Here is a 115,791-nt window from a genome sequence, read left to right on the forward strand (position 1 = left end):
AACGAAAGGGGTTAATTTCAGTTAGCATGATATTATTAATGTTTTTGCCACATAAGCGGTCACGTCATCGGAAAAACTAATGGGGTTAACATTTCCTGAGTTGAGATTAATTCCGACCAATAGATTAAAGTTTAGATTATTAAAATTCAATTTCCGCATTACTTTTGCGTTTAAAAAGTATGAATAACATAATAAGTGATAAAACTCACAACTGTAGGTAAACGTTTATAAACTTTTAAAACATAATTTTAGTTAATGATTTTCTTTTTTATGTATTGAAACATGCATGTTTGTATGCTAACAACTACAAAATTTTAAAATATAAACTATTGATAAAAAGATTAAACTTCGGATTTGTCCTTGCTTCTAATCTTGCAATAATTTGTCCTACGATATAAATGTGATGACTTTTAATCGATTAAACTACTGATAAAAAAACTTTGGATTTGTACCACTAGGTTCAAAGATGTCGGGAATTAGAGCAGTCTTGTAAAAGTGTTTAGCATACACCTGACGGCTCCTAACTTATGACAAAGTTTATTCTCATTAAGTAAATCAAATATTCAAATTAAAGAAAAATGGTTTTGTTGACATCAAAATTACTTGCAATTCGAACATTCTTAAAATCAAGTGTCTTTAAAAATAAACACTTGAAATCATGCATCTTAAGCCTTATTGATATACTTTGGACATTAAACATGATACCTTATTACCCTTACTACCCAAAATCAAATACAATGGTTTATTCCAATGTGTATCTTCTATAACACGCGATATCTTATTCATTAATTTTGGCTAAATAAAAGCAGTTCCTTATCATTATGAAATCTTTCCATGTCTCGTGCATCAAAAGTCACCCATGCTTCAATACCATCTCCGTTAGGAGCATCCATCAAGTAACAACCTGCTCGGTTCGCATGTCTATACGTCATACTTGCAACTGCCGGATTTCCCCATCCAAAATCGACTTTGTTAAAAGGAAACCCGCATAAGCTAGGAACGAGAAAGGATCTTTTAACAACACTTTCAACATCTTCATCCACTATATTTTTCAGAATCAAATGTTCTCGTTGATTAACGAGTTGCACGTTTTCTAGTCGTTCAAGTTCGATCTTTTGCTCTTTTATCTTGGAAACCAACACACCTAATGAAGTTTCACTTTCGTGTCGTGTCGTGACCACCATACTTGCGACGTAGTTTCCTACCGTAGTTTGGGGAAGTTTTTGGGACAAATTTGTTACGTATGTTAGCGATACAATTTAAAAAATACGGCTTAAATAAAGACGTCGAATTTCTAGTGGTTGCTGCCACTGTGGTTTTGTAACGTAGAGAAGTCAATGCTTCGACGCGTGTAACATTGTTTATAGATAGTGTTGATCCACCTTCAGCGACAACCTTATTTTTGAGATCGTTTAATTTTGAGTTAGGGAACACGAACTTTTGTGTGACAGCATTGGACGCCTCGGTAACAAATCCGAAACTTCAAGTGGAACAAACTTGGTAATATTTGGGGATTGAACAAAATGAGGGTTAAGAGGCATTACCTCTTTGTGATTAATGGAACCATAACGTGCCACCGAAGCCCAATGACTAACGAACGAGCCAAGAGTACAACCGTCACCAATCATGTGTGACAAACTAATCGCCACCCCGATTCCACCACACTCATAGTGATTGACTTGAACCCCTAAAAGACTCTCAACATAAGTAGAGTTTTCCCAAAACATGCCATCAACAAAAAGTTGGCCAACAATGTCATTATCTTCACTTATATGTTGTAACATATTCATTTGGCTATCGTGTTTGGCTTCGACAAACACAACTCCCTCGTCGTTACAATCAACATAAGGCGACGTTGGCATGTGTAACTTGCCGGCAAGCGGATGGTATCGTGTTAGGCTATGTGGCAATGATGTCTTCATCACTTGGACTTTGTCATTAGGGGTTAAGGTGCAAGTTTCATTGTTTGGGTGGTGGCAGAGAATTAGTGGCATATACTCGTGCATGCTGCGTCGATCAAGCTCGGAAAGATTATAAGTCTGGAGATGAGATGGGGTTGGAGAAGAAGGTTTGATTAATTCACTAGAAATATTGTTGTGAGTTGTGTTCATCACCATATTGTTTTCAATATTGAAGTTGCAATGCATATGTAGATACTTTTTATATATGTCACCCTCTAGTCTCACCTTTTGGTATATATATTAACAAATATCTATAGCAGTACATGCACTCTTGTCAACTAATTAATGTGGAGAATTTTGAGATTCCTTCCACATATTGATTAAAGTAAATGCTTTGCTGCCCTTTAATCAGGTTTAATCAAGGAGAGCTTCAGCTCGGTTCGTTTATCATTTGTTAATTAATTTTTATACATTTATAATTATATAGAGTGATAAAAGATAGAATACAATAATCATTATCATACAAAAACGTACACGACTTCCACAACCCCGGATCTAAAGAAAACCCTAAATCACAAATATGCTTCCGCGATCTCCACCTCCATCCCCACCGATCCACCACTCCACCAAGCCATCTCCACTGCCACAGGTCCACCAATCGTCAGCATTAAAGACTCCTCCGTCACCATCACCTACCTCGACAATGCGTTCTTTCTTTTGGTTCTCAGGTTTGTGTTTAAGCAATTGTTTTAGCAATTGATCAATTAAACTTCGATCATCAATTCATCCAAACAAACACATCAGGATCTTCAGTTGAATCAATTTCTGACCTGAGCGTAACTGGTTTGTCCTTGAGCATATTAGGATTTGGAATTCAATTGAGCTTTTGTTGTGTTTTGGCTTTAAGCATTTTTGTTTTTGGCTTTGAGCGTTATGTTTTTGGCTTGAGCGTAATTCACGTACGTTTTTGTACGTTAGGGATTGTTGTATGATAATTTAACCCTATATATATTCAATAATAAATTTATATAAAAAATAATATATATTATTTGGTTACTTTTTTATACATTATATATATATATATATATATATATTATATAAATAATTTCCCCGTCTAAGCTCGCAAGCCAGCTCGAGCTCGATAAATGAAGCTCAGGCTTGAGTTCGTGTATTAAGCGAGCTTATTTTTAGGCTCGAGCTCGGGCTTGTTTAAGCATAGCTCAATCAAGAATTTGTTCACGAGCCAATCTCAAATAACTCACGAGCGGCTCGGCCCGTTTGCGCCCCTACCTTTGATCTAAGAATAGAATGTCCATCCTTACTTTTGTTAAAATAAATACGTGGAGTTGGGAATGAGATGCTTAAGCATTAAGCAAAGGTGTAAAAAGATTGAAACTTTGTACTTTGTGAATCTAATAGAATAAGAACAAATGCTAGTTACCATCACAAGGACTCAAATCAACCTTTAGAGATTTAATAAAATTCTGTCACATATGTTATTTTCTTAAGTCAATAACCCACTAATTTCAACATAATCTCATTTACTATTATACAAATGAAAAATAGTTATGGCTAAATCATAAGGTTTGAAGAAATCATATTGATTCTTTAAAAGTGGGTGTAAATCATGTTGATTAATGAAAAGATATACTTATCCGTGTAGGTTTTTATAGAGTAAACTGTAGTTTTCGTCCATGTGGTTTGTTCGAATATGCGATTTTAGCTCCATAGTTTCAAATCTTCGATTTTCGTCCATGTGGTTTCATTTCACTTGCAATTAAACCCGACCCACTAACCCCGTTAAGTCTAATTATTAAACCCATCAGCGTGCTGCTCACGTGAGGGGCAATTTTGTCCTTTTTCCCTCAAGTACACCTCAGCCCCTCACGTGATGAGACTTGCGAATTAGGGTTGGGGTTTATTGGGGGAGAAAAAGGATAAAACCGTGCCTCACGTGAGGGGCACGCTGATGGATTTAACGACTAGACTTAACGGGGTTAGTGAGGTCGGGTTTAATTGCAAGTGAAATGAAAACACAGGGACGAAAATCGCAGATTTAAAACTATTTGACTAAAACTGCATATTCGAACAAGCCGTAGGGACGAAAACCATAATTTTTCTCGTTTTTATAATTTGTAAAGGGGGTGAATGTCTCGGTGAATCTTGTAAAGATCACTGCCACATTGATATATCTGATTTCATTTTTTAAATTTAACAGAAAACTAGAACGGATATACAGTAGAAACTCTATAAAATAATACACTTGGGACCACCAAAATTTATTAATTAATCGATAAATTAATAATTATTAATTTATATATTAATTAATATTTTATTAACTTATAGTAGAATACTTAATTTACAAACACCTTTCAAGCTTCCACTTAATTATTGTATACAATGCATGTATATCAAATGAACGGCCCAATTTGAAAGAAACCTTCAATCTCCCACCTTATTATGCTTCTTGTGTTCAATGGAGAAATTATTGAAAGCGTTATTGGAATTAATAAAGATGATATCGATGAAGAAGACGATGAAAGTTCTACAATGGAGCCCCCTTCGCGAAACGAAGTTATTAAAGCGGCAATCACATTGAACAATTTCTTGTTGAGCTATGAGAAAACAACACCAGAAGTTCTTAACATGCTAAGGAAAATTAGAGACGAGATTCAAGGGAAAATTGATTTCAACAAAAAACAAAAGACAATTGAGTCATTTTTCAAGAAACCTTCATAAATCATTCATGTAATATGCTATATATAAGGAATTATTAATTTATATATTATATGGGGTCTAAAGAAATTATCAAAAATGTATTATCTTATAATTTTAGCGAATTATTAATTTAGTACCCTATCCCCGAGTCGGGACCGGCAAAAAATATTATCTTAAAGAGTTTATTAAATAATCGAGTATTAATTTATTGAGTTTCTACTGTAAAAGTTTTGTTATTAATGAGTGTGCACTAAAATTAGACTAAAGGCATTCCTTTTGTACTTGAAGAGCCTTCAAAACTGTTAAGTTGAGACGAGCAACTCCTCGAGAAAGAGCGTGTCAGTTGGCATTTACGAATGTCGAAAGTTATTTAGATATACCAAATTAGCAACAATAAAACCATTAGTAAAAACTCCATCAACAATAACTATTGAGTTATTGTTGAATATTAATTGTCATTCTGATGACCTTATGACCAGGTTGCCACTAACGTGTCAATTACCACTCACGACCAAGTTGTTGTGTTAGGACTTATATTTTAGACCGACGCATCGAATTATTATTATTATGAGTGAAAAATAATTAATATTTTTGGTCTCAACCAAGGGTGGATGGCTTGAAGACCAATACATGCTAGACTAGTATAAATAGATGTATTTGTTAATTTTTCTAGCATGAGTGTATTGTGTATAGTGTGAGATCTAGGGTTTTATCTCTTAGAGAGAGCCGCCACCTCCAGGATTGGCTGATCTTTACTGTATGTATGTGTGTATGTATGAGTGCTTTGTAATGACAATCTTTTGGTTAATGAAATCATACTGCCACTTCTTTATCTTTGTGAATCGATTGCATATGTTTGTTCATCTAGCTTATTGTTTATTGTAATCGATTCAGGCTCTCTCCCAAACACCACTCATCCGTCCATAACACCCTTTCAAGAGCGAATACGGTTCGATCCTAGTTCAGATCCGAGCTCCGCCGTTAATAACGACCATTATTCACGCTTCCGCACCGGGGCTCGGTTCTCACATGTTGCTAATCAATTGCTTCCAATCGGTTACCACTAATGACACTTGCCGCTAATGAGCCAAGTTGACGCCGGTCACAGTATTTTCTAATGACCATTGGCAAGTACTAATACAGTTCTAGCCGACGATAAATCATCTGCAAGTGACAACTTGCCAATCTATTTACTCTTCTTACAACTCAAACATAGCCTATTTATAAAACGAGTTAACCTAACCAACTCAAAATCGAATTGCTTTCTTGTAAGACTCATATCATATTTCAATAATATCAAAAATTAACACAATTCGGTTTAGTAAACACTATAAATTTTTCTACATGGAACTTCATATCATGTTTCAAGTGGCCTCAGTAATTATAGCAGACACTAATCTTGCATTTTTCAAGTTTGTGCCAAGAAATCGGTTTTTAATATAAATATCAACTGAGACAGATTAAAACAAAACCATGTGTTGCCGGAGTGGTTGAGTTCCTTGCATTCGGTGCTAATGTTCGAATTTGCATGGTTTTACATCAAAATCTTTCTAAACTCCGACTTAACTTTTTGTGGTTATGCATCCATACGCAAAAAGAAGTCGTCACCGCAACAACCCAAACCAATAACATAACGTATCAAACCGATAGATTCCCACCAAAACGCGCGGGCTGATAGCAACTAGTTTATATAGTAATAATCCAAATAAATAATATATATTGAAATCATTGCTACATTGGTTATCATGATCTCACCCCCACCTTCTAAGTCTCAAAAAGACCAAAACACTTGATATCTTCACTAGACATAATTATATAACACATTTAACCCCTACCTCCTCTCAAGCAAAAGGTAAAAGGGGGGCAATTTAGTAATTTACATCAATGCATATTAATATCTTTTTTATAAAATTTCCTGAATTTTATAGTTTCTGATTGTATTATAACAAACAAATAGAGAAAAACTAATTTGTTATTACTCCTTTGTTGCCCAAAAATCAATACCAAAAATTAAAATTTTGTTAACCTACAAGATATGCTCAAAGCTGCATTTTATCAATCCATTCACTTAATGCAGACTGATCAGTTTGTCCAATATGTGAGTTAGAATTCACACCGTCGCCGTCGCCGTCGCCGCCGCCGCCACTGCCGCCAGGTTCACCGCTATGAGCCGCCACCGCCTCCGATGACGTTTCTTTAACGAGCGATTGGACCCACGACAAATCAGGCCCGTCCCCATTATTCCCGCCACTTTCAAACGAAGTTGATCTTCGAAGCTTACTGAACTCGTCCGGATTAACACCAACCCCCCAATCGGGTAGCTCGTGACCCAGACCCCACTTTGACCACGGGTCAACCAAAGAACCCATAACACCACTAGACCTTGACCCGAGTTCCCGTGAGCTCAAACTCCTAAACTGCTCCCGCGCCAACATAGAGACACGAGAGCCCATTGGCGACATCGGGTCAAGCCGGTCAACATTTCTCGGGGACATCCTCCCGGGAGACTGGACTGAAAAGTGCGTATTTTTCGGTGAAAAACCCGTATTAATCGGTGATAACATACTCTGTTGTTGCTGAAACGGGTTAAAAACCGAAGAATTATGTCTTGGTGAGAAAATGGGTTGATCTGAAAACCTAGGAGACAAGCTCTCGGCTGCAAATATATCATCGAGTTTTGTCGGGGTTAAAATCATCCTTTGTTGCCTGTTTAACTCGTTTAACAGCTGAAAGTTTAAATCTTGATCGATATCGCGAGCGTAAAGAGACGATCTTAACCGGCTCGATTGAATATTACTTCCCGGTAAATGCAATGATGGGACATTCGGTTGACCCCAGTTACCATTCGCACTTAGCGACATTGGAGGTGTAAAAGATGAAACTGGGCCCGGGGCCATCAAGAAATCCAGTGCATTCGGCCCTGCTGGTGACCGAGGTGACAGGCCCATGGAACCTGTTGACACAAACAACGGGCGAAGCTCGTCTCGTGTGTGAGCAAAAAAACAGACCCGTCGGTTACAACCGGGCCCGTCTTTACAGAGACGGGTCCGGTATTGAGCCGGGTGCAACCAACATTCAAAAACCCCATGAGCGTATTCACACATATCGCCTCCTCGGCATGTCCCTTTTCTAAACTCGGGGCACGGAAAACAACTGTAATGAAACTTTCGTGGGTCCCGCCTACGCGCGTTTTCACCCGGGTGAACAAATGGGCATTCGGTCCAATCATGCGAGTAGGCCCGTGAACATGGTCGGATCTTAAACGAGTACATTCTAAACTCATCAGTCGAGTATATACCATCCTTGATATCGGGTAATGACGGGTCAATCGGATATTCTCGTCTCGGGTCGTTAAAGCCCAAATCCAATTCCGAGCCTGACAAGGTCGAATCAGTAATTTCACCTTCGCCACCACCAAGAAGCTCTTCAAGGGTCTTTTCGGGAAACTTTGGTGAAGTGTCAACAGAGTGTTCCCATTTCGGGTTGTCACAGCCCGAATCCAATACCGAGCTAGACAAGGGCAAACCGGTAATTTCATCTTCGCCGCCACCAAGAAGCTCTTCAAGGGTCTTTTGGGGAAAATTTGGTGAAAGATCAACTGGGCATTCCTCTTTCGGTTCAGTTTCCTGTTCCGGGCCCGACAAGGGCACAACTGTAATTTCACCTCCAACACTGGCAAGAAGCTCCTCAAGCATCTTTTTCATACCGGGAAATTTTGGTGAAATGGTAATCACATTGACGGGCCGAAGCCCATTAACATCTATCAAATTTGGGTCAGCACCCGCGCCCAACAACAGTTTAACGGCTTCAACAGCATTTAAAGATCCACCAGAAGCAGCACAATGAAGAGCAGTGGTGGTATCAACGCCACATAGGCGATTCACATCGGTTTTTGATTGCAAAAGGATTAACTTCATAACATCAATGCTTCCGTACATGGCTGCCACCATTAACGGGGTTCGGTGTTCAAGAACCATCTGTTTTGACCCCTTTTGACGACTGTACCACAGTCCAGCTTCATCAATACAAGACGGGTTGGATTCGATCGCGGTTTTGAACCCTTCGATGTCGTTATTTGCAGCAAGTTCAAGTAAAGTAGCAGAAGTATCTTTGGTCTCAATACTCATGTTGGCTTGTTAGTGAGAGGATAATAACGATAATAGTCAACGGTGAAGTATTTACCTAGCCCATGATTTGATCTGCTAGACATTATAACCAGAAAACAAGATTAAAGATTGAAACTTTTATGATAAACCAACAAAGAAACAAGAACTATAATACTTAAACGGGCTGTGTACAGGCTAACCAGTTTAAAAACGTAATTACACAGTTCGTGTTTTCGGGTTCATATGTTTAACCCCTTTAGTTAAACGAGTCGACCCGTCAGCCTGTTAAATTAAACAGGTCATCCCACTAACATGTTTAACTGATCTTTTTACAACCCAAATAACACATTTACAACTTGAATCTTACATATGTTCAGATGAATGTGTTAAACGGGCCGTGTTCAGGTTCAAGTGGGTGAAGTTTAGGGTTAAAATATAGGTCTCGTTCGGGTTTAACAATTCAACCCGCCAACCTAACACGCTTACTGGTGTTGAGATGTGAGTTTAAGCTTATTATTGTGCCTTTAAGGTAATAACAATAATTATTCATTGGTTTTTATTATAACTCACCAACCCTATGCATATTGTTACATCTAACACATTAAAAATGTCATATACAAAAGTGAAGTAGCTGAGTGATAACTAATATAACAAGAATAATTAAAGATGCAGACAAGATGAAAGACTAAAAGTCTAAAACTATTATACAAAAATGGATGAAAATAAGTTGGGGCCATTGTTAGATTTAATGGTATTGAAAATAGTGTTGATTGATCACCAAACCATCCATCAAATTTTTCCATAAAAACAAGAGAGTAATGTAAATTAACTCAAAAACAATCTTTGAAAACCTAATAAGAATCCATGATTCTTGGTTATTAATCATCAAGAATGCATGGGAAACAAGTCAACAACTAGGGATGGGCATCTTTTTACCGAACACCGATACGGTACTTTGTTTTTTCATGTTTTCAGTGTCAGTACCATTCACTTGAGTATTTTCAATGGTACCAGTACCGATCGGTATAGTATTCGCTATATGGTTTAACTCGTTTTCGGTATCGGTAATGCTACCTTTACAGTCTCATCCCTGAAAACAACAATGAAAATTCAAGAAAGTTGACCAAAGTCAAATCAAATCCAAAAGCTTGCATCTTTATTCAGAAATTGATACCAATAAACCCTTTTAAAGAAACCCAAAATCCCATTACAAGATTAACATCAAAATTTTGAAAACAAAAAAAAAACAAAAACCACCAAAAATCAAGTTGTACCACACGCTTAACAACTTGTACTCCACCATTTTTTCAAAAATTAACCACCATGCTTCACCAATATCATTTCTTGTCAATCAAGACACAATAATCACACTCCCCAACCAATCAAAACAACAAAAACTTCATCAAAATCATACAAAACCGGTGTTCATACATCAAGAACCGGCCGGTCAACGCCGGTCAAACACACAGTGTGCGTGTTTTTCGGGTGTACGGACACACATGGGTGTACACAAGATTCAAAAGGGTATCCGAAAAACCGATGATTGGAGTAAAAATCGCATAAAAAGTTCGCCGGAAAATTACAGGCTTACCGGAATTGTGCTAAACGACGTCGTCGGAGAGTTCAGGGGCTTTTTGGTAATTTTCAGATGTAGAAACTAGAAACTGAAGAAAGTGAGAGTAATATGAGAAGAGCTTGTTCGCCAGTTTCGATGCACTCACTCCCTGTCTTCCTCAACTGAAATAATATTATTCTTACAATTGAGTGTAATAATAATAAGTTTCATGGTGGGTGTGAGTATTTGTAACAAATGGTGATATGGGGACTTTAAAAAATTACATTACATTCTCGGAAGTTTTGAAGTTTTCGTGGGATGAGCAAAAACTGAACCGTAAGGTCCGTAATCAAAACTATTAATTGAACAAAATTTTAACGGTTATGGTTAAGTTAATCTGATAAATCGAACATTCGGTTATGGTTAAGATTAATGTTTCTTCGTCAACTGAGTTTAAGTGAAGTTGAACAGAACCCTGTATGTTTATGTTTTTCAATATTTTTATCTCTATTTGACTGTTTCTATCTTTTATACCTTCGTTTATGGCTTATGTCATTTAAATTTATTTTAGCTTTAATTCTTTGTAATTGAGCTTGAAACATCATAACCAGACGATTTGAAACTAGTTTAATGAAAAACAAATACATTAGACAATTCATGGAACTTAACCGAAACCGACTCATAACAGATGGTAAACCAACCCATGGTTACAGTTATTGTTATATCAATCTTTCGTAACCGAGCTCTTCCAACCAAAGCTTGGTTATGGTTAAGCCATATAAATCGAACCGACTTTGTATGCCTCTAGTGGTAACGAAAGATGTAAACATGTTAAAAAGAGATTTACCATTCGTCATGACGGTTGTTTAGAATTTTATAAAGGCGTTTGGGATAATTTTTTATTACATATGTATTTGGTTTTTGTTATGTGTATCATTAAGAAACTCCTTTTTATGTTTTTACTGCAAACTTTTTACCTGATTGCGTTCACATCTCAATCACGGATATTATAAAAACAAACATTTTGCTATTTATTTAGGTTATGTTTCATATTCAGCATGAAAAATAAACCAAACTTTGTATGTTGATGATTAGATTTTTTGAAGAAACTTCATTCACTTAGTTACTAAGCAGTTAATGCGAAAAAATATCGGATATCGGTCGAGGACCGATATTTGAGATATTGGTTATCGCGGTGGGATATCGTTAAATCTTAATATCATGCATCCTAACAATTCAGTATACTCTCTTACGATTAACAATTTTTCCCTTTGCAACTTGGAAAACACTAACAATTGTAGCAAGTAGGAACTGATTAAGACTCAAAACACTAACATTAAACACTAAAAGTTGAAAATTAAGACTTAAAGCACCGATATAATAAATACTGGTGATACATCGGTGAAACCACGGTCAATATCGTCAATATTATCGGTACCGATATTCTGACTGGTATTTTGACTAGTATTTCACGTGAGGACCGATAACCGTGATACCATCGAGATACCACCGCTATTGACGGTATAGCTTAGTTATTAAGACATGTCAATTCAGAGGCGGAGACATGGCCAAGTGAGGGTACCGTCCAATCCATATTCATTCATATTCTTAGTGTAGTTAATAGACCGATCTTCGTGTTTAAGCTCAAGTGCCCACCCTCCTTTCGCCGGATTTTATGTTAACCGGAATATAATACGGGGAAGCTCTCTTGAACTTTGAACTCTAAGTCGTCTCTCATTAAGTATTTAAAGTGTGAAGAGAGAAGAGAAACTAACATCAACAACATGGATTTTAATTGCAGATAACTTGTAAGGGTAGAAGGAGGAGGATGAAGGAGACGAGCGACGAGTGGGTAAAAAAATAATTAAGGGTTAAATGTTAATAGCTCATATTTAATTCTTTTTTTTTCCTTTTTACCACTCCCGACTCCCGAGACATATAGTTTTGTCACTGTGTCACGTGACCTCTAATTTATTTAAAAAAAAAATAAATTCTATTTGTATACCTATGATTTGTTGCTTTCATCAATTTGTATACAAATTCAAAACATTTAACATTTTAAATACATATTAATTTCAATTGTATCAATTTGTATACAAGTTTCAAACGGAGTTAACCAATGGCGTTAAAACCTCCCCCACATGAGGGATATTTTCGTTTATTCAAAGAATAAATAAATCCAAATTTCATATCAAACCAATTCAAAATTTTAAGCCAATTACAAAAATATATTGTTTAGTTTTTTTATTATTATTCCTAAACAACAATATTTAAACCTTATGATCTGATTTTGATTTTTAATGATATTAGGGAAAGAGAATGCATTATATGGAAATAATAATGTCTTTATGCTACTGTTAGTGAAAGTTAATTGTGATTGTAGGTATCCAATGGTATATTGTTAGTGAAAGTTCAATGTGTAAGCCTGCTCCATTTTTTCAGTTTAGTCTACTAGGTAGTGTATAAAAAAACTGACATTATGCATGAAAATCTGACAATATATTTATGCAATATATGATCTGCTGCAATATATATCTTAATTGCTGCAATATATTTGTCACATTTATGTTGAAGTAAAAAATCTGAACTTAACATTTTGATAGATGCTTGAATGGGTAATTAGATCACTAATTCAATAGTTTGACCAAAAGGTCAACTGTTGATCATGAACATGTGAACCTTAATTATACCACATTTATGTGGTTTCAAATTGTGTTTAGATTATATCAGAATCGCCTTCTCTTTATATAAATAAATTATGTTCTATTTAAATCTTGTAAACACAGTTTGACTATTGCCAAACTATTATAGAAATTCATCTACTGCTATCTTCTTTGCGTTGGCCTAATTACAACATTATATGTAGGCATGTAAACGAACCAATCGAAAACGAGCACGTTCGTAGGTGTGTATTTAACTTTTAGTGAAAACAAACACTTAATCGAACAAAATTTTGAGTTCACGTACGCTCGTTTTAAAATTGAACATGTTCTTGTTCATTTAAAAAAAATGAACATATTCATGTTCGTTTCTGCTCTTTTAAAAATGAACGGTTTAAAGCATAAACGGCTTTATTGGAATAGACAAAAATATCCCTCATGTGGGGGGGTTTTAACGGTTTGGTTAACTCCGTTTGGAACTTGTATACAAACGGATATAATTGGAATTAATATGTATTCAAAGTGTTAAAGGTTTCGAATTTATATACAAATTGATGGAAGCAACAAACCACGAGTATACAAACATAATTTTTTTCTTAAAAAATATCTTTAAGTTTAAAAACCGTATACATATTAAAATTTTATATTGTTTGTTATATTGCATAACTTGCATTTAACTATTTTATTGTTTATCTATATATATAAATTTATACATGTATATATTTTCATTTTTTAAAACTTTATTTAATAAAAGGCATTTATCGTAAGTAAAAATATTATTTAAAAGTATTAAAGAATAACTAAAACCAAAATGTTATTGCAAATTTGTAAGTATTAACAATACAAGACGCAATTTATTTAACCTATTGTATATATTGATTTATGTTTGGTTTTCATTTACGAACCCTTAACAATTTCTTTAAGAAGAAAAACAAAATCATCTCGGTATAAAAACCATATAAAATTTCTTAATGATAATCAGAAAAGGGCCCCAAAAAGATTATTCCGCATTGGTCTCCGTAATTACCGGTAGACTCGTTCATTTTGACCTGACCCATCCTTTTACCTGATTCGTTTTGTGCCCCCGTCGTTAAAATTTCTGGATCCGTCACGGCATGCCATAATAAAAGGGTTGGTTTGCCTTTTGTTCTAAAGGTGAAGGTGTAACATTTTATATACTTCAAATGTGTAGGGGTTGCATTTGTACTTCATTCATATATAATGCCTCCTTTTATTTTGTTGAAAGAAACGCCTACCCATTAAAGCGGGATTATGCATTTCATGTCTTTTTCTTTCTTTATTAAATTTATTATTATTATTGTTATTATTCGTGTACCTAATTAAATTTTAAAATCAACATATAAGATAACTGTATTATCTGAATTTAGTAAATGATAATAGGGTTGAGTTATTCTATAAAAATTAACAAAAATGAGAAGTATGAGAAGTCATAGTTAATTGACACATGTCAAGTGGGGACCGAAGGTAAAGGGGCATAAAAATAATACTACATATTTTCTATCTCCACATGCAAGTCACATGTCAATTTTTTCATCATTTTAAAACGTCCATAACTTTTTCATGCAACATTATTTTTTTTTTAAATTTCACCATAATAACAAGCGTTTTTTTATCTTTAATATGGGTATCATTTTGTTATATAAAAATTTTAAAAAATACGTCATTGTGTCATTGTGTCTTTTCATCGTTGTATCTTTCTGTTTGTTTTTGTGTTTTTTTCGTCATTATGTCTTTCAAATCATCATTATATTTTTTTTAATTGCTAATAATATGGTTGTGTAATAATAATACGTAAATATAATGATAAAATAACAATAAATTATCTAATACATAAATATAATGATAAAAAAACAACAAATTATCTAATACATGAAACACAATGACGAATACATATTACACAATTACATGAAACGTAATACACAATGATGAATACATATAACACAATGACCAGAAACGTAAAGCTCAATGGTGAATACATAAACACAATGACCTGAAACGTAAAACACAATGGAAACTACATATTACATAGCGACTTGAACGTAATATACAATGACTAAAACACAATGATAAGTAGTAAGAGAAATGATGAGCACAAAGACACAATGACAAACAAAAAGACACAATGACGTAATCTTTGTTTTTAATTGCTATCTTTAATATGAGTATTAATTGATAACATAATGACCAAAATATATAACACAATGCATAGAAAAACTAAATTAAAAATCATAATGAACAATCAATAACACAATATAAAAAAACCCACTAATTTTTTTTTATTTTTATAAACAATATGATACTCATATTAAAGATAAAAAAACGCTTGTTATTATGGTGAAATTTTTTTTTTAATAATGTTGCATGGAAAAGTTATGGACGTTTTAAAATGGTGAGGGAATTGACATGTGTCTTGTATGTGGAGATAGAAAGTCAACAAAAGCGTGCTATTAACTTTATGCCCTTTTTATCAATTTATTTTCTTAAATTAATCTCCACCATTTAAATCTATGATCAATGGATTAGATTACTTCTCATCCTTCTCATTTTTGTTGTTCTTTGTGTTTTAACTTTACCCATGATAATATATTGTATGTTTAATTTAAAAAGAAATGTAATGCTTTGTTCTAACAAAAATGTAACATTAAGCTTGTTTTTAACAAAAGAACATAATATATTGACAAACCTATAAGTTTTACATGTGTTGATACTATACTGCTTATTAGAGTTTGTTTGTTTTATTCTTCTAAATGGAAAGGTGTATTACCCTTAAACTACGTCATTTTCATGTAAACTATCTCTATATCTATTAAGGACTGAACTTGAAATTTATCATCAAAAGACATAAGTTTCTATCATTAAGTAAGATGTACAATAGCAAAATATAACTTTTTATTGTTTTTTTTTTGTAAGGACGTAATCATATATTAGCATAGGTGCAAAATATAATATTTTTTTATATTTAAATTATTGTCATACAAAAAAATCTCAATTTTATGATATAAGAAAAGAAATAACAAATATTTAAGAAATTTGGTTAAAATAGATTTAAAGAAGAAAAAAAGAGCCATTCTTTATGATACATTTTTTGATATTTGTACCATTTGTACTTAGTGTTAGTTACACTCAGACTGCTCGCTATGGACGTCGAAGGAGGGGGGACACCGTCGGGGGGAGCGGAGGGGGCCGCAGAGGGGAGGGCTCCTTCTGGACGGTCGGTGCGGAAGAGGGTGTGGGTGGGCCCCCTCTTTCTCCATCTCTCACATATATTATATATATATATAGTGGGGCGTCCAAGGGGCTTTAAACCATAGCAAGACGGGCTTCGAAGCCCCGTGGCCATGATGTGGCACGGTGGAGGGGCTTCGATACCCCCACCATAGCGGATAGCCTCACCGTCACTATTTGAATCGCAATTATTGACAAAGCAAGTTCAACTATTTAAGTGGCGGCCCAACCATTTTAGAGACCTAAAACAAAGAAAAAATCGGGGCCCTTACCAAGAGTTAGAGAGATGAAATGACATATTTTATAAATTTTTTATTTTTATAATTTATATTGTCTTATTTCATATATGAAATTACAAAATTTTAAGTTTCTGTTTTGAGAAAGGAGTTTGGTACAAATCATAGAGCAACCGTATTTCTTTTTACTTTTTCAACAACAATGGAAAATTTTATACATGCTAAGGGAAGAAAATAGAAACAGGAAAAAAATAAATAAAACTAAAAAGAAGGGGAAAACAAATAATAAGAAAGGCAGTCCTATACACTCGAACCTGGGTAAGAATGTTAGTTAATATACATAGGAAACAAAATAGAAAAAAAAATAAAACGACTAAAATAAAAGAAACAAATGAAAAGTAGTCTTAGAGACTCGAACCTGGGTAGGAATGCTGGTCAAAAGTTTAAAGTAGATGACTATTAATTAAACCATTAAGCCATCATATATTGTTGAATTAAGTTTCAATTACATGGTTTTAAGATGTTTTTATGCATATATATAAATATTTAATTTCTTAAACGGGGGTCTTATTTTTTCGGAGGCCTCAAGCCCGAGCTTCACCTGAGATATATAGGGCCGCCAATCTCTTGTATAATAGAGATGTATACTTTAGATTATGATTGTGATACTCTGTTTCCACTTGTAAGTTTTCCAAAAGCAGCAGCACACAAGAAAAATATAGACTTTATGTCAATTGTTGAACTTTGCGAAGGTTGTTGATTCAACTTATTAAAAGCATAGAAAACTTTATCTGACTTCGCATCCAAGTTTTGCAAATTATTTCAAATAAAAAACATTTTTCAGTCAAAATGTTACTGCGGAATTTTTATTTATTTTTTACCTTTACTTTGTTTATATAACAAAAATAATACTAGTTATTATTATTATTACTACTATTATTATTGTTATTATCAACAACTGAATAATAATTCCATATGTTTAACAAACGTAACAAATCTAAAATCACAGTGTTTAAACTCGAACTTGGTACTGTCAACCGGAAACGTTTAACGAGATTTGCTCTATTTATAAATCCGCGTTGCATGATCAAATTTTTTTTTGTCAACGAGCGTTAGCTCAACAGACATTTGGACGGGAAGCAAACATTTTGGCTGGAGTTCGTTGATTTCAAGTTCGAATCCGATTCCAACTGATTTATCGTAGTGGGCCTTCCAACGACGGACTTTCTGTAGAATTAAAGATAGTGAGCTTGAGCTACTCAACGTTGTATGCAATCGTTGGTGTATGAGTCGTTATACGTTGGTTGTTAAAAAAAATTCATGATAAACTTTTTAAGCTTGGTTACTTATTATTATTAAGTGCATAATACATGCATATTTAATATAGATTACATATTATCTAGTTATTTCATATAAAATCCGGGACGTTGCGCCGGACAGGTCGGTAAAACTCAGACGGTGGTAAACCCAAGCGTTGAGCCGACAAGTCAATACGAATTCGGTCGGTTTCTGTGACGTGTGTTATTGTACCGGAATTAAAACAAAACATAAAACTAAAATAATATATAAAAATTAAGGTGGGCCCATATAGTGGCGTCTGTTGGTAAAACTCGAGCGTTGGTAAAGCATGACCGTTGTCGATCTCGGGCGTTGAGGCCGTGTGTGTAACATCCCGAAATTTCAAGATAATATTAATTATATTACTTAATAATAGAGGGAAAGTTTACTCGGGTTATCAGGAAATAAATAAAAGAATAGGAGTTGGTATGGGTCGGGCTAGTGTCGGGTAATGGACGTTGGTTATGGATTTGGATTAATAGAGATAGGTTAAATAAGAATGGGCCTTAGGTCCATGGGATTTCAGGGGTATAAATATCCCATAAACCCCAAAATATCTTTCATATTTCACCAAACTCCCTAACACACACATACCCACTAACTTCGCCGGAACCGGCTGAGCCAAGGGAAGAATCGGGCAGGTCCGAGAGAGAGCGATTAGTTGTGTTAACAAGTTAAACGAGATCCAAACAAGCTCAAAAAGGTATGATTCTTGATCTTTGAGGTTTAAAGATCCAAGCTTTTTAGTATATAAGCGACCAAAAATGGTCGGGAAGCGTAGTGGGTGATATTGAACCATAGCAAGGGTGTTAAAATCTGGGCAACTTCGCCTTCATCTGGGCAACTTCGCCTTCATCTGGGCAACTTCGCCTTCAACGCGATGAACTTCGCCTGCAAGCTAAGTTCGCCTGATGAACTTCGCCTGCAAGCTAAGTTCGTCTGATGGCAACTTCGCTGTAAAGTTAAGTTCGCCTAAGGTTCAACTTCGCCTGAAGCCAAGTTCGCCTGATGACAACTTCGCCTGAAGCCAAGTTCGCCTGATGGCAACTTCGCTGTAAAGCTAAGTTCGCCTAAGGTTAACTTCACCTTGAGCTAAGTTCGCCCGAGGGTTAACTTCGCCTAAAGCCAAGTTTGATTAGAAAATAAATTATAAAGCGATAAGTTAAAGTAAGCTAATACTAGGCCACCAGATTAGATCAGACGAGTATTGATACGTGTAACTTGTACAGTCAGCCGAGCTCAGTTAGAGAAGGGATTTACAGCTATCAGAAAAAGAAGCAGAATTCAGGTGAGTTTCTAGCCCCATTTATGTGTTACGTTTTCGGGGCTGTGTGCATACTCAATATGTTTGTTAATACACTTATCCTAAGAGATAAGTGTATGCCTTATATGGATAATGTGAAATATATGAATGATTGCTTGACGGTACGTGAACGATCTTCGGATATTGCACGTATCGTCAAGGGAAGTGACTAGCTCCTTACATGGATATTAAATAATAAAGTATAGTGTTCCTTTTATGAAAGGTATAGTGTTCCTTTTATGGAAGGTATAGTGTTCCTCCTATGGAAATTATATATGGTAGGGTAATGGTAATGGTTCTTTTAATAAATATTACGTGACGATCCTCCTATGGATATTTATACAAGGTTAAGGTAGTAATATGTGTCTTCGGATACGGGAAGTAATATATGGGAATAAATTGTATGATACCTGATTAACTAGAACTCACTCAGCGTAGCTGACTTTTAGTATGCACGCAGGTGAGCCGATTACAGAGCTAGCAAGAGGATGACGCATGGCATGGATTGAACGGCTGGCATCTGAAGAAAGAAGTAAAGATGTTTTGAATATAAAGTTTTGTGTTATGGTATCAAAGAAAAGATTTAATGTTTTGTAACAAATGATTGATGTTTTATATTCCGCGAAAAGTTTTAATAAACTCTGATTTGAAGGACTGTGTTTATGAGTAAATCCGACGCTAAAGTAGGGCTACCGGGTTCGGGGCCTTACAGTGTGTCTACGGGAATTCGGCCGGTCTTCGTTATGTTTGTTATAATATCAGAACTATACTTGTTTGATAGGCATATTTGTTATAATATCGGAACTATACTCCGTTATGTTTGTTATAACATCGGAACTATACTCACTTTTAAGTTATGCATGTTTGAACTTTGAAGTTTTAGCCTTTTTTTCGATCATGTTTCCCGCTATCCAACTTTATTAAAAGTATTAACAACTTCGATCCCAATCATATTTAGCACAAGTCAGGTTGTTTACAAGTTTGAGATGTTTCCATCTTGTTATGTTTTAGTATGGACGTATGTGAGCGTTTTAGACGGTGCAGATGCATGTAATAAAAAATATCAAATTTAATGGTTATTTTTTCAAACCAACTGATATAGTATGAACTGTCCACGATAATAATAAATATGTAAAGATTTATTTCATTAAAGTCTTTTTATAAACAAAATCCGCTGTCCAATAATTAAATTACTCTTTAAAAAGACGATTTTAGAATGAATAAAGGATATATGTGAGAATCGCGAAGATTTAAGCAGAAAAACGAGTGCGATGGTTGTTTCTTCAAGAATAATGTTCGGATCTAGGTCTAAAATTGTTCAAACTCTAAACATCTATTTATTCGAGCCGTATGCACATAATCATATCATATTCCATATAAAAATAGAATCTTACAGAAATATAGCAAACTGTTTTATGATTTACATACTAATTATAAATTTAAAAGATATGATAATAATAAATATTTAAAAGATACGGTAAATAACAAATATATTCGGTTAATCTTCATCTATGCAATACTTTTAGTATTTATCAACACTAAAAGAGGAGGCAAATTTGTTATAAAAATAAATAAATAACTATTTAAAATAATAGTCATACAAAATGCTAAACAAAGATCCAGTTTAAATAAATATAAAAATAAAACCCAACCAACATAAACCCAAAAGTATTTATACCCAAATCATCATATCCTTCATAAAACTTTAGTATTTTGTTAATTGACATCTCAACATCTTCACATCTGCTAACTTTTCTGCTCCTTTCTCTAAACATCTAATCATTCATAAAAAGATTCATTATTATTATTATTATTATTATTAGTAGAACATATAACATATACAAAATTATAAAAATAATGAAAACAAGAAACCTAGTTGTTTATTCGGTTCGGGATGTTCTCCGACGACATTATCACCACCGGAACATCCTTCAACATGGATGATTCCTGTTCAGAATTGTAAAATAAATTTGTTTTAAAAAAACTATTTTTTTATAAATTTAAAAAAAATTATTTACAATAATAAAATATTACTTTGATTTTCTGAAGAAGTTCATATTCTGTCATTCCTGACATGCAGTAATCTGTAATTATCATATTTACTTTTGCACCCTGTCACAATTCAAAATTTACAGTTTTTACCCTTCTGGTTTCCAATACAAATTACAAAACAAGCATGTAGGAGAGATGTTAAAAAAGTTAGCTGCTCGCTCAAAGTTTGCTTTGAAAAAGTTTGTATTTAAATGAGCTGAGTTTGAACCAAGATTGGCTAAGGCTTGGCTCGTTGCATCAAAAATTTTAAGACAAAAATAATAGGCATATTGTTATAAATTCTCTTAAATATAAATTTTGTATTAGATGTATATTAAGAATTACATTTATGTTATTAATATATCAATATTTGTATAAAAAATAAAAAATAGTAACGAACTGGCATGAGCTTATAACAAGTTAAGCTCGGACTTGATTTTTTAGCTCGATAAAACAAGCAAGTAGAGCTCGAGCCACAAGCTTGTCCAAGGCTGAAGGCTCGCCTAGTTGGCTTTAAAAAATTATAAAAGGAAAAAAAAACAACAAAAGTAATAAACAGTTCCTATAAAGTCTCTTGTTTATAAATTTTGCATGTTAAAATTTATATTTTTCTCTTTGATATAAAGAAAATAATAAAAAGAAAAAAAACCGCAAGTAAAGCGTGGGCTTCATCTCAATAAATTAAATGAGCCGAACCCGATCCAGCTTATTTAAGTTTGAGCTCGCTTTGGCTCATAACTTTGTGCTTACCTTACCATTAAACTGCTCTACTGTTGATTTTCCATCACTCCTAAATACTCCAAAGCTATCATTGCATTTTCTGCTAATGTCACTACACCCAAAAATCAACAACACCATCAACATGCAAATTAAGACAATATAATCACACTAAAAAAAAAAGAAAAAAAGAAAACGCGCATGCACATCATATTACCTCTACACGACAACGTCTTGAGCAACCTCTCAACGACCTTACGATCGATATTATCATCGACCGCAAGCACATGAGGCACATCTTCTTCAGAATACTCCATTGACATAATAAAAGTCTAAACAAAACAAATCGATACTTAGTACAAATTTTAAACCAATGATTTATAACGTGAGCAATAAAATATGAGCACAACAGAATATGTGTATATATACAGGATCAAATACAAAGTCACAAATATTTCGTGATGTCTTCATTTGGTTTACAGGCCGGCCCACACAATCCAATTCATATTATTTTTTTTATTATTATTCTCTCTCTATGATTTATTTATAACATATATTCATGCATATCAACTCTAGAGCAAAAGATTTTGTTGAAATCCTTTGTAATCTGTTTAATTCCCAATGAGATTTTAGCTTATCTCAAACTGTAAGAATTTATATTTTGGGATCTCTCTTAATTATGTTTTAAATTCTAGAATATATATATTTTGTAAGAATGGATATACTCATATACTCAACCTAACGTATAGTTATCCAGCTGTATCAAGGTGTCATACGGGTGTAAACGAGATAAGCTGTTTGAGATCAGTTTGTAAAAAAAATAAAAATAAATAAACTTGAATCAAGTAGAGTTTAAATGAGATCGAGCTTAAAAATAAACTCGTTTAGTCAACGAGCCTGGACGTTACTTATGATGCAAGTTTATATAATTTTTATTCTAATATATATTTATTTAATTATTAATGTTATGTATATAATAAAGCACATAATATAATAAACTTTATATATTATCTCTAACTCGGACAATTACCTCGTAGCAATATATTAACCATTTAATTTATTCTTTAATTTTAATCTTCTTTTGTCTCTAAACTACTTATTTGATTCACCCATTCTACTTCTTAGTTATTCATATCTAACCTCGTTTATTTTTTAAATCAAGTTTATATCATTCACAACCAATAGTGATTTTTTTTTAAAAAATAAAATAAAAAACATATATACATTCATTCAATACTCTTCACATTTACTCTCTCGTTCATTGATTAAGGTTATACCGTGAAGACTCAAGGCCTCAAGTATTGATCTCTATTGTATGAATGAATTGCTTTAAAGTTTAAACATTCGAAAGAACCAAAACACCACATTATTACAACACATACAATGTCGGTCAATTGTTTTTATGTACAACATATATATATAATATTCCAATTTAGTCTTTAAATCTTTGCATTAGAAACTTGCACCGAACGCTTTAAGAACGAATCGAGGGCTTGACAAATTACTTTTTCTGCCTAATTATGAATTGCTGTTTTGTCCCTATCATCTAATTGTAAAATTACCATAGATGCTCATCACTTATGTTTAATAATATAATATAGATTATGTTTATTATAAATATATATTTTTGTTTATTATTCCCACGTTGGTGGGATAGTAAGGTGGTTAAGATGTGAAATAGAAGGTCATGAGTTCGAACCCTATAAAATGTAAAAATTTAGTCGTTAAAAAAAAACTTGTTTAGTTTCTCATTTCTCAAGTCTAGCCAAGTAGCTAACCAAACATATAAACAACGGGTGAGACTTGTTTTTCAAATAAGCTTTGATATGACTTTTTTATGCTCAACTTTAACAAATTATTCTCAGACTATCATGCCTTTACTATTTTATATATATCTGTTTATAGAAAGAAAGAAATAAAATGTTTTTAGAAAATATGAATAAAAAGTAGAAGTAGTCATGTTGCGGACGTTTGTGGTCATGATGGTGGTTCTCGAATTATCTTTTGTACTTAGTCTCATATAGTTCAACCATTTTACTTTATGTCACTCCATTGAATGTTGTGAGGGAGGGCCATGATAAGTAACAACTTTTTCCACACGTTTTTAAATAATATGTGTGGCTAGTGGGATCTAACGGTGCAAGTTCGATGGAAATTCGGTCGATGTTGATTTAGGTTATTACGACATCGGCATCTGCTATAACGATTGAAAAAATTAATCCAGAAAATAAAGTCTTGATATGTGTAAAAGGATACCGGCATGCGTTTTACACTGGTTGAAACCCATATAAATGAATACCAGTATTGGTTTTGATAATAACAGTGCTGATGTTACGTTGGAACCAATTCGGTTTGTCATGGCGCAAACACTTGTATAACTTATGATACCTGAAATACTTTGTGTTGAATATAATTTCATTTTCAATAAAATTTGTAAATTGTTGAAAAAAAAAGTTAAAACAACTGCGAAAACAATATGAGCGAACACTAGAATCGGTATCGAAAACCACGCTAGCAATGTTGATCGGTAGGAATCAGTTCACCAAAGTTCGTTTTGCATTAACATGACCATTAACGACAATCCTTTTAAACCTGATGCAAGCATGCAAGATGCAAAACACATCATCAAATGTATATGTGTACAAATAAAGCTATGTGCCAAACTAATTCACGTTCAATCAGACACAATCAACATCGGACTGAAACCAGTTTACAAGGAAAAAACAAAGTTTCGGGCCTAAAAATGGTTTAATTGGTTTGGTTAAGGTTTAACCGATTTCAACATAACGGGTTCGCAAATCAATCCCAATTTTCATATGTTCACTTGGTTTCCAACTAGAGGTGCACATCTAAACCGTTTAGCCGATCACTCTCCAACCAGTTTCTACCCGGAAAAAACCAGTGGTTAGTAACCGGTTTTCATTTTGGCCCCATAACCAGTTACAAAACCGACTTTAGGTTTTAAATTATTTAAAACTGTTTTTTCCCCGTTAGTTACCAGATAACCGATTCAGTTATACCCAAAACCGATTAAGGTTTTTGTGCTTAAAAACCAGTTAGTAACCAACCCGGTTAACCAGTTTATCATGCATGTCTATTTCCAAATTCCAACTATAAAACTTTAATGGGCTTTTAAATTTTAACACAAAACCAACGTATAACAAAACAAGCCCATTTTCAATTGGGCCTAACCTTCATACCCTAAACCACTTCAATAAAACCCGGGTATAAATACACTTAGGGTTTCGTTTCCACTGCCGTCTACTGCACACCACACCTGCAAGTGCTACACACAGCCGCCGTCATCGTTGCCGGAATATTCCCGTTAGTTACTTTTCCGTCCGTTTATTTCAGCTCGTTATATCTATAATCATTAATTCATTATCCTATACATGTTTATTAATATTAATAAGATCTGCTAGCATTTCAGTTATATGTTATGTATACTTGCTCAAGTTAGGTTATTGAGTTATATAACATGCTTATTTATGATTCATTTGATTCTCTATAAGTTATGCTTATTAGGTCATATACCGTGTAATTTAGAGTCTCATACTAAGCAGTTATTCAGTTAATGCGGGAAAATATTGGATATCGGTCGAGGACCGGATCGATATTTGAGATACTGGTTATTGCGGTGAGATATCGGTAATTTTAATATCATGCGGAGTTTATATGTATAGCACTTTTAACACTAACAATTCAGTATACTCTCGTACTATTAATAAGTTATCCTTTTTCAACTTGCGAAACACTAATAATTGTAGCAAGTAGGAACTGATTAAGATTCAATAAACCGACATTAAACACTAAAAGTTGAAAATTAAGACTTAAAACACTGATACCAGGAATATCGGTGATATATCAGTCAATATCGCCGATAGTATTGGTACCGATATTCTGACTGACATTTCACATGAAGACCGATAACCGAAATGCCACCGAGATACCACTGAGATTGACTGCATAGGTCTCATATGAGACTCAACTTGATCATTGTTTATGAAAATATGAATATTAATTTATGCGGTGTATTACTGATTTTCTGAGTCATGTAGCTTGATCAGATATCACTATCTTAGCATGATTTTGAACAAGTGTGCAGATGCTATAATTTCGTAGAACTTAACGCTAGTCTGATGCATTGTAAATAACAAGTTTATGTGACTTACTAATATGAAGTCAGCTGAAATAACTCGATAAGTAATATGGAATCTAGTTCATACTCTGTATGTCATAGTAGAACATGATATGGCTATATGACTAGATATCACCGTTGTGACATAGTTTTGAACGAGCATGCAATGGTTGTTACTGAAATGATTTTATTTAGGGATTGCGAATCATTTCAGCTATGCAGTCGATATTGCCAGTGATATATCGGTTATCGGTCCCTTGGTGAAATATCAGTTAGAATATCGGTACCGATAATATCAGCGATATTGACCGATATATCACCGATATTCCCGATATCAGTGTTTTAAGTTTTGAATTATCAACTTTTAGTATTTAATGTTAGTTTTTTAAGTCTTAAATCAATTCTTACTTGCTATGATTGTTAGTGTTTTGCAATTTGCAAAAGGTTAATCTATTAATGGTAGGAGACTATACTGAATTATTAGTATTAACTTGCTATATGTATGAATTTTACATGATATTAAAATTACCGTCTCACTGCGATAACCGATATATCATATATCGATCCTTGACCGATATCCGGTATTTTTCCGCATTAACTGCTTAGCATTTAAGTAAGGATCATTTGTTTTATTCAAAGCCAAGATTAGTTTGTATATATTGTGCAATTCGAGTTTTCATTTGCTAATTTGTACTGGTTTTTTGACGCCTCCCGGTGTATTGCTAGTTTGCTACCCAATAACGTGTAAAATGAATTTTGAAATGGTTTCACAACTGCTTTAATGTTTATTTTAATTGTAGTTTTGTATGATATACATTGTTATGTTGCTAGTAGATAGTCATTTACTTTAGTGTTTTAATGCTCTGTTGATTAAAAATTGTGTTTAACAGAAACTAGAGGATGGCTTATGCAGCAATGAAACCAACAAAGCCGGGGCTAGAAGAGCCTCAAGAACAGATTCACAAGATTAGGATTACTCTTTCATCTAAGAATGTTAAGAACCTTGAGAAAGGTAGCTGCCTTTTCTTTTTCATCATATCCAATTTTCTTGGTTTTCAAAAAGCACACAGAGGTGTTTTTGTTATATTTCTCTTAAGTTTCTGGCATTGCATGCCTAAAATATAGCTACAAATAAGCTTTATGTATAGTTTAGCATATATAACGCAATATAAAACTAGCGCACCTTAGGTCCTCAAGCCCGATTCAAGTGCACCTCATGTATATCCTGGTAGATGTGTAAATCGGCTGAGCCGAGTTTGAGCTTTTGAAATTTTAAATCTTGTGCATGGTTCGTGAGTACTTCAGCCGACCGGCTCAGCTCTTTCATATTTATTAGTAATATACTTACATTTATATTTATAATTTTTACATATATCATAACACGATAACATATATAATTTAGTTATTTTTATTATAATTTTGTACTTAATAACAGCTTTTTAGAAAAATTTATATTTAGTATGTTAAATAAAAAGTTTATTAATAACAAGCTTGTTTAGGTTTGCGAGCCAACTCATGCTTGTTAGGTGAAGTTTGGGCTCATGCATGTTAAGTGTAGTTAGGCTTACGCCTGTTTTTTTAACAAATTTTTGTAGGGTCGAGCTATTTTTAGCGAGCTGATCTTCAGTGGTTCAGCCTTTTAACTCTCCCACACACAATACTTATAATTACAAAAGTTGGTTCCATTTGTAATATTTCAGTTTCGTCTTTAGGGTACCAAACTTTTATTATAACGTGGTTAATCTCTTTATGTGTTAGTTATTTTAACTATTTCGACTGAAATGACTAAAACCCAAACAAAATTTATAGTTTGTTTTGATTATATTTATCACAGTGTGTGCTGATTTGGTTCGTGGTGCAAAGGACAAGAAGTTGAGAGTCAAGGGACCCGTTAGAATGCCAACTAAGGTTCTTCATATTACCACTAGAAAGTCACCTTGTGGTGAAGGTATTAATAATAATAATAATATTATTATTATTATTATTATTATTATTATTTATATTTAAGTAATGATATGATTAATAACCGTGCATGGCTATTATTGATGATTAATAATTGAAGTTACTATATGATATGATGTTAAATTTTTAATAGGTACAAACACATGGGACCGATTCGAGCTTCGTGTCCACAAGCGTGTGATTGATCTTTTCAGCTCTCCGGATGTTGTGAAGCAAATTACTTCTATTACCATTGAACCTGGTGTCGAAGTTGAGGTCACCATTGCTGATTCATAGATGTTTTGATGGGGGTAAGAATGTCGTTTTGTTTTGTATGAGTTTCGTTTCGTGTAGGGTTTTGAATACTTTTGAAATATTTGTATGGAAGAAAATCAGAGTTGTGTTTCTTTTTTATTTAGTGTTTTGTATTTTCATCAACTTAATGCATTTCTATACGATGCTCTTCACTTTTACACTCTATGTGTACATAGCTTTTACTTCATTTGTTGTCGTTGGTCATATGAATACGTAAGAAACCAATTGAATTGCTAACCCTTCAAGAAACTTGTTATCGCATGTTAGCATGTTTCGTACAAGTGTTATCCATGCGTTCTTTCTTTTTTTTTCGGCAGTAGGTGTATCGATGGTAAATTATCATTTGATCGTTCACGCGTATGGTATTAAAATTTAAAAGCCTGATCATTAACATAAAGCCGAAAGGGTAATATCCGTATATGTATAAGCTATTGTTCTTATTTGGATTAGGTTACACTGTGTGGTTTTTGTGCCATGATGTTTACCGCTTTTTCTACTTGTTCAGCGTTCGAGGCTTAAACGATCCAAGCTTGTTAACTTCTTGTTTTAACTTACGAGAGTTTGTGCTCGAGCTCATCTTGTTTTGGGATTTGTTTTTATAGTGAAACCTGGCTTGTAAATAGCTTTTCAATAGCATGCATGTAGGTGCACAAATCGGGTTTTTCAAATACCCGGGTTCGGGTATGACCGGGTATTGGAAAATCGGGTATTGGCAATATCCGGGTCGGATTTGGTCCGTGTATTTTCTCTAAAAACCATACCCTATGCATCGGGTTCGGGTCGGGTATGGAACCGGGTATTCTAAAACCAGGTATTTGAATACCCTATTTTTGGGTATTGAAAAACCTCTATTTTTGGGTTTTTGGGGTCTTTTTCCTGGTTTTTTTCGGGTATAGATTTGATTTTTTTTAGGGGTTACAATTTTTAGGGGTGTTTTCGGGTAATTTCAGGTATAGATCGGGTATTTGAAAAACCCGGTTTCGGGTATTGGAAAAACCCGGTTTCAGGTATTACCGGGTATAAATCGGGCCCGGTTTTGGGTATGGGCTTTGGTACTAAAATGCATACCCTATCCGTACCCTACGGGTAGGGTCGGGTACGGGGGTACGGGTAGGGTCGGGTACGGGTTCGGGTATTAAAAACCCGAGTATAAAAAAATCAATTCCGGGTATTTTTTTTCGGTTCCGGTTCGGGTTTTTTATGCACCTCTAGATATAGGTGCTTAAATTACCAACATGAGAGTAATGTCTAAATGTCTACAATATATTGTTTTTGGTTTTGTAGCTGACTTGATCTTTATTGCTTTATACATGACTTTTAAATGATTTGTCCACTTAAAAGAAAAGTCTAATAAAACAAATTTATTATTACTTTTGTGTACATGTTTACACAATTTTGTATTAGTTGGTCAAGTGATTGTGACATTTGTTGATTTGTGAAACTTTCTATCACAAAATGGACATTGTCCTAGCTTTCAATAATAAAAAACCATTGAAAAAGTACACGAGACACGTTAAATGGTTTGAAGATACGAGCCACTTGCATCGCCAGAAAGACCCTATGAAACTTCATTGTTACCTAGGATTGGCTTTGGACCTTTAGTTAGGGCTGTAATTGAGCCGAGTCAGGGTGTGCTCGAGCTCGAACTTAATTGAGCTGGTTCAAGCTCGACTCGTTTTCTTTAGCGAGCTGAAAAATTAAGCTCTAGCTCGGCTTGTTTAAAGCTCGAGTCGAGCAAGAGCTCGTTGAGCTGGCTCCTTTAAAATTTTTTAACTTTTTTATTTTTTATTTATCATTTGTTTTATTTTACAAATTTTGTTATATAAAAGACAAAATTATAACTTTAACATACATATTATATAAAATTTATAAATTAGAGAATTTATACTTTATATGTTTTATTTTTTTATAAGGTTTTATGGATTGAGTGGCATAATACAGTAGAAACTCTATAAAATAATATACTTGGGACCACCAAAATTTATTAATTAAAAGAGTTATTAATTAATCGATAAATTAATAATTATTAATTTATATATTAATTAATATTTTATTAATTTATAGTATAATACTTAGTTTACAAACACCTTTCAAGCTTTCACTTAATTATTGTATACAATGCATGTATATCAAATGAACAGCCCAATTTGAAAGAAACCTTCAATCTCCCACCTTATTATGCTTCTTGTGTTCAATGTATCACTTTATGGATATTAAAAATATTTTCTATATAAATACAAGATCAAAATAGGTTAACACAAACAAAGCGTTATTGAAATTAATAAAGATGATATCGATGAAGAAGATGATGAAAGTTCTACAATGGAGCCCCCTTCGCGAAACGAAGCTATTAAAGCAGCAATCGCATTGAACAATTTCTTGTTGAGCTATGAGAAAACAACACCAGAAGTTCTTACCATGCTAAGGAAAATTAGAGACGAGATTCAAGGGAAAATTGATTTCAACAAAAAACAAAAGACAATGGAGTCATTTTTCAAAAAACCTTCATAAATCATTCATGTAATATGTTATATATAAGGAATTATTAATTTATATTTTATATGGGGTCTAAAGAAATTATCAAAAATGTATTATCTTATAATTTTAGCGAATTATTAATTTAGAACCCTATCCCCGAGTCAGGACCGGCAAAAAATATTATCTTAGAGAGTTTATTAAATAATCGAGTATTAATTTATCGAGTTTCTACTATATATGTATAATTTTTGTTTCTTGGTATGCTATTATTATATATAGATATTAAAATTTAGGGTTCAGTATAAATGAGCCAACGAGCCGAGCTAACGAGTCGAACCAAGACCGAGCCACGAGCCGAGCTGACCCTAGCTCGAGCTCGGCTCGTTTAGAAATCGTGCCGAGCTCATTTAAAATCGAGCTTTTTCAAGCCGAACATTTTCGAGCTATTTTCAAGCGAGCCGCGAGCCATGGACTTTTTGAACAACCCTGCTTCAAGCGAATTAAGTTACAAACAAGTAAAAAACGTATCAATTTTAAAAATAAGGCAATTAAGTTTCACTTAAAACAACAAAACATCCGAGTAGATTTCATTACTGGTTAGTGGTGTGCAATGCATATTCATTTGATGCTAATTTGAGGGCTTCAGTGAACAATAGGGTCAAGAGGCAACGCCTAGGGGGGGGGGGGGTTCTCGTTGCCGGGTCAACAAGTAGCGTCTAAAAAACGATTCGTTTAAGGTACCATATACATCCGACAAAGCCAATATGGGCAGTTCAAAAAATGATGCACTGTTTCATGAAGTATAATAGTTCCTAAACAAGATTTAGTTTTTAATTTCTTATTTTTTTGTTTGATTTTCAGGAGGACCACATGCATCTAATTAAAGATGTGATGTGTATTTTAAAATAACAAAATTACAACATGTCAGATTCCCACATCTACATGCACCAGATTAATGGTTGTACTATCTGTTTATATGGTTGTACATCTGACTTTTAGTCAAAATTGACGTTCCAGAACATTTCTTTGACCACTGTGTTAAGTCAACCTTTAGAATAAGTCCAGTAGACCAAGTGCTTTAGTCTGGGTCAAATATATAATTTAAAACAAATATCAATAGTTTCAACCAATGTTTCATAACCGGTTTGAACATCGAACCGAACAGGCAACTGGTTCACCAGTTCAATCAGTCAAAGTGTCGAACAAATTTGGTCAAAAAAACCAACGGTTAGGGTTAAAAAATTTTTTTAATAATAATTTTTTTCATAGTAAACCAGTTCAACCGGTCCGGTTTTCTGGTTTCCGGTCGGACCCGTTCAACCGGTTCGTGCCGACCAGTTCTTTGATAGACGAGCGAACTACATAGAACCAGACCGGCCAGTGGACCGGATCCCCTTTGGGCCAGTCCAACCGGCCGGCCGGTCCGTTCCTGCCTCAACAACATTGGTTTCAACAAAATTGGAATCATAAGACTTTGTGATTGATGCTCGTAAATTAATATGATGTAATCATGAAACTAAGAAATTTTGTAAGTTAAGAATCATCTTTTTTATTTATTTTTTTTCTTAACTAAACCAACGACAATTTAGGTTGTTAAGAGCTTCAGATACAAGAAAACACCAACATTTGATATATCTAATAATATAAAATTTGTTCGGTCAGATGGTCAACTGTCTCCAAACCCCTCTAGTTTCGTCCATGATGGTGAACTAATATTGATTCAACATCGAAATGTTGGTTAGTGTGTTTTGATGGCTGATAATAAATGGGACACTAGAGGGTACTTATATTTGACACGATTTGGTCATCTTCTCTGTTATTTTGAAAAAGTAAGCCATCGAGTCTCGAGTTGAACCTACAATTTTCTCCCTTGATAAAAAATAATTATAAAGAAACGTAAAAGTGATGAACCATCCCACTATTTTGTTTTAGGGTTTGCTCTTTAGTAGGAATAATCTTGAAAAAGTAAAGAGCACAATTGTGAAGAACATGCCATACTTTAGGAGAATTTGTATTTTCTAAGATACTCAAGAATAAATACTTTTTTTTAGCATATTAGAATCTCCACTTTAGATTAATAGCATTATGTACCGTTAGTCATTTATTAATAGACAAATTGAAAATAAATAATTTCAAATTTTGTGTATTAACCGATAATAATCTGAGCTTTAAAACTCACTACCAGCGGTCCCAAATTTCAATTATTTTTGTCTTAATGGACCTTCGTTAAAAAATGCTTAACGCTATTAAGTATTTTCCCGAGTTTCAAACCGATGTTTTAGGGCTTTTGATCAAAAGAACGGTATGATTCGACTGATGAAAAGTTAGCTCGAAACGGTGATTCAAATGACTTGATTTTTGTTAATTAGAAATTTAAACACCCGAATTGAAACATTATATCGTAGCTTTGATCACCGTTTCAAGATAAGTTTTATTACATCGGTCGACTTGTATCGTTCTTTCGATCAAAGCCCTAAAACATCGGTTTGAAACTCGGGAAAAAAACGTAACGACGTTAAGTGTTTTTTAACAGAGGTCCATTGAGACAAAAATAGCTGAAAGTTGGGACCGCTGATAGTGATTTTTAAAATTGGGACTATTATCGGCCAATACACAGAAATTGAGATTATTTATTTCCAATTTGCCTTATTAATATAATAGAAAGTTACTTTTACTTGTGTAACTTCTGTACCAGCACAGTTCATATGGTCAAACTATAAGAAAACAACGTTAGATAATAGATACTCTATTGATATAAATATTGGTCAGTAAGATGGTCAAGGTCCCACCCCCTCTAGTTTCACCCATGATGATTAACCAATAGTGATTTAGTGAACAATGAAACGTGTTTATATGACATATTTTGGTCCTATTTCCAGTTACCTGGAAAAAGGTAAGCCGTCGAGTCTGAAATCGAACCTATTAATTTGTCAATTATGAGTTGGTCCCTAAACAGAAAAAAAGAATAAAATGTAAATGTGATGGACCATTTCATTGTTTTTACTTTATAGTTTGTTCTTAATAAAGAAGGAATAAACAAGGAAGAACATGCCATATCTCATGAGGATTTTGAATCACAAACATTTTTTTAGTAGCTTTAGATTCATGAATAAAGTTTTATGCCAATAAGATTATGTGTCATTGTCATTTTATAACTTAAGAATAAGTTTTATGGCATGTTTGGTTCTCTTTAATCAATTCCATAATTAAGTTGTATATCATGTGCATTATTTTTTTGGGACAACAAATTTCATTAAAACAACTAGCAAGAAGTTAGAAACCGAATAAAAAAACAAGACTTACATAATAAATTGCATCAATCTTTTCACAACCAAATTTTGATAAATGAACGTTTTTTTATCCAAAGAAAACCCAACGATTTAAAATTGGCGAATTGGATTTTAATAATCCCAAGTTAATGCAGTTTGCCGATAATAATCCCAACTTAAAAAATAGTTGCCATCGGTCCCAACTTTTACACAATTTGTTTTCACTAGACCTCAGTTAAAAAAACTTAATGACATTAAGTTTTTTTTCCAGATTTCAAATTGATGTTTTAGGGCTTTCGATGGAAACGAGAATACGAATCGATTGATGCAAAACTTATCTCGAAACGGTGCTCCAAACAACTTGATTTTTGTTAATTAAAAGTTTACACACCGGAAATGAAGCACCCTTATAGTCGTTTGGACCACCGTTTTGAGATAAATTTTACATAAATCGACTCGTATCCTCATTCTGAACGAAAGTCCTAAAACATCAATTTAAAATTTAGAAAAAACTTAACGCCGTTAAGTTTTTTTTAATGGGGTCCAATGAAAACAAACAGTGTGCAAGTTGGGACTGGTGACAACTATTTTCTAAGTTAAGATTATTATCGCTCAACTGCAGTTGGGATTATTAAAATCCAATTTTCCTTTAAAATTAGAAAAGTTTTATCCAAAGATTCCTGAATAAAGTTTTTTTTATGTGTACTTAAATATTGGAAAATATCAAATTACTGAAGTAAAGAGTCCTGATTTTGGACTTTGTCGGGTGCCAAAAACTTAAAATATTGATAGCACGTTTACGTGACAATACATTCTATAATTTATTTAATATAAATTTCAACTTGTGACACCATAAATGAAGTAATATTAAAAAATGACACCCAAGTTTGATGATTCACCTATAAACCCCTTACCCATCCTTCCTTATTCGTTATCGAAAATTAATAAGAAAATTCGTCTATGATGCTATTCGAACGTGTTGTTAGATTTTGGGTTTAGTCATTCGTTAACGTTGTTGTAACGTTATATATAGCTAAGCATGTGTATAGTTATCTTAGAAACAATCATATAATAGCACTATATCACAATATTGAGTTCAAAAGGTTGAGAAAGATGTTAATAACAACAACAATAATAATAATAATAATTTCAAATATATCAAATCATGTCGTTGAAAAAAATATTTAATAATAATGACACGATATATAATACAATGCGGGTTCATCTACTGTCGTCTGAAAGCACCAACAACGTCCTCAATGCTAATTTCATTATAGTTTTGAGATATGATACATGATGCATACCATCTTAACTCAACTATGCCAAACGATACTTGGAATGTAGGTTTCAATGGGTTAATGATTAAAGCACGTGCTTGAAAAGGCCTTATTCATGACACATATTTTCTTTTATGCTTTGACACATATGAAAATTATTATCAACGTATGTTACAGTTGGTTAGGGTAAGTATAAAATAAAAACCCCTTGAAAACCCATATCTTGGCCACAATTGATACACTTTCAAATATATCTTTCATATAGCCTTAAGGGTATTCTCGTCTTTTATTTATTAACATCATAACCAAAGTCATCACTTCCATCTACAACATTTAACAACGACCGTCATCCACCACCGACTACAATCTGCAACAATCTTCGTCGCCGGCAACCCATGTTTTCTCTCTCTAAAATTTCAGATCCAAGTTTCATCTTTTTATTTAATTCCAGATCTCGTTTTTGTTGTGGTATCACAATATTGTAACCTTTATTTTATATTGTAACATTTGTATAACATTTTTATATTGTTACATAGATATCACAATACTGTAACCTTTATTTTATTATATTGTAACATTTGTATAACATTTTTTGTGATATTGTAACCTTTATATTGTTACAAATCTTACGTAATTTTTTTATTGTAACCTTTCTTTTATAAACGTACAATTATATAAGTAATTTATATAAGTAACATTTTTATATGACTGAATATATCTTTAACTTTAAATATGGTTACTTATTTTTATATAACTGAATATATCTTTAACTTTAAAAAGTATATCTTTAAATAGGTTTACAATTTTTTAAATATGTAACATATTTTTAAATTTATGGAGGCATTAATAATTTAAGAAATTACTAATACATCCATGATTTGTCGATTTTTTGTAATTTAAAAAACAATAAGTTTGCATAATTTTAAACTCTATTTTTTTTAAATAATAAAAAAATATTTAATACTTCCTTGATTGATGAATTTAGTTTGAAAAAAATTTCTTAAATAAGTTTACATTAATTTCAATGTACATATTTTTAATTTTGTTACCAATTATTTTTAAGCAAACTATTTCAAACAAATATGTGAAAATTAATATGAAAGAGTAGTTGATTTGATGGATGCATGTCTGGTGGTTTTCAAGAAAAAGAAGAAAGAGAATGAACTTTTTACATGACCAATTTACCCTTTAATTGTACTATTACTCTTAAAATAATACATTCACAACTCTTAAAAGCAATCTATTTAATCTATATACCATTGATGAAACTTGATCAATGGACATCTTAGAGTTTTCATGGTTTCTTTAAGTCAATAGAGTTTTCAATATAATCATCCCCTAGTTGGTTAATCTTTATATATATATATATATATATATATATATCTTATAACCAAATCTAATAATTATCAAACATATATGTTAACATACACAAGTACTAACTCTTTGTAATTTCAAACATCCAATCTGTATATAGTTCTCACATATCTTCCTCTTTGTGAGCCTAATTGGCATGCGATTTTCAAACAATGTTTTACACAACCATATGCGATGTCCCAAACATAATCCAAGCCATTAAATGCAAAGTTTGGTAATCACCGTCAAGTGTGACATTTCTCATCAAAATTTGGATCAAACGTACACATATGGGTCTGCGTGTTATATGATTGAATAACCTTATCTTCTTCTAATCACTTGTCAAACTTGGCATACATATGTACTCATGTATTCGTGTAACAGCTGTAACGACTAGGTACGTAAGTATGGTATTAATGACCGACTAAGTACGTAAGTATTGTATTAATGACACCACGGTCGATATAAATGTTAAAGGTAGAAAGGCAATAATGAAATTAATCATATTTCAAAGACCATTTATGTTAAAAACCCCACATATCAAAAGACAAGTGTAATTTACTCAAAGTTACAAACGAAAAAAGAAAAAAAAAGATATCATCTTTTGATCACTATATGTCTCAACTAACGAATTGGCTGATAATGATCCCACCTCTTATCATATTTATTCCTTACGGTCTGCAACTAACATAAATCTAATGCTGCTTTTGGCTAGAAAGCCCACATTTTTTTTTTGGAAAACTTAAAAATTTCGTCACAAACATTTTTGTAACTTTAGATCAGATCTTTAAGAACCTTTTTTCTTGTAAAACCACTAATTATCGAGCTTGCCAGAACCCTAGAACCATTGTCGGAATTGGTTGGTGGTGAGTCAATTGGTGGTGTTTAGGTTGAGTTTTCCAACATAAAATATGACTTTTCCGGCAACAAGCAAGTACACGAGTTATGATTCGGTTAGTTGCAAACCATTAGAAACAAATACGTTAAAATACGAGACCGCCAGTAGCCAACTCGTTAGTTGGACCGACAGCGACCAGAAGATGATAGTAGAGATTAAGAGTAAAGTGCCAAAATCGTCCCTCAGATTTGGTCACTTTTGCGACTTTCGTTCAAAAACTTTATTTTTACAACTGAACCCTTGAGATTTGTTTCTAGTCAGAAAAATAGTTTGAAAGAATGTTAGGGGGGGGGGTTCAATCAAACCTCAATAGTCCAGTTGTAAAAAATAATTTTTTTAGACGAAAGTCGCAAAAGTGATAAACACGAGAGACTGATTTTAACAGTTTATTAATAAAAACCAATATAAAAAAATAAAAAATAATAAAAAACTAGCATGGGTGAGAATACTCCACGACACAGCATTCAGCCATTGACACAATGTCTTTAATACCTTCAAAAATTCCTACTTTCATCAACCCATTTCACTTCTTCACTCTCTAATCATCTAAAGTTTCAATTTTTATGAGTTTTTATTCAAATTCTTGAATCTTGATTCAAGAAAACCTTTTTGACCTACTTCAATCCTGCACTTAATTCCTTCAAATCACCCATACCCATTTCATGAATCCCTTAAATAATCATAAAAACGGGTACTTGTTGTGAAACCTTTGTTAATGTTGTGTTTTTTTGAAGTTGTTAAAGTTAATACCTTCAAAAATTCCTACTTTCATCATCTTTCATCAACCCTTTTAAGTTCTTTACTCTCTAATCATCTAAAGTTTCAATTTTTATGAGTTTTTATTCAAAATCTTGAATCTTGAATCTTGATTGAAGAAACCCTTTTGACCCATTTCAAGAAACCTTTAAATAATCATAAAAATTCCTAATTTCATCGTTTTTCATCAACCCCTTTTAGTTTTCACTCTCTAATCATCTAAAATTTCAACTTTTATAAATTTTTATTCAAAATCTTGAATCTTGATTCAAGAAAACCCTTTTGACCCATTTCAAGAATCTGTTGATTAATCATAAAAATGGGTAATTGTTGTGCTACACCTTCCACAAATGATTCAGATTTTGACAACAAAAGGGGTAAAAACAAGAACAAAGAGAACCCATTTGCTTTAGACAATGGGGGTTCAATCCCATCAAGGGATGGGTATAAACCCTATGTTTTAGAGAACCCAACTGGGAATCAAATTGAGTTAACATATGTTCTTGGTAAGGAGTTAGGCAGGGGTGAATTCGGAATAACTTATTTGTGTACTAATAAATCAAGTGGTGAAGTGTTGGCTTGTAAATCAATATCTAAACAGAAGTTAAGAACTCGGGTTGATGTTGAGGATGTTAGGAGAGAAGTTGAGATTATGAAACATTTGCCACCTCATCCTAATATTGTTAGTTTGAAGGATACTTATGAGGATGATAGTGCTGTTCATTTGGTTATGGAGTTGTGTGAGGGTGGAGAGTTGTTTGATCGGATTGTGGCACGCGGGCATTATACGGAACGTGCGGCTGCGGGTGTCACACGCACCATTGTTGAGGTTATTCAGGTGAAATCTTTGTTAATGTTGTGTTTTTTGAGGTTGTTAAAGGTAGTTTGATGGCGGTTACTACTTACTAAGATTCTTGTTATATGATTGGTGAGTTAACACTTAATAAATATGTGAGGTTGGTAAATAATTTGATGGTGGTTACTGAAGATTCTTGTTAGCACTTACTACATTTTGGTAGGTAATTCAGCTGAAAACGTTAGCTGCTTTTTGGAAATTGCGATAAATACGTGTTTTAGTTGAGGTTGTTAAGTAATTGATGGTTGTTACTAAGATTCATGTTATATGTTTCATGAATTAACACAAGGCCGGCTCTTGAGGTGTGCGAGCCACACCCTCGGCCGAGGCATGTTTTTTTTAGGGCCAAAATTTTATATACATATTTTTATATATACATATATTTAAAAAAAATAATCCTTATATAACATTATTGGATTTTAATAATCTTAAAATTATCGGGCCCGATTTTTTTTATTCATAATCTATTTGGTAAAGTTTAGGTTATTGGGCCTAAACCAAAATCCATTTGGTAAAAAAATGCTAGGAGAGCTTCACGAATCATCGGTTAGTCGTTAACGCTAATGTCGTTTAAAATCTGTTTGATTTTATTACTATATTTTTGCTATATTTAATGTTATAACGTTAATGCCATTTAAAAAAATCATCTTATATATTTCGTTACTCGTTAGGATATATAAATTCTCGGAGACGGTTCTTATTAACTCTTACTAGTTACTACATTCTGGTTAGGTAATTTAGGTGAAAAAATTACTGCCTTTTGCAAAATGTGATAAATATGTGTTTTAGTTGAGGATGTGACTAAGATTATTGCTATATGTTTCAGGAATTAACTCTTACTACGTTTTGTTAGGTAATTCATATAAAAAAATTTCTTCATTGGTTTTCAAGATCGAAATTTCTGAACCATAAATAGAAGATCTTGTTGAATCTTTGGCTGTCATTCTTTATAAGTTTTTATCTTGAAATATGATAATTTTACTTACTTTTTCACAAGACCAAAAATTTATGGTACCCCTCCCCCCCCCCAACCAAAAAATGGGGGTGTTGTGTTCTTGATCGTGTTAACAGCCATTTATTTGTTAATAATAAAAAGATCTTATTGTTTCTTTATCAGTTTCTTGTATTTTTTGAATCTAGATAATATATGGTTTGATTCCATCTCAGTGTTTTTCATTGATTTATTTTTTCAAAATCTTATTATAGATGTGCCACAAACACGGTGTCATGCACCGTGATCTTAAACCAGAGAACTTTTTGTTCGAAAACAAGAAAGAAACTGCAGCGTTAAAGGCTATTGATTTTGGGCTATCCGTTTTCTTCAAACCAGGTAAAGATGAATCATTAGTAATGAATGTGATCTTTCTTTTTTATTCATGATACATTGAATTAAACAAAGGTTTTTATTTTTATTTTTATTTATTTATTTATTTATTTTTAATGTAGGTGAAAGATTCAATGAGATTGTAGGTAGCCCATACTATATGGCCCCCGAGGTCCTAAAAAGAAATTATGGTCCAGAAGTTGATGTTTGGAGTGCTGGAGTTATTCTATACATATTGCTTTGTGGTGTCCCACCATTTTTGGCAGGTCGGTTTTTGATATTTTACATCATATTTGATTGCAAATGGGCGGGTCGGGTAACGGGTCGAGATGGGTTCCCATCAAAACAAGTATCTTTGAGTGTGAATAAAAAAGGTTCATGCACGTTGACCTCTTTTTGCCCCCTTTCTTGTTTATTTTTAATAAAGCGATGAAGGGTTTATAACTTACAAGCATTTTAAATGCACTCCAGGGCACTTTCATCACGCTCGATTTTTTAAACGTTTTTTTAAGCCTGCTAATTTGACACGTTATGGATAAACATGACCCAAGTTGACCCTTATCTAGGTAAATGGATTTTGGTAACAAGTCGAGACAAAAACATTCTATTCATTATCAGAAGATATATTCTCACACTTTTCGTCCCTTATTTTCTTCAACAAGGGTAAAATGGTCATTTTTAGAAAAAACTAACAGAAAAAGTTAATATCGATCAGCAGAACGGACGAAAAGAGTGACAACTTATGAACTTCAGGGACGTTTTTGTAGTTATTGAAGTTAAAGGACACAATCTGCAAGTAACTCCAAACACAAAGGGCGAAATATGTAAATTACCCTATTATTTGTTCAGACTCTTTCATTAAATTTGCTATTCAAAAAGGGGTTGCAGCGCAGCTTGTTGTCCGCTTACTTTCTGCTTTATTGTTATTTTTTTTAGCTAAGCAATTATGTTTTCCGTAAAAAAAGGATAAAAAAAAAATTAAAGTTTAAAGTAATTATATCTTTAAAAGTATGATCTGTTTTTCATTGCAGAAACCGAACAGGGAGTTGCCCAAGCAATTATTCGGTCTGTTGTAGATTTCAAACGGGATCCTTGGCCTGTAGTGTCTGAAAGTGCAAAGGATCTTGTTCAGAAGATGCTTAATCCTGACCCGAAGTTACGCCTTACTGCTCAAGAAGTTCTTGGTAATGTCAAGTTACTTTCTTTTTGATACAACTGGTAACGGGCCAAAATGGGCCCGATTTGGGTAACGGGTCAAAATTCTTTCTTTTTGGGTAACAAATCAAAACGGGTTCACTTGTTCAAGTCCAAACGGGGGTGGGTTAACTCGAAGCATATTTTCACACACACACACACAATTGTTGGTGTGTCAACTATGATTACTAAAGTATAATTGTTTCACTAATGATAATATGATTTTCAAATGAATTGATGTAGATGGTTTTATGCATTAAAAACACACTTAAGGAGACTTTCTACACGTTTCCTTTTTAACTTATTTTTTTTAACCCGATAAGAAAAAAAAACTTAATTCTTAAGTAGACGAGTAAAAATGGCACCTCTACTATTTGGTGATCTTATGTTACTATTTCTTGATATGTTTTAGAAATATTTCATAATTTTTTTTAGTTTGTATTTCTTATTACAGATCATCCATGGATACAAAACGCCAAGGCTCCAAATGTTTCTTTAGGGGAAACCGTTAAAGCAAGACTCAAGCAATTCTCTGTAATGAACAAACTCAAGAAAAGAGCTTTAAGGGTACTTTGGGAAATTCATTATCTTGCGTTCTTTAAAAATTATTTTTTGGTGTCACCGTGTTGGGGTTACACTAAAATCTTTAAAATAACAAAAATTGTAGGTGATTGCTGAGCATTTATCCGCTGAGGAAGTGGCAGGAATAAAACAAGGATTTGATTTAATGGATACTAGCAAACAAGGGAAGATAAATATTGTTGAGTTGAAAGCCGGTTTGCAGAAGCTTGGTCAACAAATACCCGACGCGGATCTTCAAATACTTATGGATGCTGTAAGTATCGTGTCAGGTTGAGATGAATAGTTTTTAGTATAAGTCGGATCAAAGGGTAAAGCAGTAAACTTGTTTACAGAAACTATATTATTGTTTAGACTAAAGTTCGGTTTTTGTCCCCGAGGTTTGGCCATTTTAACTACATCGGTACCAAGTAATTTTTTTTTTTTTGGTCTTAACGTGATCTCAGGTTTCGAATTTTTAGCCATTTTAGTTACAAATTTGAGTCGGTAGAGGGATTCAATACGCCTTTCGACTATTCCACAAACTTGGCAGATATAATCAATGCCATCTTTTAAGACGTGGGAAATGATCACACTTATGTCGGTATTTACTTCACTATTAATTGAATGAAGGATGAATTTCCTTATATAGATAAATAGAATAAGAAGTTTGAGATGATGATAAATATTGATTCCCCTTCTTGATGACTCTACTCCAATACTTATTTCGTGCCATAGACCAGTTTCCTCGTAAAGTTTTAGGTCAGATTGTGAATCATATTCGTCCACATAGAAGATGATGGTGGTGAAGAGGATGAAAGTAATTTACAATTTGACATTATTCTTTACGAGGAAGTGGAACTACGGAATGAAATATGTGTTAGATTAGAGTCAAGGGTAAATTAGTCATGTATTATAATTTATCATCATATCAAGCTTTGATTTTTGTTTATCTCTGTCAAGAAATGCATCCCTTATCCAATCAAAGGTTAGGTGAAGATGGACAAGATTGTGATCTTTCTTATATCTTGAAAGATGATATTGGTTTTGTCTGCTCCTTAGATGTAAAATGACTGAAATGCCCTTCTACATAACCAAAAAATCTAACACGATTATTGGAAAGGGCGAAAACGGTAAAAAAAAAAGAAACTTATGGCCCTAATACGACAACAAAAAAATGGACTTGGTATTGAAGTAGTTAAAATGGTCAATCCCCATGAACGAAAACCAAACTTATTAGCAAAAATAATAATTTGGGTTTTTGAATATAAAGTAATTTAGGTGGTCATTTATGGGTCTAGTAAAAAATGGTAACATGTGTAAATTTTCAAATCAAACTTTATAAAATTTTGAGCATTGTATGATTACAGTATTACACTATATTATTGAAACATTTTTTTTATTATTAAAAAAAATAATAATAATATTATAATAAAAGGATCCAATTACAATAAAGAGGCAGGTAAGCAGGCAACAAGTTGCGCCGCCACCCCCTTTTGAATTTTTAGCTTGAAACAATTATAGGGTAAAGCGTTCAAGAAATGTTTAGGAGAGCGTGTATGAATAGAAATGCACGTTGGTCGGTTTTGGCCCGTTTTCTTTTGAGTAGTTTTTAATGTGTGTCGGGTCTAAAAGGTAAATTTTTAGCTTTTTTTAATAAAAAAAAATAATTGGTAAATAGTTGAGCATTATATTTGATCACCGAAACTATGCTATTTTTGACCTATTTTGTTTTTAGCTAAATACTTTTATACCCGTTAAATAATTAATATTTTTACAGGGAGACGTTGATAAAGACGGGTACCTTAACTATGGAGAATATGTTGCGATTTCAGTTCATTTGAGAAAAATGGACAATGATGACCATCTTAAAGATGCTTTTGCATTTTTTGATCGAAACAAAAGCGGATATATTGAGATTGATGAACTAAGAGAAGCTTTATCGGACGAACTTGAACCCAACAATGAAGACATTATTGCTGTAATTATTCGTGATGTCGACACCGATAAGGTATGCTTGTTAATTTGTTTATTTTTCATGTAGCCGTCACTTTCGTTAATTTTTTTTAGTGTTTAGAGAAAGTGATTTTGATGATTATGGTTAAATTTGCATGATTAAATTTCTAAACTTCCGAAATTTAAGGATAAGATATTTTACAAAGAGTTTAAGACTTGATCATTTAAAAAGAAATGACATTTTCGTGATTTTTTAAAAAGTTGAAAAATATTTAATCATGCGAAAGTCTGTAAGATTTTCTTAGCAATTGCCAATGCACGGCCCATATCAATACCCCGATAACGAATAAGCTAAGCTGAGCCGAGCCAGGTTGGGCTCGGGTTGTTATCTTAAAAGTTGAAAGCTGAAATGTTGAGGTTGAACCGGCTCGTGTCTCATCGAGCCAACTTGTTTATTTGAAAAAATTGATTTTATATTTCTTACACATACTGACATATAAAAAATGAAAAAAAGAGAATTATTTTTAAAACCTACAAATAATGCATAATTAATAAACTACATTAATTAATGATTATTTAAAACTTGGGTTATGCTGTACCGTTACTATATATATATACTAAAATTTGGGCTTTAAGACAAGCCGACAAGCGAGCCAACGTGCCAGCTAAATGCGCTTAATAAGTGACGTAATGACTTGAGCTTAACTTGAGTCGGGCTCGTCCCGTTTATGAACCGAACCACCTTGGTTCGATTAAGCTAGTTTACAAACGAGCTGATTTCGAGTGAGCCTCGAGCTTTTTGAGCTTGGGTTCGAACCCCCGAGACCCCGTTTAATTTACTAATTCCACTAACTACCCAAAATAAACTCAAAATTCTTATTAATTTTTGTAGGATGGAAGAATAAGTTTTGAGGAATTCACAGCAATGATGAAGGCGGGAACCGATTGGAGGAAAGCATCTCGACAATACTCACGAGAGCGTTACAATAATCTTAGCTTGAAGTTATTCAAAGACGGATCGGTGAACTTAACAGAATAGTTAGGAAGAATAATAACAAATTTATAACTAAAACTATTATTGTTCTTATGGCATTCTTCTGTTGTAATATTTTGTTGGGGTTTATTCATTTCATTTTTAAGAGTGTCCCATATGTGGATTATGTGTTTTATAAATGAGTTTGTTGTTTATGGATGTAAATATATATATAAGTCCCAGTTGGTTTAAAGTTTAAACATTTTTTATTTTTACCTTTTTTAATATACATGAACAAATAATTGTTCAGTAAGCTTAACGAGCGCGCATGAACAAAGGCCTCGTTTGTTTGTTTGATTATGCTTGTGAACGTTTGGTAATGTGTTTCTGTTAACCTTTGCTCATTTATGTTTGTTACGCCCATCCGGTTAAGTTCTTTTAAATATATATGTTCCTTTATTAATTATTAGAATTTACCTATTACTGTATTTATCTATGTATTCATTTACTTTTTACCATGTTAAACTTTTTTTTTTGGATATTATGTGTCGCACTTCCGGATTTTTCGGTGATTTTCCGTTGATGTAGTGACTATTCTCCAATTAATATATGTTTGTTTGTAGTCGCTTATGTTTATTGGTGTCTGACTATCTGTTAGTGTCCGGTTATGTTCGTTGGTGTCCGTTAGTGTCTGTTTGCACCCATTTACCAAGTTATTGAATGGACATGGACGAACACTAACAAACTTAATTCCTTAACGAACGAAACATTGTCAGACAAAAATTTAACGAACAAGCACGAACAAGGGCTCGTTCGACTCGTATACAGCCCTGCAACCAACTGTTTATTTATTTATTTATTTATTAAGTCAATGACACATATTGAAAACCATTACATTTTGTAATATGATTAAAAAGACTAAACTATTTTTAATTTTTTATTATCTCATCTAATGTCACTATTGGGCCCCACGTGTAATTATTGAGAAGTAAATTTCGTGTTTATTTTGTATTTTATAATTATAATAAATTTTTTCTGGTTTCCAAAATTGGTTGATTACAAAACTTCAAAGTTAGGCCACCTTCCTGTATTTGCAAGCTACAAAACAAATATCAAATTTATGTCCTTTTTAGCTGATTAAGTTTATATCATAATGTTTTCTCTTAGTGATCAAGATGATTGATGACATGTAATGGATGGCAAACGAACCAAATTTAATAGGCAAATCTGAAACTTAAAACATTTGGATTGAGTATAGCACTGGGTTTGAGATTAATTTAAAATTTAAAAATAATTCTTGGATATAGAACATATTTGAGATTAGGGTTCAATTACCCAAAATATGCATACACGTATTACCGTATACCGTCTTGAAACACATGGATTTTCTTTTTATTTTGTTTTTTTCTTTGTGTGTAATAGAATGATTCACTAATTTGCTAATTTTTAGTTTTTCTATTTGTAATTTTTTTGGTTAATAAAGTTTATAAAAATAAAAATAATAAGAAATGTATTTGGAAATCCCAATGAATAGTTTTTAATAAACTAATAGGTATACTCGATATCTGAATAAGTAATTGGCTGATATACTCACAAGCATTGGGCCATGCGCGATGTATGCTTTTATAAACTAAGTATGTGGTTAAGTGTTGTCATCTCTAAACTTGTAGATCCTTCTTAAAATTCATAAAACTCAATACCATATACACAAATCCCAAACTTGTAAACACTAAACCCGAAACCCTAAATATATAAACATAAATCTGTAATTTGAAATTAAAACTAACTTTATGCATAAACCCGTTTTAGTTTATACAGTAGAAACTTCACGACCCTAAAGACATCATAACTTTTTCGAGAACCAAAGCACGAAAACAAATCATGTATCTTCACAGTTGTTCGCTCAAGTATGAGCATCCGATTTCCTTCTGCTCCAACCGCGAGGGTAATGTCTACTTACAAACCCAAAGGGCACGATCAGAACGATTAATATAAGTTTCATTAATTTAATTGAAAAATATATAAAATATTAATGAAAATCATTGGGAGTGTTTAATTGGATCAAATTTGGACTAAAATGTTGGATCCAAAATGGATGAAGACAGGAACATCACGGCTCAATAATTGAAGAATCAATCTACATTTTATTATTTTTTTTGTCCATGTAATCATCTCATATCATACATAATTAATTAACTATTGTTTTAAATAAATTAGTAATTGATTAGTCAGATTATGTGACAAGTTAGCTTTATTATTTTAACACTAATATGGTAGAAAGTTAAGAGGTCAAATTGTATCTTCCACGTAATGTGTGTCGTTTTATATTGTTGAAGTCATCAAGTTTCGAATTCAAAGTAAGATCCGAATCGAAAAAGATAAACCTAGTCTGTTTTTAAAGAGTTACGCTGCTTTAAACAATGTAGATTAGTGTGTTATGAGTAGTGATAATCTTCACACTAATTATGTCTCTTGTTATTTTACTAACATTGTTTTTAATATTTGAGTAAACTACGATTTTTGTCTCTGTGATTTGTCTGAATCTGCGGTTTTAGTCCAACAGTTTTAAATATGTGATTTTCGTCCATGTGGTTTCATTTCACTTGCAATTAAACCCGACCTCACTAGCCCCGTTAAGTCTAGTCGTTAAAACCATCAGCGTATCCCTCACGTGAGAGGCAGTTTTATCCTTTTTCTCCCCAAATAAACCCCAACCCTAATTCGCAAGCCCCTTCGCGTGAGGGGCTGAGGTGTATTTGAGAAAAAAAAAAAGACAAAATTGCCCCTCATGTGATGGGCATGCTGATGGGTTTAACAATCAGACTTAAAGGGGTTAATGGGATCGGATTTAATTGCAAGTGAAATGAAACCACATGGACGAAAATGACAGATTAAAACTATTGGACTAAAACCGCAAATTTGGATAAATCACAGAGGGACGAAAACTGCAGTTTACTCTTAATCTTTTCTATTAAACTCATAATTAAGTTGTTAGATACAAAACAATTTGTAAGTGGTGAACTCTGAAACCATATAAAACATTTATTTATATAATAATAGTTCGGTATACAAATGCACATGAATTAGTTTTTTAAGTTTGAAAATAATAAAACAATTTAGTGGTTATGTAGTACACATAACTACGTATCATAATGCCAGAAAGGCACATAATACATAAATGTGTCCTTTATTACAAGAGCACACGATTATGTACTTTTATGTAGATAACATTACCCTACCCACCGAGATATTCAGTGAAATATCGTAGGTTTATACTGAAAACTAAAGACAAACTTTATCCTAATCTACGTCTAATTTACAGCGACTAGAGTAAGTTTACAACGACCCACCATTACCTTATGGTATTTTAAAATCGATGAATTTGGTTATGCACAACTTTTGCAAACAATATCTCTCTCGTTGGTATAATTTAAGTGACTAAAACAAATCTTAAAAAGCAATTCAAAATTAAAACGTTTTTTTTTCCCTTGGCTTATAGGAATAATCATTTTCAATTATTTGGCTGCCAATTTTGAAAACAAAGAGGAAATGATGAAAGAGGTTAAGAAATTGTCGACTCAAAATGGTGGGTGCCAAATACTGTTAATATGATATACTATTATAAATGTTATCTTAAATAGCTCGTGTTTGATGTGATGTGATGTTATGCTATGTGTTTCTCTCATAGACATGTTAAAAACGCCGTTATGTAGGCATTTGCCCACATTGAAAAAAAAATTACCCTCGGTGTACCCACAATGAAAAAGTAGCAGTGTGGGTGAGAGAGGAAGCAAAGAAGAAAACGGAAACAACGGGAGTGAAAAGAAAGATAGGAGTATGGGAACCAATTGCGAAGCTTTGACAAAAATGGGGCGGGGGGGGATTTTAATATGAAAACGGATAAATTTACATTACGTATTAATAAGTTTGGACAAAAATGAGTAAATTTACACTATTAAGCAAATAAGTGTTTTTGAGTATTGAATAAGTGTAAAATTAAAAATAGAAAATGAGATGTGAGTTTATTTTTTAAAAAGTAAGAGATAAATTTTAAAAAATATGAATTTTGGAAGGCTGTAAAACATATATATTTTGTGGGAAGAGGATACAAATTGGAAAGCAAAAGTGAAAATGCGATTGATACTAAACCAAATATGAACCCTAGAATCTCAAATTCGAATTAATGATTGGCATTACCTGTCCTTCAGTGGCCATGAGAGAAAAAGGTTGGGGTACAGAGAAGGAAGGCAGATGAACGGTGATGAGGTTCAACTGTTGGAGACGACGTGGGGAGAAATCGGAGGAAACCAAAACCCTTCACAACCGCTGCTTCTAGTGGACTTTAAATGCTCAGGATTTACCCTCAGACGGTGTACACTATTACCGGGAACAATATATTATATAATGTTTTAAAAACCGTTTTACTCGTATTGGATTGGGCTAAAAAATGGTACAACCGGTTGAAACGGATTATACCGGGAGGTTCGACTGGTTGAATAGTTTATCTTATAATTTCCTATAATTGCAACTTCAACTAAAAAAAAACCTAAAAGTAAATGATTTTATAACAAAAAATAATCCCAAAGTTAATCCATATTAAAAAAAAAATAATTCAAAAGCACTCAATTTTAAAAAAATAGTCCTAAAGTTTACATGTTTGATGTTAATTGTCGGGTTAAAGTAATTTTAATAAAATATGGGCAGCAAATATCAAAAAATTCTCAGACTTAAAACTGGTCTATTTTAGAAAAAACCGCCGATACGATGTTCTAGCAAACAAGTCAAAATCATCAGGTTGAAAATACCGGCATGCTGTGCGAAATCCCAGGTTCAACCGGCCGGTTTAAACCGGTTTTTAACAGACTGGGCATAAGGAAAAACATGTAACGCTTTAATGATATATAAAATTGCATAAAATACAACCAAGATAATCAGGAGATAATGTTTCAATATATAAAACTTAAAATACTAACTATCGGTGGCAAAATTTGGATAAAAACGTCAGGGTGGCCAGACTTAATATGTATAAAACTTTTCATAAACCGGAGTGACCAGGTTTAAAATTTTAAGACAAAAGTGGATAAATTTACACTATCTATAACAATTTTAGGACGAAAACACATAAATTTATAGTATACTACAAGCAAAAATACGAGGGTGCCCGGTCACTAGAGCCACCTCAAGTCACAATACAAGTATATACTTCCACTTATAAAAACAAAAGAATCAAATAAAAATAAAAAAATTATTCTATTTTCTTATCCATTCCATTCCATCCCATTATTTATTCTATTCTATTTGTATTTCTTTACCTCCTACCATATGTAAATTTTCATTTTTACGAAAGAAATGGTAAAAACGTCATGCAATATTATTATCCAACTCATACCTTTCAAAAAAATATCTTCCAACTTGTGACGGTACACGTGGCATGATCATGTTGGTCTCTTAATCATTTCACAATTATATAAACCTCCACCGCTTTCTTTCCTTCACCTTCCATAGCAATAATAATCCGTCGCAAATTCTGATTATTCTCGTCGCTATTCCTCCAAAATCCTGCATTGAAGCTTGCACTTCAATAATCTAAGTGCAACTCTTCCGAATTGATCGATAACAAATCGAAAACAGAGGTTTTGGTCGTAATCTGCGAGCTTAATTCGATAAACAACAACTAAATTAACGTTTTTCGGGTCGAAATTCGAAAAGAAAGGTGAGTTTTACTGATTCAGATTAATATGTATGTGTTTCAATGTTTGTTTGTTTATTATTTATTTTTTTAACGACCGACAGACAGAGAATTGCTTAGGTATTTTATACGATGCGACAGTTATAGATTATTTACATAAATTTTTAGTTATTTTATATATTTTGAGAAAAACGTTAAAGAGTCGAAACTTAGCTTGAGCTCATGTGCAGTACCTTAAACGAGGCAAAGATTGGCTCGAGCTCAGATGTGTAGTGTGAAATTAATACATAGACATCTTAAGGAGTTAAAGCTAAAAAAAATACACTAGACTCAGTGAAACGATCTTCGCATTCAAGGCTCGAGCTCGATAACTAAATGAGTTTTATTTGAGCCTCTCTGCTCGATAAGGCTGAGCTCGTTTCAATCTTTTTATCGATCTAATATTAATGTCATTCATATATCGTGCATTTGAAGTTTTAAAAACTCCACGTCGAATGATTGCCTCCATTCACTAGGAGTCGAGCGATTCATATATATGTGTGATTTTGTTTGCGCGCTGATTATAAAATTACTCGTTGGTCGTTAAAAAAAGTGATTTTTGAGTTTACATTTGTTTGGATTATTATTTTATGGATGGGATTTTGCCTAGAGTTTTCGCTTTATAAATTTGTTTCTTTTTATCAAAAGTAATAAAGGAAAAGAAAAATGGAAAGCAACTTTTTGTGATTTTGTAAAACTGTTTTTTGGTTTAAGCTTTTTTTTAAGGCCAACAAACATAAGATGGTATTCTGTATGGGGTGATTTAATGGCAAAGGCCACCGCCAGCGGGTCCAACCCAGTCGTACGGAGCCCTTAAGCGCCTTCAAGTTATCTCCAGTTTCGAAGAAAACCCATCGCCCGAAGGCCCATTGGTGGTAAAACTCGGATGCCCTTAGAATCAAACTGAAAATCATAAATATCTCAAACTTCTTTTATTGAATCACCCATATCCCTCCAAAATATTTTTTGGTTTAAGCTAAACTTTGAATATCAAATATATAATTGATTATAAAACATTCAACTTTTTATAAAACATTCATAATAATTTCTGGTTTCAATTCACCAAACGATAATCAAGTTTTTAAAATTCAAAGTTTTTTTCCCAAGCAATACTCTTTTGAATTTTTTTTTATAAAATGTTAATTTTTTTTATAAGTATTATTCTTTTTTTTTTAAATATAGGTGACATAAATGAAACATGTATGAATCGTAATTACGGCTAATTATTATTATTATTATTATTATTATTATTATTATTATTATTATTATATCTTTTTTTTTCAAATTTTAACTTGAAGTACAAATGCTTTAAGCAAGCCATTTGATCATGATGAAGTCAATGTAAAATTAAAGTTTTTATATTTTCTTTTCTTTTTTACTTTGCTAACCAGTTTTTTTGGGCATATGGCTCACTCATAATTATTTCTTTTTTTCTTCTTTTCTGTTTGTTTTTGTTCTTTTATAACTTTTAGGATACAATGTTTTCTAAAATTCTGAATATACCGTTTCAATGTCCTTATTCGTATCTTCGTTTGGGTGTAAACTGCATTCAAAACGGAGCGGTACGTAATAATGTACGAGCCATCAAAGCACAAACATACAAGTCGTCAAAGCTGCCTCAAGGTTTTAAGTTTTTATAGTTTTTTCCCTCTTCCAACTTTAAGAATATGATGTTCTATAAAATCCAAATTTTCCGTTACCACTTACCACGTGCTTATTTTTATCAATGTTTCGCCTTATTTTTCTGCAAAATCGAGTTATGAATAGTAGCTATAGCTAATCAAAGAACAAACGTCCAAGTCAATTTAACTCAAGGTGTCATTTTTTTTTAACTTTAAGCCGGTGCTGCGTGCTTATTTTTATCTGTGTTTCAAGCTAAATTTTATTCAAAACCGTGCTACATGCATATATTATTTATCATGTGCATGCAAAAATAGCATATGCTTATGTTTTTTTTCCTAACTTTTGTAGACTTAAGAATGACTATTACTCCAAAGATCTCCATTGATGATGGCAGCCTTGTGGTTCATGGGAAAACCATCCTTAAAGGCATGCCGGATAACATCGTGTTAACTCCTGGGACAGGCTCGGGACTCATAACCGGCGCATTCATCGGTGCAACATCATCAATAAGCAAAAGTCTTCATGTCTTCCCTGTTGGAATCCTAGAGTAAGTTCATGACTTGTTTTGTAATAGAAAATTTGTGTTCGTTTAATTAAACGAACGTACATGAACAAATGTTTCGTTCCTCATTTATGTTTGTGAACGTCTGTTTATGCTCATTTATTTATGTTCATTTATCTCTGTTTATTTATGTTCGTTTACTTATTAATAGCAAATAATTAAACATTATCTGGAAGAGTCATCTACTTAATGGCTTTATATTTGTTCATTGGTGTTCATTTAAGTGTGTTCATATATGTTCGTTCATGTTTGTTTGTGTTTATTTGCATTTGTTCATATATGCTTGTTTATCTTTATTTAGTTAGTTCATTTATGTTTGTGAACCGTTCATTTAGATTTTAAACAAACGAACATAAACGGGCACGAACTTGTTCATTTTTAAATAAACGAACAAACAAAAAAATATGTGTTCGATTAAGTGTTCGCGCTCGTTTGGTTCGTTTGCATGCCTAGTTTTGGTCGACTTGTTTACAGTTCATTTGCAAATATGAGTAATATCTGATGATTTAGAAACTAATTAAACTACAAAAAATGCACTTAAATATATTATATATATATATATAATTGTTGTCTTTTTTTATTTTTTATTTTTCAATTATATCTCACACTCAGTTAAAAAACTTGAGTTTATGACAGGTCGTGTTCAGGTTGTCTCGGTTGATATACATATATACAACTTATATTAGTCAACCCAAACCCTATATATATATATATAATTGTTATCTTTTCTATTTTTTATATATTTTTTTCAATTATATCTCATACTCAGTTAAAAAACTTGAGTTTATGACAGGTCGTGTTCAGGTTGTCCCGGCTAATATACATATATACAACTTATATTAGTCAACCCAAAAGCTGATTATTTTCGTGTTGCGTCAAATATTTGTTTCTTAACGCATTTGATTGCATGTTGAAGAAGTATGTACCCGCCTCAGCACCGAGCAAGGCGGGTCAACCCACAAGATAAAGACATTATGAAGGCACAAAGCCAAAACCTATGCGCATGGCGCATACAAAGCATGCTCAGGCATCATATGCTCACATATCACATATGCGCGCGGCGCATCAACGCGCGGCGCATATCACATACTCTTGCATATCACATATGCGCGCGGCGCACCAGCGCGCGCATGAAATATCTGCGCGTGAGAATAAAAAGAAGACTTCGCGCATCCTCAGGATGGGCGCACATCACACGACCACATAATCAACCTCGTCCTTATCCAAATCAGGATTAGGGCAACCTTGATTGTGCACGTCAGACAATCTTCCAGAAGGCATCTTTTTAAGGAGTAAGAATATGCTGATGTTGACAACTGCCAAATGAAAGGTTGACAACTCAGCATGACACATGTGCTACCACGTGATTACAACCAACGAGAAAGCGCCAGGTGTCCCAGAGGGCACGTGGCGCAGTGCGATTGGAGGAGGCCAACGAGGTTGAGCCCAACCAGTGAAAACCCTAGCACTATAAATACAGCATCAACTCCACTTTGATGACACATTCATACTCAATCATTGACAGTTACAAGCAGTAATAACACATTCAATCATATTGAATTATATTCACTCACAGTCAGTTACAGAAAAACAGACAGTCACACAATCAAGGGTATTCAGCTATTAGCAATACTCTTGAGATTCACTGACTCACACATTTATTATCTTCTCCACAAAGATACTGATTCTCACGCCGGAGGGTTACCCCAAAGAGGACCCCTCTGTCCCTTTCTGAGGGGTAAGTAACGGCGCTGTTCATTTTGTAGGTGGAAGAACACAGATCCAGAGGAACCATCGGTAAAACGGTATAATCACACCTGAGGAAAGTAGATCTGCTACCAGTGAGTAGATCCACGTTTCTTCACATGTAACAGAGATCTTCGGTTTCTGTGTTTGTTTCGGTTCAAGCTATGGTGGATGACTCAGAGAATGGGATCATGTGGGAAAGACATTCCTCTAGAGACTCAGTTCATGCTTGTGGAGGTCAAAGACAACAACGATAATAGTCCGGTGATCTATACCGTGTTTCTTCCACTTTTAGAAGGCCAGTTCAGGGCTGTTCTTCAAGGAAATGACAAGAATGAGTTAGAGATTTGTCTTGAAAGTGGTTAGTGCATAGCTTGATACAATGGCTTTTTATCAAAATAAAAAATAAAAAATTTACAAATGTGATAAACAGGGTGACAGGCATTTTAAGCGTGTTAATCGGGTTGGAAGGTTTTGAAAAAAAAAAAGATTAAACATGTTAGCGGGCCAACCAGTTTAACTAAATGGGTTAAACAAGTTAACCAGAACACAACTCGTTTAATTAAACAGGTTAGTGAGTTGACCCGCCTAACTAAGCGGGCTAAACAGGTCAATATGAACACAACCCGTTTAAGAAAACAGGTTAGTGGGTTGAGCAATTTAACTAAGCGGGTTAAACACGTCAACATGAACACGACCCGTTTAATAAAACAATTTGCGGATTTAAAAAATAGGTTGAGCAAACCAGTTTAACTAAATGGTTAAACAAGTCAACCTGAACATGACCAGTTTAATGAAACAGGTTAGTGGGTTGACCGGTTTAACTAAGCGCGTTAAACAATGGGCTAAACAGGTTAGCGTGTCGACCAATTTAACCATGCTGGTTAAACAGGTCAACCTGAAAACGGCCCGTTTAATCAAACATGTTAGGTTTTACAAAAATATGTCAACCTGAATAAGAAACAGGTCAAACCGAACATGACCTGTTTATTAAACGGACATACGTGTAGTGTCAGAAATTGTCACCCTTAATTTGAATAAGTTAGCTTTGAATCTCATTTATAGATAAAGCCATAAAGGTAGTTTAGGGCTTAGAGCTGACTAATGACATGGTTCTTATAACAAACACAGGGGATCATGCAGTTGAAACCAACCAAGGGCTGAATCTTGTGTACATGCATGCTGGAACTAATCCCTTTGAGGTCATCACACAGGCTGTAAAGTAAGTGCACTTGCCTATTTGGTTATAAAACATTATTATGGTATTATTTCTTGACATATAACTTAAACTAGTTTTAAGACCCGCGCGTTGCGACGGGACCGTTAGACCAAAAACATTGAGCCAAGCACACTCGTTAACTCACAAAAATTAGACCGAAACACAACACAGAGAAAATAATTACTAAGTCGAAACGGTAAATATCGTAAAGCGTAGAAAATAATAAATAAGTCAAAACGATAAAGTAGCATAACACAGGAATTTGAAACTTTGAAAAAAAAAAATTTAAAACGTAATAGTAATTGATATTTACAGTTTCCCAGTAAATTAAAACAGAAATCGAAAAAAAAAATCATAAATTTTAAAAATAATAATAAAGTATTTTGGTAAGCGACAGTGCGACAGTCATTATATTAACGTTATGTGTCCCTCACAAAATAGATCGAACCCTCTTCTTATATGTTTGACTCTTTCTATTGTTTGGTGAATGGTGACCGGTGACCCTATCCTTTTTTTTACTTTGTATGATACGTGTCAATAACATGATGCATACATAAGTTGTATATGATGCAAAAGAAATTGTAAATTTCATGAATAGTGATTTTAGTGAGTGATGGAGATTTTGGTTTTTAATATATATATAATATGCATGTGTAACAGGGCTGTTGAAGACCATATGCAAACATTTCATCACCAAGACAAGAAAAAGGTAACGAATAATAATAATAGTAATCATAATACTAATACTAATAACTCATTCTCTATATGTTATGTTTGTTAAAATAATAGTTACCGGGGTTACTCGACTGGTTTGGTTGGTGCACGTGGGATGCTTTCTACACCGATGTCACTGCAGAGGGCGTCGAAGAAGGCCTCAAGAGGTATTAATATCATTTATGTAAAATAAATAAAATCCAAGCATGCACAATGAACATTTTTCGTTTTCGGTCATCTTTGCAGTTTATCATCAAGCGGGACCCCACCGCGCTTCCTCATTATAGATGATGGTTGGCAAGAAATTGGTAATGAGAATAAGGATCCCAATGTTGTGGTGCAAGAAGGAGCACAGTAAGTAATGTTTCCAAACTATTTTGTTTTTTAACTACCGGAAAACTAGTGGGCCCCATCATTATCCTGCTAACCAAATGAACATGTTATTATGTTGTTATTATAACTTTACATAAAATAAATGTACCCAAACACTATCTGTTATTACTTTGATTAATTCATATGATATAATCACCTTCGAATCGCAATTGTGTAGGTTTGCAAACCGACTAACGGGGATCAAAGAGAACCAAAAATTCCAAAAGAAAAAAGACGATCATGCCCCTGGCTTGAAACATGTTGTGGATGAAGCTAAAGAACAACATAATGTCAAGTATGTTCACTACACTATATTGTATATAGAGTAAGCTACGGTTTTCATTACTGTGGTTTGTCCAAATCTGCGGTTTTAGCCAAATAGTTTCAAATTTGCGGTTTTCGTCCCTGTGGTTTCATTTCACTTGCAATTAAACCCGGCTACACTAACCCTGTTAAGTCTTGTCGTTAAGCCCATCAGCGCGCTCCTCACGTGAGGGGCAGTTTTGACCTTTTTCTCCAAATAATCCTCAGCCCTAATTCGCAAGCCCCCTCACGTGAGGGGTTGGGGTCTATTTGGGAAAAAAAAAGGACAAAACTGTCCCTCACGTGAGGAGCACGCTGATGGGTTTAACGACCATACTTAATGGGTTTAGTGGGGTCGGGTTTAATTGCAAGTGAAATAAAACCACATGGTCGAAAATCGCAAATTTTAAACTATTGGACTAAAACCGCAGATTTGACGAAAACCTCAGTTTACTCTTGTGTACATGATATTTTTAGTTTTGGACTTTGGTTGAGTATATATGAAACTAATCCTATAACTAACTCGGGTTACCACAGGTACGTATACATCTGGCACGCGCTAGCCGGCTACTGGGGCGGTGTAAACCCAAACATACCCGGTATGGAACTATACGACCCGGCTCTAGCCTACCCGGTCCAATCACCGGGCGTTAAAGGAAACCAACCCGACATAGTCATCGACAGCCTCTCGGTCCACGGTCTGGGCCTAGTCCACCCAAGAAAAGTTTTCAACTTCTACAACGAGCTCCACACATACCTCGCCTCATGTGGAGTTGACGGAGTCAAAGTTGACGTTCAAAACATTATAGAAACGCTTGGCGCGGGCCACGGTGGTCGGGTTTCGTTGACCCGAAGCTACATTCAAGCTCTAGAGGCTTCTATTGCCAAGAACTTTAAGGACAATGGGTGCATTGCTTGCATGTGTCATAATACTGATGGGCTTTATAGTGCTAAACAAACTGCAATCATAAGGGCTTCTGATGATTTTTATCCTCATGATCCTGCTTCTCATACTATACATGTATCATCTGTGGCTTATAATACATTGTTTCTTGGAGAGTTTATGCAGCCAGATTGGGACATGTTTCATGTAAGTATAAGTCAAAATGGGCGGGTCGGATAATAAGTCAAAATGGGTCATTTTTGGTACGGGCTGGATTGGGTTGATGCATACGCATTTCCTACATTTTTATATGAGCCGAGCCCAAGATCTAACTAGGCTCAAACTCGAGCTTGGCTTGTTTTGAGCTCTTTTTCTAAAGCTCGAGTCCAACTTGTGAGTCGTTTCTTTTAGCTCAAGCTTGGCTCGTAAATATTAGGAAAATGGGTGGGTCGGATAATAAGTCAAAATGGGTCATTTTTGGTACGGGCCGGATTGGATTGACGCATACGCGTTTCCTACATTTTTATATGAACCGAGCCCAAGATCTGACTAGGCTAAAACTCGAGCTTGGCTTGTTTTGAGCTCTTTTTCCAAAGCTTGAGATCAACTTGTGAGTCGTCTTTTTAAGCTCAAGCTTGGCTCGTAAGTTGTAAATAGTATTTATATTTGTTTTAGTTATTTTAATTATAATTTTATACCTAATAATAATAATAGATATACATCTAACACATAAAAAAAATTATAAAAGTATTAGGCTCGTGATTCGTGAGCCACCACGAGCTCGATAAGTGAAGCTTGGTTTTGGGCTTGTATATAAAAGAAGCTTATTTTATGGCTCGAGCTCGTTTAAATTCGGCTTGGCTTGACTCGTTTACAGCCATGATAAAACATAACCTGAATTGACCCGTTCATAAGTAAATGGATATGAATAATTTAAGTTGAGTTGAATTTAAGCTAACTTTGCTTGTTTTCTATAAATGATACTTTTCAGAGTCTTCATCCGGCTGCTGATTATCACGCTGCAGCGCGATCCATCGGTGGATGCGCGATCTATGTTAGGTATTTAAATCATGTTTCATTACTATATATCATAAGAAGACTTATTTAAACACAAAATAACCATAAACTAATTGTAACTATTTTTATCAGTGACAAGCCTGGCCACCACAACTTTGACCTGTTAAAGAAGTTAGTTCTCCCGGACGGGTCGGTGCTTCGGGCCCAGTTGCCCGGTAGGCCCACACTTGATTGCCTCTTTGTTGACCCAGCTAGAGATGGAGTCAGGTATCATTCATTTCATCAAATAAGAAAATTGAGTTTTACTTGGACCTTGACTTTTGACTTTGACTTTGACTTTTATAATAATGTAGCTTGCTTAAGATTTGGAATGTGAACAAGTGCACTGGTGTGGTGGGTGTGTTTAACTGCCAAGGGGCGGGTTGGTGTAAAGTGGAAAAGAAAACCCGAATCCATGACGCGTCTCCCGGTATTCTTACGTGTGCGGTTCAATCTGCTGACGTGGACGCACTAAGTCAAGTGGCGGGCCCGGATTGGAACGGTGAAACAGTTGTGTATTGTCAAAGATCAGGTACCACATTATTTCAACTTTCTATAAACTTTGACCAAACCTAGACCAAATAAGTAAACGGGTCAAACGTGTCACATATGTTGCAGGGGAGATAATTCGGTTACCGAAAGGCGTCTCATTACCCGTAACACTCAAGGTTCTAGAATATGAATTATTCCACTTTTGCCCTCTAAAGGTAAGTCTCTTTTAAACCTGATAAAAGTTTGAGCCCGTTTGACCTTTTTGGTCCGTTTGACTTTTAACAGGAAATAACCGAAAACTTATCGGTTGCATCTATCGGATTGCTCGATATGTTCAATAGCAGTGGTGCAGTGGAGCATTTTGAAGTCAATTTAGCTTCAAATGAAGTCAACGTTGACCAGTCAACTCCAAGTCAAACCCGACCCGTTACTGCTATTGTGTCACTAAAAGTCCGAGGATGTGGACGATGTGGAGTTTATTCATCTCAACAGCCTCTTAAGTGCGCAATTGACGATGTTGATACCGAGTTTAGTTACGACAGTACGAATGGATTAGTGACGGTTATGGTTCCAGTGGCTAAAGAGGATATGTATAAGTGGTCTATTGAGATCATTGTGTAAATCAGTGAGTTGACTTAGTCAACAAAGTTATATATGTAGACTATGCATGTTTTAAGTAAGAATAATGTATGATGATTGATGAGTGTCATTTGGCTGCTATGTGTTTTAAAACAAATTAACATGAGTACATATGCAAATAACCAATCATTTTGTAAAAAGACGAAAATACCCCTAGTGAGTCACGCAAACGACACAAACAAATGTCCTATGATTTATGACCTTCACCAAAAGCACGTTGCGTCTATCACCCAGGTCACGCGCACGTGTTTACTATTTTTCCACGATATTAGAAGGCAATACCGCTATTAAGTGAAAATTATTTAATATAAAAAAGACTGTTACCCCCGACCAGAGTACAAAAAAAAAATTCCTTGTCAGGTAAGTTTTGACCCACACAACTTTTTCTGACTCGCCCCCGGCTACGTGTCCTTTGGACCCATCGCCCGCCCGCCCACCACTAGTGGAATCAAGCGTAAGAAGATATCACAAGCGATTGTATTGTATGTTTGTAACTTACAATCCAATCTACAAGCATGCATTCGATAATAATTAGCAAATGTAATAATATCGTCAAGTTGTCGGGTTTGTGTCGGAGAAATTAGTGAAACCCGATAATGATCCGTATATTTATTTATGTTAAAAACATTAACCCAGGCATGTCAACAAGTTTCAGATGCCCCGGATGAGTACTGAAAAATGGGCGCTAATATATAATTTTTCCCCCCAAAGATTGACGATAATTGTAATAAAAATAAATAAAACAAAGTTATTGTAGTAATAATAGTTATATAAGAAACAAATTTAAACGAATCGAGCGACTCTTCTATATTTCTTCAAAGCATTTTTCTCAATTTTAAAAACTATTTTTTGGGTATTTTGTTATTTACTCAAACCTAGAGGTGTACAAAAAAACCGGTTTGGGACCAGTTTTAGGCAAACCGAACCGAACCGGTTTGGGTTTAAAACCGGTTTCACCAAAACCGGTTCTCAAACCGACCCAAACTGCCAGTTTCAGGACCGGTTTCCCTTAAGATCGACCAAACCGGTTTATAAACCGAACCGGTTTGAGGAAAACCGGTTTAAAACCGGCTAAAACCAGTTTAAAACCGGTTAAACCAGTTTATAAACCGAACCAACGTGACCAGGTCGACCTATCTTGTGTCTAAACCGGTTTATAAACCGAACCGGTTTGAGTCAAACCGGTTTTGACCAGGCGCTGACCAAACCAGTTCGGTTTGGATTTAAAACCGGTTTTGTACACCTCTATTCAAACCCATTAAGGTTGTTATTTGGAGAATTGGACTCTCACTTTCTAACGAGCCCAGCCCATAGAAAACTGGGGGTTGCTTATGAAACTTGTGTATAGATATGGGACCAACTTGCTACAAAAGAAAACTTGTTGGCGCAAAATACGGCACATTTCAATTAAAAATAAAAAAACTAGAGAGAGGAATTCCCTAAATGACCCCTTAATTTCATCTTCACGCAGAAACCTGTTTAAAGCTTCTTAAAAGTTAAGGCTCAGAGACGAATGAGAAACAGACACGTGACATTCAAAACTCATCGTGAAGATGAGTTTGGATGCCTACCTATCAGTTTTCTTATCGGCCTTTTGAATGGGAAGATAGAATTAAGACTAGCGATGAGTTCGGAATAGTACCAGTACCGATCCTGAAAATCCTGATCCCGAAATTTGAAAATATTTTGTACCGGACCGAAATGTTCGGCTCGGTACCGGTACGGTACCAATAATTCGTAAAGATTCGGAAAATACCGATACAAAAAACTCAAAACTTGATACCGACACCAATACTAAAAACTAAAAACGCTTCTCTCTAATTGAGACCGGCCATTTTAAAATTTTTTTTGAAAAAATAAGTTCATTTTTGGAATCTCTCACTTTATATAATTTTTTCATTTTGTATATTATCCCAAACTTGTTGTCATAATAATAATCAAGGGTTTTATATTTATCTAGTAGTAAGTGCAAGTATATTATCTTCCGGCCACCGTTCATTTCTATTTCTCCGGTTGACGGCAAGGTATATCCATTTCAACTCTACGATTATATCGTTTATCTATAATCTGTTTACCGATTACGATTTCAGTACGCAATTGATTGATTCTGTTACGTAGTTTAACCTAATAATATAACAGTGACGTCATATTAGTAATTGATTTCATATTCGTTCGTCTACTACTCTATTAGTGTTAATAATCAGTTTGAACAGTAATTGATTGTAGTTTGTGTTTGTTTAAACCCTAAGGTTAGGCTACGGTTCGATTTGTATTGTGTTTATGAGTTTTTGTTGGTTTAGGTATGTTTAGTGTGGATTGAGGCTGTGTTTTATGAGAATTCTGGTCAAAATTAGGGTTTTGACTTTTTAGAAGGCTGATTTGTAGAGGTTGTGAGACAACTCAGCAAAGGTTGTGTTTTATGAGCTACTCAGGTTGGTTCGAATCAAGTTTTTTTAGCTACTTTTATTTGAGCTTTTAGCGAGTGAGTCACGAGCCGCGAGCTTTGTAGAAGTGACCAAAATGGTGGAGATTATGAATAGTTTGCTTGATGAGAAAGGTTGATATGTGAAATGTATTTGAGTGTTTCTGATAATATTAAGTGTGAGATGTGGTGCTTTTGGTTGTACACGAAGCGTATTTTGGTTGTACGTGAAGCTCATAGCGGTCAATAACGACAACCTACCTATACGCTACGTAGCGATAGCGATGAAATAGCGGGCGCTATCCGATGTTTAGCGATAAGTTATTAGAATTTTTTTTAAATAGGGGCTTTATTCACAAAATTGAGTTTTTACTTTGGAATTGGTTGAGTTTGGTGCTGTTTAATTGATTTTAATGCCAAAAATTTGGTATTTGACATTTCAAAAAAAACACTAATTGCCGCTATTTCACGCTATTGAGGTGCTAAACATCAGATAGCGGGAAAATACAGCCTCGCTATGAAGCGCGCTATAGCGAGTGCTATTCTCGCTATTAACAACTATGGTGAAGCTCTTTCGTTAGATTGGGCTTTAGACTCTTGAGTAGGATATTGCCATTTTGTTAGGTGTTCTGTTTGTATATTTAGTTTGTGTTCTATATTAATTAAATTAGGGATATTGGACTTTAATAATCTTAAGTTTGACGCTTTCGCTGGCAATAATCTCAATTTAAGAAACTCTTTGTGACAGTCCCATTTTGCAGACTATTTTCCTCCATCGATCCTTTTCTAACTGGCGTTTAACCCTGTTAGTTTGGACAATGATGTGGAATTTTTAAAAAAGTATGTTTATATAGTCCCACACCATTGTCCAAGTCACCGGAAACTAACAGAGTTAAACTCCAGTTAGAAAAGGATCAGTGGAGGAAAAGTGTTTGCAAGTTAGGACTGTCACAGGAAAATTCTTAATCTGGGATTATTGTCGGCCAAAGGGTCAAACTTAAGTTTATTAAAATCCAATATTCTATTAAATTATATATGTTTTCTTGGTAGAATTGTTAACTGATCAATGATCATACATGTATTTGAAGAAGCTTGGTGTTCGCACATCAGTTTACTTTTATGTTTGTAATAATATTGATTTTATCTATTATAATGGACCCTTCTCAATTCACAATGATTTGCAGCATTTTCTTTTGTTTTATTTTCATTGCAAAAATCACCTTTTCAGATCAACATACTAATGTTATTTTCTGCACACATATCAAAGTTTAATAACATCTTTTTGTTATACACATGGCAGATGAATGTTGAAAAGCTAACGAAGATGGCTGGTGCTGTTCGCACCGGTGGAAAGGGTAGCGTTAGAAGGTTTGCTTATGCTTGTTTTTTATAGATGTGTTTATACATTGTGTTAAAGTTTGGAATATGCGTATATCGTCGTTATGTAATATATATGGCATTTGTTTACATGTTTAGAAAGAAGAAGGCGGTGCATAAAACAGCCACAACTGATGACAAGAGGCTGCAAAGCACTTTAAAAAGAATTGGGGTCAATTCAATACCATCAATTGAGGAAGTCAACATTTTTAAGGATGATAGTGTTATTCATTTCTTGAACCCTAAAGGTATCGATTCTTACAGTCTTTGAAGGTGTTAAAGGCGCTCAGTTTTATTTATGTATTTATTTTTTTTAATATATTATCAACTGGTTTTGTTTCAGTTCAAGCCGCTGTTGCTGCCAACACTTGGGTCATTAGTGGAACTCCTCAAACAAAAAGTACGTTCGAGTCTGGCTATTTTTATTCAGTTCAAGTCAATATCTAATCTGACTCTTCTTTTGGTGGTTCAGAATTGGAAGATTTTTTCCCTGGCATTTGGAATCAGTTGGGTATGTATTAAACTTATTTATTGTTTTATTAGTTTTAAATAAAACACTGTCTGAGGTGCCAGACACATGAAGGGCTTTGAGGCAGTGTTTCATGCACATCTGTTGGGGTGCTTTATCGGTTCTTTCTATTCGGTCGATACCGAACTGAAGAAGTGTGTTATTGAATTGAATTAGAATTCAGTTTGGTCTCAAAAAAGCGAATAAACCGATTTCAACCGAATTGATTTTTTAGTACTATAAATCACTTGTAATCTATATAGACAATTTAATTTGGTATAGTTTCTTTATTAACTGACTAGTTTAATTGATTATTATATAAAAGTAAGTTAATACATTGTATATTTTTTATACAAAGTATTGTACAAATATTAATTAATTTAGATTTCAGATACAAAGTACTGAATATATTATGTGACATTTTTTTAAAGTAAATATTTGGTCATAACCAAAATTTGACTTTGCATAACCGAAAGCCGAATTGGTTATTCGCTTTTGGTTTCAAACCAAACTGATGCAAATTCAATTTGGTTTTTTCGGCTTCAAACCGAATATTTTTTCAGCTTCAAACCAAACTTATGTATTCTGTTTTAAATATGAATGTTTTGATTTATGATTTTATGGTTTATTGGTGCCGGATAGGTCAGGATGAGTTGAAGAAGTTAGCAGATCGGTACCAGAAGCAGGTACCAGGTGCGGGTGAAGCAGCTGCTGCTGCAATGGCAACAATCAAAGAAGACGACGATGAAGTCCCTGAACTTGTCCCTGGTGAAACTTTTGAGGAGGCTGCTGCTGAAGCCGAGGAAGGACAGAAATCCTAGGACTTTTCACATGACTAGGTTATTTATGTTTTCTTAACTTAGAATCTATAGATTCACCATGCGATTATCAGGTTGCTGTTGAAATCTTCGTTTTGCCGGGTCTGAAAATTTGATATTTTTGCACCGACAGTAGAAAAGGTGCCGTTTGGGGTAAATCTTCAATACTTAAAAATTGTGATTTTTTTTTCTTTTTTTGATGTGTTGGAATGGTGATCTAATGGCTCTGGTTGCTTGATCAAGTCTCGGATTAAACCCACCAAATATCGAGAGCCCTATGGTTTAATAAGTATTCACCCTCCGGTCCCTCCCTTTATAAACCCATCGTCCTTAATGAGGTTTGCCCCATCCCGAACAACTCTTGAATGGCTCTAATACCATTTGAAACATCAAGTCATTAGGTCCTTGTACTACCAATATTGTTTGTTTTGCCTTGATGGAAGCCCATTCAAGAACTCACAAATTTGTTTTTTGTTGCTGAGGTGGAGATTTCGTAGGATGTCACACATCTTGGTATTGCTCTCACATGTGCATCTATGGAGTTTTCATATGCTCCATAGCCAATTAAGCTCAAAACGCATTGATGATATTTGAGGCTGGATATTTCTTATAAACTATAAATCTTTCCTTGCCACAACCTAGGCCCGGCCTAAGGAGAGGGTGAGGAGGGCAACAGACCCATACCCACTCTCTCGAGAGGCCTACAATTGTTAAAAAATAAAATTTATATTTTATATATAATTTTGTTTTAAAACAAAAGTCTATAAAATGACTCTTTAGTTGAATGGAAAGTGTACTATTGAAACAAAGATCATGGGTTTGATTTTCACAGTTAGTGTTTTATTTTTTATAGATAAAACCTTCATTTTATGTGTCATTTTAGTAACATTTTATTATTATTTGTTTGTTTTGGCTAAGACAACCTTATTTGTAAAATTGTAAAATTATCTATTACATAATTGAGAACGTGATTTTAGGGATCCGTTTTTTTACTCGTCCCGGCCTGGAGACGGCCCAAAATTTTTAATGGGTTCTCGGAGACGGCCATGCCATAACCGATGTTGAGTTTATCTAGGCACATGTAGTATTTACAACATATACAGTTTGAGAACTAGTCTTAGCTTACAATGAATGCTATTAACAATATTTGACTAAGACTTTAGACGAAGACTTAACTATGACTTTGACTTTGACTAGTCAAGATATGACTATGAGTAACTAAACTATACAAATAATACAAGAATATACAACTAATATACTTGAACCATGTATACAAGTATTCAAAGAACTCTTAGAATCCACTAAGATTTATGTATAAATATGATAACGCCAACAACTCTAGGTTAAATATATAAAGGGTTTACATTAATAGCAGTCTTTTGGTAAATATGGATCGATAAGAACGAAACGAAAGACATTAAAACATGTTCATGTGATTGTTTCCATGGTCGATATTCTCAGAGTAAAGTTGTTGCCAGAAACATTGAAGCTCATCAACCGTTCCTGGTGAACCGATATCGTAATAACCATCTTGAAAGTCAACTTCTTGACTAGTAGAAGTATCAACATCTGAAGTCAAGCAAGATTCAAATGTTGTGATAACATGATTGGAAAACTGTTGTATCGTCTCAACATTATTGTCATTGTGCGTGGATGTTTTGGAAGTAATGTTGTAATGATTATTCATGCGTTTTTTGAGATGAGCATGCCAATGGTTTTTTATTTGGTTATCTGTCCTTCCAGGAAGTCTTGATGCAATTTCCGACCACCTATAAGGAAAAACAATGTTTATAGTTAGAAACGGTCCCACTCTATATGCACCTAGGTTAACTGACCCATACTTTTTAGTTTTATATGCTTGTAACGCGAAAAAAAAAGGAATCTCAAACCGGTTAGAAAAAGATGGAATAGACGACCAAGTATGCACACGTACCTATTGCCGAGAGCCGAATGAGAATGTATTATAATATCTTCTTCTTCCTTGGAAAAGCTCCCTTTCTTTAAGTTAGGTTTCAAATAATTCAGCCATCGAAGCCTACAGCTCTTCCCACTTCTCAACAAACCTACAAGCAAAACCGCAAAAGTAAAACAATCACAACATAAGATATGATTGATCCCGAATAACCTCGAAGTTCTCAAAATAGGGTTTTCCTATATTTACCGACAAATTTTGGCATCTGGGACCAGTTCCAGATGCCGTACTTGTTGATATAAGTAATCAACATTTGATCTTCTTCATGACTCCATGCGCCTTTCTTTAAACTTGTGTTCATTTCACCTTTTGTAGTCATTTTATGTCATATTCATATGATTATTTGTATATGTTAAATAAATAGGGACGGATGTAACTAATTATGGTACGATGGTGATCAATGTGGACACTATTATTAGTCAAGAAAATTGTGTCTCCAAAAATTGTACCATGGTGAATGTGAACACAAGGTTATATTGTTATCTTTTGTTTTATATGTAATAGATATTTTTCAGTATCTAAGTTGTTTTTGGCGTGCTATAAACACCATTAAAGGAAATTTATATTTTTTGTATTTACAATGCAGAAAAGGACATGTGAGATCATCCTAGTGATGTCATATTGCTTTGGTAAACATTATAGTGTTAAATTCTTTAATTTTTTTAAATTATAATTCTAATTATAAACTCTATTAACCATCTATACATGCAACTCTTGGACAGAGGGAGGCATTTACTGGTTACCAACGTGATTTGAACCTCCATCTCAATTATTTATTTGTCATTTTAATTTAGAACGGGTTACACGGATGGTTTTTGTGGTTAACCTGTATTACGGATTTGATACATTCTTTCTAAGAGCATGTTTGGGATTGTATTTGTTAAATTGAAAGATAAATGTAAGTTTTTTATCACATCGAAACAGAAGGCAAGCGGGCAACAAGCTGCGCCGCTACCCCTTTTTGAATTACAAAACCCAATCTTTTAAAAGAGAGAACTGCGGTTTTCGTCCCCGTGGTTTGTTTAAATTGGCTATTTCAGTCCAAAAGTTTTAAATATGCTACTTTTGGTCACTAAGGATTCATTTACGTTGCAATTTTCGTCCATAAGGTTTCGTTTTCATTACAATTTTTGTTCTTGTGGTTTGTTAAAATATGCTATTTCTGTCATAAATATGTTAACAAAAAGGATGAAAATTGCAATGAAAATGAAACTTTATGGATGAATATAGCAAATTTTAAACTTTTGGACTGAAATGACAAATTTGAACAAACTACAGGGACAAAAACCGCGGTTTACTCCTTTTAAAAACTACATTTGCTGATCTTGGAGTAATAACATTACTATGCATGTCCCGTTGAACACGGTAACTAACTCCACAGCTTCAGGTGCGAGTAAACCAAAAGTGTTAAAAGCAAAAGGAATAAATACATGTTGGTTGTCAAGACACGTCTTCTCATGTTTAGTCACCTTACCTGAAGTAGGTTATTGGCTTATTGGTGTTTTCAAAAGGCCAGTAAGTTAAAAAGTGTTTGACAATCACAAAAATCTTTTTTATTTTAGTTTTTTAAAAGGGTTAAAAAACAGTTTTCTAAAAGCTCCAAAAATCCTAAATTTTCAAAATGGATTTTTGAAAAAGCCAATAAGCATTTTTCAAACTCAATCCCAAACATGCTCTAAATATTACACAATTTAGATCGTTTCATCTTACGTTTATGCTCATCCCGTCGTCATTGAACTAGAACAAAATCATGACTTAGCTCTCATATTTACAAAGTGATAATACTAAAAAACAACCGGTTGTAACAAAATCGTTCCAGACAACCTTGTCATCCTCCCACAAACTGACTTGAATTTATCAAAATACCGTTGTGGATGAGCAAAACGGGTTCTTGTACCAATTTGATAACATCGGTACCAGGTTTTGAATTTTTGGTAGTACGGTACCAGTACCGAAATTTCCTGAATTTTGCCTTCAATACCGTAACTGAACCGAACATATCCGTACCTGTACCGGTACCAAAATTTTGAAAAATCGATATCGGTGATGGTGCCCGCTCATCCATAGTGGTGGCCTGTGGGTGCTCTTAAAGAGTGGGCCCAAATATATTCGGTTAAATCAAAGCCCATCATGTTAGAGTAACTCCAAGTAAGCCCAATTTTAGTAAGCCTAAGTTGAAAGCTAAGCCCCAAACATATTATTATACACACATATGATTCACGATTAACTTATAGAGAGCTATTCGAGCTCGGCTACGCTTGAGCTCGGCTTTTTTAACTTATAGAGAGCTCGAGTTTAAGCTGAGCTTGTTTCGAGCTCTACTTCTAAAGCTTGACCCGATTTCATTCATACTCTATATCTATACACTATATGCTTATATATTGCTTAAAAATATTATTTAAAACATAACATAATATATATTATTTTATGTCACGGACTGCTAGCTATACTTTTTTTTTCATTGCTTTAGCCATATTCTTGCATTGGCATTTCTTTCAATCTTGATGTATAAACTAACTTGTAGAGACTATATAGGTACTTCATTTTGATCAACTTTATACGCTACCGATTTGCTATTTTGTGTCTTGTTGAAAGGTCTTTGGAGTTGGGGGTCTCATAGGAGCAACCTCTCTATTCCTGTAATAAAAGTAAGGTTTGTCCTCGTCCTACCTTCTCCAGACCTTGCAAATAGCAATGTTATTAGAAAGATTTTATTGGGCGCGTTTGTAATGTATATTATTTTTGTTATTTTCATCGTAATTTTATATATCATAATTATTATTAAATATGTATATATTAAATAAAAGTTATAGAGTTAATGTCCATTTTTGTCCTTGTGGGCACATTCGTCGAATTCAACCCTAGAGTTGTTGTTGATTTGAAGAATTCAAGAACAAAACCACGATTTGAAGAACACACATGCGATTTAGTGTATCGATTTCTTGAGCAAACATGGAAATGCAGGATATACGACCTGTTGATTTCAACCCAGATGTTTGCTATCATATGTTAATCTCTAAACCCTAACTACTACGCATTAATCAAATAAATGATTTTGGGCTTGGATTATGCTCTTAGGTGTTGCAGACAAAAAAAAAACTAAATTAAATTAAACATAAAATTGACAAAATTTCAAACTTTGAACTAAAGTAGCAAAAGTAGCAAACCATATTGACGAAAATAACCATTAACTAAAAATAAACAGGAGAAAGACAAAAATACCCCTTAAACTAATGACATAGTTGGATGCCGTTAGACCGGGGGGGGGGGGTAATTGGCTAATGTTTAAAACTATAAGGACTAAATTGACAAAATTTTAAGCTTTGGACTGAAGTGACGAAAGTAGCAAACTACAGGGACGAAAATGGCCATTAACTCAAAGTTATATAAACAATAGGCTAGTTTGGGCTCGCGAGCAAGCTTAAGCCCGATAAATGAAGCTTAGCTCATTTATTAAACAAGCTTGTTTTCAGTCTTGAGATTGGATTCAAGCTCGTTTAAGCTATGCTTATTTCCAGCTTTTAGCGAGCCAATCTCAAATAGCTCACAAGCTACTTGGCTCATTACACCTCTACTTAAACGTGAGAGTGTACATGGGGCTTCAAGGTGGTGGATCTTTTGTGGGTTTGGTATGGACATGACTTTCGTTGTTCAAATCCGCCCTCGAGTTTTCTAGTTATTTACCTGGGGGACGAATCTGAACTAGAGAAGTCACGCCCTTGCACTGCTACGGTGCTACCTGAGTCATTGTCTAATTTTTATTTTTTTTTAAAGACCAGTATATTAAAAACCAAAAAAGGAACCTTTTAGCCAATAGCCAGAACCTTGAACAAATAAGGAAAAGAAACAAAAGACTAAAATACATAAACAACATTTATAAAGGAAAATTAACAAAGTTAAACCGACATCTTTCTCATTCGAACATCATGGTCTTGACATATTACCAATGCTATTGAGACCGACCGGTTCGGCTAGTCGGACCTGTCCGACCGGGATTCGGTCCATTGACCGGCCCGGTTCTATGCAGTTCGCTCGATTCCCAGAGAACCGACCGGTCTGAACCAGCCAGACCGGTCCATTGACTAACCATTTTAGTCAACATATATTCATTGTTTTTGTATATCTTCTAATTTCTAGCTTTCTATGTTAGTCACTGACCATTTTAGTACCATTATGAATCATAAACTTAGTGATTAAAACATTGAAAACATATACCAAGAAGAATAATTGCAAAATCATCCGATGGGTGTAGATAGAACTTTAGCTAACTTCAAAGGGTACAAAATATGAAACACTAAGAACGAAACGAAAGACATTAAAGCATGTTCATGCGATTGTTTCCAGGGTCAATATTCTCATAGTAAAGTTGTTGCCAGAAACATTGAAGCTCATCAACCGTTCCAGGAGAACCGATATCATAATAATCATCTTGAAAGTCAACTTCTTGACTAGTGGAAGTATGAACATTTGAAGTCAAGCAAGACCCAAATGTTGTGATAACATGATTGGCAGACTGTTGTATCATCCGGGCACTATAGTCATTGCGCGCATTTGTTTTGGAAGTCATGTTGTAATAATTAGTTGCGCGTTTCTTGAGATGATAATGCCAATAGTTTTTAATGTCGTTATCTGTCCTTCCCGGAAGTCTTGATGCAATTTTAGACCACCTAATAAACAGTTAAGAAAAAGGAAAATTATGATCACAATGCTTTGTTAAACTTTAAGCGAGTGAATCACGAATAGTACCACGAGATTTGTAGAACTCTCTATGGCTCTTTTATTAAGAAAATGACTAATGAGCAAAACTTAATAAAACTAATGCATTGAACCGAGGGTATATATAAACCCACGGTTCCTAACCCTAACCTATTTCAAACATAATCTGAAACCAATTATAATTAGGATTAAATATAAGACTAACTTATCGGATAAGACTAACTTCTCTTACAATAATAAATTAATTATTATATTAACTATTCTCCAATATACTAGGAGCCTTCAATCTGATTTGATGTTGGACACATTTAACATGTTTTTAGTCACAAACCGATGATGGAATAGATCATCATGTATGTACACAGTACACGTACCTATTACCGAGAACCGAATGAGAATATAGTATGATTTCATCTTCTTCCTTGGAAAAGCTCCCTTTCTTTATGCCAGGTTTCAGATAATTCATCCATCGAAGCCTACAACTATTCCCACTTCTCGACAAAGCTATATGCAAAAGTAAAAGAAATGATCAATATATATTGAATAAATCCTAAGGTATAAAACTAGGGTTTTCGTATATTAATTTACCAGCAAATTTTGGCATCTGAGACCAGTTCCAGATACCGTATTTGCTGATATAAGAAATCAACATTTGATCTTCTTCTTTACTCCATGAGCCTTTCTTTAAACAACGCGTGTTCATTTTACTATTTGTAGTCATTTTGTATCAGACAAGTGGCAAATGTCCTAATGAAGGAGTGATTGATATATATTGATATATATGAGTTTTTATTTTATCCTAACCCTATATATATATATAAAATATACGCACGTGCTTTACGTTTTGTTGCTGTATATTACATCAGATGATGAATGTGAGCACACTTATGAATCAACAATATTGTCTCCGAACATTGTACCATGGTGAATGTGAACACAAGGTTATATTATTATCTTTTGTTTTATATGTCATAAATATTTTTAGTATCTAGTTCTTTTTGTCGTGCTGTAAGTAGACTATATAACAAAATTTATATTGTACATTTGCAATGCTGAAAAAGGATATATGAGATCATCCTCCTGATGTCATATTGTTTTGGTAAACACTATATAACATATGGACTTCCTTGCTTTTTTATAAATATTTATAATTGTAATCTACTCTTAGGCAGTGTTGAAAAATCTCTAGTCGCTAATCGGGCGATAGGGTGGGGACTAGGGATTAATCAAGATCAATCAGGATTAATTAAATCGGAATTTAATGTATAATTTTCAGTTTTATATATACACACACATATTTTTATATGTAATTTTCAGTTTTACACATACACAAATACATTTTGCCTGGAAATTAGCTAGAATATCACTAAAACCCAATGATTTTTCCTGGAATCTCGCCGGAATCTGCTGATTTTGGTCGGCATCTCGTCGGAAACTGCCGATTTTGACCAGAACCTCATCAGAAAAAACTAATTAATCATGATTTTGGCCGGATTTGGCCATTGACTGATTAATTGGCCGATTAGCCCAAAATTAATCAGTGAGGTGGGGACTAGCGATTAATCGGCGTCTAGTCGTGATTTTTGCAACACTGCTCTTAGGGCATGCTTGGAACTGAGTTTGAAAACAGGTTATTGACTTATTGGGTTTTTCAAAAAACCATTTGAAAAGTCAGGATTTATGACTTTTTAAGAATAGTTTTTAGTTTTTACACCCTTTCAAAAAGCTAAAATAGTAATGACTTTTTTGTTAGCTAAATACCTTTTTAGCTTATTGGCTTTTTGAAAAAGTCAACAAGTTATTTTCAAAACACCACCTACAAATGCAAGTTACCGTCACAAGAGCGCTTTACCTCATGGGTCATCTTAATTTAAAACGAATATACGAATTGTCGTTGTGGTTTACCTATATATATATATTACGGATTCGATTTAGCCCAGTCGTTTCATCTTACATTTCTGCTCATCTAGCCATCATTGAACTGGAACAAAATCATGACACTCCTAAAATATGTCAGCTTCCAAAATGTTAGTTTCCCTTTCAAAGTAATGAGGTGAATTTGGTTTCCTGCCATAATCAAATTAATACTCAACACCAACTTTCCATAATTCCATTCAATTAAAGTTTCAATTTTAATATTCAACTTAAACTGATACCAGAATAGTTAAAAACAAAACAAAAGATTAGGACATAAGCTTGATCTTTACTTTCATTAATTTTGAAGAGTAAATTATGGTTTTCGTCCCTATGGTTTGTCTAAATCTGCGGTTTTAGTCCAATAGTTTCAAATTTATGATTTTTGGCCATGTGGTTTCATTTCACTTGCAATTATACCCAACCCCACTAACCCCATTAAGTCTGGCCGTTACACCCATCAGTGTGCCATCACATGAGGGGCCAGGGTGCATTTTGGAGAAAAAAGGACAAAACTGCCCCTAACATGAGGGGGCATTATATGTAATATAGCACTAATGCGCACATCGAATACACATTAGTGCGTATATGTAATACTACACTTATGCGCATATGAACTACATCGACTTTATTATTTTTTATATATATTTTTGCATATAATACAACACTATTGCATAGATACAATACACACCATTGAATCTATGCAATTAAAAACTACTGAACATATAAAATACACACTATTGCATGTATATAATACAACAACATTGCATATTATGACATATGTGCATTACATTTTGACTTTTTTTTAGGTGAAGAATAACAAAATATAAGAAAAATGAAAGAATTTTTTTTTTAATATTTTTTTCTTTCTAATTAAAAATAATGTTTTATGAGTTTTTAAGTTTTCTCTTTAAGAATGAGTTTTTTCTTGATCATTCTCCTATAATCATTTACATGATATTAGATCAAATTATTAATATACCTTATTATATGTCACACCCCCGCGGACGGTGGACACGCGAGGGCGCGATGACGTCATGGATCGTAGTCACTGTTACATCGAAACAAACTCTAATGGTTTGTTTTAATAAAAGTTTTAATATACATCGCAAACCTTGTCCCAAAAGATTACATTGAACTTGTTTCAAAATATTTTACAAACCACAAGTCTTAGATAACGATGAGTTTCACAAATGTAGAGTTTTTAAAATATGGCCTACATCCTATAGGCTATAAGATGAAAACTTCCAAAATGCATCCTAGTGCGTGTGACTCCATATATGTTTCTAATGCTTCAATTACCTGAGAATGCATGCATAAAAACGTCAACAAAATTGTTGGTGAGTTTTGACACGAGGTCGAAGACTCGCACAAAAATAAACCAATTACAACTAACTAAATAGCGGTAAGTGAGTGTCGAACACGAGGAGTTTGTGGAACATGTGTTAATAGAGTAGCTTAACAATTAGCTATTATAAATGTAAATGACAAAAATAATTCTCAAGTTGGTTTTGATTTGATTTTATAAACTAAATAAACGAAATGAAGGTTGTAAACAATTGATTAAACGAGCATTCCTCTTGGAGTTCGGTTATTACGCAACTCTTTTGTTTAAGTTCAATGGATAAATCATGATATCTTGATTTCGTGTAAGTGTAATTGTTTGTGATTAATCAAGAACTAAGTACTCGGATTCCTAGAACGCGAGGTTGTTACTTGGTAATCAATCAATATAATATTAACCCTAATTTCTTCTACTAAATCTCGATTGTCAACAACACCAAGAACGTATAGAACGAAACTAGGTTAAACGATATGACAAATTACAAACAATCAAACAAACAACGTGATTATATTAATCTAAACGATCCGATAATCAATCCAAGTGCAAGAACAATAAACACAAAGAGTATTACAATAACCTTACAACCAAGAGAAATACTAGAAGTTTTAGCCACACATAATTGAAATCATACCAAGTTTAATGCGAAGTAATCCAAGATTATGATGTTAATCTTCAATTAGAAACACCCAAAATATTGTTCCAATGCACCAAAATCACCCACACCAATTGTCTCGTTCGGAATCTCCAAGAATGGAATCCAAAAGTCCTTTAAAACCCATTTTTCGAGTTGTAACCGACATTAAAATGCTGAGGCTACAGTAAGCTACGGTGGCTACCGTAAGCTACGGTAGCCCTGAAGTTCTTACGGTGGAAAGTGTCTGTTTACGGTGGCTTTTTATGGCAAACCCCTAGCGTAGCTTACGGTGGCTACCGTAAGCTACGGTAGACCCAGTTCAAAATTCCATTTTTCTTTATCAATTCTTGGTTGTTGACTTCCCGCATTGACTCTCTTGTTCCTTTTCATCTGAACACACTTGAGCAACCTTTTCTCCTCATTTGTACCTGTGTTGACACAACATAGTGTAGTAATTCAAATCCTTGAATTTATACATAAACGCACACGTTTTAACTCGAATTACAACACTTAAGGGTGGCTCTACAATCCACCCGTCAAGTTTCATAGGTTTATACGACATCTATAAATATATGTTCCTTGAACAACGAGTCGACCGACATTACCTTATGTAGACAGTTCCTCAGACAGTTACCATGAGCTCTATGATCAAGACTTAACAGTTGTCACACCCTCAAAATCCACTAACGGAGTTTTACCGTCAGAGGGTGTGAACTGGCAGGATCGGAATCATTAGTTATAATCAAACCATAAAAACGTTTAAATGCAAATAAGTGCGGAAGCGTAAACCATATAAATAAAGATGATTCAAACAATGCATGTTCCTAGACCGCGCGCCCGCCTCGGCTACCTGAGAATAACATACTAAAAGGGTCAACACGAGGTTGGTGAGTTCACAAGTTATATAAAAATAAATCGTTTAGCGTTTGCGTTCAGCGTTTTACGTTAAGTGTCTTGCGTAACCACGTTACGGCGTTTAAGCGTTTTGCGTAACCTCGTTACGGCGTTTCAGTGTTGCGTAACCCCGTTACGACGTTTAAGTGTTGCGTAACCCCGTTACGACGTTTAAGTGTTGCGTAACCCCGTTACGACGTTTAAGTGTTGCGTAACCACGTTACGGCGTTTAAGTGTTGCGTAACCACGTTACGGCGTTTAAGTGTTGCGTAACCACGTTACGGCGTTTAAGTGTTTTGCATTACCAGATAGTGTTACGTCAAATTATATATCGATAGGTAGCTAATCTATACAACAAGTATCGCTAAGTGGTTCGAGACCGAAGCTGACTGTTTATCAAGTGCCCGTCACCAGGTCAACCCAGACCATGGTAAGTGTTAGCCAAAATTACACCCACTCAACCTCCAGTTGAGCTTAGCGTCGGGTGGGGTTTGTCAAACCCAGTAGTACTACTCAACAGTGACTCGCTATTCCAAATATTAACCGGTTCGATGTGTGGGACTTCAAATGTTACGTTTGCCGCTTAGCCTTTACAAGTGATATATAATTTATAACAAAATCTTAAATATGCGTTTATCTCAGAAAATGCGTTTATCGGAGTATGTTATCTCCCCCAAGTGAAAAACGTTTGAAAACAGTTCAAAGAGCGGGGTAAGTGAAACTCACCGTTTGCGAAGAATATCCCAAATTAGATCACCAAGTGATGCGCGTCGTAGAAACTCTCTAGCGTTCTAAATAACAAAGAGGTTTTCTAAGTATTGGTACGTTTAACGAGTCTCTAGACTCGGCACATAATACCTATGCACGTAACAGATTTCGTGTTTCGTTTGTGAATCGTGTGTGACTTAAACAAGTACAATTGTGATACGATACATGAGTGAGCAATTACTTTCGTGTCACGTACTAATAACATACTTTACTAGCAATTATCCCCGTAAGGGCATTTTGGTCAACAAACAAAATTAACTAACCATTATTCCCCATAAGGGCAATTTGGTCAATTCATGGCAATCAATTAGCAACTATTCCCCGCAAGGGTATTTTGGTCAAAACATAACAAATATACCAAAAACTATCATATTTCATGCATTTTTACACAACTCAGCAGTTAGTTTCATTATGACAGAATTTCTACTTGAAAGATTGTACTATTTCACCGATCATAACGTCTCAATTAATTCACCAAAAATCACCACAGAAGCATACATATCTTAGGTTTCCAGAACATATTTTATCTTATTTTTATTCCACATATTTTTCTTATAATGACCAAAACATTACAGCAAACTCATATCAGTCAGATTCATGCGCAACAGAATGTTATTTGCAATTCCCGTTAAACGAAAAATCCAATAAATGCAAGACCACTTGGGTTAGGTTCCTAACTCAATAAGTCAACTTCCAGAAGTGGAACCAACCCAATTGGCCTCGTAGATCATGAGATATAATATTTACAAAACAACCTAACAGCAGGTCTAACAACTCAGCTTTGCACCACGTTTTTGTAAAATCATAAAAGTTAACTTTCACACGTCCAAAAATTACAAATTTATATTCTTTAGAAACTAGACTCAACCTAGTTTACTGTAGTATCAATTATCTCATTCATTTACCACTTTTACATCCCGTTACAGTCATTCAATCATCAACAACACAATCTGTCCAGAAACTGTTTTCATCCAAACTCAACAATTTAACTATCTATAGATCACAAATCATTCATAGAACATTCTAGACATCATAACTCCTATCAATCATACCATACATACATAGTTAGGGTTTTACTTGATATCAAACTCAAAGACAACAATAATCATGCAACAATATCAAATCTAGTTATCAATCATCATCAATTAAATCAAGAATCACATGAATATCATAATACCAAGAAATCAGCCATAAAGGTTTACAATTAACCCAATAAAACTAACAATTAAACATAGAGGATACATAGAATAGTTGTGTATACCTTCCTAGCACCTTAATCTTCAATCAAACTTGAAAGATCTTGATTGTGTGTGTGTGTATATTAATCGATCTCAAGGAAATAAAGGGAGGGGATGGCTGCCGATTTTTGTAGGGGAATAGGTAGGAGGTTAGGGTTTAGGTTTACCATGTATTTATAAAGGAATATGTTACACTTTGGCCCCTCAACTCCTAAGTATTACCTTTTCTAGAACATTCTATCATAACTTGCACATTAAGTTAACATTAAGTATTACTTTTTCTAGAACATTCTATCATAACTTGCACATTAAATTAACATGACAATAATATTATCACATAACACATAATCCTAACACATAATTATCACATAATTAGTGTTTTAGTGTTTTTCGTTTATTCATCAATCGTTTGCGTTTCGGTGCAAATCCCGAAAGACTACTACACATGTAGTAAGTGTTAAGCGTCATTTAAACCCTAGTTTAAATGTAATGAGGTTTGCGTTTAGATTCAATAATCTAAAGTTTGAATTGACGGAGTTGCGTTAACGGAGTTAACCTGAAATTGACGATTGTCACATCATTCCCATGTTAAAGAATTTTCGTCCCGAAAATTTGAGTCAAGTCGTGATGATTGTCTGAAAAAGTAAGAAAAATTTTCAGTTTGTCATATCATCCCCTAGTAGAAAGAAATTTCGTCCCGAAATTTAATTCATACCTCCGGTGATTTCTGACGGTTTGCCGGGTTTCGCGGTTTTCTATGTTTGGTCAGCCCTTCAAAAAGGTGAGGATACTTTTTCATCATTTGATTCTCGCGTTCCCACGTGAACTCCGGTCCACGTCTCGAGTTCCAATGAACTTTAACAATTGGAATTTTGCTGTGCTTGAGCGTTTTGGTTTCCCAATCCAAAACCTCAACTGGTTCTTCAACGAAACGTAACTGTTCATCAACTTGTAGTTCCTCCAAAGGGACTACTTGAGTTTCATCGGATAGGCATGTGAAAAACATTGTGTACACTACTGAGTTCTGCTGGTAAGTCCAGTCAGTACGCCACTGGACCAACGCGTTCCGTTATCCGATAAGGACCAACATATCGTGGGTTGAGTTTGTTTCGCTTTCCAAAGCGAACCACACCTTTCCAAGGTGAGACTTTGAGTAACACTCGATCGTTTACTTGAAATTCGAGAGGTTTTCGGCGCTTGTCAGCGTAACTCATTTGGCGATCACGTGCTGCTGCCATGCGGTTTCGGATTTGAACAATCTTTTCCGAAGTTTCGAGTACCAGTTCTGGACCAGTGATTTGGCTGTCACCCACCTCTGCCCAGCAGAGCGGTGATCGACACTTCCCTCCGTCTAGTGCTTCAAACGGTGCTGCGTTAATACTTGCGTGGTAGCTGTTATTATACGAAAACTCTACCAAAGGTAAGTGGGGTTCCCAACTTTTTCCGAAATCCAACACGCATGCACGCAACATGTCCTCCAGGGTCTGAATAGTCCGTTCACTTTGCCCATCCGTCTGAGGATGGTATGCTGTACTCATATCGAGACGGGTGCCCAGTGCGCTTTGCAGCGACTTCCAAAAGTGCGAGGTGAAACGAGAATCTCGATCGGAAATGATCGAGACAGGCACTCTGTGTCTAGACACCACTTCTTTCATGTATACGCGAGTCAGTCTTTCCATTTTGTCCGTTTCCTTAATTGCTAGGAAGTGTGCCGATTTAGTCAACCGGTCAACGATCACCCAGATGGTATCGCATCCCGTCGGTGTCTTAGGCAAACCCGTAATAAAGTCCATTGAGATGTGCTCCCATTTCCACATTGGGAGTTCCGGTTGTTGCAGTAGACCAGATGGTTTCTGGTATTCTATCTTGACTCTGGCACAAGTCAAGCATTTGCTCACGTAGGTGGCAATGTCGGCTTTCATGTTCGGCCACCAGTAAAGTGCCTTTAAATCATGATACATTTTATCTGAGCCAGGGTGGATAGAATATCGGGACTTGTGAGCTTCGTCCATCACTAGAGTTCTCAACTCTCCGTATCGTGGAACCCAAATCCGGTTCTCAAAATATCGGACCCCGTCCGATCTGGTTTCAAGTTGCTTGTTCATGCCCGCATGAGTTCCGATGGAAGATTTTCATCTTTCAAAGCTTCCAGTTGCGCATCGCGAATCTGATCGGGTAAGCTGGCATGAATCGTAAGTTGCAATGCTCTTACTCGTCTGGGTTTATCTGTTTCTTTTCTGCTGAGGGCGTCGGCCACCACATTGGCCTTGCCCGGGTGGTACTTGATGGCACAATCATAATCTTTGAGCAGCTCGACCCAACGACGCTGTCGCATGTTCAGCTCCTTCTGATCGTAGATATGTTGGAGACTCTTGTGGTCGGTGTAAATGGTAAACTTGGTACCGTACAAGTAATGCCTCCATATCTTAAGAGCAAACACCACAGCTCCGAGTTCCAAATCATGGGTCGTGTAGTTCTTCTCGTGAACCCGTAGTTGTCTAGAGGCGTAGGCTATAACCTTCTCGAGTTGCATCAGCACACAACCGAGACCTTGTATAGATGCGTCACAGTGTACCTCAAAATTTTCTGTTCCCTCGGGGAGGGCTAAAATAGGGGCGCTACAAAGCTTGGTTTTCAACAGTTGGAAAGCGGATTCTTGCGCGTCACCCCAGTTGTACTTAGTGCCCTTGTGAGTCAAAGCGGTGAGGGGTTGAGCAATCTTTGAAAATCCCTCGATGAAACGCCGATAGTAGCCGGCCAGTCCTAGGAATTGTCGCACTTCAGTCGGAGTCTTAGGTGCTTCCCAGTTTTTGATGGCCTCTACCTTACCGGGATCGACATGGATACCATTCTCGTTGATCACATGTCCTAAAAAGTGAACCTCGCGAAGCCAAAATTCACATTTCGAGACTTTAGCATACAGTTGTTCCTTCTTCAGTAGTTCCAGAATTATCCTTAAGTGCTCTTCGTGGTCAGTCTCGTTCTTGGAGTAGACAAGAATATCATCGATGAAAACAATCACGAACTTGTCGAGGTACGCCTTGCATACTCGATTCATGAGATCCATAAATACGGCTGGCGCGTTGGTTAGGCCAAAAGGCATAACCGAGAACTCGTAGTGACCATACCGTGTTCTGAAAGCCGTCTTTGAAATATCTTCTTCGCGCACTCTCAACTGGTGGTAACCGGATCGTAGATCGATCTTCGAGTAGTAACTCGATCCCTGAAGCTGGTCAAACAAATCATCAATTCGGGGTAAAGGATAACGGTTCTTGACCGTCACCTTGTTCAACTCCCGGTAGTCGATGCACATTCGGAAAGTCCCGTCTTTCTTTCGGACAAACAAGACAGGGGCTCCCCATGGCGATGAGCTAGGTCGGATAAAACCCTTATCCAACAAATCTTGCAACTGAGTGGACAACTCCTGAAGTTCCGCCGGTGCGAGCCGATACGGGGCTCGTGCTATGGGTGCTGCACCGGGTGTCAACTCGATTTGGAATTCGATTTGACGAATAGGAGGGAGTCCGGGAAAATCCTCCGGGAAAACTTCCGGGAAGTCTCGCACAACCGGTATGTCTTCAATTCGTTTCTCCTCCGCGGGTTTCTCAACAATCTGTGCCAAAATTGCCGGATGACCCTTTCGTAGATACTTCTGTGCCTTCAAAAGGGTAATGACGCTGGTGGTCATGCCGCTTCTCTCGCCTCGGACCGAAATGATCTCGCCGGGAGGGGTAGAAATGTGAACTATCTTGTCGTGACATATAATCTCCGCTCGGTTCTCGGATAACCAGTCCATGCCGACAACGACATCGAAACTACTAAGCGTAAAAGGAATAAGGTCGATATCAACAATATGACCTGACAGTTTTAACTTACATCCCGCAAGTACATGAGTCGTTACTATAGCCTTACCGTCAGCTAATTCAACATGAATCTTAGCATCTAACGGAGTTGGAGTTAAGTCTAAGAGTTGACTAAAGGCTTTCGACACAAAACTCCTATCAGCTCCAGTGTCAAACAAAACAGAAGCAAAACAATCGTTTACAGGGAACTTACCAGACACCACATGCGGATCATTGCGGGCTTGACCCGATCCAATCACAAACGCTCTTCCTTTGCCATTTCCTCCACCATTACTGCCACTTCCATTACCCCCATTATTGTCATTCTGTTTCAGCTTGGGGCAATCCTTCCGGAAATGACCTTCCTGTCCACATTCAAAACATCCCTTAGTCGTCATCGGTGGCTTAGGAGCACCCTTCGCCGCAAGGTCAACTCTACATTCCTTCGCTTGGTGACCTATCTTTCCGCATCTTTGACACTTGACACGGTCACACTGACCAACATGATGATAGTTGCACCTATTGCACTTTGGATATCTCCCAGCATATCCGCTCGAACCCTGCCCGCTACCGTTGTTATTGTTGTTGTGACTTTGATTGTTAAAGCTCCGAGTGAATTCGGGCTTACGGTAGTGTTGTTGCGGTGGGAGGTTCGAGGATGAGGATCTGGTGTTGTCAAATTTCCTCTTTCCGCTGCTCGGGTTGCTGTTGCTGTTGTTGTCATTACTCGGGTTGTCACGGGCCTTAGTGGTTGAACCCCTAGGTGGTAACGTACCTTGGGCCACTGCTTGATCCGTCAGTTTGTGAGCTAACCGGATCGCTTGTTGTATCGTGGCTGGTCTGGAAGACGTCACCATGCCCTGAATCTGCGGTGCTAACCCATCAATGTACATTTCAATCCTCTTACTCGGCGGATCTACCATCCGTGGACACATCACCGCTAACTCGTGAGAACGGGTAGTGTAGGCTTCGATTTCCGAACCCACCATCTTCAATGACCAAAATTCCGACTCCAACTTTGAAATCTCCTCCCTCGGACAATACTCTTCTCGCATCAAGTCTTTGAACTCCTCTCAGTTCATAGCGTTAGCTAGTTCCAATCCAAGAATTTGCGCATTTGCACATCGTCTGAGGACACCTCTGAGTGTGCCTCCTCCTCAGCCGGTTCTTCTTCAGGCTCCTCCTCGGGATCTTCCTCGGGGTCCTCCTCAGGTTCCTCTTCAGGATCTTCTTCAGGATCTGCCTCAGGCTCGGCCTCAGGCTCTGCCTCGGGTTCGGCTGCGTTCTGAGCAAGTTGCATTTGTAGGTCATCGCAACGCTCGAGTGCTATCTCGGTTCGGGTCCTTGCTTCTTGGAGTTGCTCTTGCAAGTCTATCATCTCGGCTTGCATCTTCATCATAACCTTCGTTTGTTGCTCACTAGTCTCTTGCATTTCTTTCATTGCCGCTGCCATGCGGGCAATCTCCTCCTGAGTCTCGGTTCCGTCTTTAAACAGTCTGGAAACATTTTCTCTCGTGTAGCGCATGTAACCCACATCACGCTCCAAACAAGAAACGACAGCTGCGAGAACTTGCTCCACAGGTTCGGTTATGGGTGGTAGGGTGTTGGGATAAGCAGGGTGGTTCGGGTGAGGTAATGGGGGAACTTGTTCGCGATAGACCATACGTCTGATCATGTTAGGGTACCAATCCCAGCTAACGTCGTTTTCGTAAAGGCTTCCGGATAGGCGGTACCTCTTCGGTGCGGGAGCTGCGAGTTCCGGGACTACGCGGGGTGGCGAGGCGGTAGGTAACTGAGGTTCCTTCCCGTGAGCATGCGTCATCGAATCGGATGATGATGAGGGTGGCGTCGACATTCCTACAGGTAAGCCGTGTATGCGCGCGCGTATGAGCGAAAGAGGTAAGAGATAAGATTACAAGACTACACAAACCTATGCAGTGCGTATTATTATAACTAATGGGTCGTCGCGGTTATAGTCTAGTATGCATGCAGTTTCTAGTTCGCTATAACCAATGGCTCTGATACCAATCTGTCACACCCTCAAAATCCACTAACGGAGTTTTACCGTCAGAGGGTGTGAACTGGCAGGATCGGAATCATTAGTTATAATCAAACCATAAAAACGTTTAAATGCAAATAAGTGCGGAAGCGTAAACCATATAAATAAAGATGATTCAAACAATGCATGTTCCTAGACCGCGCGCCCGCCTCGGCTACCTGAGAATAACATACTAAAAGGGTCAACACGAGGTTGGTGAGTTCACAAGTTATATAAAAATAAATCGTTTAGCGTTTGCGTTCAGCGTTTTACGTTAAGTGTCTTGCGTAACCACGTTACGGCGTTTAAGCGTTTTGCGTAACCTTGTTACGGCGTTTCAGTGTTGCGTAACCCCGTTACGACGTTTAAGTGTTGCGTAACCCCGTTACGACGTTTAAGTGTTGCGTAACCCCGTTACGACGTTTAAGTGTTGCGTAACCACGTTACGGCGTTTAAGTGTTGCGTAACCACGTTACGGCGTTTAAGTGTTGCGTAACCACGTTACGGCGTTTAAGTGTTTTGCATTACCAGATAGTGTTACGTCAAATTATATATCGATAGGTAGCTAATCTATACAACAAGTATCGCTAAGTGGTTCGAGACCGAAGCTGACTGTTTATCAAGTGCCCGTCACCAGGTCAACCCAGACCATGGTAAGTGTTAGCCAAAATTACACCCACTCAACCTCCAGTTGAGCTTAGCGTCGGGTGGGGTTTGTCAAACCCAGTAGTACTACTCAACAGTGACTCGCTATTCCAAATATTAACCGGTTCGATGTGTGGGACTTCAAATGTTACGTTTGCCGCTTAGCCTTTACAAGTGATATATAATTTATAACAAAATCTTAAATATGCGTTTATCTCAGAAAATGCGTTTATCGGAGTATGTTATCTCCCCCAAGTGAAAAACGTTTGAAAACAGTTCAAAGAGCGGGGTAAGTGAAACTCACCGTTTGCGAAGAATATCCCAAATTAGATCACCAAGTGATGCGCGTCGTAGAAACTCTCTAGCGTTCTAAATAACAAAGAGGTTTTCTAAGTATTGGTACGTTTAACGAGTCTCTAGACTCGGCACATAATACCTATGCACGTAACAGATTTCGTGTTTCGTTTGTGAATCGTGTGTGACTTAAACAAGTACAATTGTGATACGATACATGAGTGAGCAATTACTTTCGTGTCACGTACTAATAACATACTTTACTAGCAATTATCCCCGTAAGGGCATTTTGGTCAACAAACAAAATTAACTAACCATTATTCCCCATAAGGGCAATTTGGTCAATTCATGGCAATCAATTAGCAACTATTCCCCGCAAGGGTATTTTGGTCAAAACATAACAAATATACCAAAAACTATCATATTTCATGCATTTTTACACAACTCAGCAGTTAGTTTCATTATGACAGAATTTCTACTTGAAAGATTGTACTATTTCACCGATCATAACGTCTCAATTAATTCACCAAAAATCACCACAGAAGCATACATATCTTAGGTTTCCAGAACATATTTTATCTTATTTTTATTCCACATATTTTTCTTATAATGACCAAAACATTACAGCAAACTCATATCAGTCAGATTCATGCGCAACAGAATGTTATTTGCAATTCCCGTTAAACGAAAAATCCAATAAATGCAAGACCACTTGGGTTAGGTTCCTAACTCAATAAGTCAACTTCCAGAAGTGGAACCAACCCAATTGGCCTCGTAGATCATGAGATATAATATTTACAAAACAACCTAACAGCAGGTCTAACAACTCAGCTTTGCACCACGTTTTTGTAAAATCATAAAAGTTAACTTTCACACGTCCAAAAATTACAAATTTATATTCTTTAGAAACTAGACTCAACCTAGTTTACTGTAGTATCAATTATCTCATTCATTTACCACTTTTACATCCCGTTACAGTCATTCAATCATCAACAACACAATCTGTCCAGAAACTGTTTTCATCCAAACTCAACAATTTAACTATCTATAGATCACAAATCATTCATAGAACATTCTAGACATCATAACTCCTATCAATCATACCATACATACATAGTTAGGGTTTTACTTGATATCAAACTCAAAGACAACAATAATCATGCAACAATATCAAATCTAGTTATCAATCATCATCAATTAAATCAAGAATCACATGAATATCATAATACCAAGAAATCAGCCATAAAGGTTTACAATTAACCCAATAAAACTAACAATTAAACATAGAGGATACATAGAATAGTTGTGTATACCTTCCTAGCACCTTAATCTTCAATCAAACTTGAAAGATCTTGATTGTGTGTGTGTGTATATTAATCGATCTCAAGGAAATAAAGGGAGGGGATGGCTGCCGATTTTTGTAGGGGAATAGGTAGGAGGTTAGGGTTTAGGTTTACCATGTATTTATAAAGGAATATGTTACACTTTGGCCCCTCAACTCCTAAGTATTACCTTTTCTAGAACATTCTATCATAACTTGCACATTAAGTTAACATTAAGTATTACTTTTTCTAGAACATTCTATCATAACTTGCACATTAAATTAACATGACAATAATATTATCACATAACACATAATCCTAACACATAATTATCACATAATTAGTGTTTTAGTGTTTTTCGTTTATTCATCAATCGTTTGCGTTTCGGTGCAAATCCCGAAAGACTACTACACATGTAGTAAGTGTTAAGCGTCATTTAAACCCTAGTTTAAATGTAATGAGGTTTGCGTTTAGATTCAATAATCTAAAGTTTGAATTGACGGAGTTGCGTTAACGGAGTTAACCTGAAATTGACGATTGTCACAACAGTGTTTCTATGATCGCCCCTCTTGATGTTCTAATGCGAAAAACATCGAAGACAACTATGGACAAATATCACCCGCTAGACCTCTAATCTAAGTTAGTGCGACTAACCACGGGTGGGGCGTGTTACTCCCAAATAGTACTATTCATATCGACCACGTCTACAATAGTTAATGATCACGGATTCTAGGGGACTTTGACTGCATTATTGATTCAACCCATGTAACAAAATGAGACCGCGTTTCTACTCGTTTCTAAACATGTGTTTCTCCATGCATTCTCCCCCTAAGTTTCAAAACAATTTAATTAAAAATGGGCCGTGAAACTCACCTGCTTCCAAACGTATGCTAGATAATTAAAAGTTCCAACTCACGTCCTATCATTTCCCTATAACGTGAAACATGAATTTAAGTCTAATGTTTCATTTTTGACACTCAAGTGGCTCATGATTGTGTTTCACCCAACTAGTTAAACGTGTTTCAATAGTGTCAACTTAAATATGATTCGACGACCCGTTGGTTATATGTTTTATTTTCTCGAAAATATATATATTTATATAAATATAAGTGGCCTATTCGTAAAAAAAATGTCCGACTTCGCAAGCCACCCGGAGTCCAACTTATAACATAATATATTTTGTTCAAGTTTCGAGCCATAACTTGTTGTGTATGGTAAATAAATAAATATATATAATTATTTATTTGTTTTAGAGAAATATACTATGAAAATACTTCTTGTATTTTTAAAATATACACATATTGGCAGACTCTAAAAATATAAACCCTTTATTTATAAACATGTGTATTTACGTGATGCCAAAATCTGCCATATATGTACACTTTGATATTTCTAATCATGTTCTTGTAAAAGTTTAAGTATCTTGAGCATGATCTAGTTTGTTGTAACAAATTTTCGTATGAAATGAGTAATCACCTGCACTTGATCCTTGTGGGATTATAATATAACCTCTATATATATATCTTCAAAAAAATAAATAAATAAAATAAAGTCCTAATTATGATAGTATCATAATTTCAAGAGATTAAATGCTTAACTTTGACTAGCTGCTTGGGTGAGTGTCATAAGCATGAACAACTTGTAAATTTATAGAAATAAATTTAGAAAGGCTAAACACTCACTTAGTAAGTAAAGATGGTTAGAGAAAGAGACGAGTAGGTTCTTGAGCTCGAACACCACTTGAAGTTCCTTAGGTTTACTTAAACTTGAAGTGGCTGGATGAATGTTTAGATGTATAAATGGATGTGTATGCACTTTTCAGTTTCAAAGAAAAGAAGGACGAGAGAGATGGTAGGGTGGCGTGAGGTGAGAGTGTGGTGTGTTTATGTGGTGGTTTTTCAATCCAAGTGTTTCCTATATGATGAAATGACATGCTTTTTAAAATAATATACAGTGGTGGAGTGTTTGAAAAGTAAAGAAATAGAGTGATGGGTTATGGATTTTGTGATGGTCAAATGGGAAAGGTGGGAGTGTTTTGTACGTTGGATTTTGTGTTGGAAGAATGGGATTTTGTGTGATCATTTTGATAGATTATAATATTTGATTCTATCAATATTCTATGGAATTTGAGGAGTAAACAAATATATGAACAATGTGATTGTGCATAGATTTTCTCAATTAAACAATTTAGTGGTGTGCATTTCTTTTCTCAAAATAAATAACAAGGAATGGTTATGACTTGTGAGGGTGGGGTTAGAAACCATACGCATGGAAATAGAAATTTAGAAAATGGTTTAATTATTAATTAATGATATTAAATGTTAATTACAAGGTAGTTATTAGTTAATTAAATGCATATTATAATCCACCTAATTTTGATGTGTTTAGATGTCTAGTTATCTAAGAGTAAAAAAAAATAAGCTCATATATATTCGACGTATGACACTACATGCTCGTACGTGTGTATACATATAAAGACATGTTGACATTATTTGATATTTTTAAAATAATCGAACACTAGTTCACTAGTGTATGAAATACTTATTTCTGTCCATTCATTAGTCATATATAAACTTATATATATGTCGGTCAAATTTCTCGAGACGTCATTTCTTAAAATAGGCATACGCATTTCGAACGTAAATTTTATTTTACATTCCGTCTAAAATATATAAATAATAGTGTATATATATTTCCATTTTTTTTATATTCTGCTACTATTAAATATTTTATCGCCAATGATCGTGTGTCGGGCAGACTAGTGTGACCCGGTAATCCACCAACGATCACCAATACTAGACATATCAGTGCGGATTTTTTTTTTTGTGCACATGATAACCTAATTAGTCCTACTCAACCTTTTTATGAATCTTTCAAGTTTAATAACCATGTTTAATTTCGTACAGACAATAACCATGTTTGACAAGGTGTCACATTATATATTAGCTTGGTAATTGTTGATGTACCATGTTACTCTTATTAGCTAATAAAACGTTTCCTCTTGGATGTATATAAAGAGAGAATTAGATTAAGAGAAAATTCCCAAAATAAGCAAAAATAGTAGAGAGAACCCTATTTTAGTCCAAATTTCTAAAACTTTCCAATAATAATCCATCAAAATCTCATGGAGACGCTACATTTTGGATTCCCGCCGATAGATTTCGGCTACCACTAAATTTCTGACACATGTAAAGAGTCTGATCCCACCCGATATTTTGTAACCAAATCCATCGGTCCCGTGAGTTTTGGTAGGAAAAACGTCTCCGCGAAAACCATCTCCCCCGTGATGTTTAATCCTGTTTTCATCTCCTCCGTGAGTTTTCAAAAAATGTGTGAAAATCATGTTTTGACATAAAACCCACAACATAATAACATCATCATCTCATCTTAGGTAAATTTGTTTACAAAATCAGACTACAAAAAACCAATGTTACATCAATCTCCATAAGTAGAGATACAAAAACTTAATCCATAACACAATTAAGGGCTTTGTATACATCCAATTCTTCAAAGCCCATACAGCTTTTTTTATTTTTTTTTTAAATCACTTATTTTCTATAATTTCTTGAAGCATTTCCACCACCTTTTTCATTTTTGGTCTCTTGGCTGGTGTAGAGTCTGTGCACATTAGAGCCACTTTCAAAGCCGAAAGCATTTCTTTTCGCCATTGAAACGACACTGTACTCAGTTTCGCATCAAGTATTTGCTCCGGTGTTTCACCTCTAGTGGCTGCGCCTTGAACCCACTTCACCAAATCCACACCTTCCCCGAACGCTTCGTCTACTGGGGCCCGCGTCGTGAGGATTTCAAGTAACACGACTCCAAAACTGTACACGTTTCCTGGAGCCGTTACTTGCATTGTGTATGCGTACTCTGGTTAAAGGTGGACACTTTTAGGACAAGATTGTTGAAAAGATAATTTATTTGTTATGTATCTTTGATGTGTTGATTCGGGTTATTTTTATTTTTGGTGGGTCGAAGCAAAAGATTAGCTTGCGTCGAGTCAAACAGGTTAAAAGTTGACCAAAGTGTATCTTGATAAAAATGTTTAAATCAATTCTGATACAAGAAAGTATATCATTATTTATCATACTTATTTATAAAGTAAAAGAAAAAATAAGATTGTTTCAGACAAACCTATCCGTTTCAGCATTTTTCAAAAACGACCCGTTTTGACCTGAGCAAAATCAAATTTTAGTCAAACGGGAAAATGTCAAACACGAAGAAAGTTGCCCATAACGTATTGTTTTTGAATCACCGTTAATCAGTTATAAAACAAATAAAAAGAATGGACAAATAGTTTTTACTGGTCAACCCAGCTTGACCCGTTTATGCGCAAACTAAAAATTACTCATTTCAACCCTACTCATTTTAATCCGTTATCCAACCCACCCGACCCGCCATCTTGCCACCTCAGCACATAAGTAAAAAACCCGAAACTCAATTATAAAACAAATCAAAAGTGTTGACAAAAAATGCTTACGGGTCAACCCAACTTGACCTGACCGACCCATTTCAGCCTAAACGACAAATTACCAATTTCAACCGAACTCATGTTAACTCATTACCCAACACTCCCATCGTGCCACCTAAACACAAAAGTTAAGAATACCAGAAAGCGGGCCCGATTCATACCTGGAGGAATGTAACCAAACGAGCCAGCAACCGCACTGATACTAGCTGTACCGCGTGAAGGATCCAAAAGCTTTGAGATTTCAACTTCACCGATCAACGGTTTAAAACCCGAATCAAGAAATATGTTTCCAGAAGAAATATCAAGATGAATAATAGCCAAACTATGCAAAAAAGTCAACCCTTCTGCAACACCAACAGCTATAGAAAGCCTAACGGGCCAATCAGGCTTGTACCCTTGTTCTTTACTAGACTCGTGAAGAAAACGGGCCAACGATCCGTTTGGTAAAAACTGGTGTAGTAAAAGCGCCACGTCATCATAAATAGCAAACCCGATTGGTCGAATCAAATTATCATGGCAAAGATGACTAAGTCTTTCGAGTTCTCGAATCATCTTGTTTTGTTGATGAATTATCGTTTTGTCTACCGATTTAAGGCGTTTGACTGATAAAGTCAAACCCGAAGGCATTTCCGCTTTGTAGATGGTACTAAACGTCCCGCTACTGACTTTATTCGAATCTTTTAACGTTGCTTTGACCACAGCGTCAAAGTCAACAGCTTGTTTAAGATTCTCGACAAACATGTTTCCAAGAATTACCAACGGTTGACCATCATCGTTGACTTCTTCATCTTCTTTTTGGGCCATTTTCGCCAGTTTTTCTAGCTTTTCTCTTATCATGAAAAGAACAACAACAATGGTAACGGATGCAAATACTAACAAACCCGACCCGATAACCACCAACACGGTTTTGTAAGAAACCGAGTGATGAAACGACTGAGGCCCGTTTGGATTTCCACATAAGAAACTCAACGGGTACCCGCAAAGACCTTTGTTATTCGAAAAACTTGAATTCGGGCTCCTTTGAAACGGGCCAAATGCCGGTATCGGGCCCGTTAGACAATTATTCGCAAAGTTAACGTCGAGCAAACTTAACATACCCTTTAACGCCAAAGGAATATCACCCGTGAGTTGATTATTTGAAAGATCTAAACAAACTAACTTATCCAACTTCCCTAAATCTGGAGGCAGTTGTCCGTTAAGATGATTAAAACTCAAATTCAAAGCAATTTCCAAGTTCTTGATTTTACCGATTTCAGGTGGAATCTGGCCCGTTAGATAGTTACCACCGAGCTGCAACTCGAGCAACTTTAAACAATTCCCAATCTCATTCGGGACTGGACCGGTTAACGAATTCTGGCCCAATAGCAAGTATTGTAATCTTGATGAGTTACAAACACTTTTAGGTATACTTCCATTAAACCTATTATTACTCAAATCAATCTTGTTAAGATTCTTGTTACTAAAAACAGAACTTGGAATCTCACCAAAAAGATCATTTCCCGATACGATAAACTCTTCAAGATTATTCATTTCGCTAAAAACCGGAGGTATAATCCCACTAAATCCATTAGAAGCCAAATTCAAAAGTTTCAAATTAGAACATTGACCAAATTCTTGAACAATCTCACCAGAAAGATTATTGTTATCAACTTCAAAATATTCAAGATTACCAAGATTACCGATTTCTTTAGGAATATTACCGGTCAACTCGTTATCACCAATTCTTAAACTCGAAAAACCTTTACACTTTCCTACCGAGTCAGGTAATGACCCGTTGAGTCGGTTCTGAGTCAAAATCAAAACCTCTAATTTCCCATTAGCAAACAGGCTTTCAGGGATGGATCCTTCAAGATAGTTGGAATGTAAGTTTAATACTTCAAGCTCTGAAAAAGCCCCTAAATTTTCGGGTATTTTACCGCGCAATTCGTTCTCGTAAGCGTTAAAGACTCTAAGATTGCTCAAATTTCCCACCCAAGTTGGAATCTTTCCATCCAAATTATTGGTGTAAACTTGTAAATCTTGTAACTTTACAAGCCCTTTAAGCTCATTAGGTATTGATCCAATGAGTAAATTATTCGAAATATTTAAAAATTTGAGATTTTTTAGTAATCCCAATTCTATTGGAATTGAACCATCAAACTTATTGTATGACAAATCAAGAAACTCAAGATCAAACAAGTTACCTAAAGATTTAGGGATTGGTCCATGTAAAGTGTTAAATGACAAATCTAACCATTTTAATGACTTCAATCTTGAGATTAAAGTGATATTACCTTCAAGATTTTGATGAGTAATAACAACTTTTTCGACAAATTGGTTGGAGTTGCAAGTAATGTGAGGCCATGAACAATAACTTGAGGTGTTCTTGAGCTTATCTTCATTCCAATCTACCAATTTAACCTCTTTGCCAATGGCTACCAGAGTGACAAGATCATCATCATCATCATTATTATTATTATCACCATTGATGAGTTGAGAATTCATCAATGAAAGAAACCCAACTGTCAAAATCAATAACACCCACAAATTCTTCATTTTTTTGATTTCTTGCAAGCTCCGCACACCAAAAAGAAGGTATTAAATTATAAAAATCCAAACTTTATCCTCTTTTCTTTAATTATAATCCAACCCCACTACTTTTTCAGTAAATTTTTATGGAATTATGCTGCAAAACACTGAAAAAGACACATTTTTCAAATTTTGGGGTCAAATAATATTCAAACTCAAGAACAAGAACCCTAGATTGAGGGGCTAAAATTATAAAAATCCAATCTTTTTCCTCTTTTCTCTAGTTATAATGCAACCCCAGTACTTTTTCAGTGAGTTTTTATGGAATTATGCTGCAAAACACTGAAAAAGGCAAATTTGGGGTCAAATATGATTCAAATTCAAGAACAATAACCCAAGATTGAGGGGTTAAAATAATAAAAATCCAATCTTTATCCTCTTTTCTTTAATTATGATGCAACCACACTGCTTTTTCAGTGAATTTTTATGGAATTATGCTGCAAAACACTGAAAAAGACATTAAAGATTCACCACCCAACTGCTGCAAAACACTGAAAAAGACACTAAAGATTCACCACCTAACAAGCATTTTTCAAGGGCCAAATGATATTAAAAACAAAAAAAAACTTGATTTGAGGGGGGTAAAGTAATTTAAAGGGTTTATGATCAAAACCCAAAAGAACCCAGAATTTAAAACCAGAAATGAGTATGAATCAAGGATCAAGTTCAGAATTTTGGATGTTTTGCAAGATTCTTGGTATAATTTGAGTGGAGGAGTGGATAAAAAAAAGTAGAATTTTGGGTTGTGGACACAAGGAAAGATATTATGAGCAGTCATGACTCTCATGAGTATGTATGTATGTAGGTGTTGGAATGTGTATTATTTATTATTTTCCCATTTTCCAGGTTTTTTTCCATTTCTTGCAAGCTCCCCACACTAAAAAGAAGGGGTTAAAATAACAAAAAGGCACTGAAAATTGTAAAATATAAAATTTTTCTTTCACTTTGAGATATTTTAGTTGATTTTTATGGCAATTAAAAGAATCGTAGAATACGTTGCTCTTCAACAGGATCAGAGTATTCGTATTCAATTCCCTACTATATATTCATATATATTATATAACTATACTAAAAATCACTATATTTTCTCTTGACTTGTGACTCAATTTTAGGCTCGTTTAACTTTGAGCTCGCTTACAGCCTTCCCTAGACCAATAGGTCATGCATATGTATTTGTTTTGATAAACATAGGTTTTGTAAACAATTTATTGATACTAAACTAGTGTATTAGTTATGTAATCAACGAGTTCGAACCGAGCTAAAACATAAACCGGATATCATCTATAAATCGTTTTCGGGATAAATTTGTCACGATATAAAACTTTTATATAAACTAAAATAATAATAAAAAATATATAAACGTTAATTGTGGCGGGAATCAAGGTTTTTGCTTGAATGTGGTATTGGTTTTCTAAAAGACTTGCAACATACTCAATTTGTTATAATAAACATATTATTTGTGTGTGTCGGAATTTTTATTGGCCATCTATTTATTTATTCTACTTTATTTTTCATGTATCTATATTATATACTTTGCTTCTTAAAAAGTGGGTTGGAGACTTGGGGTATGTTTGGTTTGTAACATCCCGAAATTTCTAAGTAATATTTAATATATTATTTTGTCGGGTGAAATAAACGAGTTAGTGGAACAGCATAATATGAAGACTTAGTAGGATAATTAGATGGGTTTGGATATGGACCAAAAGGAAATATGGGCCTTCGGTCCATGGGCTTGAGGGAGTATAAATACCCCCTTAAACCCCAATCCTTTCCATTCCATCCATTTATCCATCCTAATCTCTACACACACCCAAAACACACATAACCCGAACCAAGATCCAAAGGCGAGGACCCGAGCTTGTTGGTGCTAGATCGTCGTGACGAACCAAAGCAACAAGACCAGCTCGTGTTCGTAGTTCGACTCATTTACGGTACGTTTATATCGAGAACTTGTTCGTTTAGGTTTGGATTAGTATAGAAATGATAGATCTGTGTTTGTATGGTAAAAACGAATCCAACAAAGCTAAACTTACTGAAAATGGTTATGATTTGATGGGTTAATCGATTGATAAAAAGAACCCGTAACCTATATGCCTAAATCGCACCCTTTAAACATCGATGTTAGGTCGATTTGATGGTTGGGGTTTGTAGGCGCTGATCAGACGATTCCGTGGATACCTAAATCGAGTTATTTGGTTAAGAAACGAAGGATTTAAGAACGAACAGTAGCTGCAGCCGACAACTTCGCCTGCAAGCTAAGTTCGCCTGATGAATTTCGCCTGCAAAGCGAAGTTCGCCTGACGACAACTTCGCCTAAAGCCGAGTTCGCCTGACGACAACTTCGCCTAAAGCCGAGTTCGCCTGACGACAACTTCGCCTAAAGCCAAGTTCGCCTAAGGTTTAACTTCGCCTAAAGTCAAGTTCGATTAGAAAATAAATTAAAACGATAAGTAAAAGTAAGCTAATACTAGGCCACCAGATTAGATCAGTCGAGTATTAATACGTGTAACTTATACAGTCAGCCGAGCTCAGTTAAAGAAGGGATTTACAACTATCGGAGGAAGAAGCAGAGTTCAAATGAGTTTCTAGCCCCATTCCTTGTTAGGTTTTCGGGGCTGTGTGCGTACTCGATGTGTTGTTAATACATTTATCCTAAGTGATAAGTGTATGTCATATGTGATATATGTGATGGATATGAATGATTGCTTGTCGGTACGCGAACGATCTTCGGATATTGCGCGTACTGTCAGGTTAAAAATAAAGGTACGAATATTATATATCGAAGATGTATGAATATTACAAATGAATACTTGTCGGGGCGTGAACGATCTTCGGATATTGCACATAACGACAAGGGGTATGGTTGCTAAATGAAGGATGTAAAGAACGCCTAGAGTGTTCTTATGCTATAATGTAATTATTGTATATGTGAAGTATGTGTATACAGGTATACGAATGGTATGCGAGTTCTACGTTCGACATTGTAAGTTAGGATGGCAAATCCCTCCAGCTTCTGTCGGACATAGACTCGGCTGGTGATGGCGTAGTTAAGGACTGCGGGCCTTATACGTAATGTAGATGATAGATGTAAACGTAGATAGGGACGGTGGGCCTTATACGTGTTACAGATAATAGACGACAACGTAGTTAAGGACTGCGGACCTTATACGTATTATGGATAGGCATCAGCATAGGGAAGGACTGTGGACCTTATACGTGTTGTGGTAGCATAGGGGAGGACTGTGGACCTCGTACGTGCTATGAATTAGGTTGCAACATAGGGAAGGACTGTGGACCTTGTACGTGTTGTGGAAGTGGGATGGTATATGGAAGGACCGCGGACCTTGCACGTACCATGAATGGTGAACATAGGTAAGGACTGCGGACCTTTGACGTGTTCACGACCTTGAGTACAGGTATAGACGGCGGACTATGAACGTACTCTCGGTAGACTGAGGTTAGTGATTGTAGATATGTATGTATGTATGGTAGTAAGTATGTATGTAGAACAGAAGGGTAACTAGTTAAGTATGGATATGTATCTTCGGATATGTATGTATGTGTATGTATTGTATAGTGTATGATTAACTAGAACTCACTCAGCGTAGCTGACTTTTAGTATGCACGCAGGTGAGTAGAATGAGACAGCTAGCTTGAGCGGGCACATGGTGGGCGAATAGGAGACTGGCATCTGAAGACTCAAGATGTTTTAATGTAATTAACGTTTATTTTGAAAGACAAGAATGTTTAATTAAGGCAAGTTTTGAATTGCTGTAACGTTTCATGAAAGTTTTTATATTCCGCGAAAGTTTTAATGAACTCTGATTTGTAAGAACTGTGTTTATGAGTAAATCCGACGCTAAAGTAAGGCTACCGGGTTCGAGGCCTTACATGGTTGGAGTTAATGGAATAAAGGGGAATGAAATGAGAGAATGAATGGAATAGATAAGGGAATGAAATAAATCATTACTATTCCTTTGTCTTGTTTGGTTAACCTATAGTAATGAAATGAATTATTACTTTTTGTTGTTTGGTATCCAAAAAAAATTATAGGAATAAATTAGAAATGATAAAAACACTCCTATCTAAAAATATTAAAAAAAAAACGCAACGACGATGGTGGTGGTAGCTCCGGCGACGAATATGGTGGTGTCGGTGGCGACGGTGGTGGTGGGCGGTGGTTATGTTGGTGGGGGTGGCGGTGGTCAAGCAGTGGTAGCATTGGTAGTGATGGCGATGATAGGGTGGCGGCGACAGTGGCGGCGGTCAGGTGGTGGCGGCGGTGGGGACGGAGGTGGTGGCAATGACGACGGTGGCGGTCAAGTGGTGGTGGCAGCAATGGTAGTGGTGGTGGTCGTTGTTAGGTGGTAGTGTTGTTGAGAAAGTAGGGTGAAGGAAGAATGGAATGAAAAAAAAGAAGGGGGGTGGAAAGGAATGGTTTTGATGAAATGGAATTCCATGTGTAATGAATGATTCCATTCCATTGAGCAACCAAACACCACTTTTTCCACTCTCATGTAATGAATCATTCTATTCCCACTATCATTCCTGCATACCAAACGCTACCTTGGTGTTTTACATTTCAACATATTTATAAATTATAATAATACACTCACTCGGCTTTGTGATACACAAATATAAAAATACATGAAACTTATTCGCGTAATGTTATTGTGATTACTTTTATGATTTTTTGTATAAAGTGTCTTTATATGTGTTAATACATGTGGCTAACATTCTAAGCAATTAATATGTAAAAATATCGGATATCGGTTAAGGACCGATATTTGATATATCGGATATCACGGTGAGATATCGGTAACTTTAATATCATGAGTTCGTATATATAGTAATTTAACACTAACAATTCATTATACTCTCATACAATTAACAAATTAACCTTTTTCAACTTGCAAATCACTAACAATCATAAGAAGCAGTGATTAAGACTTAAAACATTAACATTGAACATTAAAAATTGATAATTAAGACTTAAAATGAGAATATCGATGATATTTTGGTCAAATATTGGTCCAATATTGACCAATATCATCGATATTATCGGTAACGATATTCTAACCGATAGTTTACCAAATGACCGATAACCGATACATCAGTTTACCAAATGACCGATAACCGATAGTTTACCAAATGACCGATAACTGATAACCGACATATAACAATATGTTGGTGGTATCAACTGCGTAGCTAACATTAAATCATTATAGCAAACATATATGTATTGTCTTAACAAAAGTAATGCCATTGGTATGATTCATAATTGATATTCAATAACCTTTTTTATCTCAGGTTATATTTTACTGCAAACTTTTATAGTGTTTTAATAGTTTTATTTAAAAAGAGTATTAATTTTTTTCATAATCTTAAAAATGAAATGGATTAGAAGCAAATGGTGGTGGGAAAGGGGCATGGACATGTGCATGAATAATGGCATGATGGGATCCACACAAAAGGTAATGAGATGAATGAAATGAACAGGAAAACAAATTGGGGTTTGATGGAATCTAGATTGGTCACTTCCTTTATTAGACATGTATCATGCATTGTCTCTACCATTTGGGCCACCACTCTTTCTTATATCTCTTTTGATTTATATGCCATTAAAAGTAATATATACATCATGATATTTATTTGAAGGTGTTATATTATAGGTTGCTTATGTTGTGCTTTAGTGATAGTGTGAATCATTGGTTGATGTAGAAAATCTATGTAATGTTATGTAAAGTGAAAGTTAAAATGATAAATGGTAATAGTTTTTGAGAAAAAAGTTGCTAAAATTCGGGTATATCACGTTCGCTTCTGTAAATAAAATTTAAATTTTATATGTGTGACAAAATCTTGAAAAATTGAAAGTAGGAACCTAGAATCGAATATAAATAACTAAATGAACGCGTGAATTTATAACATTCACGATTCACGCATTAAAAAGTAATGAAAACAATCAAAATAACTAAAATGGCATAATGCAGGATGTTGTGACAAATGCTATAGACGTCACAAATTATGCATACAATGAATTTCAAAATGTGTATAAAATGCATTACATGTGTAATTTTTAAGTGTTTTACTTCCATATAATTTTCCTTCTAGTTATTTGATTCTTAAAAATTATCTTTCTCCTACAGCATTGACTTGTCATTCATTTTATCAATACATGTGTGTTTTTCCTTCCAAAAAAAGTGATAGGATATGATTAATGATGATGAAGAGAGGAAGAGATGACAATGACGCTCGGTTTGGTGAATTGGAGAACTCCACACTAGCAAACTACCTCTTGAACGGATTGGCAGGATGAGAGGTGTGAAGTGGCAAAAGGGAAACAATCACGGTGGTTACTTCATGCCAATAGTAGATTACCGAAGTTTTGCCTTATATGTTAGAGAAGATGAATGAAAGCGGGTTGAATGCGCATATAACTAGTAGCTTACTCGTGTAGTTTATGTGTGTTTCTAGCCTACTAATTTCAATTTATTTAAGAAAATAAATAAATCACATACCATTTCTAATTAACAGGTCTTATCGTATATTAAACGAATACTCAATTGTCAGCCCTAATATATTAACAACAAAAGAAAAATAATAGACACCACACGATTTTAAAAAGTTCGTTACATTCTCCATGTTGGATAAGTTCCACTAGCATGATCCTTTTGGTATTAGAGAGAATAAAAATTTAAGCTAAATACAGTAGAATCTTTAAGTTTGAATCCTATCTCAACCAGGTTTTACCGCAATGATCTTTTTGGCAGCATGTTTTTCTTAAAACAGGAGATGCTGGATTTTGACTATCTGGTACCATTTGCGACCGCAGACATATGGGTATAGGTGCAAATGAGCCGAGCTGCTTGCGAGACACTCGAGATCGGCTCGTTGAAAAACTTGATCAAGCTCGAGTCTAAAAGTAAGCTCGTTTAATAAACAAGCCCGAGCTTCACTTATCGAGCTCGAGCCGGCTCGCGAGCCTAAACGAGTCTATCGTTTATATAACTTTTTAAAATATATATTTAATAAATATTAATTAATATATATACTGCTACGAAAAAATAGATAAAAATAACTAAACAATACATATTTCTTTATACATAAAATTATAATAGAAAAAAATATATAAAAATACTTATAATTTTATAAAAAACAACTGATATATAGTAAACGAGTCAAACTCGAGCTTGAAAATCTACTCACGAGCCAAGCTCAAGTTTTGAAAATAAAGCTTGAAACGAGCCGAGCTTGAGCTCTGTACAAGTTAAACGAGCCAAGCTCGGACTCGGCTCATTTGCATCCCTACATATGGGATCGTCTTTATCATTTGGTTACCCTGTGTAGCCTAGTTTAATTCATAATTGATAAGTCATTCATAAAAGTAAAAGAAATAATAAAATATTTAAACCAAACATTTTCGTAAACCAAACCAAACCAAACCGTTCTGTTTTAAACCGTAAACCAAACCGTTCACTCTAACCTTAACCCCGCGAGCTTCAAGCATTTTCGTGTTACTTAGCAAACGAGCCCGCGATACTTGGTATACAATCAACGATCAACATCTGGCAATCGAACAAATTAACCAACGGAATGGCAATTCGATACGAAAAGATTGCACGTCCATTCAAAATTTTACATCAATTTCAACCATTTTTTTCCCTCAATTCATTCCCATCAAGACCCAAAAAACCATTTTCAGATTTGGGATGATTATTATGGAGCTAACCATCAAACCTTAGGTATGTCATTGATTGATTGATTGATTCTAGAACAATTTAATGTTGTTGTTTTGATTTTATTAGATTTTAATGTTGTGAAAACTTTTTAGCTTTTAATGTTCTTTCTTAATACAAATTAATTTATGAGATTAATTGCATTGTGACTTGATTTATGAATATGATTCATGCCTAAAATACCCTTACAGATTACGCGTTTTCGTTTATAGGGTGTGTTTCGTTTTTTGTATTGTCAAGGGTATTTTTGTCATTTAGTATGATTTTTGTCGGATTTGGTATAAATGAAACTAGGGGCAGGGTGGTAATTTCTGACATGACCTGAAACACGACACGGAGAAACAAAAACTTGTTTTGGGCCGACAAGCACGACACGTTTTACGAATCAGGGTGACCTGAACACGACATGTTTAATAAACGAGTTAACAAGAGCATGACCCGTTTTACAAAACAGGGTGACCCCCGAACACGACACGTTTAATAAATGAGCTAACACAGACATGACCCGTTTAAAGAACAGGTTAACCCGTTTAAGGGTTCTTAAAAAGTTCACCATAATAAGTTCTTTTAAGTTGTAACATCTTGTTTAAACACACAACTCCAAACTCCCTCTTTAATTAACGTTTTAGGCTGCAAACGAAACCGAAAATTTAAGTTGTATTTAATTATGCTCACAAGTTTTAATGATGTCTGTTCTAACCTATGCTTTCCTTTATAAACTCTGTAGTGTGAAAATTTTGATGTATTGTTATAATTTGAAGACATAATAAGCCAATAGTCGACACCATGGCTACTGCAAAAGCTCTTGAACCTGCATTCCAGGGAGTTGGTTCGAGACCGTATCCTTTACTTTAAAGAATGTACTTTCATTTCATCATTATATGCATACGCGCGCACGCACACACACACACACGCATACAGTTATATACAGTTATATCGCAATATATGTTACACCTTTTAAAAGAATATCATTTTTGATAAAAAATATATATATATAGCAATATTATACTTGTATCAAACAGACTAAAAGTCAACAAAGGACAAATTTCCTTTTTTACCCTTCCTGTCCGTTATTAATATCCAACTAATTTCCAAATTGTCACCACATTAATATACATATCATAACATTTGTTGTTGGATTTTTCCTTAACACTGTATAGAGGGCTTGAAATATGGAGGATTGAAAACTTTAAACCTGTGCCTTTGCCAAAAGCTGATTATGGTAGATTCTACTCAGGCGATTCATACGTTGTCTTGCAGGTGGTTTAACACTATTCTTTCGTGTCATATGATAAATATTATGTTGATGAAATAATTATATAATTGTATCGTCAACGGTTCATGTGTATGCAGACTTCTGGTAGGGCCAATGCAGGCGCGTACATGTATGACATACATTTCTGGTTGGGAAAAGATACTAGCCAGGTATATTATTGCAAGAACAAAAAGAATAAACTTAAATCTTATTTTTTTATCAGTGGTTCATATTTTGTAAATTTTGTACATTTTACACACGAATGTGTATGTTTATGTACATAAAAAGACCATCAAGCTGATTTTTTCATAATTGTTTTATAGCTTTAACTGTTTGCCTACACACGTGTAGCTTATGTGTAAGTAATATAACCTACACATGATTTGCACGTGTGCAGGTTTTATATAATAAACAAAATTTGTTCATATTAATATTGAATTTAGCAGAGACGAATAAATATTGCATTTAATTCATTTTCTTTTTGAATTTGTTCTGCATTCTCGGGAAAAACTGTGTTATGTGCATGCACACACAAACACGCTTATCTATGCGTGCGTGTATATTTTAAGAAAGTTCTCGGAGCAATAAAAACACGTTGACTCACTGTTATAAATTTTTAAATGTACCGTTATAATTTCCTTTTTACACTCTTTGGGCAGACTCTCCTTTTTATCAGAGCCCTTCACTATGTATATGTGTATATATGCATGTATTACGTATCTACATGACATCCATTATGCATAAATTTATGTATAAACTAAAGTATATATTAATTCATGATACAAATTAGGATGAAGCTGGAGTGGCATCAATAAAAACAGTGGAACTCGATGCAATTCTTGGTGGACGCACAGTCCAACACAGAGAACTTCAAAATCACGAATCCGATAAATTTATATCGTATTTCAAACCGTGTATTATACCACTTGAAGGCGGTGTTGCATCCGGTTTTAAGAAACCCGAAGAAGAAGAATTTGTAACAAGATTATACACGTGCAAGGGAAAACGAGTCGTTCATTTAAAACAGGTCCAAATAACATCCAAAAATGTTTTATTACAGTCTTTAAGAATAAATTATAAACTTTTTTGTGTTTTATCAGGTACCCTTTTCGCGATCGGTGTTGAATCATGATGATGTGTTTATTTTGGACAGTAAAGATAAAATATTTCAATTTAATGGAGCAAATTCAAATATTCAAGAAAGAGCTAAAGCTTTGGAGGTTGTTCCGTTTTTGAAAGATACATACCATGGAGGAGTATGCCAAGTTGCAATTGTTGGTAAGATGAAACTGAAAAAACCGATCCAACCAACAAAACCGAAAACTGAACCCAAACAAAAACCGACGGTTTGGTTTTATGTTTTTGTAAGTTTTGCAAATAATTAATAGCGAAAGAACCGAACCGAAGTTATGGATTTTTATGTTAATTTTGATTGTTAAGTACTTTATAGAAATTTATTTAATAGTTCGGATGCATAATATTAATAATCCTTTAGTTATTAATTAACCAAAAGATTTAGGCCCAGATTCATTATTTTGAGTTAAATGTTCTGTTTAATTAATCTTTTTAGATGATGGAAAACTACAAGCCGAAGGGGATTCGGGTGAATTTTGGGTTATATTTGGCGGGTTTGCTCCTATTGGCAAAAAGGTTATGAGTGATGATGATGTCGTTCCCGATAGGACACCTGGCAAACTTTATAGGTAAGAAAATTTTCAGTTCAAGATTTTTAATCAGCTCTGACATGACTTGAACCTAACATTAAATTCACAAGTTCGGGTTCAGTATAAACGGGTTCGGGTGGAACCGTTGAACCCATTTAGCTAAATGGGTCATGTTCATGTCAAATCAGTTGGTATTTTATGTCAATATTTAAAAATTAAAATAGAACTTGACATAAGATTTTATAATTATAATGTAACTCCTTTATATACATTTGCATTTTTTTGATGTAAAATTGTAACTTTAAAGTATCAATCTACCACAACAAAATGAAATAAAATAAAAGCTGGGTCAACCGGGTTGTGTTCGTGTCAACTTGGGAGGTTCGCGAGTTGACCCGTTTAACCCATTTATTTTTATTTTGTTATTTTAAATATGTTTTATGTTATAAGTTAAATTGGTGGGTATTTTATGCCAGTATTTAAAACTTAAAAGTAGAAATGACATGAGATTTTATAATTAAAATGTAGCTCCTTTATATACATTTGTACCCTTTGTTGTAAAATTGTAACTTTAAAATATTAATTTATGACAAAAAATATATTTGGGTCAAAGTGGTCGTGCTCGTGTCAAACAATGAATATTGAGCTGTCATAACAATATTCAAAATCATAATGACCCGTTTGCAGCATTGCTGGAGAGCAAGTTGCAGATCAAATTGAAGAATATTCAAAATCAACATTTGAAAAGGACAAATGCTATCTAATGGATTGTGGTGATGAGGTGTTCGTTTGGGTCGGTCGATCAACACAAGTTGACGAAAGAAAAGCTGCCACGAAGGCTGCTGAGGTGGAAAAATTTTTTTTTTTTGTGTAGCGTTTTCGTTTATTTATAAGCTACATATGTTCACCATTAATCGTTTACAGGAGTTTCTCTCGAGTAATAACCGGCCAAAAGCTACACTTGTAACCCGACTAATTCAAGGTTATGAGACACATGCATTTAAATCAAACTTTGACTCTTGGCAGTCAACGACAGCACCTTCTGCTGAAAATCGAGGAAAAGTGGCTGAAAATAGAGGAAAAGTTTCAGGTAATAATGATATTAGAAGTGACAATTCAGTTTGTCTGCTTATGAATGGGTTGATTCGAGCTGTGTAGTATCTTAAACGGGTTGAACCGGTCAACGTGTCAAATAAGCTAATATATGCCCAAATTACTAATGCGTACAACCTCCTAAATTGTTTTATTTCCGTGATATGTTATTTTTGATATATACAGTTAATGTCACATTGTAAAAAATGTAATATAGTGTTTACGGTTTTACCACGCATGCAAAGTACTTTTTTTTAAACCATTTAATTCAACACCCTCACAATTTTTTACTAAAGTATGCAATTTGTTGATTTAAATGTGTAAAATAATTGTCAAGAAATTGGCAAGTTTATTACATTAAATTGTTAAAAAAGTTGAAGTATGTTGCATATATGGTTAACATGTGAATAGTACATTGCATTTGTTGTCATTCTCTTTATATTAGCACATTTTGTCCTTTAGTAATAAGGGTATATTTTTCATTTTATAAACATTAACAGAAATCTAACACCAGTTAGGGGCTATTTGGTAGCCTCTTAACAGTCATTAAGAGGCTACCTCTTAATGGCTCATAACCTCTTAATGGTTTAGAGGTAACCTTAAGTCTGAATGGTTAAGAGGCTACCTCTTAATGGTTACCTTTTAACCATTCAGACTTAGGCTACCTCTTAAGACTTAAGTCTTAACCATTAAGAGGTTGTGAGCCATTAAGAGGTAGCCTCTTAATGACTGCTAACAGGCTAATATGTACATTTGAAATGAAGGATGATTTCTGTAAGTTCCGTAGTTTACCGTTTAGTAACAAGGGTAAAATTGTCATTTTACAAATTGTCATTTTCGTACAATTCTATATTGTAGCTTTACTAAAGCAACAAGGTGGCGGGCCAAAAGGAAAAGAGAAAAACACTCCCGTTGTAGAGGAAGTCGTTCCGCCTTTGCTTGAATCGAATGGAAAACTTGAGGTTTTAATCACTAACTAATTTCTATATATATTATTTTTATATTTATTACATTTTTAAGCATTTTCGGTTTAGGTATGGTCTATTGACGGGGGCGCTAAAAATCCTGTAGCCCATGAGGACATTGGTAAATTCTACAGCGGAGATTGTTACATTGTTCTTTACAGTTACCATTCTAGAGAGAAAAAAGAAGATTTTTATCTTTGTTACTGGATCGGAAAAGACAGTACTGAGGTAAATTTAAATTTTGTATTTTTGTTATATGAAGTAGAAAGATTAAATGATTGTATTTTAATTCTTTTGTTTTAACAGGAGGACCAAAATACTGCTGCTAAGCTGACTGCTTCGATGTTTAACTCATTGAAGGCTAGACCGGTTCAGGTACTAAAAATTTAATTCGTTATCGTGAATAATCGTTGTGTCAAATATTATTGCATGAGTTATTTTTTTTGTATTTCATTAATAATATTGTTCTTTTGAATACTATGATTTTAGAGGTTTAATGTATCTAAAATAAAGTTCGCTGAACTTTGACCCGTTTCGACTTTTTAATTTTAAGCTAATTTTTTGTTTGACTTTGACCCGTTGAAGACAAGATGGGCCTAACTCACACTTTAATAACTAGGGTCAAAATTGGTGGCTCCAAAAAATGATGTTTTTACATGTTATAAATACACTTTGGCTGATTTTCGATTCGTTTGACTTTTTTTCAAGCTAAGTATTTATTTGACCTGTTTGACCCGTTAAAGTCAAAATAGACCTAACTCTTGCATTAATAACTATTGTTGGCTCCAACCAAATGATCATTAACATATGATACTATTTTTTAGGGCCGTATCTATCAAGACAAAGAACCGCCACAATTTATTGCTATTTTTCAACCTATGGTGGTATTCAAGGTATGCACCGTTACATTTATATAACTATAAATCAAAAACATTATCTTTTGCTATGAAGTTCCAAGTGATGTTATGGTTTTTCTGTATTTAGGGTGGATTAAGCTCTGGTTATAAAAGCTACATTGCAGAAAAAGGAGTAGATGATGAAACCTACAATCCCACCTGTTCTTCGGTTATTCAAATATTAGGAACTGCAGTGCATAATAATAAAGCTATGCAATTAGATCCGGTAAATCTAACTCTTAATATGTTTTCTGGAATCATTTTTGTATAATATTTTCTCAAAAGATGGGAATTTATTAAACTTATTCATAAATGACCACCCACACACACACACACACACACACATACATACAACACACATATATACATATAGGTGTTCAAAAACCATTTAAACCACTCTAACTGAGCTAAACCGGCCGCCAAAACCATGCCGACTGAAATTTTAGAAAAATGAAAAAAAAAACAGTTTTTTAATTTATAAATTATAATAAAAATAAAATAACTTTACATGTATAAGAATTGAAATATAACAAGTATAACTGTTTTTAATTATAGCATGCATGCAATATTATTTAATTAACCAAGTTGTGCTATTATGTTTTCTTTTTTACTTTTTTTTAAGGTACAAGGTTTGATCTCTTCTTAAACCTACCAGTTTATAAACTTTCGATCTAATGTTACGATTCTGTGCTAAAATATAATTTATGTATTTTAGGTGGCATCATCGTTGAATTCACACGAATGCTTCGTTATACAATCCGGGTCCCACCTATACATCTGGCAAGGAACCCAAAGTACTTATGAACAACACCGTTGGGCTGCCAAAATTGCTGAGTTTTTGAAAGTATGCACTTTTTGTAATCTTATTTAGTTTTTGATTATTAGCATTATACATAACAAGTTTATGGTTAATTTTTATGTCATATTTTATTTTGTATGTTTCAGCCCGGTGTGCATGTTAAGTACCAGAAAGAAGGATCCGAAAGTGCATCTTTTTGGCTTGGACTTGGAGGGAAAGATACTTGCAATAGTACTAAAGTATCACTTGAAACTAATAGAGATCCTCATTTGTTTGGATTTTCGCTTTCTAAAGGTTAGATTTAAATTAGATCTTGCTTTAAATTTTCTTTTAGGGGTGTGCACGAAACCGAAATAAACAAACTGACAGTTTGGTTTTATGTTTTTAAAAAACGATTTTCGGTTTCAGTCTTGGCTTTTCTATCAACCGAAAACTGAACCAAATGGAAAAAAGACAATTTTAAGCAATTTATATGAAATTAATAGATGGTGGAGCCCAAAAATTTTCAGTTTTTGGCCTTTTTCCAGTCCAAAATCTTGTCCTATTTTGGTTTTGTTATGATGTTATCTACCAAAAATCGAAATAACCGAACCGAACGGAGAAAACTAATTTTAAGTAACTTGTAAGAAACTTATAGATGGTGGAGCCCAAATATTCTAACTTTAAATGTGTAATAATCAATTAATTATTAATTAACAAAAAAAGTCAGGCCCAAAATTTATAATTTTAAAGCCCATTTGATAAAATGAAACCAAACCAAACCCATTGTGAAAACGTAAAACTGAAAAAACCATAACCGAATGGTTTTCAAAAACCCCAAAACCGATTTTTCGGTTTGAGCCAAAACCTACCCAAACTGCCCCATGCACAATTGCACACCCCTGTTTTCTTTTGTGAATTTATAATTTTAACTCCTTTAACTAATATCTTTTTTGTTACCCTTTTGGCTGGTTTGTGGACTTTCAGGAAAAATGGAGGTGGGTTTGGAGTTTGCATATTACATTTGGTTTCTTGAATTATTTATTTGTGTGACAAATGTCTGAATCATGATTATTTATTTATTAAAGATTGAAGAAGTTTACAACTTTGATCAAGATGACTTGTTACCGGAGGACATGATGATATTAGATACACGTGCTGAAGTCATTGTTTGGATTGGTCAAGGCGTTGACCCGAAGGAGAAGAAAAGTGCTCTTGAATATGGCCAGGTATTCTTTTCCTGATCAAAATGGGAAATTTTTGTATGGAACAAAAAGTATTTTTTTTAATGAAATAATTTATAAGGTTTTATGCTTTAAAAGTACACTTTAGGAAACTTTTGATCCATGTGAATTGTTTCTATTGAAGCTACTTTCAAATAATTGACCGGTTTGACCCGTTAAGTTAAAACTTAACCCAAACTAGTGGGTCAATATAGGTAACTTTTGTACTGGTTAAGTGAGGTGCGTTGGGTTGACTTGGTACGCTTTTAGGACAAATATTTTATTTTTAATATGCAATCGGTATATGATTATAAAAGTTATAATAGTTATTATTATCTAGTTTTTTGAAAATGATTTAGGGGTTCAAAAAGCTCATTCGAAATCAGCTTGTTTTGAAACTAGCCCAGCCGAAACGATTTGGCTTGGTTTGGTTTGTAAACAAGCCGAGCCCGAGCCAAGGTAAGTTAGGCTCGTTGACTCGTTTAGCTGCTTCTTCGTTGGCTCGTTTATGAATGAAGCCCAAATTTTACATATTATAATCCAAAAATATAATCAACATTTTAAATTATAAATTTTTGTAGTTTACTAATTTATTCATTATGCATTATGTGTATGTTAAGAAGATTGTTTTTTTTTTCATTTTACATGTATCAATATGTGTAAAAATATAAATATATTTTTTTTAAGTAAAAGAGTTGGCTCGAGCTTCTTACGTGCCTAACCCGAGCTCTACATTTCAGTTCATTAAGATAAACGACCCAATATCGAGCCCAACCTTGCTCGGCTTGGCTCGTTTACAACCCTGTTTAGGAGGTTTTATGCCTTAAAAAGTACACTTTGGCCTTTGGGTGACCCTTATTTTACGTATGGACAGTTCCTCAATATCTTGTTCATTTGCAACAAAACATTACACGTTTTTAATCTTATTTTTTGCAAATTTAATTTCAGAAATACATAGAACTCGCTGCATCTCTAGACGGGTTGTCCCCACACGTGCCATTATACAGAGTTAACGAAGGAAATGAACCGTGCTTCTTCACAGTATATTTCTCATGGGAAGCGTCTAAAACAACAGTAAGTGCACTTGTTACTTATTAATACTATTATCATTCGTCAACCCGTTTTAGTTGCTATTTAGACCGTGATTTTTTATTTATTTAATTATTATTATTATTTTTCTATGCAATTAGATTCCTGGGAACTCATTCCAAAAGAAAGCTACTATACTATTTGGAGCAGGAAATGCTGCGGTAAATTTCTGCTCTAATATATAACATATTTTATCCTCAAAGCTGCAAATAACACCACATTTAAGAATTAGCAAAGTAATAATTTTTATAATTTGGTTATTATATTGGTTGGTCTTGTAAATAAAAAATATATATTAAAGAGGATACCCTGGTTTTCGCCCCACCGTGTGTTACGCCAGAGAGTTCTGCTCTTGTGGCGGCACAATGGCTGTCAAGTGGCAACCGGCGGTATGGTTTTCCGGGGGAACGCCCAAGCCAAACTCTGATGCCAGCGTTGGCCCGGTTAAGAATACATAGTCTGGCCAGAGTGGGGCAACGTGGCTTTCCAAATTTGGGGAGTTGTGGAGTACGGTAGCCTAAACACTTGACTCAACCATTTGACCCGCTTTCAAAGCTGTCCTTTTTTCTCGACCCAAACCTGTTTTATTAATTTATTACAACTTTCTTAGCATTATTTATTTATTAGGAGATGATAATTTGAAATACATAATATTACTTTTTGTATTATCTAATCACTAAAAAAAATGCTATTTCTAATACTCAGCTGCAAATAGCATGAAAGTTTCAAAAACTTTGTTTTTTTGAAGAATCATTTCTATAATTACATTATTATATTTTATATTCGTCAGTCATGACAATCGGAAAAAAGGAGTTAATTAACGGGTCAACCCAAGTACCCATCCCATTTGATCCTTTACAAAGCTGCTTAATCCACCCAAGCCCATCTGACCCATTATCGAACCAGACTGCCCATTTGACCCGTTATTGAACCCGACTGCCCATTTGACCCGTTACCGAACCCGACTGCCCATTTGACCCGTTATCAAACCTGACTGCCCATTTGGCCCGTTATCGAACCCGACTGCCCATTTGGCCCTTATCAAACCTGACTTCCCATTTGGCTCGTTATCAAACTCAGCTGCCCATTTGACCTGTTATCGAACCCGACTGCTCATTTGACCCTTAATCTATCTAGGCCCGCCTATTTTGCTTTTACTATTTAGTATTCACTGACTTTTGTTATTGATTTAGGGCAGATCAAAAGGTACCGGTGGTGGTCAGAGACGGGCTGCAGTTGCTGCATTATCAGGAGTTCTTACTGCCGAAAAAACCAGCGCCGATGACCCCCCTCCTCCCGACTCACCTGGTATCAAAACAAGCCCGTTTGGTAACGGGCCGAGTCTGGTTGGCCCGGCCCGACCCACAATGTTAATATCAATAACTAATGCATTAAACATTATTTTAACACTAGTTAGGTAACATGTCGAGTCTCGTGGGCCTGGCCTGTCACACAAAAACCTTTTGGATAACTTTTAACTCATTTGACCCATTAACTCTTTAATTAAATCTATTGGTTTAACCCTTTGGCCCGTATTCCTTTACAGGCAGATGGGTCAAAATTGTCACCTCCAGATTACAGATATATATTAAATAAAAAATAAAATAAGTAATGTATATATATATAATAGATTAAAGTATGTTTATTTATAAAAACACACAGAGAAGCCCGAAGAAGCCCCTGAAGAGCCCGTAGAACCGTCTGAGCCGATTCCAGAAGACGACGATTCAGAACCGAAGGTTGCGATCGAGGAGGACGAAAACGGAATTTTGTCAAGTCAATCCACTTTCACCTATGAACAAGTCAGGGTTAAGTCTGAGGACACTGTTCCCGGAATCGACCTCAAGAGGAGAGAGGTTAGTTTTTTTCTTTTTAAATGATGGCAAAACTGGTGGATTAAAATGGGTTCGGATAAAAAAAGGTAATTGTCACTCTAGTCAGATTGGGTTGGGTTGACCCGCAACACTTTTAGTCCGAGTTTTTAGGACTGAGATCAACATGATCAGTCATGTTATCTTACAAAAATAAAAGTTGGCCCTTTATAGGGCTCATTCTTTTTTCCTTGAGTGACATGACTCGTAGGGGTGTAAACGCACCGGGCCAAGCTTGGCCCATTTAACTAATGATAGATTTCGAGCTTGAGCTGGGCTCTTTTCATGCTCTAATTCTAAAGCTCGAGTTTGATTCATGAGTACGTTTTCAAGCTCGAGTTCGGCTCGTTTATTATTTATTAATTAGTTTATATACATTTATATCTATGTATATACAGACACATAATTATATATTATTCAAGTTATTTTTATCATAGATTTATATATAATACTTATTATTACATTACATAAATATATAATTATAAGCATTAAGTAAAAGTTATATAAATATTGTGCCGTATAGGCTCGTGAAGCTACTCAAGCTCGACAAGTGAAGCGCTGTCTCCGGCTGGTTTATTAAACGCCCCTTTATTAAATTAAACAAGCTTATTTTTAGGCTCGAGCTCGACTAGGTCACGAGCGGCTTGACTTGTTTTCACCTTTAACGACAGGGAAAATTGGTCGGTGTCAAATATCATTATAAGTTCAGCAATAATCAACTTATTTTAATAAAATAATTTAGTAGGTTTTATGCATTAAAATATACTTTGGGCGGACGTCGACTTATTTTATCCACATAGCGTATTGATCCGTTAAAGATAAAACAGGATCGGCCCGTTCATAATTTTTCATAATAATTATTTAATTTCGTTTTTTGATTTTTCAGGCTTATCTTTCTGTTGAAGAATTTGAGTCTGTGCTTGGGATGACAAAAGCTGAGTTCTATAAGTTACCAAAATGGAAGCAAGATTTGACCAAGAAAAAGGTTGACCTTTTCTAAAAGTCAACTTTTTTTTATCAAACCAAGTAATAAACATTAAAACATATCAATAACACCAATCTTTACAAAATTGAAAATTTTGCTGTTTCACCAAGTCAATTTGACCAAAATAAAGTCTGGATTTTTAATTTCTTTTTTGTTAATTTGCTGTCTTTTGACATTGAGAAGGTAGTGCAAGATGTATAAGAATTTTTATAATGGATAACGACTCATTAATTGTTATAACTTATAATCTATCTTACTTTAATGTTTTAAAAATATATTTTTACTTCATGTAGATATTATGTTATTGAAAATTTGGCTCTATTATTTATGATAATCGATTAATAACAGTTTAATCTTTCAATTTTTAACTATTTGGTAGTTTAGGGCGTGTTCGCTTAAAAGACATTTTTGTAAAAAAACTGGAAAATTTGTATAATCACCCGTGTTTTATGTATGAAAAAATACAAGTGTCTAAGTGTCTACAGTTTTTACAACTCTACTTTAAACTTGCTTAAATTTAGTTTAGAATTCAATATATCACTTGCTTTTTGTTGATATTTTCGTGTAATTCGGTTGACTTGTTAACGAATATGAATCATAATATTCATCAAACAAGGGGCCGCGAAGTGCATTGAGTTTACAATGATCTTCGTTATTAAAACCTCCTTGGTTCTTATGGACAAATTTCCTAAGAAAAGAACGCGTTCGTTATTATAACCTCCTTAGTTTCTTCACACTTTCATCAAACACACATCACCCTCCGTAGCAGCCTCCAAACGACGGTAATCAATACCGAAGCAGGAACACAGTTCAATAGAATGATATTTGTTTTCAGCTCATTTTCCAAAATGTGGGCGTCTTCCTTGAGTGCATAATTCCCATAACACCAACCATAGCTCTTCATGTTAGAAATGTCCTCTGATCATTCTCACGCATCACACGAAATATGTAAGGAGTGTAACCGGCCATAGAATATCTAGGCTTATGCTACTCTATCAAACACCTAAATATATATCTAAAAAACTACAGCCACCAGCTAGTTTTGCTAATATATCACTTGATTTTTCACCTTGAAATTGTTTTTGTAATGTTTTTACCCATAAATTTTATTATTATTATTATTATTATTATTATTATTATTATTATTGTAGTAATTTTGTCCCTAAAGATGTTTGATTTATTTATAAATATACATTACCACGGTTTATCCTCTATTTTATTTCAACTAGTTCTATAACATAATGGATTGCTTTATGAATTACATACAAAAAATTTAAGTAGTTTAATATACATATATTTTTAACAAAAAAACACAATAAAGAAACACGTTTTCATTCTTATAAGAACAAAACGAAAGCCTTTAAAGCAATAGAATTAAATAAAAGGGAAGACCATGCACATGCTCTTTTAAATTTAATCCGGTGATCACGGTTACGGTATTGACTTATCATTTATAAATATAAAAATAAAAACTAAATATTAATATATTATATTCATCGTGTGTTCGAAAGGATTAACTGACAAAAAAATGACATCTGTTACAAAGGTTTGTATGCTCATCGATGACCTGACCATGAAGATCTGGTATGTGATGAAAGATGTCGACTAACGAGGTTGATGGGACTGAGTGGATTATTTTGTTTCTTTTTTCAACTTTTAAAATTTAAATACATGATTCATATTTTTTTTAAACAAAGTTATTAAGAATTTTATAGCTATTACATTTGTTGAACTTTTTAAATCTTAAAATTATAATTATTAAATTCTTTGATAGCTTTTTTCATTCTAGTTTTCCCTAATCAATATAGATTAATAGTCACCCAAACACTGAAAGCCCATCATAATTACCTAACTATAACTTTAATAAGTAACTAAATTTATTTTGACAAAAGTTGCCTTGATTAAATAAATTATTTAAGGTACCATTTACTTCATGGCTACCCATCGTAAAGTTTAAGGGAAAGTTTTAATAACTCATCTTGAATGTAAATTAATTAAGAAGTCAATAAAAAAT

At 34.7% G+C, this 115,791-nt stretch overlaps 8 protein-coding genes and 3 pseudogenes across 8 annotated transcripts; 5 read left to right on the forward strand and 6 right to left on the reverse strand.

Moving 5' to 3' along the window:
* Positions 1–1,412: 1,412 nt before the first annotated feature.
* Positions 1,413–2,117, reverse strand: LOC143634189 (vinorine synthase-like). Its single transcript, XM_077102345.1, has one exon. It carries the CDS (start codon positions 2,115–2,117, stop codon positions 1,413–1,415), a length of 705 nt encoding a protein of 234 aa, XP_076958460.1.
* A 4,456-nt stretch (positions 2,118–6,573) lies between these two features.
* On the reverse strand, positions 6,574–8,751 carry LOC143634135 (zinc finger CCCH domain-containing protein 30 pseudogene; annotated as a pseudogene).
* A 12,017-nt stretch (positions 8,752–20,768) lies between these two features.
* LOC143634190 (two-component response regulator ARR17-like) lies at positions 20,769–22,128 on the reverse strand. The gene is made up of 5 exons (XM_077102346.1): positions 22,029–22,128; positions 21,883–21,926; positions 21,098–21,175; positions 20,940–21,010; positions 20,769–20,838 (listed from the first exon to the last, which is right to left on the reverse strand). The coding sequence occupies exons 1-5, from the start codon at positions 22,126–22,128 to the stop codon at positions 20,769–20,771; spliced, it is 363 nt and encodes a 120-aa protein (XP_076958461.1).
* Positions 22,129–26,806: 4,678 nt separating this feature from the next.
* LOC143634136 (small ribosomal subunit protein uS10y-like) lies at positions 26,807–28,367 on the forward strand. The gene is made up of 3 exons (XM_077102294.1): positions 26,807–26,961; positions 27,784–27,897; positions 28,045–28,367. Exons 1-3 carry the CDS (start codon positions 26,850–26,852, stop codon positions 28,185–28,187), a joined length of 369 nt encoding a protein of 122 aa, XP_076958409.1. The 5' UTR covers positions 26,807–26,849; the 3' UTR covers positions 28,188–28,367.
* A 10,066-nt stretch (positions 28,368–38,433) lies between these two features.
* LOC143634169 (calcium-dependent protein kinase 8-like) lies at positions 38,434–45,234 on the forward strand. The gene is made up of 8 exons (XM_077102325.1): positions 38,434–39,074; positions 40,299–40,422; positions 40,539–40,682; positions 41,448–41,600; positions 42,065–42,177; positions 42,278–42,445; positions 43,949–44,179; positions 45,017–45,234. The coding sequence occupies exons 1-8, from the start codon at positions 38,556–38,558 to the stop codon at positions 45,161–45,163; spliced, it is 1,599 nt and encodes a 532-aa protein (XP_076958440.1). The 5' UTR covers positions 38,434–38,555; the 3' UTR covers positions 45,164–45,234.
* Positions 45,235–50,604: 5,370 nt separating this feature from the next.
* Positions 50,605–60,425, forward strand: LOC143634170 (putative galactinol--sucrose galactosyltransferase 2). Its single transcript, XM_077102326.1, has 14 exons — positions 50,605–50,810; positions 52,797–52,995; positions 54,885–55,117; positions 55,888–55,978; positions 56,636–56,684; positions 56,765–56,856; positions 56,936–57,043; positions 57,240–57,356; positions 57,902–58,454; positions 59,239–59,306; positions 59,397–59,531; positions 59,618–59,835; positions 59,922–60,010; positions 60,081–60,425. Exons 2-14 carry the CDS (start codon positions 52,805–52,807, stop codon positions 60,414–60,416), a joined length of 2,280 nt encoding a protein of 759 aa, XP_076958441.1. The 5' UTR covers positions 50,605–50,810; positions 52,797–52,804; the 3' UTR covers positions 60,417–60,425.
* A 1,991-nt stretch (positions 60,426–62,416) lies between these two features.
* Positions 62,417–65,716, forward strand: LOC143634137 (nascent polypeptide-associated complex subunit beta-like). The gene is made up of 6 exons (XM_077102296.1): positions 62,417–62,458; positions 64,157–64,224; positions 64,333–64,481; positions 64,577–64,633; positions 64,706–64,744; positions 65,384–65,716. Exons 2-6 carry the CDS (start codon positions 64,157–64,159, stop codon positions 65,560–65,562), a joined length of 492 nt encoding a protein of 163 aa, XP_076958411.1. The 5' UTR covers positions 62,417–62,458; the 3' UTR covers positions 65,563–65,716.
* Positions 65,717–66,953: 1,237 nt separating this feature from the next.
* Positions 66,954–67,850, reverse strand: LOC143634191 (transcription factor MYB14 pseudogene; annotated as a pseudogene).
* Positions 67,851–71,846: 3,996 nt separating this feature from the next.
* LOC143634192 (transcription factor MYB15 pseudogene) lies at positions 71,847–72,968 on the reverse strand (annotated as a pseudogene).
* Positions 72,969–90,725: 17,757 nt separating this feature from the next.
* LOC143634171 (leucine-rich repeat receptor-like tyrosine-protein kinase PXC3) lies at positions 90,726–94,337 on the reverse strand. The gene is made up of 2 exons (XM_077102327.1): positions 91,817–94,337; positions 90,726–91,054 (listed from the first exon to the last, which is right to left on the reverse strand). Exons 1-2 carry the CDS (start codon positions 94,188–94,190, stop codon positions 90,726–90,728), a joined length of 2,703 nt encoding a protein of 900 aa, XP_076958442.1. The 5' UTR covers positions 94,191–94,337.
* Positions 94,338–102,675: 8,338 nt separating this feature from the next.
* Positions 102,676–113,964, forward strand: LOC143634138 (villin-3-like). Its single transcript, XM_077102297.1, has 22 exons — positions 102,676–102,798; positions 103,120–103,219; positions 103,313–103,384; positions 104,005–104,241; positions 104,315–104,492; positions 104,785–104,917; positions 105,566–105,725; positions 105,803–105,968; positions 106,829–106,932; positions 107,005–107,163; positions 107,242–107,310; positions 107,760–107,828; positions 107,920–108,057; positions 108,547–108,675; positions 108,777–108,924; positions 109,597–109,607; positions 109,698–109,838; positions 110,781–110,906; positions 111,023–111,082; positions 112,115–112,229; positions 112,584–112,777; positions 113,679–113,964. Exons 1-22 carry the CDS (start codon positions 102,746–102,748, stop codon positions 113,790–113,792), a joined length of 2,676 nt encoding a protein of 891 aa, XP_076958412.1. The 5' UTR covers positions 102,676–102,745; the 3' UTR covers positions 113,793–113,964.
* Positions 113,965–115,791: the final 1,827 nt, after the last annotated feature.

The sequence above is a fragment of the Bidens hawaiensis genome, unplaced genomic scaffold, assembly GCF_021521415.1.
Source record: "Bidens hawaiensis isolate Kalapana, Puna unplaced genomic scaffold, B.hawaiensis_p1.1 tig00007028_1, whole genome shotgun sequence".
In the NCBI taxonomy this organism is placed as follows: domain Eukaryota; kingdom Viridiplantae; phylum Streptophyta; class Magnoliopsida; order Asterales; family Asteraceae; genus Bidens; species Bidens hawaiensis.

What these genes read in the sequence shown, in the direction of transcription:
- LOC143634169 (XM_077102325.1), top strand. Translation starts at nt 38,556, where the DNA reads ATGGGTAATTGTTGTGCTACACCTTCCACAAATGATTCAGATTTTGAC. An exon ending in TTCAAATACTTATGGATGCT is followed by an intron (nt 42,446 to 43,948) that starts GTAAGTATCGTG and finishes ATATTTTTACAG; the next exon opens with GGAGACGTTGATAAAGACGG. An exon ending in GTGATGTCGACACCGATAAG is followed by an intron (nt 44,180 to 45,016) that starts GTATGCTTGTTA and finishes TAATTTTTGTAG; the next exon opens with GATGGAAGAATAAGTTTTGA.
- LOC143634171 (XM_077102327.1), bottom strand. Translation starts at nt 94,190, where the DNA reads ATGAAGAATTTGTGGGTGTTATTGATTTTGACAGTTGGGTTTCTTTCA. An exon ending in GTTTGGTTACATTCCTCCAG is followed by an intron (nt 91,055 to 91,816) that starts GTATGAATCGGG and finishes ACCTTTAACCAG; the next exon opens with AGTACGCATACACAATGCAA.
- LOC143634137 (XM_077102296.1), top strand. Translation starts at nt 64,157, where the DNA reads ATGAATGTTGAAAAGCTAACGAAGATGGCTGGTGCTGTTCGCACCGGT. An exon ending in GGAAAGGGTAGCGTTAGAAG is followed by an intron (nt 64,225 to 64,332) that starts GTTTGCTTATGC and finishes TTACATGTTTAG; the next exon opens with AAAGAAGAAGGCGGTGCATA. An exon ending in TGGCATTTGGAATCAGTTGG is followed by an intron (nt 64,745 to 65,383) that starts GTATGTATTAAA and finishes GGTGCCGGATAG; the next exon opens with GTCAGGATGAGTTGAAGAAG.
- LOC143634138 (XM_077102297.1), top strand. Translation starts at nt 102,746, where the DNA reads ATGGCTACTGCAAAAGCTCTTGAACCTGCATTCCAGGGAGTTGGTTCG. An exon ending in GTGCTCTTGAATATGGCCAG is followed by an intron (nt 109,839 to 110,780) that starts GTATTCTTTTCC and finishes ATTTAATTTCAG; the next exon opens with AAATACATAGAACTCGCTGC. An exon ending in CCCTCCTCCCGACTCACCTG is followed by an intron (nt 112,230 to 112,583) that starts GTATCAAAACAA and finishes AAAAACACACAG; the next exon opens with AGAAGCCCGAAGAAGCCCCT.
- LOC143634136 (XM_077102294.1), top strand. Translation starts at nt 26,850, where the DNA reads ATGGCTTATGCAGCAATGAAACCAACAAAGCCGGGGCTAGAAGAGCCT. An exon ending in TGTTAAGAACCTTGAGAAAG is followed by an intron (nt 26,962 to 27,783) that starts GTAGCTGCCTTT and finishes TATTTATCACAG; the next exon opens with TGTGTGCTGATTTGGTTCGT. An exon ending in AAAGTCACCTTGTGGTGAAG is followed by an intron (nt 27,898 to 28,044) that starts GTATTAATAATA and finishes AATTTTTAATAG; the next exon opens with GTACAAACACATGGGACCGA.
- LOC143634190 (XM_077102346.1), bottom strand. Translation starts at nt 22,128, where the DNA reads ATGGAGTATTCTGAAGAAGATGTGCCTCATGTGCTTGCGGTCGATGAT. An exon ending in AACTTCTTCAGAAAATCAAA is followed by an intron (nt 21,011 to 21,097) that starts GTAATATTTTAT and finishes AATTCTGAACAG; the next exon opens with GAATCATCCATGTTGAAGGA. An exon ending in ATCCCGAACCGAATAAACAA is followed by an intron (nt 20,839 to 20,939) that starts CTAGGTTTCTTG and finishes ATGAATGATTAG; the next exon opens with ATGTTTAGAGAAAGGAGCAG.
- LOC143634189 (XM_077102345.1), bottom strand. Translation starts at nt 2,117, where the DNA reads ATGGTGATGAACACAACTCACAACAATATTTCTAGTGAATTAATCAAA.
- LOC143634170 (XM_077102326.1), top strand. Translation starts at nt 52,805, where the DNA reads ATGACTATTACTCCAAAGATCTCCATTGATGATGGCAGCCTTGTGGTT. An exon ending in TTCCCTGTTGGAATCCTAGA is followed by an intron (nt 52,996 to 54,884) that starts GTAAGTTCATGA and finishes CACATGTAACAG; the next exon opens with AGATCTTCGGTTTCTGTGTT. An exon ending in GTCATCACACAGGCTGTAAA is followed by an intron (nt 55,979 to 56,635) that starts GTAAGTGCACTT and finishes CATGTGTAACAG; the next exon opens with GGCTGTTGAAGACCATATGC.